Source organism: Gasterosteus aculeatus, chromosome 15, assembly GCF_964276395.1.
Source record: "Gasterosteus aculeatus chromosome 15, fGasAcu3.hap1.1, whole genome shotgun sequence".
Taxonomy (NCBI): domain Eukaryota; kingdom Metazoa; phylum Chordata; class Actinopteri; order Perciformes; family Gasterosteidae; genus Gasterosteus; species Gasterosteus aculeatus.
Window position 1 is genome coordinate 10899613 of NC_135703.1, and position 136225 is coordinate 11035837.

The 136225-nt window shown below is 43.4% G+C and overlaps 15 protein-coding genes and 1 long non-coding RNA gene across 31 annotated transcripts; 10 read left to right on the forward strand and 6 right to left on the reverse strand.

The window, feature by feature from the left end:
• The first annotated feature begins 1209 nt into the window (after positions 1 to 1209).
• LOC120833384 (uncharacterized) lies at positions 1210 to 4231 on the forward strand. 2 transcript variants are annotated; one of them, XM_040200447.2, is made up of 3 exons: positions 1210 to 2719; positions 2896 to 2951; positions 3319 to 4231. In XM_040200447.2, the coding sequence occupies exons 1-3, from the start codon at positions 2270 to 2272 to the stop codon at positions 3413 to 3415; spliced, it is 603 nt and encodes a 200-aa protein (XP_040056381.1). In that variant the 5' UTR covers positions 1210 to 2269; the 3' UTR covers positions 3416 to 4231. The 2 variants fall into 2 exon arrangements, with proteins under 2 accessions (XP_040056381.1, XP_040056383.2); XM_040200449.2 differs by having other exon boundaries at positions 1210 to 2951.
• Positions 4232 to 4300: 69 nt separating this feature from the next.
• LOC120833383 (kelch domain-containing protein 1) lies at positions 4301 to 9419 on the reverse strand. Of its 2 annotated transcripts, none has more exons than XM_040200445.2 (14): positions 9264 to 9419; positions 8849 to 8976; positions 7825 to 7895; positions 7466 to 7583; positions 7082 to 7194; positions 6405 to 6492; positions 6156 to 6239; positions 5935 to 6015; positions 5757 to 5815; positions 5522 to 5631; positions 5363 to 5435; positions 5165 to 5249; positions 4911 to 4963; positions 4301 to 4690 (listed from the first exon to the last, which is right to left on the reverse strand). In XM_040200445.2, the coding sequence occupies exons 2-14, from the start codon at positions 8933 to 8935 to the stop codon at positions 4549 to 4551; spliced, it is 1164 nt and encodes a 387-aa protein (XP_040056379.1). In that variant the 5' UTR covers positions 8936 to 8976; positions 9264 to 9419; the 3' UTR covers positions 4301 to 4548. The 2 variants fall into 2 exon arrangements, with proteins under 2 accessions (XP_040056379.1, XP_040056380.1); XM_040200446.2 differs by having other exon boundaries at positions 9260 to 9401.
• Positions 9420 to 9465: 46 nt separating this feature from the next.
• pole2 (polymerase (DNA directed), epsilon 2) lies at positions 9466 to 14013 on the forward strand. Its single transcript, XM_040200439.2, has 19 exons — positions 9466 to 9613; positions 10165 to 10265; positions 10378 to 10453; positions 10529 to 10606; positions 10757 to 10850; positions 10966 to 11040; positions 11140 to 11223; positions 11318 to 11374; positions 11456 to 11504; positions 11610 to 11682; positions 11820 to 11992; positions 12080 to 12169; positions 12275 to 12329; positions 12479 to 12538; positions 12627 to 12704; positions 12815 to 12923; positions 13315 to 13491; positions 13613 to 13680; positions 13784 to 14013. Exons 1-19 carry the CDS (start codon positions 9543 to 9545, stop codon positions 13800 to 13802), a joined length of 1587 nt encoding a protein of 528 aa, XP_040056373.1. The 5' UTR covers positions 9466 to 9542; the 3' UTR covers positions 13803 to 14013.
• A 192-nt stretch (positions 14014 to 14205) lies between these two features.
• klhdc2 (kelch domain containing 2) lies at positions 14206 to 20052 on the forward strand. 5 transcript variants are annotated; one of them, XM_040200442.2, is made up of 14 exons: positions 14206 to 14563; positions 14948 to 15228; positions 15349 to 15428; positions 15539 to 15656; positions 15776 to 15888; positions 16062 to 16146; positions 16240 to 16323; positions 16495 to 16575; positions 16668 to 16726; positions 16818 to 16927; positions 17010 to 17082; positions 17166 to 17253; positions 17340 to 17392; positions 17478 to 20052. In XM_040200442.2, exons 2-14 carry the CDS (start codon positions 14956 to 14958, stop codon positions 17599 to 17601), a joined length of 1341 nt encoding a protein of 446 aa, XP_040056376.2. In that variant the 5' UTR covers positions 14206 to 14563; positions 14948 to 14955; the 3' UTR covers positions 17602 to 20052. The 5 variants fall into 5 exon arrangements, with proteins under 5 accessions (XP_040056376.2, XP_040056375.2, XP_077945741.1 ...); XM_040200441.2 differs by having other exon boundaries at positions 14248 to 14563; positions 14945 to 15228; XM_040200444.2 differs by having other exon boundaries at positions 14436 to 14677.
• On the reverse strand, positions 18906 to 28136 carry nemf (nuclear export mediator factor). Of its 2 annotated transcripts, none has more exons than XR_013452783.1 (32): positions 27945 to 28136; positions 27782 to 27850; positions 27255 to 27357; positions 26792 to 26917; positions 26517 to 26677; positions 26326 to 26393; positions 26121 to 26204; positions 25940 to 26013; positions 25776 to 25846; positions 25621 to 25696; positions 25376 to 25516; positions 24998 to 25206; positions 24743 to 24910; positions 24603 to 24666; positions 24327 to 24415; positions 24104 to 24207; positions 23964 to 24026; positions 23753 to 23865; positions 23163 to 23220; positions 22999 to 23057; positions 22795 to 22915; positions 22474 to 22711; positions 22309 to 22351; positions 22082 to 22131; positions 21796 to 21931; positions 21390 to 21467; positions 21044 to 21315; positions 20859 to 20894; positions 20220 to 20326; positions 20099 to 20142; positions 19924 to 20003; positions 18906 to 19625 (listed from the first exon to the last, which is right to left on the reverse strand). XR_013452783.1 is itself a non-coding variant. In XM_040200452.2 (32 exons), exons 1-32 carry the CDS (start codon positions 28001 to 28003, stop codon positions 19548 to 19550), a joined length of 3177 nt encoding a protein of 1058 aa, XP_040056386.2. In that variant the 5' UTR covers positions 28004 to 28136; the 3' UTR covers positions 18906 to 19547. The 2 variants fall into 2 exon arrangements, 1 of the variants encoding a protein (XP_040056386.2); XM_040200452.2 differs by having other exon boundaries at positions 21044 to 21250.
• mok (MOK protein kinase) lies at positions 28123 to 33683 on the forward strand. Of its 2 annotated transcripts, none has more exons than XM_040200457.2 (12): positions 28123 to 28511; positions 29267 to 29381; positions 29711 to 29800; positions 29894 to 29964; positions 30088 to 30166; positions 30268 to 30316; positions 30408 to 30586; positions 30797 to 30898; positions 31029 to 31202; positions 31327 to 31486; positions 31562 to 31759; positions 31897 to 33683. In XM_040200457.2, the coding sequence occupies exons 1-12, from the start codon at positions 28325 to 28327 to the stop codon at positions 31972 to 31974; spliced, it is 1482 nt and encodes a 493-aa protein (XP_040056391.1). In that variant the 5' UTR covers positions 28123 to 28324; the 3' UTR covers positions 31975 to 33683. The 2 variants fall into 2 exon arrangements, with proteins under 2 accessions (XP_040056391.1, XP_040056392.1); XM_040200458.2 differs by lacking the exon at positions 28123 to 28511 and adding an exon at positions 28562 to 28944.
• Positions 33684 to 34083: 400 nt separating this feature from the next.
• Positions 34084 to 39294, reverse strand: wdr20a (WD repeat domain 20a). The gene is made up of 4 exons (XM_040200453.2): positions 38922 to 39294; positions 37874 to 38056; positions 36111 to 37442; positions 34084 to 35048 (listed from the first exon to the last, which is right to left on the reverse strand). The coding sequence occupies exons 1-4, from the start codon at positions 39183 to 39185 to the stop codon at positions 34995 to 34997; spliced, it is 1833 nt and encodes a 610-aa protein (XP_040056387.1). The 5' UTR covers positions 39186 to 39294; the 3' UTR covers positions 34084 to 34994.
• Positions 39177 to 41472, forward strand: LOC120833393 (uncharacterized). 2 transcript variants are annotated; one of them, XM_040200463.2, is made up of 5 exons: positions 39177 to 39682; positions 39798 to 39853; positions 39958 to 40032; positions 40360 to 40452; positions 40548 to 41472. In XM_040200463.2, the coding sequence occupies exons 1-5, from the start codon at positions 39622 to 39624 to the stop codon at positions 41169 to 41171; spliced, it is 909 nt and encodes a 302-aa protein (XP_040056397.2). In that variant the 5' UTR covers positions 39177 to 39621; the 3' UTR covers positions 41172 to 41472. The 2 variants fall into 2 exon arrangements, with proteins under 2 accessions (XP_040056397.2, XP_040056398.2); XM_040200464.2 differs by having other exon boundaries at positions 39289 to 39682; positions 39961 to 40032.
• Positions 41473 to 41951: 479 nt separating this feature from the next.
• Positions 41952 to 69935, reverse strand: dync1h1 (dynein, cytoplasmic 1, heavy chain 1). Of its 2 annotated transcripts, none has more exons than XM_078089613.1 (78): positions 68425 to 69935; positions 67436 to 67523; positions 67078 to 67251; positions 66678 to 66933; positions 66372 to 66558; positions 66009 to 66280; positions 65653 to 65880; positions 64889 to 65542; positions 64352 to 64774; positions 64033 to 64212; positions 63748 to 63897; positions 63476 to 63622; positions 63187 to 63327; positions 62819 to 62995; positions 62478 to 62588; positions 62240 to 62359; positions 61905 to 62144; positions 61605 to 61760; positions 61381 to 61494; positions 61170 to 61280; positions 60870 to 61079; positions 60433 to 60579; positions 60161 to 60327; positions 59872 to 60045; positions 59361 to 59715; positions 59066 to 59260; positions 58694 to 58976; positions 58500 to 58600; positions 58190 to 58349; positions 57733 to 57973; positions 57415 to 57598; positions 57083 to 57295; positions 56685 to 56923; positions 56415 to 56571; positions 56088 to 56312; positions 55744 to 55974; positions 55509 to 55649; positions 55151 to 55384; positions 54810 to 55016; positions 54576 to 54697; positions 54292 to 54457; positions 54010 to 54173; positions 53743 to 53872; positions 53483 to 53616; positions 53162 to 53276; positions 52921 to 53082; positions 52575 to 52789; positions 52278 to 52482; positions 52017 to 52190; positions 51771 to 51890; positions 51522 to 51642; positions 50672 to 50867; positions 50185 to 50302; positions 49866 to 50081; positions 49548 to 49760; positions 49246 to 49373; positions 48976 to 49129; positions 48714 to 48860; positions 48382 to 48532; positions 48006 to 48259; positions 47739 to 47873; positions 47539 to 47633; positions 47251 to 47425; positions 47063 to 47138; positions 46784 to 46944; positions 46564 to 46675; positions 46403 to 46463; positions 46194 to 46317; positions 45942 to 46055; positions 45651 to 45821; positions 45322 to 45539; positions 45123 to 45226; positions 44037 to 44245; positions 43385 to 43538; positions 43081 to 43223; positions 42771 to 42939; positions 42507 to 42631; positions 41952 to 42396 (listed from the first exon to the last, which is right to left on the reverse strand). In XM_078089613.1, the coding sequence occupies exons 1-78, from the start codon at positions 68672 to 68674 to the stop codon at positions 42268 to 42270; spliced, it is 13923 nt and encodes a 4640-aa protein (XP_077945739.1). In that variant the 5' UTR covers positions 68675 to 69935; the 3' UTR covers positions 41952 to 42267. The 2 variants fall into 2 exon arrangements, with proteins under 2 accessions (XP_077945739.1, XP_040056385.2); XM_040200451.2 differs by lacking the exon at positions 50672 to 50867 and adding an exon at positions 51019 to 51214.
• A 107-nt stretch (positions 69936 to 70042) lies between these two features.
• elavl1a (ELAV like RNA binding protein 1a) lies at positions 70043 to 77630 on the forward strand. 5 transcript variants are annotated; one of them, XM_040200460.2, is made up of 7 exons: positions 70043 to 70223; positions 71695 to 71754; positions 72647 to 72827; positions 73281 to 73384; positions 73829 to 73991; positions 74097 to 74322; positions 74849 to 77630. In XM_040200460.2, the coding sequence occupies exons 2-7, from the start codon at positions 71719 to 71721 to the stop codon at positions 75171 to 75173; spliced, it is 1035 nt and encodes a 344-aa protein (XP_040056394.1). In that variant the 5' UTR covers positions 70043 to 70223; positions 71695 to 71718; the 3' UTR covers positions 75174 to 77630. The 5 variants fall into 5 exon arrangements, with proteins under 5 accessions (XP_040056394.1, XP_040056393.1, XP_077945745.1 ...); XM_040200459.2 differs by having other exon boundaries at positions 70063 to 70223; positions 72635 to 72827; XM_040200461.2 differs by lacking the exon at positions 71695 to 71754 and having other exon boundaries at positions 70091 to 70223.
• A 566-nt stretch (positions 77631 to 78196) lies between these two features.
• On the reverse strand, positions 78197 to 87058 carry slc1a8b (solute carrier family 1 member 8b). The gene is made up of 11 exons (XM_040200454.2): positions 86704 to 87058; positions 86048 to 86127; positions 85648 to 85863; positions 82413 to 82455; positions 82108 to 82321; positions 81589 to 81688; positions 80685 to 80918; positions 80301 to 80495; positions 80091 to 80225; positions 79860 to 80010; positions 78197 to 79008 (listed from the first exon to the last, which is right to left on the reverse strand). The coding sequence occupies exons 1-11, from the start codon at positions 86866 to 86868 to the stop codon at positions 78862 to 78864; spliced, it is 1680 nt and encodes a 559-aa protein (XP_040056388.1). The 5' UTR covers positions 86869 to 87058; the 3' UTR covers positions 78197 to 78861.
• A 2540-nt stretch (positions 87059 to 89598) lies between these two features.
• LOC120833396 (receptor expression-enhancing protein 6) lies at positions 89599 to 96084 on the forward strand. 2 transcript variants are annotated; one of them, XM_040200466.2, is made up of 6 exons: positions 89599 to 89815; positions 89899 to 90035; positions 92924 to 93017; positions 94012 to 94150; positions 95033 to 95201; positions 95498 to 96084. In XM_040200466.2, the coding sequence occupies exons 2-6, from the start codon at positions 89921 to 89923 to the stop codon at positions 95533 to 95535; spliced, it is 555 nt and encodes a 184-aa protein (XP_040056400.1). In that variant the 5' UTR covers positions 89599 to 89815; positions 89899 to 89920; the 3' UTR covers positions 95536 to 96084. The 2 variants fall into 2 exon arrangements, with proteins under 2 accessions (XP_040056400.1, XP_040056401.1); XM_040200467.2 differs by having other exon boundaries at positions 89675 to 89815; positions 95033 to 95223.
• Positions 96085 to 98320: 2236 nt separating this feature from the next.
• On the forward strand, positions 98321 to 112221 carry diras1b (DIRAS family, GTP-binding RAS-like 1b). The gene is made up of 3 exons (XM_040200465.2): positions 98321 to 98504; positions 105749 to 106090; positions 106358 to 112221. Exons 2-3 carry the CDS (start codon positions 105782 to 105784, stop codon positions 106643 to 106645), a joined length of 597 nt encoding a protein of 198 aa, XP_040056399.2. The 5' UTR covers positions 98321 to 98504; positions 105749 to 105781; the 3' UTR covers positions 106646 to 112221.
• Positions 112222 to 115186: 2965 nt separating this feature from the next.
• Positions 115187 to 120580, forward strand: gng7 (guanine nucleotide binding protein (G protein), gamma 7). The gene is made up of 4 exons (XM_040199627.2): positions 115187 to 115327; positions 117682 to 117825; positions 118726 to 118841; positions 118977 to 120580. Exons 3-4 carry the CDS (start codon positions 118761 to 118763, stop codon positions 119100 to 119102), a joined length of 207 nt encoding a protein of 68 aa, XP_040055561.2. The 5' UTR covers positions 115187 to 115327; positions 117682 to 117825; positions 118726 to 118760; the 3' UTR covers positions 119103 to 120580.
• A 3577-nt stretch (positions 120581 to 124157) lies between these two features.
• Positions 124158 to 126892, reverse strand: LOC120832924 (growth arrest and DNA damage-inducible protein GADD45 beta). The gene is made up of 5 exons (XM_040199626.2): positions 126763 to 126892; positions 126144 to 126298; positions 125709 to 125810; positions 125357 to 125573; positions 124158 to 125144 (listed from the first exon to the last, which is right to left on the reverse strand). Exons 2-5 carry the CDS (start codon positions 126179 to 126181, stop codon positions 125040 to 125042), a joined length of 462 nt encoding a protein of 153 aa, XP_040055560.1. The 5' UTR covers positions 126182 to 126298; positions 126763 to 126892; the 3' UTR covers positions 124158 to 125039.
• Positions 126893 to 127529: 637 nt separating this feature from the next.
• Positions 127530 to 128867, forward strand: LOC120833198 (uncharacterized). Its single transcript, XR_013452784.1, has 3 exons — positions 127530 to 127666; positions 127993 to 128097; positions 128832 to 128867. It is a non-coding gene; the product is annotated as an uncharacterized LOC120833198 (long non-coding RNA).
• Positions 128868 to 136225: the final 7358 nt, after the last annotated feature.

A 136225-nucleotide genomic window follows, 5' to 3' on the forward strand; every position in this document is an offset into this window, starting at 1 on the left:
ATTAATCCTGCTGATGAAGCGGGATAGCTCAAAGTTAAACAGGGATTCCCTGGTTCTTTTACCACAGTTGAACTGCATTGACTGTTGTCCTGGCAACCTTATGTCACAGAGTTACAATGCCTCTCTGTCTCAGCTCAGCTCATCGGTTCCATTAATTACATTACATCTGCAGGGACTCAATGAATAGAAGAACCTGTGGTCTCCTCCTCTGAGGAAAATTGAAAGAAATGTACATTATATTATATCATTTAGAAGTAGTGGCATCAAGTCTGTAAAGAGAGAGGACATTTTGGATGAAACGATTGAGGAGCACAGATCAGTTTTAGAGTTTTTCATCCTGGAGTTTAGGTCTAAGGAGCCTTATGGAGCCTCATACTATACTGCTACAGGATGTGGTGAGTGTTTATGTCGGTATTTAGTTGTTCTTCATGTTACCTGGTGGGGAAAGAGGCCCAGACAGTTTTACTGGAATGCCTAAAAGCAGGCAGCTGTCTTGTTAAATGCTCTTGAGAGATTTAGTTTTGACATATGGCAGAAAAGTGTCTTCGACTAAAGGACGACACAAATCAGTTTAATGTGCTGCTCTTCCAATTGAGCAGTTGAGTCATAATAATTTACATTTCTCATCTTACACATGCTTTCTTATTGTTGAAAGAGAGCAGAGGGCATTCGTATACTTTGTAAAAGCATCTCACACATTTTCCTACTGTCCCACAATCCTTTAAATTCACATGGTTTTGGTGGATTTGATGCACAAAAAAGGTTTACCAAAGGCTGAACTTGTGGTCCATGGGAGGAGGAATATTTTTTAATTCAGAGACGCCACAGTTATGCAGCGAGCTGGGCTGTGGCTTCCTTCTTTGGGCGGATCCTCCCCCTCGTCTGGAAGCTGTTGAGTTTTCTTCCAGATGTGGCCGTGTGCTTTTTCTAATTATACAATGTTACAGGCAGAGCATAACAGAAATAAAGGTTTGAAAAACAACACAAACAAGAGATAAAGGGGTGGAAGTGTTGGGTACTAACTTCAATTAGGACTTTTCTTACTTTTGGACGTGCAAAACTATTTATCTATTTATTGCAATAGTTTACGTTATTGCAATAATTGCGTAATGACGAGGATGTTCTCCTATTAAAAAAACATTTTTAAAAAGTGGTTTGACACATATATTCATATTGAAATAATCAGGATAACACAATGGGCTTATAATGAAGACGAGGTGTTTAATTGGAAGGATTCCCAGACATCTTGCACATGTTCTCAAAAAGAAATCAAAAAGCTGCGTACACGCAGGCTCATTCGTCTGTTTGCCTCTCACATTCACACTTTACAAAATGACAGTTGTTTAAAAGCAGGTTTCTTTGACTTGGTCGCCCTCAACGGGGAACAGATTGCACAGCTGTGCGACTCACGCGCACACACACTGCAAACACACAAGCAAGAGACGAGAGGGGAAGAGCCCTTAATGAAGGATAGCGGACAGCTCCTTTGCTCTGGTGAACTATTGGGTGCTGCTTTGGCAGCGAGATGCTCCTGCTGTGTCCTTTGTATGTACAAGTGGATCAAACAAAAGCTTATTGAGGAATCTCTGGGAAGCCCGAGCTGTTGGAAAGGAATGTCCTTTTCTCTTGGAGTCCTAATTAGTCACCGGAGGGCCCGTTGAGGTGGAGGGGGGCTCCTGGACACGGCGGGCGGACAGGATCTCTCACTCACTCCTCACTGGCCTCAATAAAATCTATTAGCTGAACACAGAGCGGCCAGAGGCTGCTCATTGCTGCTGATGTGATACTGATGAATCAAACTCATTGGCTGCTTTTGGCCTTTTCATGGTCACACGGGCCCGATCCTTATTCCGTGTCCTGGGAATGGCTACATACTTAAATGCAGTAATCAAGTAGTTTGAGAGATCCAGACGTAAAAGGCGGTAGTTACTATTAACTATATAAAAGAAAGAAAGTGTGCGTGTGTTTCCGTCTATAAGAAGGAGGAGTTTTCTCGCTGCGCTCCTGCGCCAAACGGGTGTTGCGTAAGTATTACGCTGCGCCTCATCCTGATGTGGAGTCACCAGAAAGTTTACCCGCTGTGCGCCTGTGGAAAGGTGGCGGGACACCGACGAGCTGCCTTTCCGACGTTGACCTTCTTGAAAACTGACCTTCAACACTGCCAGGATCTTTGTTGCTTATAGTTCAAGGGGAAGATAGATGGTTCGCACGAGGCGTTTGGAAATGGGACTTTGCCGTTAGAACCGCGAAAGAAGCCAGACGGGCGGCCATGGGCAGCGGCACGAGCCGGGGGAAGAGGGTGACACCCGCGTGTGTCAGCGAGGTGAACGTGACCAAAACCACGGTGGGCGTCACTCCCTCCGTACAGGAACGCCGTTCGTTCAAGCCCCTCGAAGTCGGTGCGATTCTGCGCAACGCGCGCAACCGCGCGCAGCCGGACCGCCACAGCGATGGACACGACTCGGACTTCTCTGGGGAGGACGACGGAGGGATGGACACCTTCCTCACGGACCGCGAGGATCGAGAGAGATCCGCCGTGAAGACAAACCACGCGAAGAAGACGGTCATCAGATCCAAAACGTACGGACTGTGCCACCGGGGCGAGGAGGAAGAGGAGGTCAGCTCGGCCCCTCGGCTGCGAACCGAGGAGGCAAGTGGCCCAAATGAGGCCTCGAGGAGTAGGGATGCCTTCACAGGCGCCTGCCCCGGTCAGCGCAATGTAAGGACTTTTAAATTATACCGTTTGATGATTGATGTTGGAAAGCATAAAGTGTATCTGGTTGTTTTTAAACGTTTTATTGTCAATCATCAAAAGCAAGGTGCTAATTCGAATAGCAATGAGTCTACGGCGAAGCCCCATGATACCCTTTCTCTCCTCTCTGGTCCTCCTCTAAGGGCTTTTTGGCAAGTGGAGCTTTGTTGGAAGTTCTTCCCGCGTCAGCAAAACAATCGTAAGTCGACGGCTGTAATAAATAATGCATTTCCGAGCTCTTAAGTAAAAACCGAGCAGGGCCAGATCAAATTCACCTTAAAAGGAATGGAAATCCCAACCCATTATTCTCAGGGCAGATTAGTCAGACGTCTGTTTTTGTTTCAGGGTAGCGCAACTTAAAACAACATATTTCCCTACCTCAAGCACAACTTTACAGACTTTATTTGATTCTGGCCCTTAATGGCCTTTTAGTGAAGAGTGTGGAAATACCTCAGTTGATGGTTGGATGTTTGATCTGTTAGAAAATAATGTATCCAGACAACTCAGTTTTAATCATCATCGTTAATCACCACAATGTTGTTGTCATGTCTCTCTGATCTCCCCAGGACATTTGGCAGCTGCCATAGCTCCTGTCTCCCCATGCCAGTGTATGATGGATCAGAAGAAGCGCTGATGGACACTATTGAGAAAGAGTTTAGTTGACCCCAAGCTGAGAGCACAAAAACAAAACAGAAAGGGAAGCAGGGTTTCTTTTGACAAATTCCTGCCACGATGGAAGGCTACATTAATAGTATTTAACTTAAATGCTGCTGTGAAGGAATCCCTGCGTTCACCCAAGTCTTATTTACCAACATTGAGCAGTGTAATTAGAGCTATAGCATCAGTAAGTTGTCCTCACTGACCAGGTGGGACAGATGCCTCCTTGGTTTGTTATGGTGTCACTGTCCCACACACACACGTCCACAGTGCCGACCCCCCGCAGAGAACACAACTACTTGCTGTATTAGTTACCTATTACTTCACTTTAACTTGTCCGGTAATCAGTTGAGGAGAGGGTACAGTTTCTCCATTGTTTCTGAAACTGAAATAAACCCTAAACACATATTTTTGGGATCATACTATTAGCAGAAAATAACTTTTTCCACCACCAGTTTTGTGAATTCAGCACAATGCATTTAGGGTATTTTTTTCCCCACGTGGACACCTTAGAAAAGTATGAGCTGTGGTTGATTATTTAAGGTTTCATTCCCTTGGTTCCTATACTTTTCCACCATTATGAAGAAGGAATGTGTGACAACAGAGACTCTCAGCCAGGCTCAGGTTGGACAGCTGCGTTTCAGCCCCATTCAAACATGACGGCCTCCTGCCGCCTGGTGGTGCAACATGGACGTTGTGTGAAGTTGACCGGGTTTCACACATTTGTTCCTGTTTAATAAAATGTAAATCCTAATAAAAAATGCAGAAGAAGACTTTTGTAATGTTGTTTTATATTGCAAATAAACAAATAGTATTGCTGTATTTTGGATAATGTGTGATTTTGTGTGTGTGTGTGTTGTTTTAGTTTACTGATACCAAAGCAGCCAAAAGTTTGGTTTGATGTGCCATTTAATCACCACGGTCATCACAGGCATTACAGGTTTGAGAGTATTCGGCAGGTAGAGTGTACACAATAAAATCTGCATCTCTAAAACTAAATAAACCATAAATATGTTTGCAGAATATATTTTAAAAATAAAAACACTGCCCACAGTGTGACTGGAATGTTTGCACTGTAGGAAGTACTTAAAAAATAAATTATGGCTGCATTGTTTGTAGCAATGCTAACATTCTTTGAACTAATATCTTTGCTTCTTTGAGGGCCTGTAGAAAGACATCCTCGTCTGTACTGCCGTGAGCAGTTTGGGAGGAAGGAGATGAAGCTGATCTCTCAGTGTCTCACAGTTCATCAAATTCATTGCAATAAAATCCTCGCAAATCCTGTCAGAAGAAAAAGTCTGTCATTTTCGTATTTCTATCTTTGGAAAAAGATCATATATACGCAAAGAAAATATAACCTTTTTAAATTAAATTATACATTTAAAAGGGTGTTACCTTGATACGATATATTTTATTTTAAACAAAAAAACTTTTAAAGCCATTTTAACTGGCTGTTTTATAAAAAGATCTATTTGATATTTTCAAAATAACAGTTTCTTACCTGAAAAGAGGATACGGCTGCGTCTGGAAAACAAGTGCATCATTGCAGTGACCCTGAAAAACAAATAAGCAGGATTTGAAAGGGTCCATTTTGAATATCAGGTGGGTTTTCTCTGAAATGTTATTAACATTAACATCTGCATCAAAGAGCTGTTGAGAGTAACTTTACATTTATTTGACATGTGATGATTTCAAGTCTGTCAAATTATCATTTATTATCGCTTTTTCAGCTTCTAAACTGTATCTGATACTTACAGTGTCAACAAGGAGAATAGAGTCACAGCTTCCACCAAATACAATGACATCAGAGTCTTTGCCTGGACTTGCCGTGTGCCACAACCTTGGACAGGGGAAATACGTGCTATTTCAAATCTGCTCACAATTCTAAGTCTACCACAGAACATTAAATGAAACCTTGTCATTTTTGGTTGCACATCATTCATTAATTGCTACCTTGGCTTATTTTTATAAGGGTGCTCAACTTCTCTCCAATTCTTGGTTTCAACATCAAGCAACCACCCATCACCTGATGGAGACACGCGTGTTATTGACACATACAAAAAAAACAACAGCGAGAGAACAGAAATTGACCAAAGGGGCACGTTTTCTTACTCATTGGTTTGCACTCTACACTGAGACCTCCGAAAAGGAACAGTCCACCGTCAGATACGGCCGTGAGCGTATGCCACGATCGGCCCACCGGAGAGGCGGAAACTGGAATTCTGTAACAGATTGTGCACAACGCCGTCAAAGACAAACCTACCAACAGATTATCCTCACCTTCAAATGTTGAGGTAGAAGTCTTCTGGGCACCCGCAGCTGAGAATTAATTACATCACATACGTACATTTCCGACCATGTCCATGTTTGAAAGTCTAGGCAGTGAATGTCACTCGTCCTGGTTTCCTGCATTCAAATAAGGAGGAGAACGAGGTGCTAATGCAGACTTTATGTCTCTGTGCTGCTGCTGACTTTTTGTTGATATGAATACGTGGGAACGAGTGTAAAGCACGAGGAGCTCCCACCATGACTCTGCCTCCACAAACGTATCCTCTGCAGCCGACTGCGGCACTGGCGTGAGCGGCCCTGGGGGCTGGAGCGCGGCCCTGCACACCGAAAAACGCTCACGGTCACGTCATCCGAGAACACCTTTAAACTTCCCTTTGTGCTTGAATGTCACGTTATTAATCAGAATCACGCATTGAGTGCATAAAAGCCCAAATGTCACTCTGGCCAACGGACTCACATGGGTCTGTGGCTCACTCCAACAGGACTTAACGGCGTCGAATACATGAACCTCGTTGTTCCATCCCCAGAGGACGTCCTCCATCTGAAAACAAATGTTTAACACCAAGAGGTCATTGAAGAAGTATCAAAAGAAAACAGAACTCCAAGTAACGCATGTCACTGATATCCTTTTACTGCATACACCACACTGTTATAGCGAATGTGTACAGACACCTGTGGCAGATATATAGTCATTAAAAAATATTACCCATGATGCTTCATCAACAATGAAGCTTCTGTTCCTCCTATCAACATTAGTCAGCAGTTTGCGACCATATCCTCCAAAGTAGATGATGCTGGAGAACATTCATCAAACATAATCACAATTACTATCATGCGTGAGTTCAGATGGTAACTGAGTCGTCAAAATCCCAAACAAGCAGCGCCTGTTTCTATTTCACTTATAGACTTACAGGTGTCTATAAGTGAAATAGAAACAGGCGCTGCTTGTTTGGGATTTTGACAAAAGGTTCTATCAGCTCAAGCTGTGCTTTTGCTTGCAGGGTGATTTTTAAGAAAGGAGAAGCTAAAAAGATGATTAAAGCCTAAAAACAAAACATTAAGATCATTGGTCATAAGGTCATTGCAACTCGAAATGGAAAAAGAACAAATTAAAGAATACTAGTAAGAGAAAATAACAAAAAGATTATGAGACAATTATGATTATATCTATCAAAATGACTCCTTGGTTGTTGTTAGTGAAACGTTTGACCTTTAATGCATGAAAACAATGAGTATTCCACTAGGAATGCAATGAGAAAGGACACCGAAACCGAATTCAAAGCTGCACACGTGTAGTTTAACCGGCAATAATGAAGCAGTAACTCATACGTTTACAGCTACAACTTCAGACCATAACAATGGAAACGTGTTTGTGGTGCTTACCTTTCGTTGTAAACCCAGCAGGACAGTTTGTCTCGGGGTGAAGGAGGAGAACCAATCTCATGCCTGATCTTCCTCCATGTGTATTTACCATCTGTCAGGTTGACACAATAAATCTGTTTGAAGGCAAACAGTGATCACTTCTTCATGTCAACTTTCTTCGGTCTACAATATGACATTCATCGTGTCAGTGTGCTTAAGACATTTTACACATAACTTGGCGTAGGGCTGCACTATGTGGCACAAAGGCTTCTATCAATGAATTATTATTATTGCCAGCCCAACTATAGTGTTCATGGTAATTTAACAACACAACAACAGTTTTGATAAAACATGTAGTGGGAGAAAATCCATATTAAGGTGTGGAGTACTAGTCATCAGCCTCACCTCATTGGTTTGTCCATTGTGATCACAACCTCCAAATATGTACAAGTGCCCATTCAGAGAGCAGCCACAGGTGCCAGACATAGAGGGGGGGACTTCACCGGACATGGGAAACACTTCCCTTCAAAACCAGTGAAAAACAAAGGTGAATAAATGACATGACTCACTTATACTGTGACTCATTTATAACCACAGAGCTAGACAGCAGATCGTTGCTGGCAGGTGCTTATCAGTCCAAACGCAGAATTGTGACGTGCCTGTGCAGTGTGAATAAACTGTGGAAATCTCCAGACTGCGGTGGAGAAATGATTGTTAGTGTGCCAAACAAAAGTTGCATTTAATATTTTATTTTATATTCTTACCATGCGCCTCGTTCCAAGTCGTAGACCCAGATTTCATTGTTGGGAAGGAAAACTTCCTCATCCGCAATTGACTGCAGAGAATAAAAAATGTGTATTACATGACATAAACAGGTTTAGTAGCAATACATAAATGCTATAAAATCAGCAATATGGAGTAAAAATGAATAAATAAATAAATTGCAAAACCATATGTTAAATAATCTGGAAATGTACACAAAAACATATAAGCATGATGGTTTGCTCGTTATATATTTTTTGTAGTGTGTTTGTGTATCAAAATTAAAAATCTGTAATATTAATATATTATCAATTGTGCATGAGCATTTAACGCTGTCGTTTTATCTGTAACCATATGTGACAAGCAAGTCCAATAGAACAGGCAGATTCACACCTTAATTCTGCGTTGAGACCTGGAGCATTTTGTCATTCATGTATTTTAACAATGGTAATAAAGTGTTTTTTAAGATTGCCATTATTTATTTATCGGCAGAGCATCAGCGGTCAATTACCTTGTTTTGGCCTTAGGAATATTTTTGTTGTCTGCTTATTGATTTTTCTTTAGTTTTTTTTTTCTGTCTAGTCCGCCAAAAGTGGGTAAACAAAGTTTTGCCCTTGGAGCGGCCTAGTTTCCTTGACTTTGAATGTTGTTGTTTGTTTTTTGTTCAGTTTATTGAATGAATGTGCCTGCTGCTGTCACTTCTCTGTTAACACAGAAGTAAACGGTCGAGATGTGAGAATATAAATTACAAACCTAGGTGTATGTAATAAAACGCGTCCTCCTTGTTTATCACTCCTTATGCTAGTGACTAGTGGGTGTGCCACAGATAACTAGGGTATATACAACACGAGCCTGCATTGTATGTTAGTAATATGTTAGTAATAAGCAGCATATACTGTAAAGGCAGGAGGCTCAACCTGCTGGAGGAACATTGCATGTCACGTGAAGCAGCACGAGCTAAAACAAGTAAAACAGCTGTTTTGCACATAGATGGATTATCTATCAGTGACTTTAAGTTTAGCTCACCAGGTAACCCCCCCACACATGGAGCAGGTCTCCCTCCACCACGGCCGTGTGTCCGCTCCTCTCTCGGGCCACCAGCTCCGAGTCCATGACGCGCTGCTATTAATAGAAAGAGCCGCGGGTCTCTGCGCCTTTTAGAAAAACAACAATCGTGGAAAAATGTCACCGGGTCATGCAGTTTTACCAAAGGGAAGTGGAGGGGCGCAAAGCAGGCACGCCTCGCATACCAGGCTCCCCTTGTTGTTTAGGATCAACAGGAGTTAATTAAACGATGTGGTGTTTGTTGGTCTAACCTTAAATGTTGGTCTAACCTGACATGTTGGTGGGTCAAACAACAAACATACGGGGTGAACGTTATAGAAATTTGACTATATTACATATTTATTCCACGAAAAGACTTTAAAAAAAACATACTCACGCGCTGCTGTTCTCTTTTATTTATCGTGATGTTTGTTCGTCATCTTGTGGAAAAAACAGCAGCGATGAACACAATGTGTGTGGTTCCTGTAAGCTCCGTCAACACGGTTCAGAGTGATGTACAGCTTCCGGTGCTTCTTGCTTGTCAAAATAAAAGCCTTCCTGGGTTCAAGCTCTTACCAGAAATAACGAGCGTGGCGCGTGATTCTTCAGCGGAAGTGATGAAATGCAACCGGAAGTTGACGTTTAGCGCCAAATCTTGAGTCGGAGAGTAACAACCATGGATGTCGCTCGCAAAATAAAGACGAAAGTGTCCGCTGGCTTCAAGATGCGGGGACTTATACTAAGACCGTATGTATTTTAGTAACAGCTGACTGTTGTTGTAATAATGTGTTTTGGTAATAGTTTAAAGTGCATTGCCCTCATTGAAGAAAGAACGCTATAATACCTCCAACCGCTTAACGCAGACCAGATAATCTGCTTGATTTAATGATAGTGGCAGGAAATAAACAACACTAAGTCTGTAACACAAAGCTGGTTGCAACTTTGTGTAAATATCAATGTTTTCCTAATAATTTCGTCTTCTACTAAATCCAAGAGGTGCCCGCTAGAAAAGGTTACATTTACTCCCTAAACCTTACACGTGAAATATCTATTTAATTGCTCTTAACCAATTTTTAACCATAACCAATTCCAGCTAACTTATACAACACCAGGTTGCAGGGATTCATTTGAATTACTTCCCCTCACTGACACATTAAGTCCTGTCATGCTTACACTTCCAATGTGCCAGCTAAAATGTATGTGGCGATACATCAAACACACAGTGATTATTTTGAAATATGCGCCTGAAAAATGGAAGAAACATAACAACGTGTGCACGTGTTCTCGTTTCTTCCCAGGGATGCCAGCAGATATCTAGTAGAGGTCCTGGAGTCCGTCAGTGCCTCTGAGCTGGATGATGTCATGGAAAAGGTCTTGGATGCAGTGGAAAAACAACCACGTACGTACAGATCTTTCATCACTGTGTTGGAGAGGAAAAAAGGGCAGTGTGTTACTGTGTTTCGCTGAAGCGCACTCGCATGGTGGTGACCACGATGTGTGTTTTCCATCAGTGTCCTCCAGCATGATCGAGCTGTCGGTGGTGGAGAGCGCAGTTCAGGATTGCACTCAGTCTTGTGACGAGACCACGTACGTGTTGGACTGTTCACCAGAATTTCCGATGTTGAATTACAGTAAACTAAAAGTCGTCTCTCTCTCTTACAGAGATAATGTTTTTAACATTATTGGAGCCTTTGATGTGCCCAGATACATTTACAGCGTAGAGCGGAAGAAGTTTGTGCCGTGAGTAAAAGGAGCCGTTTGTTGATTGTGTCAACAACAACATCCCAAATGGTGTCCACTAGAATCGTTTAATTGTTGTTCGTATTAGACACATCTGTTACGCTTTCAATGTGCTGCAGATAAACTTTTCATTTTGGGGTTTTCGATCAGCATAAGCATGACGAGCCACTCGGCACCCAGTCTGTGTGGTTTGGCCAAAGACAAAGCTGAACTGTTCAGGGAGCGCTACACCATCTTACAACAGGTCAGTGACTTTCTGGTCATTATTCCATTTTTACAAGGCGGGGTTTGACCCGCTAGCGTGCGCTGCTGTTAGCTATTGATGGGCAGCTGCATTTACACGGACATGTCTTTTGTAGCGTATCCATCGGCACCAGCTCTTCACCCCACCTGCGATAGGAGCTGCTGTTGAAGAGGGTCAAAACAAATTCCAGGTAACTAAACACCAATTGAAAACAAAAGCACATTACTGTTTTGCATTGGACTAACGGGGTTTTTATCTATTCTTTTTTTTTGTCTCTTGTCTTTTCCAGCTTAAGACAATCGAAGCACTTCTTGGAAGCACAGCGAAACTGGGAGAAGTGATCGTACTTGGGATGATCACACAACTGAAGGAGGTAATTTAGTGAAGATCCTGGAAGCTTTTCTGTTTTTCGCTCAATGTATCTATGTATCTAGTTTCTAAAACATTTGTTGAATTTCTTTTTAAAGGGTAAATTTTTCCTGGAGGACCCAAGTGGAACAGTAGAGCTTGAGATGTCCAAAGCAATATCCTTTCATACGCTGCTTGAAGCTGTAACAAAATACTATTTCATATCTTACAAAATTGTTCTTTAACTCTGCTCTCACCAGTTTCACAACGGCCTGTACACAGAATCCTGCTTTGTACTGGCCGAGGGTAAGATAACTAATATCACTATGACTGCAGTATAGAAAACAGTGGCAGTAAGACCATGAAAAGGACGTATTATTACATACATACAGCGATGGTTTTGTCCTGCAGGTTGGTACGAGGACTCTGTTTTCCACGTTAATGGCTTCGGGTTTCCACCAACGGAGTCATCATCAGGCACGAGGTCAGTGGATTGGAAAGTGTTCAGACGGATTCATTCAAGTATTCATTTTAAATGATTCTGTCTTCCAAGTTCAGGTTCAGCATTAAGTCACCTTCACAGAATACTTGACTCTTGAAGGTATTATTTCGTATTATCAGGGCGTACTACGGCAATCTGAACTTCTTTGGTGGTCCATCCACAACTTCTGTGAAGGCTTCAGCCAAGCTGAAGCAGCTGGAGGAGGAGAATGAAGATGCCATGTTTGTAATTGTTTCTGATGTGTGGCTGGACAACGTTGAAGTGATGGAGAAGCTCAACATGATGTTCTCAGGTCTGGTGTTGCATTCAGTCTAGATTTTACGTGTTCATATTACGCACCAGGTGAATTCCTCTAACTTTTTCTCTTTTTTTCTCACAGGTTATGCTTCGATGCCTCCCACATGTTTCATTCTGTGTGGAAACTTCTCTTCTGCCCCGTATGGAAAGACACAGATCAAATCACTCAAAGGTGACACTTTAGGATCCTCATCACTCATAACATTCTCTAGATTTTGAGATCTGTGTGAAATAAAGAGACGACCTTTGATAATCTAATGGCTTTTTCTCCTTCTAGACTCATTAAAGGCTCTTGCTGACGCTATATGTGCGCATCCCAGCATTCACAGCGGGTAGGACTTGATAGTTGTTTTTGCGTTGTAGTGGGAGTCCCTGTTTCGTTCATGCAGTGCACATGCAGGTTGCATCTTATGTTAGCAAGAAAACTCCAGAGGGAACTTGTATTCATTTGAATGGAATTTGTTCCCCCTTATCCAACCAGCTGTCGCTTCGTATTTGTTCCTGGCCCTGAAGACCCGGGTCCAGGCAACATACTGCCACGGTAAACATTCACAGACAACCGCTATTCAACATCATTGTGTGTTTGGTTTCGTCGTTTGGACGATTTTGGATTGATACGTTTTCTTTAGGCCTCCTTTGGCAGATTACATCACAGAGGAGTTCAGACAGAGGGTGCCATTTTCTGTGTTCACTACTAACCCGTGCAGGTAAAACATAAACACAAAAGTATTACAAAATACTCGTGATCGGGCATCTTGTGTACACGAGGTGGGTTTGTAAGCCAACTCCAGGTGGCCTGCTTTGTTTTCCCTGTCAGGATTCAGTACTGCAGCCAGGAGATGGTCGTTATCAGGGAAGACCTGGTCAACAAGATGTGCAGGAACTGCGTCCGGTTGCCCAATAACAATCTTGACATTCCAAACCATGTGAGTTTCAGCTGCTCAGAACAAACATCCATGCTGACAGAAAGTCCTGAGCGAAACAGTGGTATTTGTACTACTTTAATTTGGCGCTAAATTGGTATTATCGTTGTCAGAGGGTTCACTTTGTTTTCATTTTAATTTTTGTCCTCCAAGCTTGAGATGACACGGAAAATAAATGAATGAGTTAACCCTACATTTTGTAAAGAATCCAAAAGTTTCCACACAGTCGTGAATTCAATGATCATTAACATCAATTATGGGTCATACGGTCCTCTTGTATTAAGAGATTTTATACTAGAATTAGAATACACTAACTAATATATATGGGTTTTTGCTGAAAGGATCATTGTAAACTACTCCGAAACAATTTGAAATGTCCTCCTCTTCTTCCCAGTTTGTTAAGACCATCTTATCCCAGGGTCACCTGACTCCACTGCCCCTGTATGTCAGTCCTGTGTTCTGGGCGTACGACTACTCCCTGCGGGTCTACCCAGTTCCAGATGTCATCATATTTGCAGACAAATATGACCCATTCAGCATTAAAAACACAGACTGCCTCTGTGTGAACCCGGTAAGAAACAGACAATGACAAACAATATGATATTTGAAGTCACGTCATTGTCTGATCTCACCTGATGTTATATTTATTATTGTATTTATTTGTCCGTTCGTTTATTTATTTATTTATATAGGGCTCTTTCCCAAAAAGTGGCTTCACATTCAAGGTGTACTACCCATCCAACAGAACGGTTGAGGACAGGTGGGATGTGTTCTTGAGATTTCACTTTACTCTCCCCGTCATTCACCATAGATAACTGTAGTTTTAACCATCACACTAATCAGTTCTGTTTTTGTGTTTGCAGCAAACTTCAAGGACTCTAAAGAGCATCATGGATTAGGATGGAGGGGGGGGGGGGGGGGGGTGTCTGTCAATTGTCTTGTACATGGCTTGTGCATGATGCTGTATCCCTTGAATGGATTGGTAATCAAATAGCTGCTTTTGTATGTTTTATTTTGTATGTATTTGTACCATAGATCTGTATGTATATCTACCTGCCTTAAATAATAAAGGTTTTAATCATTTTCTAGAAAACCCTGACATATTTGTATATGTATAATGAGAAATCTCTAAAGCAATAGTCTAGTATGCATCTCTTCAAACGTAGTCTATAGTTTATGGTTTTGAATTAAATTTAGATTATTTATTTTCATATTTGCAATCAATGGACTATTGATCTATACCCCGTTATCAAAGGCAAGTACTTTACTTTGAAAATCTTTTTTTAATGTTGTCGAGTTGTTCTCTTGACGGATGCTTTGACTCTTTGTACTCGTGTTACGCAAAGCGTTCAAGAGTCGTCATTCGATAGAAGATAAAAACAAGTTCATTATCACCGCTCATAAGGTCGGAGCAAACCTTAACAGGAGACCCGATCAATACAGTATCAATATATATTATTGATCGCGTTTCCTGTTAAATTTCCACTCCGCCCTTATCAAGATGGCGGATTGAGGAGGACGACAACTTCCGGTCGTGCCCCCGTGAATCTTTGTGATGACCGCGGTAAACAAACGGCGTAGCGGAGCGCTTTAGACGTCTGCAGGAAAACCAAACGCCAAACACCTCGCCCTGACAAAACAAGGTAACAGCTGATGGCCCCTCGACCGCACTGACATGTAGGCGCATTTTAAGAGCATTTCCGACATCCGCGTCTTTGGACTTCTTTGTATTTGACGTGGACTTGGACCGAGCTTAGGTAAGACGTGCTATCGATTTAGAACCCTGAGTAGACGAGCCGGCAAAGTGGGTCAACGGTCAAGTGTCTCTGCTAACGTGAGCTAACGAGCCGCTAGCAGAGCCACTAGGTGGACGAAGAATGGACGTTTGACAAGTCATTTTCTGACATGTATAGTTAAACATTCGTAGTTCGTTTTCAATGTGTGTTTTTATTGAGAAGAAAACATAAATAAACTACGTTATATCAGTAAATTCTTTCAGCTCCAATATGTTTGGTCTCTGACAGTAGAAACCGACATGGCGGAGATGGAAGATATCGGAGATCTGCCAGCTGCTGAGGAGGACAACGACTCTGATGGTGATGATGACGACGATGATGATGATGAGAGACTTTTAGCTTGGATGGTAGATGACGACATGGATGATGAAGACGAGGAGGAGGAGGAGGAGGAGGAACAACCCTTGGACTCGGAAGCGTCGGGGTCGTTTGAGCCGGAGAGCCCAGCTGAGCGCAGCGGTCACATAGCGGTAGTTGACAGAAACATCATGTATGTCTGGGGGGGATATAAGGTGAGGCGACGAGTACAAAGATGTACACAAATCCAAACTTTAACCGTGTATGTGTTGTTGTTTTTTTTACTTCACTGCAATATGCTCATCCATTTAACATACATTCTCCCTCTGCACAAGAACGCTCAAAACCACGGATTCTTTGACTTGTATCTGCCGAGAAACGAGATCTGGATTTACAACATGGAGTCTGCGGTGTGGTAATGGCTGCTTTTGTATCAAGTTGCACGTTGACACCGCTGTCCTCGCCGATGGATTTATGTGATTTGCACCAGAAGAAGGCAGATAGAAACCACTGCAATGTTCACAGGACGAAGCAGGTAGCTGGAGGCAACCTGCACACATCCATGTCGGGGAGCTGCGGCGTGTGTGTGGACGGAGTTCTCTACTTATTTGGAGGTCATCACGCCCGGGGAAATACCAACAGGGTACATTTACATGCAAGAACATTTCTTAAGACCCATTTGTACATGAGACGTTGAATCGGGTCGGCTGACTGTTTGCGATTCTATTTCTGAACGCCGGTGTGCTGATCTGTGCTCTGCAGATCTACCGACTGCCTCTTAGAGCTCCCAGCCTGGTTTGGGAGGAAATGAGGGATCTTAAAGGGCTTCCTCCATCCTGCAAGGACAAGCTCGGGTGCTGGGTTCAGAAAAATAGGTGAGGGACAGTCGACTGTATGTTCAGATCATGTTAATGTGGCTATTACGCTTAGGACATGGGGTCACATTAACCATGGTACGACTGTCTAATACAAAATAAGAGAGTAGTCGCAGACTGTTAATCTTGGGACACATATTTTAAGTGATTTTGGTCTGATATCGTCTCCACAGACTTATATTCTTCGGGGGCTACGGCTACGCTGCGCAAGGGGCTCATCAAGGGACTTTTGAATATGATGAATCTACTTCGCAAGTGGTAAACAAAAATAACTTCACGTGACAAAAACCTAACTGGAGTTACATCCTTCTACCAGTGTTCATTTGTGAGTCTTTGCGTTTGCTGCTGCAGTGGGACAGCCCTGGACGAGGCTGGAACAACCAAATCCACATACTGGACCTGGAGACGTCTACATGGAGCCAGCCCAACACCCGGGTAAACACACGCACAACACAACCTTCAACTTCATCACACTCACTCTCTATTTACCCAACCTCTCTCATCGTCCCCGTCCTCACCCAGCCAGAAGGGTTTGGCTTATAGAGGACAAGTAATACAAAAACTGATGGACGCTAACTATTCTCTCCGTGTTGTGGCCCGATGTAGGGGAACGCCCCATCACCCAGAGCAGCTCACGCTTGCGCCACAGTTGGCAACAGAGGCTACGTGTTCGGGGGGCGATACAAGGTAAGTTCTAACTAAAGGGTCATAAACCGCGCAGCCGCTCAACACGTGTGGACGAGTGATTCATTCCGACTGCCGTCTCATTTGGGCCGCAGAACTACAGACTGAATGACCTGTACTACATCGACCTGGACACCTGGGAGTGGCATGAAATGTTAGTGTTGACCCGTTTTTATTCAAATAATAACAGAATAATCAGAAGACTGAAGATCAACATTCGTACTCGCGTGTCTTCTCTGTTGCAGGAGCGTTCCACAGCAGGGGCCTGTAGGTCGGTCCTGGCACTCCTTCACTCCCGTGTCGCCCGACCACATCTTCCTATTTGGAGGTTTCACCACTGACCGAGAGACACTGAGTGAGGCCGGCACCTGTTCCCCTCTGCCACCTCCAAATGCTCACTGGTCTGACAGTTTTTACCCTTTTACCACCTTTTTCAGGTGATGCTTGGCTGTACTACGTGAGCAAAAATGAATGGAAGCCCTTTAAACACAGTCACGCAGAGAGCCCGAGGTACACCTAATCTTCACGCAAACACACAGCCGGTCTTTTGCCCCTTTCTGATTCTGATAGTTGTCGCTGTGTGTGTGTTTCAGACTGTGGCACACGGCGTGCTCTGGTCCTGATGGGGAGGTCTTTGTGTTTGGAGGGTGTGCAAACAACCTGCTGTCTCAGCTAAGAGCTGTGAGCTGCAAGACCGTAACATCTTAACATAACACACATTAAACGTCTTCTAGTGAATTACATTTTTTTTTCTCTTTGCTGGACAGGCTCACAGCAACGAGTTACTGGTCTTCAACGTTCAGCCCAAATCACTGGTCAGGTGAGTGTGAATCCGTTTTTACAGCTGAAGCGGCGATGGTTTCCTTATTTTTGTATTCTCATATTTTCTTTTCTCCGTTGGCCAGATTCTGCATGGAGGCCGTTCTGCAGCACAGGGAGCGTCTGTCTAGTTACTGGGACTGTTTACCTAAACACCTGCTGCACAGCCTCAAGCAGAGAATGACCCGCGTCAACACACTGGGCTCCTAAGAGGAAGCTGTCAACCGTGTCCAGAGGATTACTGGAGTGTATGCATGTATGTATGGGTGATATTTACTCCGTGAGGCGCGTCGTCCTACGGAATCATTAGTTTAATGCGTGTGTGGGCGAATACAAAAATACATTTTTGAAGCAATGGTGAAGAGCTGCAGAGTTGTTGGGAACGGGTCCCGCTCTGGCACGCTACAGCTTAGAAATAGTGTGCAGCCTTTGAGGGGATCTTGACAGAAATGGAGTATATTTGCTTTTGTGTAGAACCACTTGGAAAGATGTTGGATCAGTCTGAATAGCGTTTCCTTCCTCAGCCCCGTAGTTCTGACATGCTTAGCATACGGGAGACTTTTCCGTTGGTTGTCACTGGCTGCATGCAGCCAGATTCTACACACTGGACCTTTTTTTAATGCCTAATGTCCAAATTAAATTTTGTTCAAACGAGGCGCTAATAAGAGCGGTATGATCAACCTGATTTTGAAGTGGATAGAACACCCCTCTCGGGATCCGCTTTTCATGAAGACTACTGAGTGAAACCCTGTGAGAAAATAAATGTCATTGTTGAGGCAAAAACATAGTTTGGAAAAGAAGCCAGAAGCCTGAGGCCTCACTCCTTTGTTCTCATCCCGGCCGGAAACGAAGAATCAGAAGTCAGCTTGCTTAAATTCAAAAATCAAAGTATTTAGTATTTAGTATTTAACTAAACAACGTTATAAGGAATACAATTACAAAGTGAAATAAAAAGCGAACAGTAAAATATTTCGCAAAATAGAGAATTCTCTGAGCAAGTCTAAAGCGACTTATGAAAGCGGCTGCAGGAAAATTCTGACAGTCCTTTCCCCGCTTTGATCCTTCCATCTAAGACAGTTCATGTGGTCCAATTCTCAAGACATTTGCCTGAGTTGGCTGCCTTACATTAAGTTGTTCATTTACTACCTGACAGGAGAAAAAACTCCCAAAAAAAACCCTTTGGCGATAAAATTGGGAGAAATCCATAAAGGACGGCAATTAGCATCCGTCCCCAGGTTTTAACATCACATTGTGACAGAATGTTAATGTGTACAGTGTTTATATGATTTAAATGACTACATTGGATTCAAATTGCATTCACTTCATCTAACATTTAATGTGGTAACTAATATCTAACATCACAAACTACAATTCTAACACTAAACATTAACACGTATTATAATTTCCACCACTAGGGGTGCACTTCTGGCTTAAATCCCTAACAAGACTAAAGCTCATCCTGCAGGTGTAACCAAGTAGACTTCTGTTCCTTTTTTAAAACAAAAATATGCCAGTTAGTGAAAATGTAGTTTTATTTGTATCCACAAATGTATAGAGCTCAAAAAGAGTATCTCCTCACCAGACACAGCGGGTCAGGGATAAAACAGGTTTGCTTTTCAGGGAGCCCGTATCTTCAAATGTTTGGCATGATCTTTAATACAGATGTTTGCTAAATCTCAACAGTAAAAGTCCTATCTGACAAGATCTCCTCTGAAGACACAAATGTTAATCTTTATTTATAAAAAAGTGTATTTGAGGAAATGTGTGGTTTCTTTATTCTGAAAATGGCGCTCGGTGGCTCCAGTACCATGTCAATTTTTTTAAATCAACTTGCCGGTGTGTTTGAGGCTGAGCCACATAACACTGGAATTCCTATTGTCAATAGGCTTTGTTTGTATTTGCCTGGTTTGCACAATGTTCTTTATTGTAAAAATATGATGCATCTTTTCATTCATACTTAAAGAAAAAAACATACCATTAGTTGTGTTCTGTTCAGCTTTGTTGAATTACACGTTTTCATTCCAAACAAATTGTTGGTGAACAATTAAAATCAAAGCTAAATGTTGATATCAACATTTCCAGCAGGGAACCCTGCTGTTATGGTTCAGTGCTTGAAATGTAGGTGAAGTCGGCACAATCCCACAGTTCTGTGTCTCTTATTTCTTCTTGACAGCAAGAAGGTTTGGAGCAGACACCTTAACTTTTCCTGGCATATTTCTTGATAGATCAGTGTCCTAAAACACAAGATATCAGGGGCTTAGTTTGAAACCACTAGCACATGGTAAATAATTACACATTACAGACATTATTGACAAATATTTTATATATTAAAAATATATTATTAAATATTTATAAATTGTTAGGACACTAAAAAGTGACTTCAAGCCTCTTATTTTGTCCAAAGCTATTCCACTTAAATCAAACTTTTTTATGATATACTAGTCACAGTATTATATGTCATCCAAAAAGCACAAGATGGTGTTTGACATGTCAGATTTCTGTGTGTGTCAGAAGTTGGCAGTAAGTCTTTACCTTGACGCTCCGGAACAGGTCCTTCTCTCTGGTTGAGGCATCTCTGACTTTCATGAAACTGAGAACTGCAGTGCGTGCAGCTGGTCCAAAAAAAAGAAGCAAAACAATAAATTCCCCTGAAAAGAAAAACATTAAGCAGATTTTTTTGACTACTGGAATGGATCACTACGCTTACCTTTTCCTTTCTTCTGAGAACCTGGTGTCAATTTCACCTTGTGCCTGTGAGGAACAAAACAAACGTACTCAGCCCTCGGAAGCTTCCCCTGGTCTTTAATAAAAGGTCCTTTTGTACATACTTGTAGTTGGAAAGCGCCGTGTACGGCGCACAGACCGGCACAGCAAACAGCAGCACATCTTCTGGATGAGGCTGACCCGAAAGAGAGGTGAGCAGATCCTCTGCCTCCTGGAGCAGCCAAAGGAAAACCAAAGTTAAACCAGTGCAGTCATATCGACATGAAGGGGGCGGGTCTCCGTGTTTCTACGGTAGACCAGAATGGACAAACCTACCACAGGCTACAGAAAGGGCCTACAGAGTTTGTATGTTCCTTCCAGCGCACCGAAGTTCTCCGCAACCATTGTGTAGGTCGTATTGAAACCACGGTATTATCTAATTATGTAGTGTGTGGTATTGCCCTGGCATCCAGCAGCGCCATACAGAGTTTTATAGTGGTCGTCCCAGATAAATCCGATCACCCATGTAAGATGTCGGGGTCGGGCAGAAAAATGTGTTCATGCATTTGTTACTTCTGGACTTGATTAGTGCGATTCCTCATTATCGAGTTGCTCTTTTCAGTCTCTCCAGTTGGTTCAGAATGCTGCATTAACTGACACTGTGGCGTCTCAAGGACTTTACAGTTCCATACTGACGTGCTGTTAATACAGTAATTACATCTTAGAGGAAATGCTATTTATTTAAGTTTATATTGAAAACCCACCTCTGCTCCGGGGTTGTCCTGGTCCGCCTCGTCTTCCTGAAGGACGGAACGCCGTTCAAAAGGGAGCACAGGGTGGTACAACATGTTTGTTTTGGCAGGTAACTCTACTAGCATCACCGCACACACACACACACACACACAGGACGCTTCAGACAGCGTTATTGCCTCTTCATGGGGTCACGCACCTTGTCGTCCTGTTCAGCGGAAGCTCCCTGCTCTCCGGGCTGCTTCTCCTCTGCTACTGGATGCTCTGGTTTCTTTGCTGCCATCTCCTCATTTCGAGGTTTCTGGGGTTGTTTCTGAGGGACTGGTTTCCTGACGGGCTCGTCTTTCCCCTTCCCCTTCTTCCCTTTCTTCCCCTTATCCTTCTCTTCCTTGGTGGAACCAGCTGACTACGGAAGACGAGGGTTTGCGCCGTTATTCTTTGCTTCATTTTGAAGGGCCGTGCACATGACAGCTGTGTGGACGTGCGTTGCAGTTACTGCTAAAGGGCAGAACGTGAGTACGACTGGGCTTTTTATTCATCCTCACCCCAAGCAGCTGCATCATCAGCTCCCTGTCCTCCTCATCCTGGTCTTTGTACTTCTCTTTGATCTTCTTTAACTTGTTCTGCGGTCGACAAGATAAGCGGACAAAACAACACAGATTTATAGAATCGGTCAAAGATAAACTCCCTATCACATGAAACGCACTAGGTGAGGGATTATTTAAAAATGATTAATACTGTCTCCAAAATTTTGCGGTTTGTAGAAAAAGTTAAAGAACATTAAGAACGGTCACTGTTGTTTTATTCCTTTTTAGTGTTTAGTTACTTTTGTCTTCTTAATGTTTTCTCCCCTGGAAATATTGGCAAATTCATAGCCGTGTTGTCAGGTTTATATTGCTTTGGTTTACATCGAGGAACAGAACACCTTATCTTATCAGACGCTTCTCTTACCTTTTGACCTCTCTTGGGTGGCGGCTGGGAGGAAACTCCTCCACCTTTGGATCCCTGATCAACTGCTGCTCCAGATGACGTAATCTCACACTTCTCCTCAGCGTTGCAACCTTCCGGCTTCTTCTTCTTCTCCTCTCTAGTGGTAAAGACAAAAAAAAACGCTGATTGTGTCAATGACTAGAAACCGTTTCGTTAAATCAATTCTCCGACATTACGCCGATCGTGTTTTTTTTCCTAAACCGACCACATGCCGTTTGAATGGTCCTGTATTTTATTCATGAATTACCTTCTTTTCTTGGCAGTCATGTGCTTCCTGCCCTGCGAGTCTGACTCAACCTGAAAAGACATTAATGCATCAGCATGAAGTGATGAACCTGGTCAGGTGCTTGAGAGGACCACTCTGTTTTTTGTGATGGTCTTTCACGTTCTCAGCGTGTGGACGGTCTTCTTTATATATATACAGATTGTATTTTGTATGAAGGGAAAGAGACAAAACAATAGAACAGAAATTACCTGAGTGCTCAGTTCCTTTTTGAAACCAGGGTTCGGAGTATTCCTAGAAATAAAAAAGAGACATTTTCAAGGAGGTACCATTCGTTATTCTGTGCAATAGTTGAACTTTTTGGTTAGTAGAGCCTTGAGTAGGACCTCCTCATTCTCAATTATTAGAAATATTACCTGCTGGGCTGTAAATGAGACAGGGAGATGGTTGTGTCCGGAAAGCTGAATTCCTCAGTCTCCTCCTTCATCTCTCCACTCTTCTCGACCTCTCCCTCCAAGTGGTCCTCTTCGGGAACGGCGGCCAGTCCCCCATTCGTGCTGTTATCCCCCCCGGCCACTTGGTTAATCGTCTCTTCCATCCCTCCATCTCCCGCCGCTCCTTCCTCACACTGATCTTCGTTGCTGCTGTCATCCCCTGCGGAGCGACAGAGCCGGCCGTATCACCCTTTTGCAGTAGTTGCACACAGTAGATGAAGTTATTCGTTTTGTGTGCGCTACCTATCAGCTCTTCGCCCTCCACCAACAGCTCGGCCGCTTCGGACGTGACTTCCTCCATGTCCTCTTCCACAGTCTTCACCTTTCTCTCGCCTCTGTGCCGGAACACACTTTGCTCATCGACCTGCACAGAGTGACGAGTGTGACCCTCAATCGTTTGAGGACGAATACATAGGAAAAGTACTTCCAACTCAGGATAGTATTTACCTTGAAGAGGAATCCGAAGCCCATAATCAAGTAAGAGGGCGGAAGGAAGTTTTTCTTTCCTGGGAAGAAATGTCAAATGTTCCTCGTTAGATGCTGTCATATTTCTCACATGTTGTTCTGGTGATTTGGAATAAGGTAAACGCCTTGAATTTTGTGTGTCATACCTCTGATCATGAAACTTCCAGTGGTCAGGTACTCTCCGGTGGGAGCCGATTTAGACACCTGAACACAGATAATAGATATCGTCGCTACTTGTAATAATTTAAATTATGTAGATGTTCTGCCTGGCAGCAGTATAAAAGCTGTAAATATGTAACTATGTAAGCAATGTGATAATAGACAGAAGTAGGGAATAAGATAACTGCAAACTGGAATGTAATCAATGCACAAATAAGTTTTAAGTACGTTTGCTAAGGAAGAACAACACAAACGACACATGTTAGACCGCAACGATACACAATGAGGCTGGTCAGAAACACGACAGAGCTTTAGAGGTTAAGGTGGGTTATGATGCACATTTATGAAACGTTACAGAATAACCACACTTTTACCGTATGATGGTAGTAAAGACGACAAAAATATGAAAATATACTTGTTAGCAGAAACTATGCCACCTTGTTCTAACAATGGCCGCAGCGAGCCAAGTACACTGTTGCCCTTACATAATATTATCAAATCACAATGGTCACTCTCAAGAGTTACACTTTCTAGTTCATGTACTACTTCTATATAAAATTGAGCCTCGCTGACTCACCTGATGATGATGGACCCACCAGGCGCTGGTGATGATCTTGGCATCCCAAGCAGCACTGTAGCACACGGACATAGTACCAGTTTCTGTCAGCGTGCGAGGGGGGACGGGCTGACCTGCAGCAGCAACATAGCGGAGCAGAGACAGGGTGTAAGAAGTCAAATCAGGTGTGTTGACAAACCGAAAACATCAGCATGGAAATGCAGAGGTTCACCTGAGGGGTTTTTGATGACACAGCTGGTCGCTCCGTGAAGGTCGGCGTGAACATAAATGTCACCTGACAAAGTAAAAGCACAAATGAGTGTGTGAACCAGCTCCACTTGGACGCAACGTACATACAAGTCCACTCATTACCAGCTCGGAGGTAGCGTTTGACAATGATCTCGTTCTGCTGCTGGTCCCTTCCTGCGATGATGAGATAATTCTCTGAGCTGATGAACCACAAAAACTTCTCAAACCTGCCAAAGGGGGAGAAATGGTTGAGAGGACAGAAGGCTCCAGTGATAAGTCCCGTGCACGTATCTGAATACGAGTCTGAATGTGTCGAACACATAACGTAATGTAATGCGCGTCTCACCAGTAGACCTTCCGGGCCTTCTGAATGGTGGTGACGGTCTGCACCTCTTTTAGCGTTTGCTGTGTTTTTTTCTCTGCAGATTTCATCGCCTTGAATGACATGGAAGTAGAAGAACAGTGAACGATGTATGAAAACTATGATGACTTGCGAGGTGTCATGAACAGGAATAACCACCATAACTTGACCGGGACATTTAAACTGCAACACATCTCGAGTTTGCAGAGTGCATGAAGGATTACACTTTTCCTTTGACTGGTTTTAAAACATATATCTTACCTTGCCTGCCGCTTCCATAGTTTTATGTTCTTTCTTTTCAGCAGTGCGTTTGAAGTCATAGTACCTACAAGCAACAATGACAGAGTCCGTCAACTGTGAGAGCAACACCACGTAATGCTTGATTCTACGTGTAAACCTACTTTTTGGCATTGGCGTAAGCCGACAGGCCAAGATCCACGTCGACTAGCGTGGGCTTGTTCCTTTGTAGCTTCTGTCCTTTGTCTTTATTTTTGTTTTTCTTTCCTTTCTCCTCCACTACCTCTTTTTTCTCTTCCTCTTCCTGGTCTTCCTCAGAAATATACGGGTTCCTGGACGGAAAAAACAAATACAAATGAGCCCAATGGTGTTCCGACAGTCCGAGCGTCCTGGCGGACGTCTGCATGGGAGGCGCTCACTTTAACAGCATGGTGATGTGGTTGGTCTGCAGCTTCAGCTCCTTGATGGCGCAGGCCACCGGGTCACCAGCGGCCTGCGCCTCTTTGACGATAACGCCGATCTCAGTCCAGTCCACCTGATTCGCCAGAGCACTGCGCACCACCTGCAGTGCCCTCTCGACCACAGGCAGGTTCATCTCCACCAGCTCTCCCTTTATCCTGTCCACCTCCTGCGGCCACACCAGACAAGATTTCACGACATTCCCGAAATGTGAAGATGAAATGACTGAACTTCCATTTGCACATCTCAGTCAATGCTTCTCAGTGACACCAACTTTAATGTGTCACAATTGCATACAGTCGGGAGAGCAGGAGCCATCGCTTGGCAGGAGTACCGACCTGTGTTTGGTGCAGGGCCTCCAATCTCTGCTCGTGGTCCCTCTTAACATTTTCCAACTTCTTAAGGGCTTGTTTCTCCTGCTGCAAGGCCTTCATGTCAATCTTCTGACTCTCCATCTTAGAAAAGAACTCATCCACTGCCTGAGTGACAGGGTGAGAGGGGATTCATATTACATTTATGCCAGAGGTTTGAATTCACATTGTATTTACTAAATCAAGCATCAATAAATAAGTATAATGTTTACCTTATCAAAAGTATCAAACTCCAAATAGGCGCTCTTTGCATGCTGGGCAAAGAGGAATGGGTGGAATTCATCATATCTGAAAGTAGACGTCATTGAGGTAAATTATTTAACAATATTATAAAGAAATGAATGCGGGGAAAAAGGCGTGGACCTACGTGAGCAGTTCTTCAACGGCTTTGCCAGGAGTTAAGCTTGGTTTCTTTTCACTCTTTTGAATGATGTAGCCCTTGCATTAAACAGAACGGAGACTTTTGAATACAACGTTACAGGATCCCACAACACGTTTCCTCACAGTAAATGCTAATTAAAGATCCCTTACTTTGCCACTGAAGTTTTGCGTTTTTTCCATATAGGTTTCAGCAATCTGCAGGGCTTCCAGGATTTTTGGTGCAACTAAAAAAAGCAGGTAAAACATGTTATCGCAAAACAGAACCTCGTCAGCCACTCGTCTTTGACTGCAATTAACCATAAAACAATCATCTTTATTTCCTCTACGATACCTGCATCAACTTGACCGTCAACCTTGACAGAGCCCGGCAGTCCCACTTCTATCAGACTGTGTTCGATCAGGGTGGCTCCATAGGCTGGAGGTGTGCGCAATAGACACAGGACACAATTCAGTGTGTTCATTTACTAAATAAATTAGGTTTACAAAATGTTCCTGTTTCAGTTTCAACGTCTCAGAACCGTTGCCTTGCTACTTACGAAGGTGCGGGTTGAGGACCCTTTTAACTTGCTCTCCATTTGGTGCTTGGCTGAGGATTTCAGTGAGTCTACACACAATGTAAAGGAACATCATTATATTCCACTGAAATAAATATCAATGTTCTTTTCTCATTCTGATGGAAGTCCATCTAGACCAAAAACTCAACAAGTACATATAAAGAAGCAGTTACCGGTCTAAACTGAGGAGCGGTTCGGGGGGCCGGGCGCTCTCCACAGGGTACCGCTCTCTTACAGCTATCTTTACATCTTCCGCTTCTGCTTCTGCTTCCGCTGTTCGAAACCTCAGCAGGTTCAGGATGGTGTACTCAAAGTCTGTGAGAATGACGTTACCCTGAATATGGATTTGGAGCGACCAACAAACGCACACAAGTATGAATATCGTGGGACTAGAACCAAGCTGAGAAGATCAGAGGTTTAATGAATGCAACTCGCAATGTTTTCTCACCCTGTCGTACAGTTCAATGATCAAGTGGTAGGCAGCCTCATCTGAACCGAACTGGATGTCAACAATCCTGTCGATCCCAAGCTGCTTAACCGCGGTCAACCGCCGCGACCTCAGGTGTTTTCGACACTACGGAGAGGTTTGCTTTAAACATTGAGTTTCATTCAAACTAATACATCAATCAAATCCAGGAAAACGACCATAACGAGAACCTTTTACTGATAAATAATATATTTATATATTATATATATTGGTGTAAAGTCTGTTTAGGGATAGGACAAAAACATGTCACACGGTCTGGTTGATTTTCATCACACTGGATATCAAGGAAACAATGTTTTAGATGAAATCGGACTTTAATCATAAATCGATTAAAAACCTACAATATGATTCAAATTATACAGTTATGATTTCAACAACAGAAACAAACTTGATCAGTCTTATACAATGAAGAGGATGTTCTTACTTTCATAGCAAAGCCCGAAGGCATCATGTTCTTTGGCCATTCAAAGTCTGTGGAATGAATCCGAATCCCGGACTCAATCAGGATGACGGCTTTGCTGTCAGGTCTAGAACGAAGATGAAGAGATGAAGATGAAGAAGAGAACGAAACTGAGTTACACACAATGACTGAAAGGGATGGATGTGCCTATAACTACCATAGGGCACATGGCCTCCATTACATTTCTCAGGAAATTACTGTACTTTTTACATTGGATTAACACGACTATTGTATAATTAACAAATGTATATTTTGTATAGAAAGTATATTGTGAGCTAATAGTGACTGGGGAGGTGTGCTGCAGACATCTTACTTTTATAACGTAAATCACATAGTGGAAACACTTGTTTGATTAAAATATATCAACAAAAAAACTTGAAAGCAGTTTCTTTATTTGTATAATATATATATAACAAAGATACGTTTTGACCTTTAAGCCATGGGAAACACAAAAACTAGAAACTAGAACTAAAAAACTAAACTGCCCCTACTTTTGCAGACGGATGAGATACGTCTTGTTGTCGATGTCATACACGTTGTTTACTCTCATGCCAAGGTAGCTGTGAAATAATGAAAGCATGATTAACATTTGTGGACAATTAACGACATGTTAGCTTAGCCATTCGGCTGGGCTTAATAACACTTAGCACCTACTTTGCACTTATCTCGGCAATAACTGCCCTGATATCCACGGTAGTGAATCTTGTTTTCATGGTGACCGTGAAAGCGGACTACGAGTAGAAACACTGATAAATTCACATGTCTAGTAGCTCGCTACATGAGCGAGGAACACATGAAGGGGAGCACTGAGCATGCGCACAAATGACGAGTCAGTTCTGTTTTCTACGGAAGCCGGCAAAGAGCAAAAAGCATCAGGTCGACGCCTTTTCCACACACCGGACACGCGCAAATAGGATGCATTGATTGTGTGTGGGATAAAACAGTGCTTGGTAACGTTAGGCGACGACATGTATGCGGTGAACTTTATATATTTGTAAGCTCATGATAGGCTCTTTAGCATTTAAAGTGCACGAATGATGCACTACTCAAACTGGCTTATTGGGGTGAAAAACCGGGCAAGCATTCGAAATGCATGCAAAACACCACCTTACATCGATAGGAATAGAAGGGCAACGTTAAATGTTGATTTCCGAAACAACAATCCGCGGCCTGATGGAAAGACATCCGAGCAAACGGTCACAACCCACCTCTGGAAAAAAGGTAAGGCAGTGAATTATGCAGCTGTAAAAACATCGCTTTGTCAAATATCTGGGCCTGCAGCGAATAAAAGGCTTGCCTGGCGTGTTGTTTTAAATGCTAGGGCATGTTGTGCTGCATTGCTGCTTTTAAATGCATTTTGTTTTAATATAAAGCGGTTCGACCGGAGCGAGTCAAACGTTCAACCCGAGTTTCCAGTTTCCTCCTCGGGTCAGAGTGGAGGGCGAAGGCGTGTTTCGTTACCAAGGCGACGGTCAGCTAACAGAGCTGGCTAGCGGGGCTAAGCTAACGCTCTGTGGAGCGCGTGTCGTGTCCTTTTGACACTTTGATGCGCAACAACACGCCAATTTTTAGAGGAATTTACATTCCCCTTCCAGATACGCGTGTGTTCAATAACCGACGCACATGCGGCGGATAAGACACAAAGGAATGAACTGTGAGTTGTGACTTAATTAATGCGACCCGTTAACGGCCGAGTAGCGCGATGACAGACAGGCGTCCGTCGTTAAGGTTACTTGCTGTTTAAAGTGCTTTTCATTATAATAATGAGGTTCTTTGTTCTTTCCTGTTAGTCTTAATTAATATTTTAATTGTTTAGTTGTTGCCAAAAAGGGCGAACAATATGTCTGACACTGGCTGCACTTTAGCAGCAAAGACAGTTTCATAAGATATTTTATAAGTAATCTTTTACTTGTGTATTCATCAGTAATTCCCCCTGTTTTCAGACATTTCACTTATTTTTTTTCAAATTTGTCCAGGCTACAAAACAATCAAGAAAATTGGGGAAGGCACATTTTCAGAGGTGTTGAAAACTCAGAGCCTGAAAGATGGGAAGTTTTACGCATGTAAAACCATGAAGCAGAGAATTAACAGGTATGTGTTCTGCAACAAAAAGACGTTTCCTGTTCAGACATTGGTTTATTTTACCATATTCTATTGTGTATGGACACCTGTAACATGAGTCAGCCGATTGATTCCCCCTTTGTTTTAAGTATCCTATTTGATGTCGACTGTCTTCGCCTTTGAAACTAGTAGTGATGAGTTCAAAATACCTCCGGTTGAAATTCAAGTGGTCAGTGCGTTGTTTTTTAACTTTAACTTTTAGATATGCGGTAAAGCAGTTATGTAGATATTTTACTTTACAATTAACTACGTTACACGTCAATTCCTAAGTGCAAATGTCATCTATCTCTGTCATCAAGTCTGGAGCACGCCAACAATCTGCGGGAAGTCCAGGCAATGAAGAGACTGAGCCCACATGCAAATATCATCCAGCTACATGAACTGATTTTGTGAGTACCACAGTGTTGTTTATAACAAAGTTATTGTATTGCCTTCACGTGGTTTCATGTGGTGCATCGTTTCAATCTAACACAATATTTCAGTGACAAAGAAACTGGAACTGTGTCTCTGATTTGTGAGCTGATGGAGATGAACATCTATGAGTTCATACAAGGTACGTCTGCAAGTGATAACAATTGGAAGCACACAATAAATAGTTAAAAGGACAAAGGAGAACCTGATGATGTAACTGTACATTGGAAACTGTTGGACTTACAGTGCTTCTTCCTCCATTCAGGAAGACAAACGCCGCTGTCTGATAATACAGTAAAGAACTACATGTACCAGCTTTGCAGGTCGCTTGAACACATGCACAGGTAGTTATGAAAAGTCTAATGAAACAGCACACAGAAGATACAACATTAACTACATTGACAGTGTTTTCATGTCCTCTTTTTCCTTCTATTTTCTTTTACAGCTGTGGGATCTTTCACAGGGATGTGAAGCCAGAAAACATTCTCATCAAAGTGAGACGCATCATTATTATAATTTGCTCTAACAGCGGAAAAAAGAAGAAGTAGTAAATCTCATGTGTTTTAAAATTTGAACAAATTGCAGCAAAACGGTCTGAAGCTTGGCGACTTTGGCTCATGTCGCAGCGTGCACTCCAAGCCGCCGCATACCGAGTACATCTCCACGCGCTGGTACAGAGCGCCAGAGTGCCTCCTCACCGATGGCTACTACGGCTTAAAGATGGACATGTGGAGTGCTGGCTGTGTCTTCTTTGAGATCATGAGGTACTTCTGCACGGGAAGGACACAACATCTTACCTGAAATACGCATAGGACAACCGTTCATGAGTTAACGAGAGAGGATTGTGGTATTCAAATGATTTGAGTTACATGTGCAGTTTACAATGTTTTTTCCTTCGCTTGTTTGGTCTGCAACCACAGGCACAAACAAATGCCACGTCAATAGCTCTGCAGTCAAATACCTGTGTGTTTCAGTTTGAGTCCTCTCTTCCCGGGAACCAATGAGTTGGACCAGGTCGCTAAGATCCACGACGTGTTGGGGACGCCAGATCTAACGATCCTCCAAAAGTTAAAGCAGTAGGTGTTCCTCTTTTTTAAAATTAGTTATTTGAAGTGAGTCTGTGCATGTCTGTGAAAGAAATTGTGAAGATAATTTTTGATGTGCTTGGAAAGACCGACTTCTCCCGGGTTTCTTGTTGTCTGGCAGTTCCAGAGCGATGCTTTACAACTTCCCCCCTAAAAAAGGCAGCGGTATCTCCCGATTAGTCCCCCACTGCCCGGGTCCAGCTCTGTCCCTGCTCTACCAGATGCTCGCCTACGACCCAGATGAACGCATTACTGCGGAAACAGCAATGCGGCACACATACTTCAGGGAAATCAGGTAGATCCTGCAAACGAAGAATATGCAACTTATACAATCTAATCTATTACTGGGTAAACCGACTAAAGACAATGACTTTTAACATTTTTAAATACTCATCCCCCCCCCACACACCTTCTCCCAGGCAAACAGAGAAGAAAGCCGAGACTTTTCACAGGGCATCTGGGACTATGAATGGACTGGAGAGCGTTGAGACGCACAACTCCTTCGACCACATCTGGCGGCCAGCCAGACCCGGCAAACAGCTGAGGGGAAGACACACGCGGCAAACCCCTTTGATATGCGTAAGTCAACTGAAGGAAAATGTCCAGGCCAGTATGAACACAGCTGATACCATCTGACACTGCCTCCCTCTCAAGCACAACATGAAACATGTGGCGGAGCCCGCGACCCGACGCAACGTCCCCCCTCGTCCAACTGAGCTACCCAAACTCAACCTGCTTTTGCCAGGACCACAGATGTCCTTCCCTGTCTCCGCCACGCCTTCCTTTACCGCCACCCACCGAGGCACTCTGCCAGCCATCACGTCGAAAAAGTGCCAGCCGCGGTTGGCCGAGGTAAACGCAAGAGTGCTGCACAGACACTGTGGGCTTTTTATATGATTGAATCATTCAGTCACTGAGGAGAGTCTAAGTCAAAACACAGCAGACATCATTTTATTGCATTTGAATGTTTTTTTCCTCTCCGTCCTCAGCCGTGGGACGACCCACACCGCGCCGCTTTCAAGTCCTTCTACTTACCACCTCTGGACAGGAAACGTGGAGGCTACTGAGAATCAAAAGCACTTTCAATATATTATTAAACATGACCTCCTGAACTGGATAGAGCCGTACTGTTGAAAACAAATTGTTGAGAGGACATTGTTCGGATGTTGAAATCTATGGAGCGACACCAACGTGATGAGAAATGCAGCAAATGACCGCCATGCCTATCGTGTTACGACTGCTCACATCAAACTGTACAAAGCTTGTACAATTCAGTGTAAAGGACAATATGTCGGCTGGAGAGTGTCTAGTTAGGACCTCAGTTTAACTCGGCCTAGTCAGGTGTTCCATGTTTACAACTGTTAAGAAATATACTTTAATCTGAGCCTTTTAAACACTCTAAGCAATAACACCCAGGGATTGGTGAAGGGACGAGTGGAGAAACAGATTGATTCCCACACTAAGTAGCTAGTGTTGTATCCATTATAAGTTTAAGTTCTATTGCTGTGTAGCTTTTGTCGAGCACCACGTGGTGAATGAATGCTGGGGCTCAAAAACAAATTGGACAGCAATAGAAATTCTTCTACCGGAGCTACTTGGTGTTTGGATCCACCTGTTTTAAGGCTTTGGACATTTCTTTGATCCATTAACTATCCTACCAGGCACAGAATGGATGTGTCTTTTTTATTGTTTCTCAGTGAAAAAGTAAGACATAGCTGATGAGTAACACGGTCAACTCTCTGGAAAATAGGGTGCCTTTAAAAAGTTCTCACATCCCTTAGGACGACTTCAGGTTGTGTTATTTGACAACTTTAAATCATAAATCGATGATGAATTAATATATAACAAAAGAAAAATGTTTCACTGATCAAAAGAAACAAAGGTCTCCAAACGTAATGACACATTTAGTTACATGAGACTGTAAAACATCAAAGTATTCGTCTCCTCGCTGCCACAGACCACATTTAATAATATAAAAAAAAAAACAAGGGTGTGGTTTATTACTTTTTATAGACACAGTTCACTTGTGATATTCTTTCCAAATGCTGCAAATTAACTTCTCGTGACAAACGTACTTCAGATTTATTCTCCAAACACCGTTATTATTAAACATTGTATTTGGAGAATAATTTAAAGGCACATTGAACTGTAATGTATATAAATAACCCAATGCGGAAACAAAAGTTTTGGAGCGGTCCACAAATAACTCTGATCAGTTATGTATGCGATCTGTATTTTATATGGCCTTAATTTTAGGTTTTTAGGTTTTGTTCAGAATGTAGCTTAGCCAGTACTTCCAGTTAAAGAATTTCCGTCTTAATGTTTAATTCAGGGCTGTGGGCTCCGTAAACTGGACCGACTCAACATGAACTTTATCATGTTGGTTATTCCATTAAAATATAAAAAAGTTAAGTGTCCTTTGTATGATGTAATCGTTAAGGTAGTAAAGTGTCAGAGAAAAACATCTTCAAAATATGTATTTGCTTCACCAACTTCCGGTTGAGTGAAAGTGGTCACGTCTTCATGGCAGAAAAAGGAAATGGTTAAAACGCACTTTGCTGCAACAGGTCACGTCACCATGACGTTGTCAAAAAATATGATTTACAATCGAGGGTCATAATGACACTCAATTTCACAAATCAGTGAAATCAAATTTCACTGATTTGAACGTCTTCCAGGTCTTTTCCTCATCAGATGAGGTCATTTCAAATCTTTTTACCGTTTGTCCAAATTGCTTAAATGACATTTAATCTTATAAATAAATATGTCGTCCTGATTCCATGCTTCTATCCATCTTTAATCCTGAATGATCTAAATGTATATATTTTTAAATGGCAGTCTGAACACATGTGCCGTCCTCCTCGTTTACCTTTTTCTCACGTCCCCATGCTTCCACTGACTTCCCATTTTTAACATCACAACGCAATGACGTTTGGGTAATTCTATTGGGCAAAGTCAGCATCTAAAGCAGATTTAATAAAATGGTTTATAAAGGTTCAACATGTTTGCCTGAGCCACAACAATCTGACAATGAGTCAGCCCCAAATCCCCACAGAGTCTGAGGAGGTGGAGATTGGACCAAAGACGCTGCTTCCTCGCAATGCTTCAGTTTCCACACCGGAAGCATTGCACCTTTGTTATGGAAATACGAGTGAACAAAGAAAGGAAACAGAAAATGCTGTATTCAAGATTATTTTAATATTATTTATATGTATGCTTTAGAAATATAACTATTGTGATAAAACTGCCACTGGAGAAATGGTAGTTTGCTTAGGGCCCCATCAAATCTATTAATTACAATACGCACATTATAATACAAAGCAGATTTTAATCTGAAACAATATTAAAATAAATGCTCAATAGATAAAAGTTTATCCTTTTTCCTTCGCCTACTGTTATCAACCATCTGAGTTCTGAGCACAGCCAAAATGTAAAGCAATTTTCTTCTAATTAACTAAATTAAGTGCAAACATTTTTCTTCTTTAAAAAGACTGATTGCAGCATCGAACTTTATAGTTTCAGAGTTAAAGTGAAGAGGATAATAAAGCCGAGTGCAACAAGGCAGTCCTCCACTCTTTTGTTCCATTAGAGTAGTTATAAAAAAACAAACTAACAAAATCAGTGCAAAGTTGTTGACGGGGAGATTCTATTAAAAAAAAGACAGAAAGGTGGGTGGAGATGCTTACACACTTGGTGGTAAAGGGATAGTTTATCCAAATAGCACATTTCAGTCAGTAACCTAACCCTGAACAGAGACTGGGCCACAGCAAAAGTGCACACAGATTACAAAAACTAAATTAACTATCCCTTTGGTCTCAAGCCTCAATCGTCTTGTTCGCATCCAACAATGGAAGGCTTAATTCCCAGAGATTTGAAATGACAATCGTCCACAATGGCACCACACTTTTTCTTGCTTCATTCCTCCTCTAGGCCAAGTGAGTGATTGACCAAAAAAAAAAAAAAAAAGGAAAGCCATCAACAAAATCTGGGAGGGTTGGAAAAGAAAAGGAAACTTGCAATGCTTGCAGGGTGAAGGGCAGCATCAGACTCTGGGTTGCAGTGTTCTTTAGCAGCAGAAATATTGTGGCTATACTACTGTTCCACTGGGAGAGCTGGCTTGGTTTTGGGATGACAATAAACCCTGGAAAAAGGAAAACAAGGAGATTTGCATTGGGAAAGTTGACACACTGTAGCAAAAATCAAGCAACAAATAGCTCATAAAAAAAGAGCCTCTTCTCTCCTCATCCCGGCGCCCTGCATCTGAAAGGCTGTGCGGAGCAGTCAAAGTGGAGGCCGAGCACACGGTGCAACTCTTTCTGCTTGATCAAGGCACTTCTAACGTACACGACCAGATCACACACTGTTTAGTAAATGTAGGGCATTACATGTGTATGCTTCTAAACACTACCATGGATTCTAACTGCCCCCTTTTTTAATTTAGTAGTTTCAAAATGTGTGCCCACTACTGTGTGGCGCCGTCATTTACAGCTGCTGGTGTACTAAATATCATGACATTATGAGTTTTCTGTTTGAGGACATTTCCAAAAGGAATCATCGTCTTTAGCACCTGTTAAAGTAATAACAATCTCACTAGATAAACTAGCCTTCAGACTGCCTGTATGTTCCAGGTCCAGACTCTCACGTGCCTCGTTGCCACAAAGCCCCTCAGAACACAGACAGGAAAGGGAAGTATATCGGGAAGTACGTACGTCCAGTTGTGAGCATGTGAGAGATTCTTTGGGCTAACACAAAGCATTTAGCATAAAAGCTGAAATTATTGCAGATGACTACTTGGCTTTGCTGCTATGCATTGTGGGGTGATTACGATGAACCAATGAACACAATCCACATGGCTTAACGTAACCCCCCCCTCGCAGGTCTACATAGGAAATCCTCCTTATCAGTATGTATTCTATAACCAGACGACTCACTTTCATAGCAATGAAAAAATTGAGGCATAAGGGTTTTTCGTTGGAAAGTAGATGTACATTAAACAAGTCTGATATGTTCCTCGCCTGCTGGCAGAGACTGACAATATGATGTATAACAGTTTAAAAAAAATAATATTCCAATTGCCCATTTCTGATATTTTATGCCTTCAGAAACGTCTTGTTCTTTTGTTAGAGCCCATCAACTGACTTCAGGACAGCTTAGGATCGAAGGACACTTTCCCGCCACATTTCCTTGACTAAAAAGAACTTACCACTTTGCCTGGCCGCGCCCATGTGCAAATAAATCCCTCCTGACAAGCAGTCACTAAACAGTCCTCTAAAAATATGAGTACAGTCAGTCTCTCGTGTGCTATCTTTTTACAGATGAGGGGCTCGAGGAGGGGCACATCCTCCATGCGCGGGCAGAGCAGAGTGCCCAGAGTCTTGGCGGGGTCCGTTTTAGTTTTGGTCAGCAGGTTGAGCTTGTCGCTGCTCTTGCTGTTGATGTGACCCATGCTGTGGTTGCGTTTGTGGTCTTTCTCGTGGTGGCGCTCCTTCCGATCGTGGAGTGATAGCGTGGCAAACTTACTCACGCCAGTGGCAATGGCAGTGTCCATAATACCACTGCCGATGCCGCCCGCCTTGTTGGTGCTGTTGGCCGTTGCCGTGGTGCTGGCCGAGTGGGGCAGGCTGTTGGAGCGTGGTAATGCCGTAGAGAGGGAGTTAATGCCAGGAGTATTGGCACCGCTGTCATTTCCATTAGTAGCGTTGCTCGAGGTGTTAGTGATTATCGTAGCACCCGCAGGCGGGCTGGTAGCATTCATCACGTTAGTGTGTGTCCGTGTCCGTGACAGTGGAAGATGGGGAAACAGGATGTCCTCGGTAAGGTCCCATAGGCACAGCTGAGTGTCCTGGCCCACTGAGCCGAACCGGTACGTGACGCTAACAGGCCGGCTGTCCGTGGAGTTGCGCTTGGAGAGTCGAGACTGCGTGCTGTTGGCCCGGTCTCGTCCAAAGTGGATCATCTGATCCTGGAAGTCCTCGTCGCTGCCACTGAACTCCATTGGGTCGCTCTCCTCCACGCTGGTGGTGTAATGGTCAAATGCCACCACACTGACCCACGACTTGTGCCCATGGCCTCGGGCAATGACTCTGCAGTCCAAAAACGACCACACGGTCACTAAATCGTCCTCGCCACCTGCAACTATGTACTTTCCATCGGGGCTCCAGCACACACACAGCAAGCCACCAAAGTAGCTCTTCATCGTGCCGTGAAGCTCCACCGCGTCAAAGTTGAAGACTCGTAGGAAGCCGTCCTGGCTCACACAAGCTAGGAACTTCCCGTCTGGAGAGAAGGCGAACTCATGCAGAGCCCCCTCCCCCACTGTCCATTTAAGGAGTGGGTTCCGTGTGGATTTACTCTTACACGTGTGTACAGAGTAGTTCTCCCCTTGTTTCAGCAGCTGGTAGTGAGGTGCCGTGGTGCCACAAGTATGCTCCACGTTGTACAGGTACATGTTCCCGCTGGCATGAGAGACCAGAAACAGGCTCTCTGAACCTGGCACCCATTTCACACAGGTTACTCTGGACTTATCTATTAGTCTCTGGGGGGGAGGGAGGGGAAGTTGAGGTTCGAGAGGTAGTTGTCAGGAGAGAGTGGAGGGAGAAGGGAAGAGTGAAGAGGATATATCAGCATGTATCATCAAGAAATCTATCCTTACAATATCATTTAATGGGTCCACTTTTGGTAATATGCAGTTTAAAAAGGTAAGGTGATTGGCAAGGTTCAAATAGTAAATGCTTTACAACTTTTTACCATTCAGATGCTTTAAATCTTCCTCATGAAAAGCTCCCAGAAGACATCTAAAATACTGTATCGCTCTTAACATTTTGATCATCTTATTAGGAAAAATTGTATACGTCCCATCTGTTGTGGACAAACATTAATGGTTTTCTTGTTGGGCACAAGTTAAGTCATCCATGTGGGATTGGTCGAGATGCAACTTAATCAAACCACTGTCCCTCAACCACTCACCTCCTCATTGAAGAGCTTGCTGGTCTCCTTCTTGATGGGGTCAATGAGCTGTACCTGTCCAGCAGAAAAACCCACGAGCAAGGAGACGCTTTCCGCCGTGGCAGTGAGGTGGTTGAAGTCGTGACAGGTGGGCTGCGTTCCTTTGTAGATGCGCTTGTCTATGGGCTTGCTCAGGTCAGCCGCCTGTGGACACAAAGTACGAAGGCACGTGAAATGATGGGAGAAAGCAACGAATTAACTTTGATGCATGATTGATCGGCCAGTCAATTTCTTTCTGTGCTTCGTTTCAAATAAACACTGGAAGTCGGTTACAGCTTGCGAAAGTCTGTGACCCATCTTGTGACCCATGTGTACGAGTGACATCTGGAATCAAATTAGTTTCCTACGACCTGGATTAGAACATCAAATAGCCTGAACAAAAACAGAAAGGCATGATGGGAGTGGTGCGCGACCGCGACACGCCTTTAGCGTGTCAAAAACTAACTAATGTTAGCATTTTCCCACAGAGCAAACTAAGCGACTACGTGGTGACGGTAGCAGCTCGCCTGCCAAACGAATGTCCAAACAACTGAATCGGCCGCATTGTGATCAGCCGACAGCTGTCAGTCAATGGCCGCCGACAGGTGCGCGAACTGTCACTGTCACCACAAACTGACCCTCAACGTTACAGCGGCAACGATGACCGGGACGACTCGGGGAGGCAGAGCGAACTGTCAACTTCACTCCATCGATTGTCACTCAAACTCACCCGCACCGACGCTTCCATCGAGCAAAACTAAAAGCAGAGAGAGACACACACTGGGGGACGGAATTTTGGCCCCAAGTTGACGTTAGCTGTCGCTGGCGTCAGCTAACGTCAGTTGCGTTGGCTAACGTTAGCTTCCTCGTAGCATCGAGCTAACTAGCTGCGAGCTAACTTCAAAGTCAAGCACCTGTCAGGAGTCCTTTAACGCCTCCGACGCAAGCCCGAAACTCAGCAACAGCTCGGACAGCGGGGCCGGGTTTTTTTAGGACTTCGCGGTAGCCATTAGCCGCATTAGCACGCTACCTTTCTGACGCCTTTGTAGATGTAGAAGTAGAGCTCACGGCCCACATTGAAACAGATCCTGTCGCCGTTGCCCGACTGGTCGTTGACGTTGACGAAGGAGACCTTGACGGGGTTGGAACCCTGCGAGTTGAAAGGCACCCTGTTGGGGCGGCTGTACTCGGAGTGAGTGAGGAGTTTGTAGACGCCTTCTCGAGTGGTGAACTGAGTTTTAATTTCGTTCATCTCCTTCCCTCCTCCCTCCGCCGCCATCTTTGAAATTAACATTCATCCCTTTTCCCACAGGCCGGATCTTACGCAGGGGGAAGGGGAGGGGAAGGAGGGGGGAGTTTCTCCCGTTCCCCCCCCCCCCAGCGGGTCACCGGGGAACCAGTGGAGGAGGACCCGGCTGTAGCTGCTTTACATACACACACATATGTGGGAAAAATAAAAGTTATTCAACAGTAACACGTATTTGTGTGTATAAGTAGAGCGTTAACGCGAATTTGTTTTTTTAAGATTCACGGACGGACGTATTTGTTTGTTCAAATTTTTTAATTAGCTAACTAAGTGGCGCTTTGATGTCGTGCAAACCGAATGTGGTGCGTAGTGTTCAGCGGGGACTAAACTTTGCTGCAGCACACATCGAAGGCACCTGGCTGCGCACCGGTTGATTAATTCCCATCAACACAATAAACACACCTTACTTACTTTTACCACACGTATGTGCACCAAATGTCATTGCACACGGTGGACGAAGACAACGCTGAACATGACAAGTCCAGGTAACATTATTGTCTTTATTTTATGCAGTTCTGACTTGAATTTATCGAATGTAAAACTTTTGGTATGTTTGAAAGCATTATTGCGCAATAAATTAATAGTTGTCCTCCACTTTAGAGCACAGGAACAGACATGTGGCCAACAATGTGGACCAGCTTGCTTTCAAATACATGGTGAGATGAATCATTTAGCCACATTTCAATACGATATTGGGAGGACTGTGGCCCTCTTACATTGACGTCTACATGTGGGAAGAGTGACCTGTGTTTTCTACCAGGAGCTGTGCAAAGTGGAGTCCAGCACTGATTCTGAATCCGAGATCAGTCCAAGATGGTCAGACACCAGCGCTATGGTATTTCTTTATTTCTAAATGTGAATATTAAAAACACACACAGATATTTGGCAATGTGAACTTATTGTATCAGCTCAAACTGTTTGCACCCGGTCCTCTATTGAGGAAATCTTCCATTGGATGTCTCCATGAATACTCGTCTAATTGAGATTCCCCAGAAACTGACTCCATCATCATGGCACCAAATGTACACACACCTCCCGATGTCCACAGCTTTGTCTTTAGTGATCTCGGAAACATCATTTTGGAGGGAAACGTATTGAATTGGCTCTAGTAGGCTTTAGCGTTTTTTGATTTAATGGAATCACTTGGTTCCATGTTGAGCAGGGATGTGTGAGCAGTACACCTGAGAAGAGGACTTTTACCCGGACGTTGCCGTTAATACATAAGCCTGTAGGAAGACATGGCTGTTATTCTTTGGTAAGCTCTCTCCTCTAACCCGCCCATTTCCCAGCCAAAACATGCTGCCGTTCTTTATGTCTATAAATCAATGCCTGCGTCCTTGTGATTTATAGTTTTTGGACCCGTACGATGGGAGCTCTGAGGATTCTGACGAATCCAAAGATGTCGGGAGCTCCAGCAGGCAAACGAGGCAGCAGGGAAAAGTTGGTGGAGGAGGAGGAGGAGAAAGCGGCAGTCGGTTGCCGGGTAGGAACAGGAGATTTATCCTTCATCACCCAGCTTCTGTTGCCATGACAGAAGTGGCGAAAAATGTGATGAGAGAACCTGCAACGCCGCAGCAGCAGCCGCAGCAGCAACGTCTTTTAGATGTCCAGATGAAATGTGGGAGTGACTCAGAGTTGTGTGTCTTGGACGTTATAAACTCCCACGGTGAAAGGGATTATTGTAGAAATCTTGCCAATGACGCAACGATGCACAGCCAAACCATTGACACAGAAATGCATTGCCAAGTTAATGACTCAGGCTTGCACACCACCTCTTACTTACCCGGAGCCGGAGCCCCGGTGGAAAGGAGTTCGTCCCAGAGACTGGACAGCTCGTCCGGGACGTCCCCCTGCCCCTCTAACCCCAGATCGGTTTACAAGAGAAAGCTGGGTTTCCCAGAGGAAGAAAGGGCGGAGTTGTGGCAAAGAAAGAGGCAGTGTGTCGTCAACATGGACGAGCAAAAAAGAAAGTAAACTCTGCATCTGAAGTTGGAGCCATCTGATCGCGGACCAAAGAACTGCGGTCACATTGAAAGCCCTTAATAATAATAATTCCAGGTAGAACTACAGCATCTGGGGAATTTACTTTGTTTACTTATGTATAAATTTAGCGGTGTGGAGACCTGAGTTGATATCCTTAACTCCAGTTGTTGAGTGTCACATAATGTACTGATGTCTTTAAGCGGTTACGATTTGTTGTTTATATAATAACCTATGCACTGGTAATGAGGAAACCTTTTTCCATCCATTGATTAAAGAAAAACCAACTGTTAAAGAGGATTGAACCTGAGTTGTTTTGACCATGTAAACCAAACAAGTATCTGCTATTGTGGACTTTGAGCCCCTGCTGATTTGTTCAGTACGGAAATGATCTGCGCTACTGTTCACTACGTTCAGTTATACAGAAGAGTGGAATTACCCTCACAACTTTTTAAATGACATAATCCAGTACGCGTTAGAATGTCGGCCAGCATCAGGTCTGCGCTTGCTGAAATGGCTCAAACTGGAGGACAATCACAGAACCCAGTCATTTGATTCATTGAGACACAAAGTGGGCTTTCATTAGCCTGCTTTATGCGTCAGAATTAAAATGTCATTATCGAGGGCTGCTTGAATTTAGAAAACGGGCCGTTTATTGGCTGCCATCTAGTTGAGCATTCCAAAAAGTGCAATCACCTCCAGTTGCACTGCACATGCTACATATCCCCCAGCAATACTATTTCATTCACCATGAGAGAACTTTGAAACCATTAATGCAGTTGATTTCATGTCAGTTTATTCAATCTAAAAACATACAGAATCCTTCATAAAAACATCTTTTACTTTCACCGTCTCCACATCTCGTTCCTTCCATTTACCATCTGACAACATCCTCTAAACCTTCTTTGATACTTTCCAAAACCGCTAAGAATGGCTACAACTCAATTTACTGCTCTGTAAATGTTAAACTACGTTTCAAATTGGAATGAAACAAGCTACAAACTACTGCTTAAATGGTTAATACACACTGCATGCAAGTGATTGTGTAGGTAAATTAGCAAGACTAGTCTGCTGGAATGAACAATTTCATCTACTCGGTGCAGAGGACAGCAACGCCACGCTCGTAGAAGCTATGTGGGTCTTCCTTGGTGGCGATGTCGAAGTCAACAGTGAAGATGAGGTCAGACCTGGTGAAGTTCAGGTACACGGGGAGAGTCACCTGCAAGGCCAAGAAAAAATAAATGTGATGAAACAGTCAATCATGACAAAAGCAGACGTCAACAGCTGTATAGGTTACTTGTTACAAATAGGCACGTGTCTTGTTCTTACCATGTGTCGGCTCTCAGCGTTGCTTTGCTTGATCCAGCGCAGCTGAGTGAGCGGCAGCTCAGTGGAGATCGAGGTGGACAGAGACAACTTGTTGTTGCCACAAACTGCTCCCTGCAGCGTCAGACCTGAGAGAAAGAAGTGAGCATGTTCCAAGTTACGACCCTTGAAACCAAGCACTTTTATTGGTGACAATCAACTGGATTTCCATCATCAAGAGTTGTGTGAGTATTTGAAATCGGTCGCTCGAAAGCGTCCTCGTCTAACCTTTGATGCCGAAGCTGCAGGCGTCCAGTGCGGCACCCTGAGCGGTGGTGACGTTGACCTCCAGACACAGCTCCTCCAGAGACCAGCTGTTGGCCTGGGCCACATACTGGCGTGTAGCGGTAATGTAAGCCTCTGGCACAAACAGGCTGCCGAGGCACACATGGATGTTCTGGAAAAGGAGAGAAAGAGAAAAAGAAAAATTCCAGTAGTGTGAGTGGCTACACCAAGAATGAAATCTGCTCAAGGAACCCAACATGCTATTTAGAACAAGATGTTTGACGCGGTACACGAACAGTTGACCAAAAAGTACCTTCAGTTCCTTCGCACCCCCACTGGCAGCACCCTGGGAGATCTGCTGCAGCTGTTTGATGCGCTCACTGAAGTCCGCCACCCACTGGATCACAGTCATGGCGGCTGGAACGGTGTACCGACACCAGCCGCGGGGGAGGATGCCTGGGAAGCAAGAAAAAGATACCAGTCATTCATCATATTATGATCTGTTTAATGACATCTTGTTAGTAAAAGACAAAAGATCTTTTTAAGTATGGCTGCTTTTCATATATTCATTCATCTAACTTAAACGAGTTAAAAATACACAAAGAGTAAGATTTCACCTTTGACAAGGTCGCTGATGAGTGTGCGCAGGTCGTTAGTTTGCTTCTTCTTGCCCTCGCAAACTTGCACCACGTCGGCTAGGTCCTGACGGACCTCCTGCAGCATCTTGCCGCCCATCTTCACCTCGCGCTCGAAGAACCGGAACAGTGGGTCCTGTTTGTGTTTTCAAATGGGGCATCGAATCAAATACCGAAGAGCGCAAGGAAGATATCTGGTGGCATTCAAAGTGTCATTTGATCACACAGGTTTCCTTTAAGTCATCAAACGGACTAGAATTTACGCCTCACGTCTGTACAACCGCCGCAAAACCGGTCATGTTTCAGTTCACATCCATGTCTGTCCAAAATGCCATCTAATCCTAACCCAAGTTTAGGTTTTGAGAGGTCCCAGTGACTTCAGATCACTTCATTCTAACAGAAGTATATTCTGGAGTCTAAGTGGACATTTTTGCCACATTTGCAGACGTTTCCTCAAGCAATTCCCTGGATATCACCAGAACGAGCCGGGCGGGAGGTGATTTTGTGTTTGAGAATGGACCGGACGGAAGGAAAAAAGGGCTGGTGGATGTTGTGCATCATCTTGTGCAGAAGACCACATTAATAGATCAGTATTCTGAAGTCTGCTTGCTCACCACCATTTCTCTGCCATTACCTTGATGTTCTCCACCGTGCGTTTGAGCGGATTGACCGTCTGGGGCATGAGCTGCAGCCAGTTGCAGGCCGTGGTGTGCAGGGTCCTCATCCAGGCCGGCTGGGCGTCGGATGCAGACGAAGTGCGCTCCTTTATCTCTGTCTCGTAGGCAAGGTCATCCTCATCCTCCAACGTCTGCATTTTCAGCATCTTACCCATCATGTCAGTGCCTGCGCAGCCGGGCGGAGGGAGTGAGTGGGGAGGGAGGTTGAAGACAAGGCCGTGGTTGGAGGTAGGGGAGAAGAAATTAATAGTGGAACAAAGTCACCGACCGCTTACCACGAGGGTTTTTTTTAAACGGTTGTGCCAGACAAACAAATAAAGACGATACTGGCAAAGACAAAAAACACATAAGGCTGCAAGCAATATTTCAATAAAATGTAACATTCAACAGAGTTTCCAAATGGTAAAATTAACCACATTCTTGACTGACGATCTGTAAGAACTGAAAATATTAAGGAGAATCTAAGGGGTAGGAATCAGGCAGAGCAAAGATGGGGAAGTGTGGCGGGTTGCCTAACAGGGAGATTCTTTGGCAGCTGGGATTGTGGAGGTTTGGAAAGGGTGTGGAAATAAAAACAAAGCGGGTAGGATTAAGGGAGAAGTGTTGCTTTGAATCTTAATCTGAGGGTAGGGTGAGGATCATATTTCAGCAAAGCGACATGATGGGTGTGAAATACAGCTGCTGGAGGGTGAGGACACCCCTTTCCTTCGGGCAGAGCACCTTTTAAAAAGGGTCAATGGCCTCAGCTGCTACAGCTATGATATATAAGACCGTACCACAGAAAACAAACCGGTCAAGTGAACCCATGAGAAGATGAGGAATTAGTAGAGGTAGTAATACATTATTTGCCGCTGCCGCCACAGCCCCACCCACACCCACACCCACACCTCGTGACCACTGGTTGATGCTGTCAAAACTAAATTAAAGACACTAGAATAGAGAGAGAGATGGTTAATGATCTGCCTGGTGAAAACGTGGAATCTGAATCAATCATTGAGAAACAAGGATCAGGATATGTTGCAGTCCAGTTACAGTTAGCGTACCCTGAGTAGTAAGCAACACCTTCTCTGCATTGCTAGGCAACCCGAGCCAAGATGGAGTCTGAGTGTCGGGAAGCATCTCTACCCAGTGCATGAACTCCTCCCGCCTGCAATGTAAAAAAAGAAAAGAAAAGATAGTCAAGAACACATAATTCTGTTCAAAATATAACAAAGCAATTTGAAGAGAAAAGCCAGAACTGACCGAATGCCGTCGGGCATTTTGATGTCCTTGTGTCCGTCGACCTTGAGAGCCAGCTTGAATTCACTGTCGAAGCTTCTCTTGGTAAAGATGCGATCCATGAAGGTGTTGAGCAGACGCTGGTCAAACTCATTGTCAATGCGGCCGCCATAGATGGATTGGGCCATCAGGGTTTTCAGCGCTGCCCAGGGGATCTTGTCTGGCGCGATGTTCTGACGACCCTGTGTGTGTGCGTGTGTGTGGGGCAGAGGTTGTCATATCTTTAACACGCTGTATAAAGTCAAGGTATCTATTTTGCTATTTAAAAAAATGTATGTAATTTGATCTCCAACCTTAGCAGTGTCGTCCAGCCAGGTGTCAATGGTGTCACAGGCAGAGCGGAGGTCAGACTCTCCAAACTCATATTTCTTGGACCAGCCCAGAGGGGCATAGCGCAAACGCTCCTGGATGACTGCATGGAACCAAGCCAGCAGGAAGTAGAGACGAGCACGCTCGTTGGGAGCCTGGAGAAACATGGGGGGGAGAAAAGTCATTAAGATGGCAACACCGAGGAGGACGTGTGCTATAAATCAACTTTTGGTGGAAAAGTGAGTTTGTGCATTGGTAGGTCCGGATTTAGTGACCTTGCACATGCGAGCCACGGGGATGCTGCTGAAGGTTCTGAGCATGTTGGCCTTGACACCAGGAGGAGGCTCAAACACAAAGATACGACCGGCACGAAGTAGATTCACTGGAACCTGGCGGAAATATTACATTAATGAGATTTTAGGGAATGAAAGAATTGAGAGAAAAAGATCTCTGGAGCTAGAAGTGATCATTTTAAAGTCATTATAAAGACTAACATGCTAACATGTTTTATAAGTGATGTGGTTTACCTTGGGGTTGATCTCCATGGTAAGGAAGAGCCTGAAGCTGGCATGAGGCTGCATGGAATGCAGCTTCTTCTCCAGCTGCATCAGCCATCCGGGGGCCAAGTGGACATTCTCCAACATCACCCACCTGCGGGACAAAAACAGTCAGGATACACACACACACATACACATATCAAAACAAAGTGTACACACAGGAAATACACAATGCCCACCTTCCAGACTTGACAGCAGTGTTGATATCTCTGTCTGCCTTATTGAAGCCCTCAGCCGAACCTGTGGACAGAGGAAGAGTACAAACGTTTAACAATAATATCCTAACTAAACTTTAGACTTGAGGATCTTATTTGTGTGTTCAAACGTATTCCTTCCTTACCGATAGAGATGGAGGTAATTGGTTTGTTCTCCTCAGCAGCTAGATCTCGGACCAGGCCGCTGGCATCGTAACCTGGTACGGAACACATTAGCACAGGAGTGCTGGGCTTCACCTGCAGACACAAGAGAATTTTTTTTTTAAATCAGCCACGGATTCAACAAACGCTGACAGTGGCAGACGCCCGTGGAGACAAAAAGATTAAAGCAATATTAGTTACTACCTCGCTATCGACGATATTGGCCAAGTCGAGCGGCTGCTCGATGATGTTCATGAAGGTCTCGCCCAGCACCTTCGAGACAAAAATGTGTGACATAGCCAGCAGACGGTCGGGGCGGAAGGCCTGAATGAGCAACAGCTGGTGCACAGCCTGGCCGATGGGTGCTGAATGTAGTGAACAGGGAAAAGCAGAATGTAAACATTTTAATTCAATAATTACGTATCCACTTGATATAAATGTATCGCATCTCATGCAAAACATGACCAGGCTATATACACTCACTGGACTGCTTCTCCTCCGACCACAGATAAGGAACAGCCAGATCTGGAGTGTTGCTCTCGATCCACATGAAGAATTGCTGAAGTAACACAGAAAGCAATAAGGATCACTGAGGCAGAATGTGTTGAGAAGAAAGTTATTTAGATGCTTGTGAATACATGTGCACATGCAGTATCTGTTGAATTGCTCACCTCATCGGCCTGAACCTTGTCCACCAAGTCGCTGAAGGCCGGCAGGCGGCTGAGGCGGACCATGGCCTCACTCTGTTCGGTGGTGAGACCCTTCACTTTGGGCAGCGTCATGCCGGTGAGAACAATCTCCTTTCCACGAAGGAAATGCTGGAACTCTACATCATACGAAGGCTCACTGGAAAGAGATGGATAAACAAACAGTTAAAATTTGTGTTTAATATTACGGAGAAAACTTGCTCTGTGTGATACTGCTGCTAGTTGTACATTGGTGCAACAGAGGCATCTTACCTGGTAATGCCTTTGATGCTGATCTTAGCCAGAAGCATGGCAAAAGTGATGTGGTCGTGGTGCAGCATTCCTCTGGCTGTTCTGTTGAATACCACCTTAAGTAAAAAAAATAAATTAAAAAAAAGCAAAAAAACAAATTAGCAAATTATGTCCATTAGAAAAATAATATGCAGGAAAAAGTCTTGTTTCCACAAACAAACCTGGAATAGGTCCTTAGTGATCACATCGAGTCTCTGTGTATGATCAGTGATGCCCTTCAGGTTGGGATTCTCATACAGCACCGTGTGGTAGGTATCCAGGAAGAAGTGAAGGGAGTACTGGTACAGGAAGTGCATCTGGAGCAAGACAAAAAAGATGATAAATGGCTGTTTGGCACACATACAAGTATTAGGAAGCATTTAGAGATTAGAGATTTAGAGATTAAAAAAAAAGAAAAAAAAAAGGGTTTGAGTCGGTCTGACGTGTACCTGGTTGAGAGACTCCATGGTGAAGTAGATGCTGCTGCATGCAGAGGACAGCGACAGGTACTGCTGTGACACCGCCTCCACTTCTGCCATGACGATATCAGTTTCCTCCACCTTCCTGGTTACCTCAGCTGCCTCTTTCTTCAAATTCTCCAGTGTGGTGATGATGGTGTCGTCATCAAGGATGCGACCTTTAACCTCATTGAGGGCCTGCAGCAGGGATTTTTCCAGCTGACGCAGACGCAGTTGGAACTCCCCTGCAAGTGACAAGAAAGTTGTTTATTGGCTTTATCATTTCGACCCTTCATCTCACATCCCCGTCAGTGCTCATCTGCATCATCCACAGCTGTTCCATTGCGTCGTCACACGTCTGCCTCACCCTGCAGTTTGAGGAGGTCGGAGCGTTTCTCATCCACATCAGGTCTCTCAGCCTTTAAGACCTCGTTGAGACACTGGCTCTGAAGGCTGCTGCGTGTCACAGTGAAGTTGACAAATGTAACACGCGAACACAAGTCTGGTGGGAACTCAACCTGCAAACACAAGAAACACCAAAAAACAAGGATGAACTCCCTCTTAACGCTGTTTTCACAGGGCTCCATTTGACAAAAGCATTCTTTCTTCATTATACTTAGTTAAGGGATTTATACATATTAACATATATTAATCTTGTGTAATGTGAATAGTTAAAACTTAAGTGATGAATCTACACACCGTGGGGTCTCGTGTGGAAAGGAAGATGACAAAGGAAGGTGACAGATCGATGTCCTGGTCCCCCAGGGTGATGAGGACACGTCCTCCGGTCCTGCGCACCTCTCTGTTCAGCACCGGGTTTAGGATGGGGTCGTAACTCTCTACATCCTTTCAAAGGGAAGAAAATAACAATGCATTCAAGTAAATAAGGTAAAACCTAGATGAATTCATAGGCCTTGCACACTGACAACTAAAATATTAGCCCTGAAGTAGCCGTTCATACCTGGACCAACAATGGGTTTCCAAAACGCAAGGCACTCTCCAGGTTCTTCCTGAAGGCATCGTCCAGGAAACTGGTTCTGGTGATTTTGCGTTCTTTGTACTCATTCATTATGAACTCTGTTGCTTGGCCTGATGGATCAATAATTAGCGGGTACCTGTACAGGGGAATGGTATAAAATAGACAAAGTGAGGCAAAGTGAAATCATACTTAATGTTGCAGAATGCTCACTATTCTCCACAGTAATAAAACCTAGAACAGAAGGATACTGACCTGTTGAACCTCTTGAGCATGATGGCGTTCTCAGTGCAGAGGTCATCAGCTGGCAGGGAGTTTGCTTGCCAGCGGAGTCGCTCATCAGCGTTGGACAGATACTCAGTTCTGGCAATGTCAGTACGGAACTGAGGGAGAGGATTAATCCATTAACATCTCAGGTATGAAACACATGTGTTTGCCTTGAGTCTATCCGCCTCTATAATCATGACAGCTTTTGGACATGCATGACCAATAGGTTGATGGGATTAGCTGTATAGTCGAGGTCTAAGTTCCCACACACATATTGGTAATGTGAATACCTGAATGTTGGCCTGCTGTAGGTGGTGTGACCAGGTAGTGAACAGGTTCTGCCTCATCTGTTGTTCAAAGTAGCCAGCATAGGAAATGAAAGCGGCAGAGAGCAGACAGTCTCCAGCGATGGTGGACATCTGGTTCTTGAAGGTCTCACTGGTCTTCTCCCAGCGGTCCCTTTCAGCAGACAGACTCTTCAGCAGCGCCGTGCTACGATTCACCTGGGAGGACGCAGCGCAAGTTAAAAAAAAATAGCCGGCTTAGATGCTCCGGTATGAACTGAATAAGAGCGAGAGAGAGAGGAGGAGGGGGGAGGGGGGCTGTACCTTGGCCTCGACAGCAGCCAGGTCAGCTTTGATGGCCTGGGCCTCGGATATGAGGACGGCATACTCTTCCTTGTAGCGAGCGATGCTGGCCTCCAGGTCTCTGATCATCTGCTCCACCGATTCTGCCTTTGTCTTGTTGTCGGTGGCGTCATCCTCGAGCTTCTGCAGTTCATTGCGCAGAGGCTCCACGCGCTTCAGCATGTCGGCATAATTGAGCTAGTGGGGAGGCACAACATGGTATACGTTTAAAAAACTGAGTACACTTTAAAAAATAAATTAAAAAAAGTCTTCCTTTTAATACGACTTAGGCGTTCCTTACCTGAGCAATGGCCCATTTCACCATAGGTCCACAGGCCAGAGACGCGCGGTTGACTTGGTCATAGTTGTAGCTTGGGTTGGACATGTAGTTCTTCTTCATCTTCTCACGGATGGAGTCGCTGGATAAAGTGTGAGCCGTCCAACAAGTTAGAATATAGCAGAACTTTACACCGTTGAATACTTCAATGTGGAACGATGATTGTGGATCACAGGAAATGCCCAATGCCCCACCATTGCCCAGAATGATTTCGGTTTTGTTAGGGGTTGAGAAGGGTTATAACTTCTACCATCTTCACTGGGAGAAGTGCAAAATCATGACCTCAACCACTAAAACAAGGATAGTTATCGTTTTAACCATCAGCTCATTTTCTGATTCAGCAAAATCAATGGATGTGAAACCAAATCAAATTCTGATTCACTAGATTAATATACTGATTGAAGTAATTTGAGCTTCCATTAAAGACTAGACAGACATCTGACACCAGTACCTCATTTCCTCAGAGGAAAAGTTGACTATGCTGCTGATGAAATTGTCCTTGATAATAACTTGTCTTATTTTTTTCCAGTCATTGGTCTCCTCGCCCAGCATAAGGCAGATAGACTCCAGGGCCAGCTTGACTGCAGCTGGGGGATTGGTCATAGCCCGCACTTCTACTAGGTGATGCCGCTTAATAGAACTCACAGCTATGTTTTGAAAGATATAGGCAGTAAAGGGGAGGGGAAAGAGGAGCACAGAGGGCAAACGAAACAGATGAAGGGGTTGAGAAGTAAGAGGGAGACACAGAGGGAGAGAGCTTTAGTGAACAACTGCAGAATAAATTCTTTATCATTTCACCTGATCTCTTCAGCTTCAAAGTTAACAATAGTGGGGATGAAGTTCTCCCTCATGATAATGGAACGGATCTGCTTCCAGTCAGTCGTGCTCTCTCCCAGGAGCAGGCAGATGGACTCAAGGGCGAGCTTCACGGCTGCAGGGGGATTGGCCATGGAACGCACCTCCACCAGGTGCTGCTTCTTAATGGACTTAACAGCTATCAACATCAGGTGAACAAGGATGTGGATTATGACAAGGAAGGGGCAGTGATGGAGGTAAAGACGAAGTTCGTATTTGATAACACTATTTCAAGTGTTCATGACGTCTGGTAGCGCATGCAGAGAATGTCATTTTTCAAAATAAAATATATTCAGAAAAAAAAGTCAATGAAAACAAAAGCTATTTATATAGTTCCACCGGTATGAAAATCATACAACAATCCATTTTTAGAGCAGGAGACGTTGTACTGTGACAACACATAAAATGCACTATTAAGACAGCTTTGACTAAATATACAACTGTACCATTCTGAGCCTCAATAACCGCAGGCTCCACTTGGTCCAAGTCCTCTTTGACACTCAGTTGTTTGTCCTTGATCACCTCCTGCTGCTTGTACACAGCCTCCTGGATCTCCTGGCTCATCACCTGGAATCACAATAATAACAGAACAGTTTAGTTTGACTCAATCTCATGAGCAAGGCGACATTAACAACGGTGTAAATTAGTCGCAAAAGGATAAACTCAGTTTTTTTTCTGCAGGATTTTTATTTTACCTTTTTCTTCTCCGCCTCCTGCTGGTCTTTGACCATCTTCTTCAGCTTGTCGTTGGCAGCGGCGTTCTTTGCCTCCAACTCTTGGCTCTTAATTCTCAGATCACGACGAAGCTCCTCCACCTTGATATGGAGGCACACGCACAAGCAGGGGAATGAGGAGCAGTTGACCAGCATTTACAAATGTCATTCTGTGAGACCCAATGCTTCTCAGGTTTTAAAAAAACAAAATAAATTCAGTTACTTCACCTGATCTACAGTCTCCTTGATCTTGCGGAGACCGACGTTGAGATGCATCTGCTGCTCCTCCAACTCGCTGCGCTTCTCGTTGAACAGGTTGGCATACTGGTTGATGAAGTCCAGGTAGTGGCGGGGAGTGATGGCCATTGTGTGACCACCCCGCTTAGCCAGACGGTTGTTAGCCTGTGTAAACAACATTAACGGCAGCGTATGAAGTATACCAGGCAATCCCCTCACTCACCACAAATGCAAACATGAGATCATTCCTACCTGGTGAAGAGTCTGGTGTACAAACACACAGCCGTTGACAATTGCCTCGCGGTGAGATGGTGTCTGGGGCAGTTTGTCGTAGACGGCGGGCATGTAGTCTGGCACCTTGTAGTTTGGTTTCTCCAGATCCATCTTGCTGGTGAACTCCTTACCGACCTGATAAAGGGCTTCAGTAGACCAGTCTCCGAACCAGTTCAGCACACACCTAATTCAAAGAAAGGCATTCAGCGATCTTGTAATTTTAACATTGTAGTGTTCGATACATTCACAGGTGGTGTTCAGCATGGGTCTTTGTACCTGTTGAAGAGGGCAGGCGATGTGGCAGCTCTGTCCTTCAGGCCCTCTGACGAAGGGTTCATGGTGAAAACCACATGGAGGTTCCTGATGACCTGGCTGGTGAACCATTTATACAGCTCCTCGTGAGTGTCCAGCATCAGGCCCTCTTTCTGGGCTCCCTCCTTACACTGAGTCATCAAGGTGGCATACTCATCTCCCTCGAACAGACCAGGAACCTTAAAAAAAACAATCGGGAAAATTAATCAGGAACTAAAAGAAAATGTGTGCACAAGAAAACTTGATATTTTATCTTGGAAATGTAAGGCAGTGTTGACAGCGATCATTTGGCAGCAAGGTGTGACTGTACCTCTCCATTGGCGAGCAGTGTGTTCATTCTCTCAAGGAAACCAGAATCCAACACGTTGGACTCATCCATGATGAAGGCAATCTTCTCATTCTTGCAACCTGAGCGACGCAGCACTGTACGAAGGTCTTCATCAAAGTCCTCCCCAGTGTATTTCCTGTGTACCTGAAAACGCAAATGTAATTTAATACAGACATGATGATATTTGGCGCCGTATCAATACAATGGCCTTTGTGGTACCGACCTTGATCTGGTAAACGCTAAGTCCGTTCATCCAAGCTACGAAGCGAGACAGTGTCGTTTTTCCTGCTCCACTTACACCGATCAACAGGAGATGGCCCTGAGGCTGACGGAAGATTCTGGAGGAGGAATTAAAATCAACTTAACGCCTGATCAGGGCTGTTGAAATTAGCCCCCCAAAAATGTATTTTGCCTATTACTTCCACAAGAGTAATTCTGGCCATGATTATCTAGGTACGTAGAAAATGTTTTTGGTCACTTCAACACAATTATCTCAGGTCGGTATATTTCTGAATCAATACTAGATGAGAAGACTGTTACTAACCGGTCAATCCTGAGGACGTGGTCCAGCACCTCGTTGAAGAGCACCAGAGGGACGTCCAGCTCCTCTTCATAGAAGACCTTCAGACGGGCCTTAACATAGTCCCTCAGCTCCTCCTGCTCCACTGGGATGTAGTCCTGCATCCACAAATATTGACTCAGAATGGAAATCTAATATCTAAAGACTTGCGGTCAGTTCTCTAAATTTCCCCAGCATTACCAAAGCAGGAATATCACAGCAGAGTCACGCGGTTAATGGTTTACCTTGGAGAGCCAGTTGCTGTAGAGGATAGGCCTGTTGAGAGCCTTCTCTTTTTCAATGTTGGGGAAGTGTTTGAGAGCAACCACGTCAATGTTATCATCTGTCCACCTTCGCTCTTCATCATCAACCAGCCTGAGGAAAAAGGTTTAAGATGTGCCACATTATCTCCAAGAACAGCAAATAATAATTTTGATATCAAATGTACTGCGATTACTTTTACACACTATCAGAACTTCTTATTCGTCAGCATCTTAGAAACCTGGACTCACCTGTCTTGGAAGAGACGGAGAGCTTCGTGGGCCCAGATGCGGATGAGCCCCTCCACCGGCAGAGTTTCAAGAGGCCGCAGGGCCTCGAAGATGCCCCTCACCCAGCGGGTCATCTCTCTGGGGGAGTAGATGTAGTGAGGTTGGGTGTCCTGGGTGAATCGCTCCTGTTAGGGAAAAAAAAAAGGATAGAATAAAGATATGCAAACGTCTATAAAATGTTTTTAAAAAAAGTTTATGACACCAAGTATTTCTTATACTTTACATTTAGTGATCTCGGTTTACCTGAGACATGGTGTAGAATTCAACCATAGCAGCAGTAAGAGGCTCGGCATAGGTACGCAGAGAGGGGATGAGGCGCAGCATGGCGCGGTTGAAGGTACCATAAATTTGGGTTAGAGAAGCTGGGCCTGGATAGTCCACATACACCACAGGAACATGGCGCAGGAACCTAAACAGCAAATTACCAGTGTTAGGGCTTTTCATATGAAGGAAATGCTCCAATTTTATAGTTTTTCTCTGTCAATTGTGGCATCAATTATATTGTTGTTTCATTCTGATTACTGCACCGGTGTGTGAGAGGCTTTCTGCCAGGATCAGTGGGAGGGTTACAGGCTCCAACAAACTGGATCCTTTCCAATTTGACCCAAGTCTGGTCTGAAGTGCGGTAGAAACCGCCATGTTCCACCATCTGCAAAGAAAAAAAAAAAACACAGGGGAGCCTTCAATATACAAGAAGGGACACCAAATAGTATTTGGCAAACGGGAAACTCAAATTGCAGTTTGTAAACAATGAATCATACCTGTCTGATGAAAGAGATGACTCTCTGTGTGCCATACTTGTCCATGTCTGGAAGATTGATCTCATCACAGAACAGCACCAGCCACTTGCCCAGCTGGACAGGAGAGAGGACCACACCGTTGGGGGTACGACGGTACTCACAGTAGTGATCAAAGGTCTTCAGCAGCAGCTCTGGGGTGGTGGCACTGGAGAAGTTCAGACCCACAACCTGGCAGAGAGCAGCAACAATAAGTAAACATTCTAACACTTAATATCCAATATTCTTACATTTCATTATTTTGTTTGTGTACATTTTTTAATTTACAGTTAAACTGATTTTAACCATATTTAATTATAATTCACCTCCATATCAGGCAAGGCTCTGAGGGCGCTGAACAGAGTCATAGTCTTTCCAGAGCCGGGAGGTCCACACAGCACCAGCGGTTTGTGCTCTGCCAGCCACGTGTACAGCAGAGCCTCATGGCGAACTGTGTCCAGAGTGGGAACCACAACATCAGGGGATGCCACTTTGTGCGTCTCGACCTCGATCTGGGGCACCTTTCCTTGCCAGGACTGCCATTCTCCAGAGATGCACACCTGCACAAAACAAATACTATTCATTAGGCTTTCTGAAATTACAAGACTGCTGTGGTTTTAGTTTGCGTTCAGTTACTCGCTGGCACAAAGAATCCAACATTTGTATTAGAGTAAGAGGCTTTACCTCATAGTCAATGATGGGGACATTGGGAGCCGAGGGGAGTGGAACAGTGGTGATGCGACGGATGTATTCTCCAAGCTCAGCCCTCATCTTCAGTCGTCCGTCACCAGAGAAGGACCACAGCACGGCGTAGATCAGATACCTCTGTGTAAAGAGAATGCAACAAAATGCATCAGCGCCGCTTTGTCCAGTGATTAGACATGTATTCTTCCTTAATTTATACGGAGAGCAGAATGACCTGCATGTATCTCTCCAACTGTTCAATTGGCATGGGGAAGTCAGGGTGATTGTTGTTGTAGAGCGCCACATTTCGGCAGGCCTGGTGCAGCATTGAGAACAGGGAACTCAAACAGCGCAGGCGGGTGAAGTCCATGATGTGCTCCATCTTTGAGGCGTGCTCCAAGGCCTTAATCACCAGACCTGTGGAGGTGAAGTAAGGCTGCAGGATGGCTGCAGAATCCCGTTGAATCTAGAGTTGAATGCGCAACAGGACACAATTAGCCAGGTCACGAAATACTCTTCTTGAATCAACTGCTGCAATTTCCCTTTAAGAGGTCATATTTTGAGAAAACACTTGCTTACCTGCAACATCGGTGATGCAGTCTCATCCTCGTCTTCTGTGCCCTTTCTCTGGCGCAGAGCTTCATCCTCTCCCTCGTCCAATGGGATGCTGCGAATGCGAGCCAGGAAGTGGTTGAAGATCATGTCGGTGCTGAGGACATCCTCACTGAACCAGACCATACCACAGCGAGACACAGTGGCCAGGGTGGCATACTTCAGGTTCTGTACTTCAAACATGACACGCACCTGAAGAGAGGGAAAGATTCCATGTCAATAAAAGGAGGCTTTGACAAGTTTAGAGTTTAGTTTATTATAAAAAGAAAAATGTTGAAAGATCCGTGCTCTTACATTTGGTGGCAAGCTGAGACGCTCTCCATTGGGCAAAGTGAGCAGCTTGTTGTCATCCAGGACTGAATTTAAATTTTCAACCCACTCAGGGTCAACATCACCATCGAAGATGATCCACTGACGCTTTTGTAGTTCACCTCGGACATTGTCGATGATTCTGAAATTAAAAGGAAAAAATATTGTACCAGTTATTTATTTATCTATTTGGCAAGATAAAGTTTAACCGAGTAAATCTAAACCCTGTGAAAAGAAATGTGTTACAGAACTCACTTTCTGAGGATGTGTGTGAACAAGCCATCGGTCCATTCACGAGTGTTGGGGTCTAGGGTTCCATACAGGTGGTCCTTGCTGATGGCCTTGGGGTCAATAATGTGGGCTATGCCCTCGACTCCCTCCAGCCTCTCTAGGGCCTTGAGAAGCACCCTCCATGCCATGGACTTCCCACTACCGGAGGGTCCCACCATCATCAAACCGTGGTTGATCTGTGTGATCTGGAACAGCTGGAGGACCTGTTAGGGGATGAACAATAGTTGCCGAAAACTACCAACTATGCAAGCCCCTTGAATACGGTGCTGTCATGTAGGCATCCAAACGTAGCCATGTTTGGGACTTGCGTCTCCAGGAAATGTGCACGGCACATTTCGCTAAACATGTTGACTTTTACACACCTTCTCCACCCACATGCTGCCCACATCGTCACCATCTCCATAGGTGAGGTACATCTCCGCACACACTTTCTTCAGCTCCTCCCTCAAAGCAGTCATCTCTCCGCGCATGTACTGGACTCCAGGGAAGACGTCGGACAGCAGGCTGAACAGGAGAGGGATGTCTTCCGCCACCAGCTTGGGAACCATGGTCTCGCACACACTCTGGATCAGGATCTACAGTAACAAGACAGAGTGAGTGGAAAAAAAACTGTTTGAGGAGCATCAATTTCTGGCTGGAAATTATCCACATAATAAATAAAAAAAAATAAACTACAGAAACGTAATATTTATACCTCCTGTTCGGGAAGGTTCTCCGCAATTTCATTCTCATCAACGACCTCTCCACGCTCCAGCTTCTCCCTTTTGATCTTCTGGATGCGCTCACGCTTGACATTTCCAGCACTGATCAGCACACTCTTGAGAGCTCGGAGACCGAAATCGTAGTGACTCTGAGACGACAGCTGCTCATCACACAGCCTGAAAAAAAATACCTCATTTATATAGCAACATTCAAAACAAAGTTAAAACAATTAGGATGCAACTACAGATAATAGGATGAACCTCTAGAGAACGTTCTCATTCTATGGTAGTTTTTCTGAAACAGTACATACTTGAAGAAGGGTACAATCTTCTTGGCGAGGATCTCTGCCGTGCGGAAACCTTGAGAGTAGAGCATGACCTGCGCGATGAGCTGGCGGTCGGGCTTGGTCATGGCCAAGCTGCGGAACAGCTTCTTCAGGTTGTCAGGCAGGTTGGATCGGCCAGCATAGCCAGGGTTCATGGTGATGAAGATGGCCATGTCTGGACTCACCTTCACCTGCTTATTTAATAGTTCTGTGGTGACAGGCACACCTGAGGGGAGACAGAAATGTACACATTTACAATGTGGTGACAACCTACTTTGTGCTCCATACAGTATATGAATGTTGTTAATTTGAGTCTGAAGAAAGCAGGTTTATTGTATCCTCTTGCTGGTGGTACAAAATGTAATCTGGACAGTTTTTAAAAGGAGTTCACTCATTTCCTCTCACAAAAGGACACCAGAATTCCCAAATATGTCATACATACTCCTGTCTCTGTTGGGGTTGATGTGCTCTCTCAAGGCAACCTGGATGTACTGGACTTGCTGGGAGACAGCAGAAAGCATTCTCTCCTCCAGACGATTGAACTCGTCGAAGCAGCCCCATGCGCCCACCTGGCACAGACCCACAAAGATTCGACCCATGGCCTAAAAAAGTTGAGAGAATATTATAAATAGCAAAATCCTTACAAACACAACATGCAAATGGTTCAGTGAAATCTCAATGTTTGTAGTTGTCGTCTTGTCGAATGTGTATTTAAAAAAAGCCCAAGACTAAAGATTAAGTCAGTTATGCACCTGGAAGTCAAATGTCTCATCACAGTTGAAGACGAGGACAAAGCGACCCAGCTGGTGACCAAGAGCTTTCACTGACTCGGTCTTTCCTGTGCCAGCCGGACCTAGACGGAGGACAAACACAATCAAGTTGATTCTATTTCTATATCTTAAATATATATATAGCTCCATTACAGTACAAAAGAAATCTTCTGTACCAAATGGTGACCCTCCGAGACGGGCCTCCAGAGCCTGGGTCATGGTGAGATAGCAGCGATCTGTGAGAGGGGTCTGGACGAGCTTGTCCTGGACCCCCAAGTACTCAAAGCCATAGTTGAACTTGGCATTGGCCATCTGAATAGACAGCTGTTGGAGGACATCCGTCTGCTTGGGGTCAAAATAGAAGCGCATCTGGCTGAGCCACTCAAAGGACTTGGGGTTGTCAATCTTGTTCTTGATCAGAGTCCTAGTGACGTCACGTTGGTGCACCAGCTCTGTAATCTGGGAAAGTGCAGAAAAGGGATTTCAGACACAGTTTTCATTTGACAATATTCTTTTGAAAAAGGCTATTGAAGAAAATGGGCTCTAACCAGGTGCTCAAGTTTCCTCCTGCGGAGCGGCGGCTGCTCCATTAGTACGGTGTCAGCCAACACGTTGAGGGTGGCCTGCACATTGGAGAGCACTACCTGCATGAGTTCAATGTCCCCACCACCAGAGATACTGGTCAAGGCAAACTCAATGTTCTCAGACCAGGCAATCTGAGTGGACAGGACCACCAGCTGGGCCTGTGAAGAGAGGAAACCGAGAAATTACATTAACAAATAACTTTAATTCCATTATCTTGAATAACTTACTGTGTGTAGAAGAAACGCTCTCACTACCAACCTGGTAACTATCGATCCACTTGATATACTGGCTCAGGTCGATGGCTGTGCCCTTGTTGAAGGATGTGACCTCGGTGACGGACTCCGCTAACAGCTTGGCCAGAGTCACCCTCATCTCCTTCTCCACCAGGGTTAGCCACTCATTGATCTTGGGGTGGTCGGTGATGGAGACTGGTGTTTTGTAGAGGATCTCCTCACCCTCACGGGAAGAGATTCCCAGCACCACGGTGCTGTCTTCGTTGAGCAGGATGCTGGAAACACCAGCAAACATCTTCTTGAAGTGCTTTTGCAGTTTGGCCACATTCTTGCTGTTGCCGATGATTTCCAGAAGGTCCTCGTCTCCAACAAAGTAGAACCTGAAAAACAGATGCGAGATAGATCAATTAAGGGGGGTTAATAAGTCAGTGTGAATGAATTAAAGTGATTCCAAATAATTTACATTACAGTGAACGTCTTTGTGTTGATAATGCACATGGACGACAACGCAGTTCCTTCATCTTCCATTATTTTACCTTGGGAATGATGATCTCTCCCTCTCCAGGTATTCTCCGAGAGCTTTCTGGATTTTTCCCAGAAGGTCAGCCAGCCGCTCCAGTGACCTCTGCACACCCTGAATGTTCAGCACATCCATCACTAGAGGAGACTTTGTGACCTTCTTCATCAGTGCCAAGAACTCCGTGCTGATGCTGCGAGGGGAATACACATAGTAGTCAATTCAAGCTTACATATGTAATTACATTTACAAATATAGTATTTTTTTGTAGTTTTTTTTATTTATTTATGTAAAAGTACTTGACATACCTCTGGAATCTTTGGGTTTCTACAGGGAGCAGATGTTTAATGTCAGCACTGCCGGTGAAGATGCCTTCCAGATAGACCCAGCGACGCTGGACGTCAATCCATACGTCGAACAGAGCCATGATGCGGTTCAGCTTGTCCTCCCAGCTCAGGGCATCTTCTTCAAACACCTGGGAGGAAAAAAGTAGAACGGCATTATGTTGATGCAGTTTGAAAAAGTACCAATTTGTTCAAATCTTGAGGTCTAAATGTAGGAGTAAAGTAATTCTGTTTACCTTGTAGTATGGAGACAACTTCATGGCAGACACACTGTTGATATGTTCTTTGACCTTGTTGAAGAGGTCATCCCAGCCTCTTATCAAACGACACTTGTTCTGGTAGTTCACCAGGTCGAGCTCGTAAGAGTTCCACACCTCACGGATCTGAGGACCAAAACGCACAAAGTCATTATGAGAAGAACTACAAACCAGACTCATTTATAATACTAGATCAAAAAAAATTAAATAAAAAAGCCTATCAACTGCCATATGAGCATCACATGTCATTACACACACACACACACACACACACACACACACACACACACACACACACACACACACACACACACACACACACACACACACACACACACACACACACACACACACACACACACACACACACACACACACACACACACACACACACATCTTCAGGACCCTCTTTTTACCTGTTTGAGGAACTCCTCCAAAGCCATTTCTCCTTGAGCTACCAGGAGAACGTCCTTCACCACCATCTCATTCTTCTGAAGATCCACGTCCCAGATGTGTCCCAGGGTCAGCTCGGACGGGACCCAGTTCACATGCAGACGCTTCATCAGCTGCTTCCAGTGGCGGTCCTTCAGAGCCTCAGATTTCAGCTCAATCACCAACATGTTCACCTGCAGAGAAAAGGAATAAGTAGAAAATGTAGCAACTTCTTTTTCACAAGTCAAATTGTGTGCTTAGTGGAAGGAAAATATCCGCCTGACCTTCAAGTATCCTTTAAGCAGCCTCTGGACAAACTCGTAGGAAGCGTACTGTCTCAGCCTTGCTTGGAAGTTCTTCAACTGGTTCAACAGACCATCCAGACTCTGACGAAGCTACACAACACCAACAACAGAATAGTTATGTTCTAATAATTTCGCAAATAAATAATAACCAGAGATTCCATGATGTGAACCATAACTGTGGATTTGTTACCTTACGGGGCTGCACAGATACCCAAGGCTGCTCTTTCATCTGGTCGATCTGCTCCCAGACCTTAGACAGCTCAGACCAAACCTCCTTAAGGTCATGCAGCTCCTCTAGTGCCACCTACAAGTTGCCACAAAGAAAAACAAGTCAAACCAAAATAGATGGGTGCCTGTCACTTTGTCTTTGGTTGGTGTTTTCCGGTGCTTTAATAGGAATGTTTGTTGCCGTACCTGCACCCTCTCTTCACTGCCGCTGAGCAGGCCCGTATCAGTGAGCTCCAGGGCTTCTTTGGCCCGGGCACACTTCTCCCTCTCCACCTTCAGACGGCCAAAGTTTCCCTCGTAGATTGTCAGAGACTGGAGAGCCTCTTCTGGACGCAGGTTACCCTGGGGAAACACGTCATCAAAAAATAATTGATATGAAAAAATTAGTTTTGTCACAACAGCTGCGATTTATACGTAAAAGCACAAAACAGGGTTGACTGCATTTTAAATAGTATTTAAAATATAATAAGATTTGATATCCCTTACAGCAACTGGTTTGGTCTTCTCCCAGTCATTGAGCAAGTCAGTAGTGCGGTTTTCCACAGCTTTGTCCTCCTGGACAATCTTCAGCTGCAGGTTGGCCACCTGCTGCTGGATAGCAGTGTCCTTGCGCTTCATGATGTCACTGAAGGCACCCCATTCCCCTTCAATGTTGTCAATGTAGAGCCAAGAGGGAGGGAACTGGAATCTCTGCTTCTCCAGTAAGCGCTGCCCATTACGGAACAACTACAAATAAAAGCAGATAGAATCTGATTAGAAGACAGAACTGTATTTCTTGGTGAAAGCAGTGGTACAAAACAGTACACTTTTGGAGTACTTACGTCCACATTTTTCTCAAACTGTTTAATCTTGCGCTTCAGGGTCTGGACATAGGTTATGAAGTTGACAGCATCGGAGGTGCTTGCTGTGTCCACAGAATGTTGCTCCAGTTCTTGACGGGACTTTTTGGGGGAACAGAAACGATAAAATGGTGATGAGAAAAACCTAAATCTACAGAGTAATCCTCCGATCAGTGTCTCCTCAGAAAACTATACATTTTATATTGCCAATTCATATTACCTTGGAGATCTGGGAATGGAAGTCCTGCATGTTCTGGCCAAGCATCTGACCAAACTTGCTGAGCACCTCTTTGTGCCAGGAGTCGTACTTCAAGTTCACCTTGGACTGAACCTGGTGGCAGGCACAAAAGAAGATTTACTAAAAAGTCCATTAAGATTAAAAGAACACTAATGAAACAAATCTGTACAAATAAGGAGGCTGGATATAAAGATAATTGTGCTCATCTCAAAATGTAATTTAAAACACGTGTTTAAAATGTTATTTTTTTTAGACTAATGTAACAGACTTCATATTTTGCAAAGAAATTGTTTCACAAGAAATTATATTAAAATGATTATTACCTTGCCATAGTCGATGACCACAGGTCCAAACTCTTTCCGCGTCTCTGCGTTGTCAAAGGTTCCACGTGCTTTGCGGATCTGGACCAGCAAGGCCTGCCACTTGGTGAGGTCTTCACCCAGACGATTGTAAATGTTCTCAGCTTGCATGTCCCACAAGCACTGGTACTGCAGCCACACCTGGACAGAGGGGGAAAAGAGAAAAAGAATAATCAAACTAATTATGCACATTTATGATATTAAAGATAACGAAAAGCTGAACGACAAACAGTTATTTAGCATTTCCTTTCTTTAAAGTTGTTCGTCTAACAAAGCAGCCACCTTCTAGAAGTAAATCTTGAGTATAACAACACCCTGTAAAGGTATCTTACCTTGACATACTGCTCCACCTCATTGACAATATCTTCAACTGCATTGTAGGCCTCCTCCAAGGCTGCAGGGCCATCTGGCATCCTGGTCAGGGCATTTCTGTAGAACTTCTCCTCCTCTGACAGCTCGTAGTGGACTCCCACCTGGTGGGGAAGCACAAGGGCAATAAGACTCATGTCCCGCCATCATAGTTGGTAGATAATTAGTTCAAAGTTTACATATCGCAGACAATCCTGCATGCATTCATACCATTGCTAAGCCCTACATGTCAAACCATATAGACATCTCTACCTGGTATCTCTGGCTCTGAATCCTGGGAAGAGAAAGGATGACCATCTTCCATGCAAACATCTCCTGGTAGAGCTTGTAGCGGCAGTCTTCAATCGGTGGGTTCAGGTAGATCACCTGGTTAGTAATCCTCAGCTCGTGGACAACATTCTGAGAAAAAAAATAAAAAAGGTTTGTTATGATAGAGAGCAGTTTTCAGGAATGCAAGGTCTTCAAAGATTTGAAAAAGAATACAAGGCATAATGCAACAAAGTTACCACAGTCACATAGGGTACCTTGATCTTGGGATCCCCTCCTGGTTTGTGGCTCAATTGTGGCGCCTCTGTGTCCATATCTACATCGGCTTTGTCCTCTATCTGGCCACGGAGCACCTGTGTCCAGGCCTTGAGGCCAGCCTGCAGACGAACTCCCAGGATACGTTCAATCTATGACAAGAAAATGTGTAATTTGTTTAAAAACAATAGAGACCAACCACATGTGAAAAGAAGACTCAAAACAGTCCCAATCCAACACAATTAACGAATAATCCAATAATCCTTGATTTGCTTTGTGGTGCCAACCTCAATGTCAAGCTTGTTGACCCAGATGGGCAGGTTGGAATAGGAGTGGAGATTGAGGTCGTCCACAGCCTTCTGGACTCTGTTGAGGATGTCAGAGAAGGTCCTGTTCTCAAACATGCAAGTCTCTAAAGAGCGGACCTCAAGATCAATTTTCTCCTCAATCAGTAAGAGGTCGTCAACCTGAAAACAGACCACCAGGAAAAAAAAATAACATTAGGAGGAGTATTAGGGAGAATTATAAAATTACATTTGATCTCATTCTAAAAATGTCACAGGGAAAGTGAACTTATTTACACAACCATTTAATAGTGACACTGACCTTCTCCTGGAAGTTGAAGACTGTCTCAGCCAGCCTCTGAACATAAGGATCCAGCTTGTAGGATTCCCAGACCAGGGTGATGCCTTCAGTAACAAGAGCCTGAACCTCTTTCTTAAGCCCAGCCACCAACAGGGAGATGGAGATCCTCTCCTCCACCTTCTCACAAGTGCGCTCATAGGTGCGCACGCTCTCAATCAAAGAGATGGCAAATGGGTACAGCTGGTTAGCTTGGTGGGCTTTGTTGACGATGGCCAAAGGAACACGGAAGCTCAACCACTTGAGGTTGCGGACCTCTTTGGACAAGGTGATGATCTCGGGGAGGAAGTTGACTTTGAGCTTGAGCATGTTGCCTGTGCGCCCACGAGCACGGGTGCTCTCAATTGTGAAGATTCGGCCGGACACACCAAGGTTGCGCTGCTGCACCTGATGCACAAGAGAGGAGAGACATGTATTTAAAAACAAGAAAGTTGTTGACAACCAATGAAAAAACAAAAACAAAGGGCAACACTATATTAATGTCTAAGATAAGCTTCATACCTTGCGAGCCCAGTCATCAAATATCTCTTGAGTATTGAGCTTTGCCCTGAAGCTATCTCCATCCTGCTTTAGCTTCAGCCCTTCCACATGGTTCTCCCAGCCTTTTCCCAGCACATCCTCGACTCTCTTCATATACGCCGTCAGCTGGCGGTCGATCTGCTTGGCCCAGATGATGGAGCCAGACACGGGCGGCAGGTCTCGGACGTGGCTCATCTTACAGGCCTGGCTCTGAGGGTACTGCACTTTGAACTTGTCATGCAGTGACTCGATGTCGTCTTTCACGCGCTGGATGAGCTGCGTCTGGTACTCCCGGATGGCACCGCGGATGTGGGGACGCACAAAGAGAGCGTTGAAGCGGGAGAAGATGCGGAACATCTCGTTGGCGTTCTTGGCGGTACCCAGCTGATCACGCAGGCGGGCGGTGATTCGGGTCTCAACGCGGTCGATGCGCTCATCGTAGCGCTTCATGGCGGCTTCCCAGGCTTCCATGCCTTCCTTAGACACATCCAGACCATCGACCTCTTTGACATTCTCATAAGCCAGGTTGACTTCCTCGATAGCGTTGGCATCGGCAGCATCGAAGAGAACTCCGGCTACCTTCAGGTCTTGAGGCTCCACTGTCTCTCCAGGGGCATGTTGTGGCACGGCAGAAACCTGGGGGGTAAAAGGGTTCTTAATAAACTGTGGGACAACAACAGCTATTGTGGGGGGGGAGGGGGGGGTTAGTCAAAGGGTGGCCATTCCATGTTTGGATTTTGTTTTACCTGAGGCCTCAGCACACGGACAATGACGGCCCTCAACTGCTCATGCTGCCTTCGGAAGCGTCTCATGTGATCCAGCCGTGATTGGAGCTTCCTGTGAGCTGGGCTCAGACGCCACACCATCTTCAGGTTCTCCTCTCGCTTTCTCTTCACGATGTCTCTGAGAAGAACCTGCAGCTTCTCATACTCATCCTCCCAGGTCTGGAACACCTCGAAGCATGCAACCATCACCTGTAGGCAGAAGTTGAAAATACTTTTAGAAAGAAAGACAGTTTTAAGTAGCTAAAGTAAGACTGTTTTTTTTTGAGGGAGGGTAGAGAACAGGTTTTAGTTTATGCTGGAGACCCAGACACACCAACCTTTTCAAATTCCTCATAGGCGACATGCATGAGCTTTCTGGTGCCCAACACTTTGAGGAGCTGGGAGCTCAAGTCCCTGGAGATGGCCTCCACTAGACGTAGGGCTCTCTGGATAGGGTACTTGGTGTTCCTTATCTTTTTCAAGTGAGTGAAAATGGCCATGAGGGCCTGGCGGATCTTATCGAGCTCTGACGCAGAGAGCAGGTCATTGAGAGGGAAGTCCTTCATCAGAGGGTTGTAGTCATTGACCGTTTCCACAGCCTGCTTCAGACCTGTGAGAAGCAGAGAAAGGACAAGCAATGAATCACATTGTAATGAATTACTGCCAGTAATGAAAAATGCTTTGGACTGGTTGTCACTGACCGGTGTCAGTGTCAAAACTGACAGTAGCATGGAAACGTTTTCCGTGTTTGAGGATATCCAGAGTCAGCAGAACTTCTGGGCTCTCTCTCTTCTCCTGGATCCTGTTGAGAGCTCTCTCCAGATTCAGCCAGAAACTGATCTCTTGCAAGGCTGTGCCGGAAGCTGGGTCACGGTCGAGCTTTGTCACCTGATTACAGGGTGGGTGGAGGAGAACAATAAACCCAGTTGCAAGTTTAATGGGAAATGCTTTTTTCATATACCTGTTATGACATGACATTTGAGATAGAAACACAGGAAGCCTCTTACCTTCTGGATCTCCCTGATCCACCGATTGACTCCAGATTGCAGCTGGTTCAGGAAGGTTGGGTCCTCCACTTTGTCGCCAAAGTCGGTGACTTTGGGCTTCTCCCCGCGCTCATAGAACTGCTTGGCAATGTTTGTGATGATGGGGTGGATGAGCAGGCTGATCTCAGGAATCTCAATGTTCTGCTGCAAGTGAAGAAGGCCCATCTCCAGCTCAGCAATCTTTTTCTCCACGGAGGGAGCCATCTTATCACCATCTCTGGAGAGGTAGGACAGAGGTGATAGTGCAGATTAATTTTCCATCAATGTAACATTATTCCTCCATGCTAAGTTCATGATTCAGGTCACTAGATGCTGGTCTCTTTTTTTAAAATCAAATTACAAGACACATTTTGAAGATTACCTGTCTGCCTTGCCCGACTCACGGATGTAGGACTTGAAGAAAGGAGCAACGGCATTGCTGATGAAAGAGTGGAGCGTCTCATAGGGAGAATCTTCACTCAAAGTCAGCACTCGAACTTGGGTTGAAATGGGCTTGTCTGCATCAATGACAATTGCCCTCTTGATGAATGCCAAGCTGCAGGGGGGGGGCATCAGTTAGAAATCACTCAAGTGGACGCTGAATGCTTTGCAGCACTTTCCTAAAGTACATTTTATGACAAGTTCAATAAAAATAAAATCTTTATTTAGTCAAATGGACATATGGAAGTAGGGCCTCATACTGCAAGGCCCTACTTCAGTGCATAAGATGCCTTGCCTACCTGTTGGACTTCATCCCATAGTGTATGTCAGTGCTGATGTTATAAGTGATGCATTCCTTCTCCTCTTCTCCCTCGTCACCAACATCCTCTGAGGGAAGAACAAATAAAAGTCTTATCTGAAGAGAAGTAAGAAACCCTTTGAAATATTGCTTGCACTGATCGTCGTGACCAAATCATCAATATAAAAAAAATATATTGAAAAAAAGTTATTTGCAACAGTCAATCAAATGGTTTACGGGCAGGGGGAGGGTGATGTAATGGTATGGGAAACACTGCAGCAAGCAGTAAGAATTGATGGCTACAATAGGATGACGGTGCAATCTGATATCCTCACACCCATCTAGCCATGTTCTCGCCCTTCAAGTGATGTCATAGCCTGTGGGAAAAAATACTTCACCCTCTGCCATGCAGCATTGGTATTCTTAGTGCAAGAAAAAGGATTGACAAGAAAACCCTAACTCAGACTCAATAGCTGGGCATGTGCAGTAGCAAGAGATCACAGTTTGGCACTCAACATTAGGGGGCAGGCGGCTCTGCTGCTCAGGATTAATTTGCCTGGAGGAAACTCAAGATGCTGTGTTCATCTACACAAGCTGGTTCACATGATGAAACCCGAGATGACTTGCAGTTGTTAAAGGGTTTCGTTATCTCCGAATTCGAAATGGTTTCGGTGCTTGTTCTTTCTAAGCAGGGCTTATGTTGTCATTATTGGAACGGAGTCAGTCATAGGACAACAATTATAATGTGGGCTTGTACATAACCTACATTTCAATATCAAAAGGCAACGCTAACGTGCGGCCATGCTACACCAGGATGTAACAAAATACACGCATTAACAATAAGCCAACACCTTATCACACCTTACAAATCATTAACACGACGTTAGCTTAACGGCTAACCCAGCTGTAATGACAGTTGACATTATCAACTAGCGTTAGTCCTTTTATTCAGATCGGCGAGACGCCGGGTTAGTGTAACGTCGTCGTTACCTTTGAGTGTGCTTCTCTCGACTAGGATGGTGTGAACTTGCGGATCGGCCAGAAACTTCTTCATCTGCTCCACGGCGCTCTTCTCCTCCAGGGCGGTTTCCAAAGCGGCCGGGGCCTCGCCGCCATCTTCCAGAAGCAGCGGTACCAATTTTCTCATATGCTTCTGCAGCACCGAGGTATCGGCGACCGTCTGAACGGCCGACACTTCCATGGTGCCGGAGTTCTCCTCCGTCCCTCCACCGTCGGACATGGTTTGAAGCGGTCAACGACGGCCGGTGGCGGCGTGAAAGTGAACAAAAGAACCGATGCTGACGTTGAGTAGCTGGCTACGACAACAGAGCTGGTCAAACGCTGACTGCTGCTGTCAGAAAGCCGCACCCGGGAAGTTTATCTGCGCAATGGATTGTGGTATTTGTGGTCCACGGGTTTGATATTTCACTGGAATATAGAAGCTACAAACTACAATACCCACAATGCAGTCGAACGAATCAATTCCTTTATTTTTCCTTTGACGTTGTGTGTATGCCATTGCAGCGTACGCATACACTGATTTTGACTGGTCTCACTTTGCTCTCCACATACATCCATAGGTTTACAAAAAACAGAAAAATTAAAACTAATAATACAAGGACAACAACAAAAAGTAGAATAGTTAAGCATAAAGTAGAAACATGTTGACACGACTGTACATTATAAATATATATCCCTACGTTATGTTTATATATGAACATAATGATGATGGTGTAGAATATAGTGCAAATGGAGGTGCAGTATGTCTAATTAATTATTCAGCGAAAAGAAGAAGCTGTTACTGTGTCTGGTGGTCTTAGCGTACAGTGCTCCGTAGCGCCCACCAGAGGGGAGGAGATATAACAGACAGCTATCTGCCATTCTTGTCCAACTCTAGGGTCGAGGGCAGGCTGAAGGTAATTGTTCTTTCTGCAGACCTATGATTTGTTGTAGTTTGTTCCTGTCCTGTTTAGTGGCCAATCCAAACCACCACCAGCTCCTGAAGAAGGTTTTACTTCTTCAGATCACACCAGAGGACCAGCTATTCAACCCGTCCTGAACTGATTTTTCCCAGCCTCAGGAGGTTCGTGATGCACTGCAGTGAGACAGAAGAGTTTGTGTTCTTGTATGGCATGATCATGTGGGACTGAAGTCCACAAACAGAACCAATGAACATACCCCTGGGGAGTCGGGGCGTTGCAGTTTGTCTGTAAATCTCTTTTATGGTTTAATGTAAAATACTGCCACAACTTTTTAAAGATGGACTCAAAGGCCTCATTGATACAGCAGACATCCGCACTGAGTATTTCCTATATGTGCTCTTGATGAGTGTACAATTAATTGGCGTAATTGGCCCTTTGTCATAATGGGTGTGTTTATGTTGCAGATGGGATTAGAAGGACTTATTTTCCTTCTAGTGTTTATGATTATTATTTTTATCGGTCCGTGTACATTTAGATTGTCTGAAGAAAAAAACATGGCATTTCCGTTTTGTTCGATTAAACTGTAAAACAGACTATAACACGCGCCTTATCAGCTGACCTTTTATAGGGGCCTCAGAGCGACTGCTGGCCAAAGGGCTGACGCTCCCACCTGATTGGCTCAACAACGGCTGTCTGTTCTGCAGAGGCGTGGCTGGACGTGAGTGGGCGTGGCAGGCTTTGTCACGCAGCTTCTTCCTCGAATTCTTTACCGTTACTACGTGAAGCTGACTTGGGGGAAATTGAACGTCGCCCAGAAGGGACAAACAGGAGAAGGGAGCAGAAACAGCAACTACACGCCAAACGCTGGTACTGCTTTACACGTTGATGAATGTTTCTCAGAACTGTTCAGCTGTATGCGCTGATATGTGCTGGTTAGTTAAATGCGAATGACTTCCATGCCGCTCTCTCGGCCTCGGAGCGGTTGGTTAGCTAGCGACGGCTAACGCTAGCCTCCGTGGCCTGTTAGCAGGCCGGTGGGGTTTGAGCGCCGTGGCATAGACGTATCCATCCGACGTTCTTCAAAATAGGGCCCCGGTGCTTTGCGTTAGCCAACTGGCGAGACACTGACACGGGATTTATTTATTGTGTGACATAATCGTTGTGTCTATCCATGTGCAATGTAATGCCGACTCGTAATATGAATAACTGTTATTGTAGAAGCTAGTGGGACACGGACACCTTACCCTTTGTCGTTAGAGGTGGGAGTGAGCATGTAGCGGACTACCGTTAGTTTACGTATGCTAGTAACGCTAAACAGGCCTCGGCACCTTTTTTTTTTCTTTTACGATTTCGAGATAACTCGCGAAATTGCCCTTCTTCTCTTGTCCCGGTAGCCAAAGACAAACATTGTCCCAAATGTTTTCAAAGCTCGGTTCGTGGAGGCAGAGCACCGGTCTGTTGGCTGTCAATAACGGGACAACCTGATCCGTTAACCCGAACTAACGGTTAACAGGTTAACGTGACAGGACCACCTACAACAGCACCAACATCCGCCCCTTTGCGACCGCTGCAGCTGTTGGCTCCGTGCAAAATGAAGTTGCTCTTCTAGAGAAATCAGGCCGAGATGTGAGACCCTTGAAGACCCTTTTCACAGTACATTGTGGCAATTTACTAAATTCTGACCTGACCCTTGTGCCACAGCACCAGTCTGACACGCCTCTTTCCAATGGATATTTATCAATACAGCATTTTTTTAATTATTTCTAATCCGTGGGCACAGCAGACTGACACAAATGCACATGTCATGCAACATTGTATTGGATAATTGACACATCTGGTGATGTACATTGTAAATAAGTGTATTTACAGTGATGCTACTGACCACTGCTGGAGCATTGTCAAAAACGTTCCAGGTTAAAGCCCGCTCCAGAATTTCTGCACTGTGTATTTCTGTACTTGACATAAACCGCTATTTGGGACACAGGGCGGCCTGAGAGGATATTGTATACTGAACCAAATGGTTTAATACCAATACCAAGTTTTTTACACCCGTATACAGGAAACGTATGTACTCATGCAATGATAAGCAGAGCTAGACAAGTAATCCGAGTCATTCATTTGCATCTAACACAACATTAAAGACAGGACTCACTGGAAGAGCCCCTTTACACTAGAAAAGGATTTCTTACCGACTTCTATATGGCCCCTCGGAACCTTTACTTAATGTTTGGCAATGTTGTGTTCAGCTGCATCAAGTGTATGTCCTCTTAGTGTGACGATCTTCAGATGTTAGTTCCCTACCACCTACCATACTGAGTTGATCTGATTTGGTCTTCAGCCTCAGGAGCAGTGAAGTGTCTTCATGGCAGTTCGTCGAGGACACATTAAATATTTGAAAGTGAGTATCACATCTTTCTCATTTCAAACAGCACTGCAGTATATGTCCTCATCAAATGAATGCTTGCAGTATGATCAGATATTTTAGATGTTGTGGAACCTAATATGCAATTGTAGCATAGTAAGATATTTGGTTGCAGTACATGTCTAATCTCCAAAGATTTCCCATTGCCCTGTTAAACATTCTCTGTGGATGTGGTGACTGCACATAGGGATCTCTTTTTATTTATCCTGGAACTAAGGATTTATTATTTGAGTAAGCATAAGAGAACTCCAAAGCACTCCCACGTGCCAGCTCTCCCCAGCTATGCCCATGTTTACCAGTTAAATACAGGACTCTCATTCATCCTCTCAGGCAGAGTGCCTTACCCACCAGAATACACAATCACAACCGTTCTCTTGCATGAATGGCCCTCTGTCAGGTCGCCTTCTACACGGTTTCCCTTTTAGACCTGATCCCATTACAGACAGCAAATATGTCCGTCATGTCATGCTCTTCTGAACAGATAGCTGTAACGTGTGTATTTTTTAACTAAGGTTTCATTCTTGTTACAGTCACTTGACATTATCCTAACTAAACTAATTTTAACTAAACTTATTTTTGGGGTAAAACAAGTTACTTTGCAAATTCTTCTATTGCAAGCAATTTCATTGATTCAATTTCATGCTGGTAGAGTAGGGACTTTTTTGTTGCTACTACATTAATTTGCAGTCTGATTCCAGGCACGTGGTTGTATAATTTCTTTTTAATGTTTCAAAACGACAGCCACAATTGGTCAACCAGACAATTTTCCATCCATCAATTATTCTGCAAATTGTTTTTTCGCTCTAGTTCTACCAACCCTGTGTACTTATCCTGCTTTGCGTTGTCCGGCCGCCTGGCCGACCTACAGGAGGTGTACAACATGTCGAACGGTTATGAAGACCTCATGGGAGAGGACGAGGGCAAGGACTCCAAGACCAACCTGATTGTGAACTACCTGCCTCAGAGCATGACGCAGGACGAGCTGCGGAGCCTCTTCAGCAGCATCGGAGAGGTGGAGTCTGCAAAGCTGATTCGAGACAAAGTTGCAGGTATGCGACTCTCTGAGGCAATAACACCTGTGACAGACCAGATGGACCCTGAAACACAATCATTTGTTTTAAATGGCAAATAAACAACCCTCTGAATACATCAATGGTGGGTCAGCTTAATGACTTAAAAATAGTTTGGCCATTCACTCATTTCTTTTAATGATTTACATTTGAAGGATACCAACTGGAAGCCTGTTTTCTGGCTTTTTTCGCCATTAGTGATTTTTAAGTTATTTTTATTTGAAATTCCTTTGAGTTGAATAGTAGTTTGCTCAGTCTTTCCACCACCCTATACTTGTTTCATTTATTCGAGTGGGCAGTCCATTTGTTTGTTTGTGTAGACTAGCATGCAATGTTAAAATTTTGTTTTTAAAAACCTATTTGTTTGAAGTTTTTTTGAACTATACAACGTTTTTTTGTTTTATTTTATTGTTTTCCTTTTTTTTTCTCTAGGCCACAGTTTAGGGTACGGATTTGTTAACTATCTTAACCCTAGTGATGCAGAAAGAGCTATCAGTACACTGAATGGACTAAGGCTACAGTCCAAAACTATCAAGGTAACGTGCAACAAGGTGTTCTACAATTCTCAAACCAAAGGTGGTATGTCATATAACTCTCGTGTGGCTCTTGTGCTGTCCGTTAACTAGTTAGTACATGTCAGCCCGAGGAAGAATACTGCTTTTACAGCTCAATTAATGCCCTATCGGACATATAGGGGTCTGACTATAATTTTATTTATTTTATTTGACAAATTACGTTAAATCGATGTTTTGTGCGTTCAATTCCAAACTAGAACATTTTACATTTTGGTTGGTATAATTATCAGACATTTGATGCAGTTTTTCTTTTTAAATTCAAAAGTTTTCCATATAAAACACATTGGCCATGTAAATACATTTTTAAAAATGGCTAAAATATCAACAGTATTTTTTTTGGTGTGTCCTTGTTTTGTAATTGTGACTCAGAGTTTTAAATGGGCAAATGTCGCTTCCTGTTGCTAGGTTTCATTCGCACGGCCCAGCTCTGACACAATAAAGGATGCCAACCTGTATATCAGCGGACTGCCAAAGTCTATGACCCAGAAGGATGTAGAGGACATGTTCTCACGTTTCGGACACATCATCAACTCCCGCGTACTTGTTGACCAGGCCACGGGTACATCAGGTAAATCCTCTTCAGTAACCCATAACTTTAAAAAAAATTTAAAAGGGGAGTAATTTTGCTGCTTGTATCAGAATAGACATTCACCCGCTGTTGTCTCGTATCCAGGTGCGTCCCGTGGGGTGGCTTTTATAAGGTTTGACAAGCGGGCCGAGGCAGAGGAGGCCGTCAAAAACCTTAATGGTCAAAAGCCACCCGGAGCCTCTGAGCCAATCACAGTGAAGTTTGCTGCCAACCCAAACCAGGCGAAGAACACGCAGATCATCTCTCAGCTCTACCACAACCAGTCCAGACGCTTCGGAGGACCCGTACACCACCAGACTCAGCGGTTTAGGTAAGAGCAGTTGTGAACTTTTAAGTTTGCTTAAGTTAATTTTCTTTTCTTTTTAATTTTAGCCTTGAATTAATTACAAAATTAATTAATTAATGTGAAATTAATTACAAGGAATGCAACATCAGAGGTAAAAAAAAATTATGGAAACAGGTCGATAAAACAGTTTAAAGTATCAAAAGGATGAAATATAGAGACTGTAATATGAAATATACAGATATAAAGACTGCTTATTAAATCATCCATATAACTTGTTTCTGGCTGTATTACAAACCACACTGCTTGGGTTGTCACTGGAAGAGCTTTACTGCGTACTACAAAAGTAAACAGAATATCATTGCATTATGGGCTGTTTTGGCAACATCAGACATTTGAAAAAGTTCACTGGGCTTTGTGATGTTGGACATTTTACAAACCAAACAATCAAGAAAATAACATATTAACCTGTGAAATATGCATTTATCAATTGACAGATTATTTATTAAACTGTTGTGGTGATTAATCCACAAGCAAACAATCTCATTCCCAGGTTCTCCCCCATGAGCGTCGATCACATGGGTGGTGTAGGAAGTGTCAGCGTTCCTGGGAACTCCACCTCCGGCTGGTGCATCTTCATCTACAACCTGGGCCAGGACGCAGACGAGAGCATCCTTTGGCAGATGTTCGGGCCCTTCGGCGCCGTCACCAACGTCAAGGTGATCCGCGACTTCAACACCAACAAGTGCAAGGGCTTTGGCTTCGTTACCATGACTAATTACGAGGAGGCTGCCATGGCCATAGCCAGTCTGAACGGCTACCGGCTCGGAGACAAGATGCTGCAAGTGTCCTTCAAGACGAGCAAGGGCCACAAGTAGAGGGAGGCGGACAATCGGTGTACAGGAGGGTTAGGTGAAAAGACCTATGCGCCAGATGTTTAAAGCAGTGAACAGAACGGGGTTTATAATCTAGAAAAATTCAGTATTGAGTTTTAGTGTGTTCATGTTCACTCTTCTGCACCTTTTGTACTTGTCAAAAAGAGTGTTTTAGGCTGATTGTTGTCGTTTTTCTTCATCTTTACACTCCTCGAGGACACTATATGTAGTTTTAATTTTTTTGTGAAGGATTTAGAGGGTAATATCCCAAGGTACCCCCAAGATAACTTTCAAAAATGATCTAAAAATCTACTGTCTATATGTGTTGCATGTATAACAGAGGAGACTCGATAAATGAGGCACGCAAATGTTTCTGGGCAGTGCACTCGGGGGAAAATATAGGTGACAAGGAAAGCCTCGCAAATTGTTTTTGTGGATGATTTAGGCTTAAAGAAGGTGAGGACCAATTCTTTGGTTGTTTTTGTTTTGGAAAAAGAAGTGGTCTGTCCTGGATCCTCATTGTAGAGTAAAAATGGATGAATTCAATTATCACCCAATGGCATTACAGGCCTAAATGACCATTCACCTTCTGGAGTCCATCTAAGGGTAAAGCACTTCTTACTAGTCTGCTTTTGGTTACTATGGAAACCAGGCGTTTTTTATGTTGCTCTATGACTTTTGCTCATACCAGGTTAACAATATCAAGCATAACAAGCTTTTGCGATGTTTGTCTCATCCCGGTGTAAAGGTTTTTTTTTCATTATAAGTTGTATTTCAGGAGGGTCCCTTTTTGAATATGAACCCCAGTCAATGAGTAGGGAGTTGAGATGGACCAAAGGCAGGAAGAGATTTTGATCTTATTACCCAAGATAACTTTTCTGAGTAGATTTAAGGTAAAGTAATACCTATTTTTAAGCGGTACTAAGCTTATTTTATGTATATATGAAAACTGACTGAGCGCAATGTCACTTAACCTCAGCATGTATTTGGTTTATTTCTAATTTTATTTTCAGTTAATTTGTTTTTTTGTTTGAAGTATTATTATTATTTTTTTATTTTTTTCTCGGTGTTTGTTACAAACTTGTTTTAACGAGCGCTTATGTCAAGTTTGGAGACTAATTCATGGCCTTTTGTTAAGTTTGGATTTTCTTTCTTTTCTTCCTTTCTTTTGGTTGTTTCAATTTGAGCATAAACCATTAAATTTTATTTCTTTTCGCCAAAAGTTTTGTTTGGTTTATTTTTATTTGCCTTTTTCTTATTTGGTTTGGATGTTCTATTCTTTTACTTGACGCAAATCTGCAGTGTTGATAGATCTGTGGTTAGTAAAAAGGGCGTTTCCAGAAAAGTGTTTGAAGAGAAGCTTTTAATTGTCAGTTATTTTGAAAGAAAATATACGGACCAATGATGGTTGGAGATTATTCAACCTGTACATACACTTGAAGACATTTCAAGTTTTCCAAGTTTGCCAGATACATTTGAACCACTGAAGAGTTGCATGATTAGCAAGTTGAAGCTGAATGTGGGCGGCTTTTCAGCAGCTGTGAGTTGACACCTGGCTCAGTCAATCTGTTTTGATACCCACCTATTTGGGAGTAATTCACCCAAATCCATTAATCTGATTATTGTCCAACAGTGATACCTTTTAACTTGGGAGGGTTTGTTTGCTGCCTCAATGAAACATTTCTTATATGAACCCTTTAAAAAAGATAATTGGACGTATCACAGCCCATCTTTTAAATGCGGTTCATTTGGTAAGTTGTCTTGTTCTCCAAGAGGATCGACAAGTGGACCATTTACCATCAACGGTCATAGTTCTTGAATTAACCTGACTATAAATTGGACAGTTACAAATATATCAAATCATTTTTGCCAACTAACGTTTCACATTTTTGGATATTTGCTTTAAAAAGAAAATCCCTAGCAATAATTCCCCTGATGCTTTGTTAAATGCCAAAAGGAGTATTCCCATTTCAACATTCATTTTGGTCTTAAAAGTGCTTTTTGAATGAACAATTCAATCTTATTTTTGTGCAATATTTCAAGGCTTGCTTGCAGCAAGTAATGGAACGTTTTTGTAGTTGTGGACTGTCATCTTTTTTTTTTTTTTTTTTATAATTTCTATTTTCTACTGACATTTTGTTTACTGCTCAGTTTTTTCAGCAGTATAGTTGGAATTGCAGGAAAGGTTGCAAGTGAATTTGTTTTAGGAGTCGTCAGATTGAACTGCATTCTGCCTTAATTTATAAGTGGGAATGGTGTATTTTACATCAGAGGAGGCGTAAATATTTATTTGACAATGTATGCGGTTATGCTTGTTAATTATTGCAGTGTTTTTAAAGGTTAATTTTGTTTTCTTGGTTATGAATGACACTAAGTTGAAGTCCATTTAAATGTCCTCTAACATTGGATCATCAAAACATGTTTTCAGAACTGAAATTATTAAATTTCACTTAAGAGTTGTGTGAATTTGCCGTTTTATCGCCAAATATGACATAGGAGAATAAGAAACTTGCATAAGAAATTGTATTCAATTACGTTTATTTCAATGGTTTGCTTGTCGTCTTTCAGCCCCTATATTTCCTACTTTACTTCTCAGCAAGCTAACGCACATTAAGTGAGAGAAACCATTTGAGATCACATGACAAAACCATTACATTTTCCACTACTTTAGTGGCTCCTTGCATTTACATTCCACCAGTTGTATGAAGGATAAAGTTATCCCAAATGAATGTATGAGCTGGCCTCTAAAAACTATTTCTAATGATTGGGAAAGAACATTTTAAAGATGTCATGGCTCGTCCCTGCAGAACAATGAAGACCATTGTTTGAGTTCTGCTCAAACAGGCTGCTTTCCTCTACTGGCAAATGAGTAGCCTTTCCAGAATGTCTCTGCATTCCTTCTGGTAAAAGCAGACATTTCTTTTTGAATAAATATCCCACTCCTCTTTCCCATAGCTGACACAGTACAGTTCAAGCCCCCTTTCTTTTGCACAATTAAGAAAAGAACACATTGACGGGTCTTCGAGTGCAGTAAGTTTTTATTAGAAAATAAATTCAAAACATATGTATAAAAATTTTAAATATAGTATGTTTGCTTAATAAATATCCGTAAATACGAAGTCATAACATAAAGGTTCACTTCAACAAAATACATTTGCTCCTTTTACGAGTTTTTGTTTACTTTCAAGTCTTTCAGGTTCTCCGAATTATTGTCAAAAACCAAGATCACGTTAAGGCAACTCAAAACCCTGATCAAACTTCGTTAGGAGCTGTTGATTTAAGCTAGGAGTTAGCTCAACAGGTATAAGACTGTCTTCAGCGTCACCGCTGACTGATAAACACTAAAATCCATCTAAGTCGTTGCTTCAGGTGCATGCAGAGTATCCGTTTAAGATTTAGGTTGTATGTGAAACTTAATGCGTTTCCTTCCAGTCAGAACGGAATGGAAACATGCAATGTGTGGAGTTATTAAGTTTTCTGTTTTCAGCGTGGCACATGCAAAATACAGTCAAGCCGTTAAAACCCTGACAACACATTGCAACACCTCTGGTCTGTTTTATGACAGAAAAACAGCAGGATTTTAACCAAAGCAGACTTTTCAGGCATCAGATGATGGTCTCTTTAATCCAAAGAGACAATTCTGTGTGCGTTAGAAGGCAGTGTCCATCAATGTCCATCCCGTTAGAGTGTCTTAAACTTGGCAGAGGTTGTAGCAGGCCAAAGGTCTCTCCATCACGCTCTCTCCATCCACCTCATACACGTAATCGCAGCGATGTGCGATCAGAGGTGCATCAGACATCGCTACGCTCTGATTGCCAAAGGAGATTACTGTGTCTCTCTGTGGGGGAGAAGTCACCAGCAGTACAGTTAAAAAGATGGTGAAAGTAGATCTCTGAGGGGTTTTTTGTTATAAACTTTCATCGCCATTATATATTTTTATATGAAAAATGTCCTCTATAATAAGCACTGTTAGTAGTGGCAGCACTAACTATTCACACAGATTATAAAAGTACAGACGCGGTAATACAATTTACCAGCATGTTGATGTTCAAAAAGCCAACCATCCACTAATTATTCACCAACAAAATAACCAAATGATAAGTATGGTGAAGATTAAGTTGTATCTCTAAATAGTTTGAAAAATCTATCTATAGAGAAAAAGTAAGAACATGGGTCTACTAAACAGCAAATGCCCTAAGAAAGTTACTTTTTTAGAAAAAACTACATCAAAGTCAAGATTTCATATTTAAAGGCCATGACAACATAACTTCATCCACTTACATGAATGATAACAACCAAACATTTCAATTAGGACATTTATCTATTTGGTCTTTTTGTGGGCGGGACTCAAAAAACAACAGCTATTGTGTTGTCTGCTTGTGTTATCCAGTGAAGATCCTGCTTTCCAAACCTTGATGAAGTCCCGACGTGGATTAGCTGAGTTCTTAGCTGTGCTTACTGCAATCACTGTGTTCGCACCATCATCAGGTCTTACTTTGTCCAAATAGTGCCGCTTTATTTTGGAATTTTAGCATTTACCTCTAAACTTTGCTGTCTCACAGAGCTGCTTGCATCTTGTTTTCCCAAAATGTAGCTTTGATCGTTTCTGCGTAATTAACACCACTTAACATTTTAAACCAAGTCTTCTAGTGGTTCCAAATGTAAATGTGTCCTTTAAAGTCCTCTTACCCGGTTGGGGCCACCTCCATTATTGTCCTCAGCTGGACTAGAAGTCGCAGTAGTACGAGCTGCCTTCTCAAAGTCCTTCTTACATAAATGAGCCATAATCCCAGCAGCCAAGGCATCGCCAAGAACATTGATCATCGTCCGGAACCGGTCACTGAAAACGACAGGAAAAAACCCTAATTAACCCCCAAGACCCACATATGCTCTGTATATGATCATTTCTGTGGGACTTACAGAATCCAATCTATGGCCACAATCAGTGAGATGTCAGCGGGCGGCAGCCCCACTGAGGTCAGGACAATAACCATGGTAACCAGACCAGCTTGAGGTATGCCAGCTGCCCCGATGCTAGCCGCCGTGGCCGTAATACTGAAAAGACCAGAACCGGCTCGTTAAAAATAACTTTTTATGTGGAAGATTAATGTGCTTGGTGATTAGTCTCACCTGATGGTGACCAGCTGGCCAAAGTCCAACTCGTACTCATTGACCTGAGCGATAAAGATGGCCGCCACTGCCTCATACAGGGCCGTCCCATCCATGTTGATGGTAGCTCCCACAGGCAGCACGAAGCGAGCAATCTGCCGGTCCACTCCACAGTTCTCCAGAAGACACTTCATGGTGATGGGCAGCGTAGCTGAGCTGACAGGGAGAGAACGAGAGCAAATGGTCAGGCCGGGGTACTCAGTCAACTTTACACCCAAATGTGACCGATGCCAAATGGTAGGACGTCCTCACAGTGGGTTCGTATATGTTTAATATTTAAAAATGGAGAACTAAAATGCCAGGCAACCAAAAACCATTAACAAACTGAACTGCAATCCCTCTTACCTTGATGACGTGGCCAGTGCAATGACAAGAGCCTGCAGCAACCCTCGGATATAGGGGAAGGGGTTTTTACGCGTGAAGAAATAGTAGAAGAGAGGCAGTAGGATGAGGCCGTGCACAAACAAACCAGACAGCACCGTGATGAAGTACATGCCCAGCTTCTCTCCCAGGTGAGCTGGATCGTGCATGTCCAGGATCTTCCCCGCCACAAGGAACACAATACCAAAGGGGAAGTACCTGCATGGAGGAGGGAAGAGAAGAGAATCATTTTTCAGCGTAACCTCCAAGTTATGACACCCTGCATTTCAACACTACTCGATATGACAAATTAAACCATGCTTTTTTATGATGAATTTGATCTGAACAATGTGCAAAAAGCAAGGTCCAAAAAGAACGTTTTTCTGACTTTGGTTTGGAAGAACTTTCAACTGATGCGCCCTCAACCTCATACATACATGGAATTAACTAGATCGTCAACAGTGAGTCCCTGTCTGGCCTTTTCCCCCAGCATCCGGGGCCGACCTTGCTAATGCTCTCAAGGCTGGACGGGAGAAAATCCCTGAAGCCAAGCTCAAGAAGCTTGGCGGCTGTTACATCAGCAGATTAATCCCTTTGAAAGTGGATCTCCCAAAAATCACACGCAGGTGCAATGGTCAGGTGTCCACTTACGGCCATAGTGTATGAGCCGGGCCTAACTATGTATTTGCACTTACGGTTATTCAGCAGTTGCTGAATTCACTTAAAAGTAATCCAGTCAACTCATGAGCTCCTTGGGGAAGCAGTAAGGACATTTGAGTCTTCTCTAACTGTGTGAGATTTATATTTAGATATAATCCCTACTGTGCAAACTCTGTTGTCATGGACATGATTTGTCTATTTGTGAAGGTGTGTGAGGGTGTGAACTTACCACATGGCAGCGTTAATAATCTTCATGACGCACTCGTTTATGCACTGGCACACGTTGACCAACGGCGCTCCACGTTCTCCCATCTTGCCCAGCAGCAGTCCTGAGAACAAACAGTGCAATCAAAGGTGAGTTTGTACCATCTTATGTGTCACCTCTAATAAAGGTTTGATAATGACTAAAATCATGAATAGTAACAGCTACTTTGTACTTATTTGATATGTCATATAATCCATATTTTGTCTACTCCTTCATTTATTTGAGAGTTACTATGAATACATATTTTTACACAGATTTTACAGATTAGGATTTTAACTTGAAAATAAATACAATTATCCAATATTTGACTCCAAACAGAAGAGTACCATCTGACTGTAATACCCCAGTGAATATGATACAACAACTACTCAATCAACTTGTTCTAATTAAATTAAGATACAAAAGTGTCATGTTGGCTGACGTCATGTTGCTCATGTTATTGGCTTATAATGTGAAGCGTGGGACCCTGTGTGATGGTCTCACCCATGGTGGCCGAGAAGATAACAATCCCCAGTACGTTCATGCCCTTGCTGGTACTGGGGACGATTTTATACTTGATGTCTGGAGCTGGAGTGATCTCCAGGAAGACTGGGTGGCCCAGCTGAGGGTTGTGGTAGTCGGGCATGACATACACATAGTTGGCTTGAGAGTCTTTTTCGTCGATGTTCTGTACAATGGGTACCAGGTCCGTTCGGTACTGGAGTTGGATGAACCGCAGAGGTTTGTTAATATGTGTACATTTTGGACATAAATCAGTGAATTTTACAATCCTTGTCTTGTCTACTAACCTGCTGAAACGTTGCTTCAATTAGATTTGACGGGATCATATTCCTATAAAAGACAATATACAGACAAATACATAAAATATATGTGCAAAATGTATCAATAAATCTACAGTACCTTATTTCATTAAGATGATATGGTACAGAGGCACTGCATGTTAAATTCTCAAATAACTGTGTCTCTCGTCACTTGTCACTTTGTCTCTTGTCTGTTACTTGTTCGTTAGTGCACTATATGCTTAATATTTTTCTTTTTAACTTTTTGATATTTACATTTTTTTAACTTTATTCCCTTGTTTTTTACTAACCCATAGGCTTAGCCTTATTCTACTAACCCATTGCATTAGCATTTCATTCCACTTTATTTTATTACTTGTGCACTGTTGTCTTGTCTGTCTACTGTTGCACACTAACCGCCAAGACAAATTCCTTGTATGTTTGACATATTTTGGCTAATAAATGTTTCCTGATTCCTGATTCCTAACAATTGCCAGGAGTGTGGTTGCCACTAAAGGTTCCCAATACGATCCAGAGGGGAAAACTGTATGAATAACCTGTACAAAGAACACAATGTGATACTAAAGAACGAAGAATGAAGAATGTGAAACCTCAGATCTTCTTCAGACCATACACTTATCTCACGGAAGGAATCATAAACACACACATAAGAATCTCAACAAAGTGCATGTTCACGCAGCACGGAGAGAGGCCTTCGCATGTGGCGGAAGGTGTACAAGGACAAGCTGTGTTAACACAGCACACGTCAATGGCACTGATCCCATGAAACAAGCTCATTAAACACGTCAGAGTGTGCACCCGACCTTTGGTCTCACAGCAAGAGACACAGCTCACTGGTAATAATCAGGTCTAAGGAGGAGGTATTAGTGGATCTCTGACAAGAATAAAGAGCAACATTGCATAAGAATCTTCTGGGAAAGTGAAGGCTTAAGAGATCACAATTAAGTGTCTTCCTATTTTCGGACAACCTGCTGCATTAGATTGAGACTGAAAATGTCTTGTACATGACATCTTTTTCATCTTCTTCCCTGTTTTCATTTATAATGCTGAAATGTTTCCCCTGCTGACGCAAAGGTTTAGATTTTGATGTCGTAGTAATTGATTTAATGCTAGTATTTTGTTTCTTTTATTATATTCTTTTAATTTTACTCAAATGTAACCACTGACCAAAATTTTAGAAAGCTTTACTCGCTGACGATTCAATTATTTCTGATATTCCGTCGTTTCGTTGTGAGAGCTATTCAGCTCCCAGGATTCAGACGGATCCCTTTAGGTTTTGTGATTAGAGAGTTCCTGAGGGAGCACAGCAAGGCCTCAAGGTTAGAACTGGATCCATACATAATTGAATTGGTCTTTACTGACTTCCATCACTAAAGGGTGTAATCCAGCAAATCCTCATCCGGGAAAAAGGAACAAATAAGAGGAAGTGTGAAAATCCAGAATCCCCTGAAAAACCTGCGGCGGCTTTTCTTTCATCCTGAGGAGGAAATGAAGGTGGGAAGAGCGCGGTCATTGGATATTTTCCAGGAATAGGGATCCTAAACATGTCCTTAAGTCCTTCTATTGTTTCTAATGAGCAATCCGCTTAGGAACACAAAGGACGATAAATAACCGGTTTGGGGGGAAAGCCTGATTTGGTTGCTGGTTTACTTTAATAATTGATTGTTCTACAAGAAGCTCTCATGAGATCCTAAAGCAGAAGATTGTGTTGACTGGAAGATCAATGAACTTCTTACTTTTTTAGATTATTTATAGGAGTTTCTGTAGGTGCAATATGCGAAATGTCTCTTAAATTACAACGATTTAATAGATTGCTTTACATACACCCATTCATGGTGCCCAGAGGATGCATCCTATTGTATCATGACAATGTCCTGACCTCAAACTAGTATGCGTTTCATAGTCCCTTCTCTCTGTTTACATAGTTGTCGCAAACATTTCTGGCATCCGCATTTAGCTCAAAGCATTGCTGTGCCGAAGTACAACCGCACTGAGCCGCTAGCCAAGCTCCAAACTCGTGCTCCTCGTGGAGGGAGGACAGAGATCAATTCATAGTAGGAATGACGTCATATGGAGTATGTTGTGCATTCTCACTGCACAGTACCGGTATGTGGATATTATACCTCATTAAATACCTCAATGGATACTACACATGTTATAAATGCATCAGAAAAACATGCCATAGCATGTTGAACTCAAAACTTCTGCAATCATGTTTTGGGGATGTGATGGTCATTGTTGTGGGATTTTAAGCCAAGATCAAAATAGTTAATGTGTGTCAGATTCTCAATATGTGGTGAGACCAAATCTAGATCTAAATGATTAATATTTGGAAATTTTCTGGAATCATTTTCAGAGAAGTGATGCTTTAGAAGCGGTCGGACCGTCATTCTTATAGTAGACATAATGCAACAACTACATATTGACGCTGTGGTAAAGCAATAAGGTACGAGAGGCTGTACTTTATCTTCAATAATATAACAGTTGGGGGGTGGTGTGAGGCCCGACGCGCAGCGGAGGCCCGGCAACCCTCGAACAGTTACATTATTGGAAAAAGCTCACCTGTTACTTTGCAGTAACTTTTGCAGCCTGATCTTCAAAATCTTGAATATACAAATTCGTAGTGATACATACTAAATAAATACGGACTGCAACGAATGACGTCACCCTATTCAAAGTGAATGGGGACCTGCACCCCGTAAACACACTTTGTGAAGTCTAACGATGTAAAATAAATGTGTTATGATTGCATTTTTGACGAGAAATCAATGTTAAATTGTAAGAATACAATACTAACTTTAACCCCCTCAAAGTGGCGTAGAGACGTTCACTCAAGAATCCAACATGGTCCGTCATGTTGTTCACTCAAGGGGCGTGGTTAACCACCGCCAGTTCGTATGTATGGTTACGAATTTGTATGTTCAAGATTTTCGTATACATTTTACGGTTTTGGAGATCACGTTGTACTTTGAGTGCGCAGTGATACGGAACGCTCCGGTCAATGTGAACAACATCTGTACATTATTGCTCAATAATGTACCCCTTGTGACTCACTCTCAACCAATCAGAACGCTGGATATCATCTACCCGTATTATAATATGCAACATGATATACAATTTTGAAAACAGTCCACAGAGCTTGGTAGGAACGCGGTAAATGACTGGCAGAGTTCCCATTACTGTATTCTCTCTGTCAACATGTGATTGTGTCCGTCATATTTACCTGATGAGGTCCAGCAGAGCGTCAGCCGAGGTCATGACAGGCCCTGAATGTGAATGGTGGCCGTCTTTCTCTGAGCCAGTCCCCGGATGGATGATGAGCACCAGTACGATGCCGACGATGACGGCGATAAAGGTGGTCCACAGGTAGTAGGTGATGGTCAGGACGCCCAGTCGACCACTTGCCCTGGTGTCCATGGCGGACAGGCCTGACATAAGACTGCACGGGAGTACAATATCAAACAATGTGACCTTTGAACTCATCTTACTTCTTTGACAATGGAGCATTCAGACGCAACATATTTTCTAACTGTTTGGATGCCTTTCATCATTTTTCATTGTCAGTTTTATGACGTGGCTGTTATATTTTAGTCTGGAGCCACAGAGGTGAGGACTTTTCCTACCTGGAGGTGATGAGCGGCAGAATCAACATCTTTAACATCCTCATCAGCAGTTCTCCGGGGAAGGAGAAGTAGATCTTAGCCTGTGTGAGAGAGTGACATCTGAAGCAAACCTTATTTTAAGGAGCGCAGGGACCAAATGACTTTTGCTTCCATTGAAATCCAACACAAAGCTCTTTTGTCCCTTATGTCCACCAGCTAGTTGGCAACTGCGCCTGTCTGATGTTTGATGCTGAGCAGGTAATGGACAGTAACCATTTGCCCTTTTTTTAATGAAAACTTGACGATATGCAAGCAAAAATTCTACAAAGGTTCATAAAGCTGAGAGCTGCGTTTTCTTTGGGTTCTTAAATAAAAAACACCTGTTTCCTGTGGTGCTCAATTTATTGATGTACAGCAGCTTTAACTTTTTAAGCACTTCTGACACCTGCGCTTCCTTGTTGTACTTGACTCTCGGCTTATCCGTACGTTGCTTATCCTCGTGTCCCATTATTACATAAGTGGCTTTAACAGCTGAATTGAACAGCACAGACTGACTGTTACTTCACATCCCGAACATTGTGTTCGTTTGCACACAGCGTTACAACCTCAAACACATTCTACCAGGGTCATAATGTTAAATGGAAATCTGTAGCACGTGACTTTCTATCCGTCCTCACCTGTGTGGACAGGTTGAGCGATCTAAGGCCGAATCCCAGCGCACAGCCCGTCACGACAGCGAAAACCGAGAGCGTCAGCAGTCCGTTCCTCTTGCAGTAGTCCTTCACGAACACCCTGAATTTCTTTGAAAACAAGTTTTTTATCAACCTCTTTAACCATTCCATCCTGAATAATGTTTGGGCCGTATCCCGGCTCCCACAACCCTCCTCCTCCTCCCCCCACTGAGTGAACGTAGATATCTGAGTGAGTGAGGCTGATCAGTAGGCCCTCGTGTCCCACAGGAGCCCGAGGCGGAGGACAGCTCGTGGGTCCGATCAAATGAGGCTGCTGTCTCTCACTGAGGAACTCCAGACTGAGGCAGGAAATGTTGACTAACTGATCCGAGGGACGCGTTGCCTAAAAGGATTATCCCTATCCTTTGCTTCTCCACAGCCAGCCAGGTCTAATTAAAGAGGCTCAGCACTGATTACCTTCTCCTTCCATGGCTCATTATGAGTTATTACTACCCAACTCCAAATGATCACATTCATATAACAGGTACCTTTTTGATTTGCATTTAGAATACATATATTTTAAATAATTATAGATGGGAAAACGGTATAATCCAAACATTTTGAATTGATCGGGGAAATAATGGGTGCTTTCTGAGCACACATGTTGGATTTAGATTTCTGCTGTGAGCGAGTAAAGGAGGTGAACTGTAGAGGCAGCATCAGTCCTCAGTGTTTAGGAAACGTGCTGACACGTCCTCTTACCACCACGTCAGGCTGGCTTGTCTGTTCACAGATCAATGGCCCTAACGTCAGGACTTTTAATGGCGAACATGTCTTGTTGGCCCAGAGAAGCATTCTTAAAGCACTGAAAAGGCTGAAATTTAAGCAGAATCAAACCTCTAAAACGTGGAATTTCATTTATTAATATATGTTTGTAGATAATGAATAATGGGAAGGAGTTAAACGACGAATAAGTGGAATTACAACTACAGCACCAGGAGAGCTGTTCACCAAAATCATGACATGCTCTCGTTTTTAGCTTCTCAAGTAGTTTCTATGTCTATTGTCGCACGTTGTCAGCGTGTCTTGTTAATTCTGTAGTCTGCTGCCGTCACAGCATCACAGCTGACCTGAGAACAGATCCAAGGTGGACTCGGTCCACTACAACAAGGCCTACGTCAACAACAAATCCAATAACACTTAATCCTCGTCTAGAAGAATGCACACAGCAAGTCCAACAAATGGTGAAAAAGGTACGAGTGCAGTGAGAAACATTTCTTTTTTAACTGTTTTATTTCTGCTAAATGTTAATTAAAATCATACACTTGATTATTTCTAAACTCAAACCAACCGAGAAAAGTTCCATCTTGAGTGCTTGAAGCTGCTGTTGCTACTTTTCGGCCTCAGAAACCATGAAATTCTACTTCATATATATTAGCTGTATTTATTCGTTTTTAAACTGTTAGACAAACAAAATAAATCACAAGCGATTCCCTGTCAAACACCAGAAAGCCCACATCAAATAATTGTAAGCCATATTCCTTTTTAGTAACATTTACAATTGAATATGTGCTCAGTGGCCTGAGACATTGATTTACGGTTGCAACTAAAACACAACCTAGACTGTTTTATCAAATATATGAAATCAACCTCTACCGACTATACCTGGACTAGTTAGCACTTTATTAGCACTTACTTTTAGCCCTTTTGTGGTTCGGCCTTCTTGAATCTTGCTGATGTGGTTCTGTCCCCTCTTGATTTAATGGCCTTATTGTAAGTCGCTGTGGATAAAAGCGTCAGCTAAATGATAAATGTAAATGTTACCCCTCCTCTGCTTATCAATAGATAAAGGCTGCCCTCTGCAGGCTCCACAAACAACTCCACAGTGGCGTAACATTGAGTTTGAATTCAACCCTTTGCCTTTTTCATGGTCTTAATCATCTCCTAAGTTGCTTTTTCCCCTCTAAACCCAACAACTTTCTCAACCATATGAAGAACTCTTCGACCGAAAAGGGAAAAAAAGTGCTTTTCCAAATGAAGAGTGTTTTCATGAAAACACAATCAACAGATTGTGTTTCATTTTGTAAGAATTGCTCAGTACAATACGGACAAACAACCACCAGAGGGGTGATGGAAAGAGAACATAAACAAGTAAGAATTAAACCCACATGTGCAATGAAACTGTCCAAGTAAGAATTAAACCCACATGTGTAATGAGTTAATAAAAAAAATAACTTTCGTGAGTGCTTTTAGAGTCCACTCGGTTTCTCTGGTCTCATGCTGCTTTGTTTTTACTTCACATTATCTGCAGTGTTTTAGTCTGCTGGTTGTTTAACTGGCTCAGCTGGTTATAGGGGAGCTGATCATGTGACCTTCCCCAGCATATATCTTTAGGCCTTTTATGGGATGTATGCATTGCGCTTTCACTTAAAATGTGATTATTTTGAAAGACAAAAGTACCATATAATGTAAAACTGTAGAATTGTCACTCTAGTTAAACATTTTAAAATGCTTTTTACATGTGAAAATTCTGAAAAATAGCTATAGGCCTACAGATATTTAAATCTTAATTTTATTGGTATGAAATATGATAAGGTGCCCCCTGCTGTTGCAAATGTGAGAGACAATGTGATGAATTGGCAATAAAGCAAAGTCCCAGTTGAATTTAAATAATACCATGCAATGAAGGCTGCCATAGAGCCTAGAACAATATTTATGTGCTGGTTCCGCAACGAATGCAACTTTGACGTTGTCCAAATCCTTTTTCCTTTTAATTCCCAAGAGGTTAAACTGTTAATATTATAAAATATAATAAAGCAGGGTACGAATTAATACTAACTGCTTTTCTCAAATAACACATGGAAAATGATTCAGTTATTGTTTAATTTAATCACTCAAGTTGACGCAATAATGTAAACAAAGTCCTTTATCGGCTTCCACGGTGCGGTTAAAACGTCGCCCGTTCACCTGCTGCAGCGACGGAGCTCTGTGATTGGCCAGCGGGTGACTGTTAAACCCCTCCCCCTCGCCTCCCCTCCCCTCCCCTCGCCACCGCAACTTGACGGAGTCAGCAGACAGCGATCCAGCGGCGAGTTATCGGGCTAATTATCAAACCAAGGTCAGTAACGTTCCCCCCTTTTTAATCGTTTTATCCCACATACCGTACACGTCGGTCCGTGTGACATTCTGTGTCGCCCACAGAGGCCCAGGAAAAGCCCCCAAAATGAGCCAACTCAAGGACCGCTTTGTGACTTTGCTCCACGAGAAGAACTTCGTGACGGATCAGCTGGCGACCGTGGAACAAAAGACGGGAGTGAAGAGGGAGTACATCGCCTTGGGTGAGTCAACGACTCTGCGAGGGAGAAAAGGGGGACACTTCTCAACCGTTTCTCCTCATGCTCGTGTGTGTACTTTTACTCGTGTTTCGTTAGCTGCCGTTTGCTCTCCACGGCGAGCCAACGGCAGCTAACGGTGACGTCAGTTGAGCTACTGGCAGCCGGTTGTGGTCTAGTGGACACACACACACACACACACACACACACACCTCCACTTTTTCACCGTGTTCTCGCGTCCCGCGTGGCTCTGCTAGCCGGTTTATTACACGTCACCGTGCGCACGTAGCAAAGTTCACGCAGCTCGCGCGTTTATGCGCCCGTTGCACGATTAGAGTCGGTTATAAACCGCGCTTGAAATGAGCCGCCTGTAAATCTACCAGCGGCAGCTGGTCCCAAAGGGGTATTTTTATCACGTCCCGAAATGCATCCAGTGCAATGCAGAGATGGAAGGAGACTCTGGGATGACTGGTTATTCATCTGCAGGCTGCTCTTGTAGTTCGAGTTGTGTTTAGACACAGTCAATAAAGGCCAGACGCCTCAGGTTACAGTATCTATGTATTGGTCAACCGGTTTCTCTGCATTAACTGTTAGATGACACTTGGTAGTCAGGCTGTCCTACGTTTTAAACGCCTTGTCGTTACTCAAAATGGAACATGAAGATTCGTTTAATTAAACGACTCGATTTAAGGTCACCGGGGACGGCGACTGCTGGATGTGAGCCTTCAGACCCTCTGGCAGGTTTCTGTTTTTTTCGTAAAGTTGATCCTATGATCACAAAAGTCCGATCGGTTTATTTGGCGTGTGTTAAAGCTCAGTCAGATCTGCATGCAAATCATTTTTTTTATTTTTTCTTTATTACCACACTCTAAATGCACTCCGCTGGCTCTCAAATGCGGAGAACTGCATGCAAATATCCTTATATAATATGGCTATTTCCTGAAAGAGCAGCCTCATTTTATCTCTACACTGTGCCGCGTCAGTATCTCGTTCGGTTTCTCTGTGACGCAACATCCGTTCCTGTGATACTTTGGCCACGATGAAGGCTTGTTACAGGCGTGTGCCCTGATAATGTACCCTAACCCTTCATTGCATACAATAAATCCCTTCCCGTTTGCTCCGGCCAACGTTCTGTTGTACCCGACGTGGGCCTGTGAGTCCCTTTTTTAAACTCTCACCCGCTCAGCCGAGAAACGTCTGCAGTTCGTGCAGACTTGTATGTCTCTGAAGTGGAGGAACCAACCTGCTGACTCGAGTAGAGCGGGTTTCCTCTCTGCGGTGGATGCAGCCGACCTCACTGAGTGTTTGTTTTTAGTTTAGTTTAGTTTTTTTTCTAGGCTGTAAAATGTGCTTACCGGTACTTGCAGCCAGATAGATCACCTTTGCAGTATGCATCGCTGGCTAATTAAAAACGTCAGTGTATGGTTTTATCATTCAAAGCGTTGCTGTGTGCGGTGCCTGATTATGTCAGGCGTTCAACCAGTTCTTCTGTTTTTTTTTACCTTCATTAGAGAGAAGTGGGCCAACGGGAAATTGCATGGACATTTGTATATGAGCTGGGAAACCCAAATGAGATGTAAAGAGCAGGGAATCGTTTGGACACCATCAAAGGCTTTAAGTGCTCTGGGTACTGTGGGACCTTATTTTGCCGCTGCCGTTGCTGAGACATGGCTTTGCTATCGATAGTGAGGTTTGGCTAAATTTGAATGATGTATTCATTACTCTCCTTTACAGCTGCTCGAGGGTTGGACGTCATGCTCCTTGTTTTTACACAAACCTGTTGTGTAGAAACAGCGTTCCCTCACACAGCGGCTGTCGAGCAGCATTTGGAAATCTGTACCCTGGAGAGTTTTCGAAGCAACGGAAGCGCATGAGCGGTTTTGAAGTCGATCTGTGATGTAAGAAAGGGAAAGGCCAAAATGTATTGGCTTAGAAGTCAGCATCTTGCTGCAAGCTAATCCGCAGACTTTATAAGCCTGAGGGATGAGCAATGCAGCAAACTTGCTATTGCTAAGAGTCGGCGCCATGCAATGGCTTTCAAATCACCTGAAGATCCTACAGATTTTATGGTAAATTTGTGTGGAAATCCAGAAAAGGGTCAGATAATTGCGTTATTAGATAAATATGGACGGTTGATTTTAAGCCACCCTTTTTATGAAGTTTAAATTCCGTCATGTTTATCATTCTGGTTATTGTTAAATGGGGTGTAGCACTGCATTATATTGGGAGGTGAATACAATGCAGTCCAGTATAGGGCGTCACAGTAAGCTTTGGACAAGTAGCCACAATGTTTCACTTGCCCAATATCCAAATTGGTCTGAAATGTAAAATATGGATAACATCAACATTTGAACAATTATAATAAAGCCATTGAAATGTCTCGCTCCACTATTCTAACTGTTATTTTGCACAGCAGCTTGGCATTATTAGTCTTACACTTTTTTAATAAGCTGCTTAGTGGTAGGAAGTCAAAACGGTCCAATTCCTAAACTAATAATTGTGTTACACTCCTGTTAAGACAACTGTTTGTATTCAAGCTTTTGCAGGATATCCTTATAGTTTACCATTTCCCTGCACTGCCTTCTCTTGATTGCACTATGTTGCTGAATGTGTTCTCTATTGGAGTCAGCTGTTGGCTCTGTTTTTAAGGGAGACTGGGCCGTCCAGGCCGTCTCACATGGCCTTGTGAGCTTAGCGGTGTATTTAATGTCAATGCTTCCACTGACCTGAATTTGAATATCAATGTTTGACTTGTGTTTCGTGCTCCTCCTGGTCCTGGTACTGTCTAGACATCCTGCTCTCGGGCACACACACCATTTCGTTTTTAGCTTGATATTAGCTCAATTGTTTGTCCAGTAACTTGATAACCTTACCCTCATCATCTCTCTCTGCAGGTGTTCTGGGTTTTGTGGGGCTGTATCTTCTGTTTGGATACGGAGCCTCACTACTTTGCAACCTCATTGGCTTCGCGTATCCGGCATATTTCTCGTATGTATGAAGATGAGCTTGTTTCAATGCACTCCAAACTACATGTAGACAATTTTAAAGGGGAAATCACTAGCGTTTGCATTTGCATGTCCAGTCAGTGCTACCAGTAAATGTACTGCTAAAGAAATAAGTCCACCACTTTGTGCTGTTTGGACCGAGAGAGCTGGATACATCTGGCACGAGTTTCCTTCTTTGTGGTTAGGGGCTCGACAAAGGAAATCTTCTCGCGCCTAAACTGAAGAATATGAAGAATGTGTAGTCCTAAAACACAAATCATCCAAACTGGACGGAAACTATATAAAACTCGGCAAACAGTCTTCAGCGACTGATATGCTTTTTACATTTTCAAATTTTCCTATTTCACCTATTATATGAAAATATGCAAATTATTTATTTATGACTTTTTTTTTTTTTTTACTAAATTCCCTGATGATTTTTTGTTTAACAACAATGGATTTGCAGTAGGACCTGATTTCCTACTGCACCTCTGTGGAGTAGAGGAATGATGTAGAATGGCCAATAACTCAGTCGGCGTACATGTGGACACAAGAGTGTCGTCCTGAGAGACCCGTAGTACGGTATTTACACCCCCATAAATCTGAGCCCATCCAATAACCGCTGCTTAAAGGCACCCTGCGGCTTTCTTCTTGTAAACAAACGGGCCACAATTCGCTTTGAGTTAATGTATAAAATGTTGAACAGTACTAATGAAATAGCTGCCAGTTGTTGGTGCGTTGTAACATTTTAACCGCATCACTACAGTGTTTATTTATTAGAAATCGCAAGCCTCTGCATTCTGCACAAATGTTTATCGTGTCATCCTACAATAACAACTGCAAGGGATCCACCCTTTGTTTTTGTTTTTTAACAGTCACACTCCAGGATAACTTAAACCCACCATGGGTGTCACTTTTGGTGTTTGCAGTATTTACGGTCTTATGTTACTACCTCATCAATCTTCTGACTCAAACCTGTCGTCGTTTTGTTCATTCAGCATTAAGGCCATCGAGAGCAGTGTGAAGGAGGATGACACTCAGTGGCTCACCTACTGGGTTGTTTACGGACTCTTCAGCATCGTCGAGGCCTTCTCTGACATCTTCCTCTTTTGGTTCCCTTTTTACTATATTGGCAAGGTAGGTTAACATTGTTTTTCGGGCTAGTTCTTTTTTTTTTTTTTTTTTTTTTGTACGGACGTTATTTAGTTCTGTTTTTTTCAGGCTGAACGTTTGTTATCGCTCCCTTTCTTTTTCTTCTCTATTGTTTTGCCAGCCAAGTCTGCGGTTACTGGGAAACCAGACCGTCACAACGTGACTCACAGGATGCTCAATGCTTTTGGTCCTCTGAACGTTGTAGTTGGCCAACTGCGCCCCATCATGGAAAAGACGTTCAGAAATCTGCTATGATGTAGCTGTGTGATTGTTGGTTACTAATGAATCCGTTAAATAAATGTAAAGTAAATGAACTTGCTAACGGCTCCAAAACCTAGGTGATTTGGAGAAAAACTGTTGCAAAGTATATTAACTACCCAATTCAATTATTTTGAAAGTTCATATACAGAACCGTGTGCGTGTGTGTTACAATGCATTTGGGACTTCCATTCAGTGGAGTGAGTCTTGGAGTCTGTTTCATGTCCTTACCTGCGAGTAGATTTTGATGTTGAGTGTAGTTTAGGTTGTGTTGAGACAAAAGGGACCCCCACATACAGAAAGTCCTGTTACGGTTAACCAGAGCCAAATTTATTCAGGCATTATTGTCGTTATCATCATCGCTTTCCTTGATTTAACGTGTTTTGGTTTCTGCTAATGAATGTAATCCTGAATAATTAGGACAGAACTGTCTCCTATTGTGCATTGAGTGTTGGAACTTAACGTCATTTCAGCAAAATGCAAACACTAACTGTTTGTCATGTATTTGTTTACTTACAATCACAATTGGTTTCAAATAGCTGCAGTTTTTCTTCTTCCAATTAATCAGACTGGAAGATGCACAGTAATCTAATCTCTATGCTCCCTCAGTGCTTGTTCCTGCTTTGGTGTATGGCTCCAGTGACGTGGAACGGCTCTGAGATCATCTACAGGAGGGTCATCCGGCCTTTTTTCTTAAAACACCAGGCCACCATGGACAGTGTGGTCAGCGATCTGAGCGCCAAGGCCAAGAACATAACTGAGAATGTGGCGAAGGAGGGTGAGATACCAACAGTGTACATGCAAGTACAGCCAAATACAATATATAAATAAATAAAGATATTGCAGCAACCTATTCTCACAGCATACACCCAATCATTCACACTGTAACATGATCTCCTCAAGTACAGTAGTATGTTAAATCTTTCAGTGTTTTTATGTCTGTGTAAATTCAAATGAGGTACAAATTTCCACTTTAACTTAAAGATGAAAGATAAATACAAATGCAGCATGACTTCAGGGGTAAATACAACTGCAAGGTGGGAATTCTAGTTTCTTCTCTTTGTGTTCCGTCAGCTGTTAACCGGGCCCTTAACCACGAGAAGGACCAGTGAGAAACCTGGTAGCCGTGTGTGTCTGTCGAATGACGATGGACCCACTGCGCCATGCGGTGACGCTTCATCCTCGTGACAATAAATTAAACATTGTTTGTGCAGTTTACTGCCGTTGGTACAGCGACGACAATCTGGAACTGTGATCTTTCTGTGTGCGCTTCATTTCTTTGTTGTAGTGTGAGAGAATTCTTTTTTGGCAAAAAGAGTTTACATATTTGTGCAACAGTGGTGGTGCTGTCAACATTATTTGTCAAAGTGAGCCATTTGTACCAGAAGGCAGTCTGACAACATTGAGAGTTTTAAATACAGGTTGTTTTCAAATGTGTCTACAAACCGGTGTTTTCTAACCTTGTAAATCAAAACTGGAACTTAGCTGTGTGTTTTAATGTTTTCTTACTCTTAAAAGCCTTACCTTTGCATGTGCCAAGCAGTTTGAAGTCTGTTTGAGCTCTTGGGAAGGTTCTCAATCTGTAACTACATCTGGATGACTTCTGCCTTTTGAAATGTCTTAATTTATAATGATTAAATAAAACTGGAACCTTTTATAAAGTGTCTACTAGTCTGGCTTTAAACTTTCAGATTGTATTTGTTTCTTCTCATGTCCTTTCCCCAAACGGTGTCTTTCCTCCCAAAGTGGGAAATTAGATTTTATTTGGTCCAAGTTACAAAATTCACGTGCCAGTGATCTCATTGATATATTTTTTTTTTGTGTGTGTCCCAAGTCAGTGAAATTAACTTTCTGGATCAGTAACTTCTACTGATTTGCTTCTGGTTTATTTTGCAGCATTACATGTTTCTTATTCATGAACTGTAAACTTTGGAAACATTACTTAAATACTCTAATCTTTATTCAACATATCTAAACTTCATTTTACAGGGAGATATTTTTGTTGCTTGATTTTCTTATCAAACGTTAAATGACACAATATATATACAAATTGGGGACAACATGCTTTTTTAAAAACTGTTGTGATACGTTTTCGGGACCATTTTTCTCCCATTCTCATATCTACTTGTTCCTTTTGACCGATCGCCCTCAAGTCCAATTACCGGCATTCAAACGGCCTAACCGCCCGCACGTTAATTTGTCCATGACTATATTTACGCTCGAGGGGCTCTGAAAGGGAGGCCCTTTGTGCCTGTGCACTGGCTGTGATGCATGCTGAATGTAACCGGTGCAATGTCCACTCACCGCCATGAGAGGAAGGCACTCATCTGGACATGGTTGCTGTGAAGATTCTGGGTGTTTTTTATGTAACTTTACCTGTACAAATAATTACATTCCTGCCTCTGCGTTGACATTTAACGTCTGCATTGACATTTAACGCCTGTTGTCTGAGCACTTCTCATTTATGTTTGCTTAGAAGTGGAAGTCTAAAGTCGCACTTCACTGATGTTGGTAAACTTCAATATGATCGGGCCCAATGCTTACTGATCTCTCCTACCTATTGTATTATGAAGATTGCAAATTAGCCCATTGTAACATACGATTTGGACTTCATTCTTAAACTATCCAGCTGTCGATTTTTAGCTCTTAACTCTCACGCGTTATACTTCCTCCTGCGTGACCGTGTCTCGTCCTGCAGTTCCCGGGCTCGCCGACAGATGGCAGCCGGCCCCCCGCTGTGGATGGAGAGGCGGTGAGTCATACAGGGAGACCGTCACGTACCAACAGCTCAAAACCAGGCCCGCTCCCCTTCTGCCACGGGCTTTCATCAGCGCCGAGCCGATGGTTCCTCACGCGCAATGACGACAAATCGAAATTAATTAAATGTTTTAAATTATTTTCGACGCTGAGAATATGTTCGGGCGTCGACTGATGCGCTTCCTGGTTGATCTACTGTGTGAGCAGGGCGCCTGCACGTGTTGTTCTTCTCTGTTGTGTGTGTGTGTGTGTACAGTGTATTCATCCTACTGTACACACCCTACTGTGTACACCACTGTCGTCTATGGATACTCATTCAGAGACAATCATTTGGGATCGCTGTCTCTCCCCGTGGTGCTGAAACAATGAGGTCGCTGTCCGCGGTGCTGATCCCGAATATGAAGACGAGATGTGGGTTGTTTTTTAAGGGTAAAAGCTGACAAGTAAAACTTAATACAAAGTATTCAATCGTGTATTTCCAGGATACTCCTGGTTACCCATGCGTGATTGGTAGTAATGTGCCTGATTGGAGTAATTGTGTAGTATTCATATTAAAAGGTCGGTTTACATTTGAGCAAACAACAAAATGAATATACTCAAATGCTTAACTCCATCAAAATAATACAACAATTCGAGATTTTGAGATTCACTCAAGATTTCACCTTTGCCATTCTCTGAGTTTCTGTATGGGCCAAAATGAAAGTGGCATAATAATTGTCTATACCCGGGACAAGTATCTTTTTGGCTTTGGCTGAACCATCGACGCAATCATTTTGGAAATTAAATGGCGCTCTCCTCACGCGTTTGGCTGTTGATATAATATACTAACATTTTCTATAGCCTCTGTAATAATAAATAATAATTACATAACATCATATTCGAGTCTGACATATGCAGTGTCTCATTAATAATCCCATATTCTTTCATCAATTCGTCATTTAGACATCTAAATGTCTAAATCTCAAAATCATGATGATCTCGTATAACATTCCACTGGGTCTAATGAAATACTTTAAGTTCTTAGTAAACTGCAGCTTTGCTGGCAACCCGGCCACAGGGAAGTCTTTGGACAGCACGTAAATCAAGTGTGGACACATACTGGAGAGGGCAAAGCACCTCCCACGTCCTATCTGCGCGCGCGAGAGAGGGAGAGAGAGAGAGAGATTGTCAGAGAAAGCGAGATAGTCGTCTGTGGCGGTGTTGGAAATCGGACGGCATGAGCTCTACATGAACCGTGTAAAATGCTTTAAGACGCTTTCAGCGTTTGTCTCATACCCGTCCGAACCGAGGACAACCCCGAAGCGGAGCTCCACTTCCCGACCAGGTAGGGACACGCCGCGCATCCCCGCATCTCGGACACGGAGCTTACATGTTGGTACTCGGTGGCGTGACCGCGGTCCTTCTGCCTGGCTGCTGCTCTGCGCGGCGCGCACGCGGGACATCGTGTCTCATGTTCTTTATTCATCCGGGTGTTGTTGTTGTCCTAAATGCATCCAGAGCAGCTGCAATCAAGACTCGCACATCTCCGTCGTGTGAATGGTGTACAGCCTGTGTGCCCGCACAGCCATGTTGGCAGTCAGCGGGTGGTGGGGGGCGATAGAGGGGGGCGAGATGTAAGAGTGTTGGGATTATGATACTGCTTTGATGAGTAGAGGGAGGGGACGGGGGAATGGGGGAATGGGGGACGGGGGAGGTGGGGGGCGCTGTAACTGCGAAATGATGGCACCGTTGCGAGATGGCGATCCTCTGGTATTTATGAATGAACCGAACAGAGTAGGGCGGTCTGTAATGGCGCTGCGCACCAATCTGCGGACTCTCCTGACTGTAGCCGAGACGGAGACTGTACAACAATAATGACGCCAACGTGACGCATAAAGCTCGATTCCTGTGGTTAATCCTCCATCTGGATCAGTGTCTCTCTATGCCCATCCCCTCCCGTGCCCGTTCATTGGGCGTCTATTGACTAGAGAAGAGAATCATCATGGAAAACAAAAGGAGTTTTGCATCATTTAGGCCTTGTGCGTGCTTGAGATAGAGAGAGAGAGGGAGATAGAGAGAGACACAGAGAGAGAGAGAGAGAGAGAGAGAGAGAGAGAGAGAGAGAGAGAGAGAGAGAGAGAGAGAGAATATGTATGTGACTCAACTTCCTGTATGCTTTGAACATTGCCAGTCATGGGTGTGTGTGTGTGTGTGTGGGGGGGGGGGGGGGGGAGTTCAGGATTTGTGAGAATAGAGAGGACATGCATGAGAGTAAACCATGTGATTAAGCTATTAAATGTGTGGTTGGGGAGTACAGCATTGAGGTGCATGCGTGTGTGGGTCGAGGATGGGAGATAAGTGGAAGTGTGAATGGCCACCGCACAGTTGCATAAGAACACTTCTGCTGTTGAGGCAGGACAAAGAAATGACTCAATGCACGATAACTAATAGAAAACACAGAGGAAGGGACGAGGCTGATGTGCTGAGGTTTTTGATGATGTGCAAGATGAGCACGGATGATGATTATTGAATTTCTGTTTTCCCCCCAAATTCTGCTGTCGACGTGCAGCTCCACGCACAAAGGCAGCTGCTAGAAAAATTTGGATGCTTCAGTGGATTAAAAAATTATTCTTGTGCAATCTGTGATAATAGTGTTAACAACGTCAGATCCAAGATGCTATTTGCTGCAGTGAGAAAGTTTGCAACAAAAAGGTATCAAATAATTTATCATATCACTTTGAGCTTTATTTTATCAGAATCAGAATCAGAATCGTATGTTTGCACATACGTGGAATTTGTCTCCGGTTACATGTTGCTCTGTCATACATAGATATACAAATAAACAGAATATAAAAAAATCAGAAAAAAGACGTTAAAAAAAAGATGTATAAGGATTATATGTTACAATAGTACATATTACGAAATCAATTCAATCAATAACAATAAGCTGTATGAAAAGGCAACATTACACAACAATAATAATGTGAAAATGTAAAGTAAAATAAGAATAACCAACTATAAAAAGAACATAAATATGTGACGGCTGATAGTGAGACAAAGGCCAGAAAATGAGGAAACCTGCCCACAACAGACTTCTGATAAAATGTCATAGGGATATGCATTTTATTTTAAAAGTAAATAGTGTGGTTGCTTTATGGACGGTTAAAATGTTTGAATTTTTTTTAGATGCTCTGAGGGCACGGCTCATCTGAAAGGTCTATACAGTCTCCGTTAGACATGGCATTAGGCAGGATTATTTTTAGTAATACAGAATATTTGACATTTCCTTCAAATATCACTCATTCATTATTAAATGAGTTCTGAGAGAACTGAGAGAAAATTTGTGGTTAGAGATTAAGAAACTGCCTCTCCCATAATCCCAGTTTCTTCACCTGAGCCTCGCCGGCAGTCTGCAGCGAGATTCCCTTCTACATCTCCGTCTGCGTGGTTTTCAGACGTGGATCAAGTGGTATTATGAAGAAAAAAAGATGTGCTTGGTTGATGCTGTCGGTAGAAACCAGCGGAGTCAATTCAAAAGTACAACCCCTGTCAGTGTCACCATCTGTCACTGCAGGCAGGCTCCTGCAACCCACACCAGCAGTCTGCAATTAGTGCTGCAGTCAACTCAGTGGCCTCATAGCGTCTGAGAAGAAGCTCATTTGAATACACCATGCAGACTTTAAAACAGACCTGATTTCTGTTTTGCTAGTGCAGGAAACCAAATTCCCTTACTCTTTCTTGGCCCGATTCTGGTGTTAATATCCAGACGCCGGGCTGTGGTATTAGTGGAGTCTTACGGAGAGGCCAGACGGAGCCACGCGGGGTTCCCCAGGTCAAGCTAATACTCATAATACACACTCAAAGGCTAATTACATGGATCCAGTCCTGTGTGACAAACTGCAGCACAGAATCAGCGTTATTATGGTTGCAGGATTTGATTACAGCTCAGGATTCAATCTGCCGGAAGGGGAAATATTATTCTAATCTCTCCTTGAAGGTGTGCATTTAGTGTACATTTCCAATAGGATCCTCTGCTTGGGCAACAACAGGCATTGTGCAGCTAAATGCTCATGATGGTACACATTTGGCTTTGCAACAATTTGTCTGTTACCTTTAAGCTTTTTATGGCAAGATTTGATTTTGTTCTACATTTACCTCTTGCTCTTTTTCTGTGCAAGTACTCAAGTGAGCTACACACATTTTAGATTTGCAATTAATAATTACAAATACATTCAACCCCATTGTTTTATGACAAGGACTCACCTTTCTCTTGCACCAGGATTGTGTGAATGCACACAGTGCATCTGGAATTGTCACAGAAAACACTAACGTGTTGAATTAATGAAGACTACTGAAAAGAGTTTACTATGAGTTATAATCCTTAACATTTCATAAACTCTAACTCTTCATACTAATTATGTCCTGAGCCTTCTTTTGGTTGCACTTCAAACAGATGCACACATTGCCCTTTTTTTGTATTTCTGACAAAGTATCTGCTCAAGGAGCATTTTATGTGATATTAAACCTCACGTTTACCACATTAAACATGGTTAGTGCCAAAGGAGGGATTAAGGATAAAAGAACTTGACCATAGTAACGCTACATGTAGAGCTCCTGTCTCAATCACTCTGCTATAAGTAATTAGGCTTGACTCTGCTGATATTGCTAATGCCACAGTGTTACCCTTAGTATACGCTAAGTCGAGTGGAATTTTGTGGAGAATCTTAGGGCTTCCTTCGGAATTGCATGTAGTCTTACAGGAAGACTGCTGGTATCTTAAGTCCTGATATTTGGGTCAATGCAGAGACGGCCAGCAGCACACAGGAGGTTAAGCTCAATGATTAGCTGCTAAGCCAAGACCACAGCGCTGCAACCTCCTGGACGCTCTCAGGCACAAACTCCACGCACGTGAGGTGGTGCGCTCAATCACGGTACAGACTGACACTGATGAGAGGCAGACACCCCCCCCCCTTCATAGTCTCACACACAGCCTTCAAACTAGCCTATTTTATTTTAAACCTATTTTCATGATATTATTATGACACATTATTTTAATTGACTTCCATTAACACGTAAAGTTTCCTTTATTTGCATCATCTCCCTCTAACGCACACACACACACACGCATGGAATCAGACAGGAAAATGTGTGTTTGTCGTCACATTTTTAGTACTGTGATGGATACAATTTGTCACGTTCATATATTTTTTAACTCAATAATAATTCAAATTTTTCAGAACAGGCTTTTCACTGCTTTTTCATGTGTTGTGTTCCATTGGTCGGTGTGCACTGTGAGAGCAGCGTGACTGAATGTCTGAGACTGTAACTAAATGTGTGAATGCATCATCCACTGCCTGATCACTTCTAATGAAACAGCCTGGGACTTTAAATTGCCTTTTGCTAAAAATGCAGATTCATCCCTCTCGGAAGATGCAAACTTGAGACGCGGCCGCTGACGTGTGCAAACAGGGAATCTTTTGCTCGACTGCACGGACGCACACTCGTGTCCGTCTGATCGTCTGGCGACTTAAGAGACAGATGTGGTCTGTGTGCGTGAGTGTGTGTGTGTGTGTGTGTGTGTGCGTGAGTGCGATTGTGAGAGAGTAGTCAGAACATTTCAGAGCATATTGAGAATAAGATCTTTTCCCGTAATACTTTCATCCCCAAAACATATTTGTGTACCCTCGGCATTCCAGTATCTGCGGCTTGATCAGAACGCTCTCTCAACAACACACCACAGGACGGCTTTGTTGGTGTCTATTCAATCACGCTCTTGATCTGTTGAATGGGATCGTGTTTGATGTTGGTTAATGCGCATCCTTTGTGCCGCTGCGTAAGTGGCTCTCCTGAGGGGAATTATGTGCATATTTTCACTAAAGGTGACATTTCCTTGCTTGCTCCGGGAAATAAACGATGCGAGGAGGCTCCCTTGTCTGAGTGAGAGGAGAGGAGGCTTGTTTGCTCTGTGCCAGAGCCATTTGCTAATGGAGTTTGGCTTCACTGCCAAAGATGTATTTATATACCATTAATTCATTAGGAGACTGCAGTCCTCTCATTTCAACTAAAACTACAGAAGAGGAGTGGGAAAAGGGGAGAGAAAGCTTCTGATTTGGAGGTCGTTAATCTCAGAGGCCTACTGTCAAGGACAAATGTTGAAGGAACCAAAGTGCTGTGTGTGTGCGTGTGTGCGTGTGCGTGTTCGTGTGTGTGTGTGCGCTTTCACGTGTCTCTGTGTCACTGGGAGGTTGCACCTGCGTGTGCAGTTATAGCTGCTGACAGAGGGAGGGAGGCAGCTAATTTTAGCTCAGGTGGAAGACAGAAGGGAGCGGAGGAAGGTTTTGACGAGCAGGATCGTTGTTGTGGCGCTGAAATCCCTCCGACCAAAAGAACCAACGGGCACAAAGCGAGGAAGGATGACCAGCTGACAGGACCCAGACAGACCAGCCCCATCGATCAAAACCGCAGCGGCGGCCTTACTTTATTGATCAACCAGCGATGGGGCCCGGGGAGTCAGTGAGCAGGAGATGGAGGAGAAACGGGAGCAGGTCAAAGGGAAACGTTTTCTAGATGCGTAAATGAAGAGGAAAGAGGAACAGAAAGAGCAATAAAAGGAACATTCACAAGCATATCAGTGTTCAGAGCACGTGGTTCCATCACAGAGGCACCAACAAATGACAATTTGTGGCTTTAAGCATTTGGCTTCAGATTTAGATTTTGTGTTTAGATTTTGTGTAAACTGAAACATTATCTGGATCTGGGAACACAGCTATACGTTACTAAAAATAGGTGAGACAGAGCAAGGAATGTGCTGTTTGACAAAATTATTTTTGAAAGTAAAAAAAGAAGGATACATATAAAACACTTTTACAATTTACCATCGGATTTGCTGGTTCAACTTTGACCTTAAAGTTAAACCCTGTGCCATCAGGGATTGTTTTAGCCGTTTATGATGTTTCAGGCTTAGCTTTACCTCAAAACAAAGAGGCTTTGATCATCTGCCTAAATGTTAAGCTTTTTACTGCCTGTCTGATCATGTGACCACTCTGGTCCCGTCTGAGTTTAATGTTGTAACGTTGGCGTGTTCCCAGATCTCGGGCAAGCAGATCTTTGCTGAGATTCATTAGCATTCACTGGCATTCACCAATATTCACTCTCCTTTGTGATGTGGGAAATATTTGTCTTCAGAGCAAATGCTACACTTCACCAGCTAGCCGCTCTCATTGTCTTTTTCATGTTCGGTGCATAACGGTGGATTTATCACTGCTTCTCTGCTCTAAACAGCTTTTGTGCTCTCCCAGTGGAAATAATTGTTGACGGGCAACATTTATGAAGCTTTTTCGACAGTGTCCTTGGCTGTTTCAAAAAGTGTATCATCGCTAAATGTCCCAGGGGATCCATTAAACAAGAGTTTCTGAAGAATCTGCAGGCCTACAGGACAGATAGCCATTTGCAAAATTAAACTGTGGCTGTGTGTGCAGCATGGATAGAAAATGCTCCTATATGTCCCCCAGACTTGGAGCTATAGATTGACCATAAATCTCAAGAGGCACTCCCCGAATCCCTATTTATTTGGAAGTCCTTGACTGATATTAACTAGACCCTGGCAATGCAATTACAGAGGCCCTGCCATCCATAGTGGATTCCAGCAGTGCAAGCATGACAGAAATCCACTTATTCCATCTAGTATTGATGTCAATTTACTGTTTCATTACAGCTGGAGCTTAAAGAGCCGCACATGATCACAACTGAATGAGTATCTTATTATGGGACCTTAAAGCAAGTTTAGAACCTCAGTTGATAAATAATGCAACACATTCAATGTGTTATCATGCACAGATGCTCAGCAGACACACATGCACTTACACACACAGTGATAGATTAGGTGTGACGACGCTGCTCGGGTGCATATGTATGAGTTACAGCAGGGAGGATTTCAATGCACGTTGTGGCTGTTAATCACAAATCAGGTTTATTATAGCTTAATATCCAATTAAAAAAATTCTGTATTTCTGGAAAGGATATTTTTCAATTATATCACAACATGTGTTCGGCAGTAAATATGCATCACATGGTTTCTAAATGGCTAAGATTAAAGAGGCATTAAGTCATGTTGTTTGACACCACACTGACACATTTTAACACACTGTAGCATCTGTAGGGATCTTTTGGCAAAACATAATGTAATGTCACATGTGTGTATAATCACCTGAAAATAAGAGTTGTTTTTGATATATTTGAATGAGCCATTCCTACCTGCATATGGAGCGTGTCCTCCTCACAGAGCCGGCCGCCATGTTTCTAACCCAGAATTGACCTTTACGTACAACATACACATTATACATGCACATATAGCACTGATCTCTCGTAGCCTCAGCGACCTCATCCTCTCTTATTTGTAGTGCTTTCACACCTGCTAGCCTGAGGTTGAATCCCACCAGCGCTTCCCGAATTCCTGTTCCTCCATCTGCTTTGTGATCTGCTGATTTGCTAGAATTTCCGCTGTGTTAAAACTGTCCCCTCCTTCCCACCCCTCTCTCCCCTCTCTCCCCTCGCTTCCTTCCCCTCAACCCCAAACCTTCGTCATCACAGGTGTAACACCGTCTTAAGCTTGAAGGGGGCAGAATGCCGGAGCAGAGCAACGACTATCGCGTGGTGGTGTTCGGGGCGGGGGGAGTGGGGAAGAGCTCCCTGGTGCTGCGCTTCGTGAAGGGCACCTTCCGGGACACCTACATCCCCACGGTGGAGGACACCTATCGCCAGGTGATCAGCTGCGACAAGAGCGTGTGCACCCTCCAGATCACCGACACCACGGGGAGCCACCAGTTCCCGGCCATGCAACGCCTGTCCATCTCCAAAGGCCACGCCTTCATCCTTGTGTACTCCATCACCAGCAAACAGTCCCTGGAGGAGCTCAAACCCATTTACCAACAGGTGGGAAGTGATGGTGTTTGTGGATTCATGGGTTGATGCATGGTGGTGTGTGCGTGTTGTAGACATCACACCAAATATAACTAAATACAGAATAAGTATTTTACTAAGCTAATTCCTAACGGTTTCCTCTGTTTATAGGTAGTAGCCTTGAAATGTAATACAACAGTTTTTTCTATTCTCCAACTCAACCGTTTGGCCGTTTATGATGTGCTCTCACCAGCAAGGACATAACAAGCCCTCCCCTCATGTTCTCCTTTTCGTCCGCAGGTCTTGGCCATAAAGGGCAACGTTGAGGCCATCCCCATCATGCTCGTGGGCAACAAGAGCGACGAGACCCTGCGGGAGGTGGAGACCAAGGACGGGGAAGCCCAGGCCAACCAGTGGAAGTGCGCCTTCATGGAGACGTCGGCCAAGACCAACCACAACGTAACCGAGCTCTTCCAGGAGCTCCTCAACCTTGACAAGAAGAGGAACATGAGCCTCAACATCGACGGCAAGCGCTCGGGGAAGCAGTCCCGCGCCGAGAGACTGAAGGGCAAATGCATCGTGATGTAAATCCGGGAGAGGGGAGGTGGAGGTAGAGAAGGTTGGGGGCGAAACAGAGAATAAGCAAGACAAGGGATTGGAGGGACTCACTACATGTCTCAGTCGGAGCAAAGCGTCTGCGAGGCAGCAATGGTCTCATCATCCACATCCTCCTCCGTTCGGCTGGTGCATTCACAAAACACAAATCAGCTGTTATTTTTTTTTAAAAACATACAGGGTCTTAGTTTCAAACCACACATCCATGTGCATCATGCAAGAGGTGAGGAGGGAGCGACACAGAATATTCACATTAAAATCAAGAGGTGCGCGTCGCAGATGAATCAACCTGTGAACATCGGCCACCGAAGGAGGAAGCGCAGCTGTGGACTTTGGCGTCGTCCCAGAAACTTCTGGCCGAGGAGCTCATGGAGAACCCCGGAAACCGGAACGAACACCACAGACTGAAGCCCCCCCCCCCCCCCCCCTTGAAAACTGATCCACACGAAACATGTCGTGTCCTCCCTCTTCTACATCCGACCCCCTCCCTCCCTGCTCGGCTCCGTCCTCATTCCAGCACCCTCATCCTTCGTATACACCCCCGTACTACAGGAAACATAGAAAAGCGTGATGTTTATGTAACAGAGCCGACAAAGCCAGTACAGCTCACTCATCTGAAATAAGCACTACTGTGGGAGGCTGAGTTGTCCGCCATGCTAGGAAGCGCAAAACCCACAGGTTTTGAGATTGCTAAATACTGAGACCCAGCTGCATCACAGAGCCACTCCCGAGGACTGTCATGCACATAAACATGGGATACTCCAATATGTTCCATCTAGTCTACACGAGTGGGTGAAGCATTAAAGCAACGTCTTCTCGTTTTTCTCCCTTCAGAAAGATTTTAAAGAAGACCACAATTAGCCTTCATCAAGCTGTCATCATGTCAAAAACTCATCTGCTAAATGTCCTCATCTTAAGAGGAGAGACATCCAGCGGCAGGGTGTGCACATAAGCTACTGATACGGCGCAACAATCCTTTTAAGACTCTCATCTATTGTAGGATAAATCCGGGAAGAAATAAGATGGACTCTCATGAAACCATAGAAATACACGTCTGCCTTGTCTACGAGGAGGATTCACTCGGATAATCATTGCCAGGCTGGTCAGACGGAGGGCAGGATTTTTGCTTCTCAGTTCAAGAATGTCCGTTCGCTCTAGCACTTTTCATGTGAAGGTTTCTCTTCTTTTGCCTTTATTTCTTGCCTGTTTGCTTTATGATGCTCTTTAGTTGTGTTAAGAGTTAAAAAATAAGCCCTCCTTAAACTAAAAGATTTGTGCAGATGATTCAGTTCTAGCTGAATCCCCAAATTCTGTTTCCTATTTGGTTGGTTTGGTTACATTACCTCCCATATGCTCATGTAGGCATCAGCAAGCTGGAAACAGAATGAGTCACACACACATTCACAGCCACAGCATGTGCACAAATGCATTCATGCAAGTGTAAAAAAAGTAAAAGGTCAATTTGAGTCACACTGTTGACTGATTACATGAAGACAAACAGGGCAAAGTCAACATCAATGCCCTCACATTGCACTTTATACCATAAACACAAACAAGTACACACCCAGACACACACATACACACCTGTAATCTGTCATGCGTTTGCCTATGTTGAGTTTCCACATATTACAGAATATTCACCTGGGGCCTAATGGCTTCACTGTATGTCCAAAGTGCATGAATACAACTGTCCTCACGCAGGAGCTCTGAATATTGTACAGTCTACACGGGACAGCCAAAAGCACAATACTTTTTTACCAACATATCTATTTATACATTTACTTGTGTTTCTCTTTTTTTTATTTGATCTTTTCCTAGTTTGTTCTCTTTGTGCAATTTTCATCTTCAACGTTTATTCACTAGTCCTGAACATAGGAGAAATAATCTCATGCTTACCGGTAGCTTCTGCGTCTCGGCATAGATGCTTAGTGTTTATTTGTCCGGTACGCGGCACAATGAGGTTGTGGTTCTGCTGCACAACAGGGTACCGTGACGTAGCGGCGAGCTGTGGTTCATAAGTGCGTGCAAACCTCCACAGAACTGTGGGTCGTATGAAGAAGGAGGTGGACGAGCAGGGTTATTATTTGTCTTCTTTTTTCCGTCAACAATTGTGCGTGGAGGATAATCTGCTCCTGTGCAGCGAAACCCATGACACAGATGAAAAAAAAAGAAGCACAGCAGCTGTTTGTCGCCTGTCCGTCTTTGTGTGCAGCAGAATCAACAACTGGGCACTTTAGGGTGACAATTTACATGGAGACTTGCTTATTAATCAGCAATGCCTCATTTAGTATCACCACACAAAATGTCCCTCCTGCATTATTCACGCCCACAGTTATTGTAAATTAAGCATATGGTAGTAGAATGAAATGTCTATAAGAGCTTCAAGTAAGATGTTACCAAAGGAAAACTGTACCCGCTGTCGGCTTGGGAATAAATCCTTTGGAAGCAGGAAAGGTTGTTACAGTCAGAGGTTTCAATGTTGCTACGTGCTGTAATATACAGCTTAATAATGATACTCATGATATATTGTCTTTGACACATCCGATCTTCAAATCTAGCAGATAATACTAGCAAAATGTGAATATGTGACTAAAGGTTCCACCCTGTTTCCTTTTCTTCCCCCATTTTGAAAGCTGAACGAATCCGTCGGTATCGATGTGTTGTATTCTGAGGTCCTCTAAAACTCAAGCATTAGCATCGTAAAGCGCGTCCTTTACGTGTCAGATCCCAGGCACGCTCACTCGTACTCTCGCTTCCTTTTTTATTCAACCATCCATCTGTTTTTTTTAAACAAGTTGTTATTGAAAAGGTTTGTCTTGGTTTGTTTTTAGATGCCAGAAGGGTGGAGTGATACCTGCCATGTACCAACCTGATGTGTCCTTCTAGGGGATAAAAATCTAGAAACAAAAGAGCTGTAAGTTATCTGTACATCTATCAGGCAGTGCTGACCCTATCTGGTGTGTAGCTACCGGCAGCGCCGGTGCAAACGCTGCATAAATATGAGCTTGACACGTCCGGTTGCTTCACACAAACGCCAGTCGGCCAGCGCATGTTTGTGCAATCTGTTGTTCTGCTGACGTCTACAGGAGGCTGTCGCTGTTCATGTTCCTGCTCTGAATGAGACACAGCAGAGAGGGAAAAACAATGAGACAACGTGCAAGAGCAGCACGGACAACACGCTCGAGTGAGAGGCTGCACTCAAAAGAAATAGCGTAAAAATGTGGATTGCGTTAACTATCTAGGCTTTGTAATACTCAAGCGTGCTTGCATGTGAGGAGGCGTGCACGGCAAATGTGTGGCCTTCCATCGACCTTCTTGGGCTGTGTGAATTAAACGCTGGCATGAATCAGGACACGCACCTCTGTCCCCCGTGCTCCCTCGGCCGGTCTCATCTCGTCTTTTTAATGATGCACACTCACTGCTGCTGTCTGTGAGTGTGACCATAATCGTACACACGCATGTGCAGAATCAGCTGCTTATTTGCATCCCTTCACCCTGGCCTCCGTGAGTGTGCGTGTGTGTGTGTGTGTGTGCGTGTGTGTGTGTGCGAATGTTTTGCGTGCTGCCTTCTGTCAGATGTTGGTTGCTTTCCTGTGCAGAAGGCCTACACATTTCTGCATGAGTCGTCCCGCATTGCTTTAACACTCCGGCAAAAATAAACACATACTTACACAGGCATATAAACGGTCATGGAGGCTAAATAGACTGCATGCTCTCAGCTGCACACGCGCACACTTCTACACGCATATTACATTCCATACATTCACACAGGCCATGTCAGTGAAGACAGGTTCTCTCACTGTCACTTTTTCCGCTATGCGTTGTTGTACAGGCACCACTGTCACCACTTCTCCTCCATAAATCAGCTGTCCGCCCCCTGAAATCATGAGTTTCCTTCCTTTTGTTTTTGGTTGTTGTGTAGGTCGGTTGCACTAAAACAGACGGAAGGCCGACCCTGCTCCAATTTTGATTGTAGATAGTTGTAAATAGTGTTCAAAGAGCGTAATATTTCAGAGATGAGAAAGCAGAGTGTGCAGAGGAATGGATGCTTCGGTCAGAATATGCGTTTCCGTCAAAGTGCCCAATTCAAACTAACACAAATCTTAAGAGTTTCCTTCAGAGGAGAGCTACACTTTAACTACAAGTTATGTCCAATTCACCAGCTGTCATGAAGTTGTTTTTTGTAGTGTCCTATGACTTTCTTTGCAAATAGGACAGCTAATTTGCAGAGGCGGTAAGATACGGGAACCCAAAGTGAACAATATTGGATTTATTAAGAAATTAAATTTTGAAATATATGAAACTCTGAAATATTGCAAAGAATGTTTAGAATTCAGCTCATTATTATAACTGTCATAACCTCCTGTTTCTTCGGCCTTTTATATTTTCAGCATTTTTACTACCAAATGTCAAGATCACTTTTTTTCCCCAAAATCTTCAATCAAGACCAACAGGGAGCCACCAGTTATGTGATTGTCTGTCTGCTCATTCAGACCAAAGCAGCAGCCAATCACATAGCTGGAATGAAATCAAACCGCCCTGCAGTTCAATGACGCTATAATGAAAAGAAACAGGTTAACAAAATAATATTCAACAATAATATCATGTTATTATTCATTTTAATCTTTTAAATATTGAACACTTTGGGTCTCCATGGGACTTCACATCGGCATCTTTTGTCCCAAATTTTGATTAACGTCAGTTGAAGTTCACCTCACCTTGTCTGAGGTAACCTGGTACCTACAGGTCATGTTGCTTAAGAGCCGCCTGGTGCAGAGCAGAGAGGATGTGGTTCACGTGCGTTCCTCCATAGCAGGATGGGAACATGACACTTTGACACCTAAACAAAGGACAGTCCGTGAAATCTAAACAGGCCAGTGGTTTATCGACTTATCTTACATATGCCATCAACTCATCTGTACCAACGAGGGCAGTTTGCAGCGCTGTTGAGGCAGAAGACCTGATGAACTCACCGTTGGGGTTCGAGGGGCAAACGGACCCTGTTAACCTCTCCGGCTCACCCCTTTACATCTTGTCTGATCCAATACTCGCAGGCTGTTTTGGAGAACAAGGGGCGTAACGTTAGGCATTTAGACTCTGTGGGTAATGTAGTTTGGTACTATCCTGTCTCTCTGGCCCTTCATTCCTGCATGGTCCCTATTGGTGTTCCAGCCAGCATGAGAACAAGGACACAAACTGTGAATCATCTTTGTATACTTTAAAAAAAAATCCTCAGCAGCATTTACCGTTTCGGTTTTGCAAATTTTTAATTTCTTTTAAGCACTTATTGTTTTCGGTTAATTATTCTGTTTGTTTACATTTTTTTCTGTTGAAACTTTTTTATTTCTTTAACTTATTATGATGTATAGATATTTATTCTAGCAATAGTCTTCCTGTTAAGATATACTGTGCTGATGCATCCTCTGAATAACAGACACACACACATATATATAGATATATATACATATATATATGTCTATATATATAGATATATATAATTATAATCAAATCTGCAAAATGATTTTCCTAATAAAATGATGAATTGAGGAGTGCGTCTTGTCTTCTTGATCTCGCTGTGCATGAGGACTGTTCCTCAGCTGAGCCGGAGGTTTCATGGCTCTGTCGATAAGCCGGCCCACCACTCTAGTCCAACTATTTGATGGATTGACATGAAATTGCATTCACACATTCATGGTTCCCTGAAGATGAATAGTCCATGAATAGTCCCCTGATGACTGACTTCTAATATCACACTTTAGTTTGAATACAATATGATAAGAAATATTTGGTCAGTTGCCACAGACATTTGTGTCCTCATGAGAAACTTTTTTTCTGTCAACATTCAACAATACTTTACCTTCCATTAGTCAATGGAAGCCTCTGTTTTGCTTTGTGTAAAGTGCCATTCCGCAGAAGGATTACAAATTCTCCAAAAAATGTAAAGGCAGCAATACTTCATATAAAATACTCAAATTCAAATGAATATCCTAAATTAAAGGTATTATGTGAAAGTCGAAAAATATTATTGGTAAATGCAAATAGCATAGCATAGCCATACATATATAGGTCATACCACCACTTTATTGGATTAATATGAATAATGTAGTATTTATTGTATTTAGTCATGATAAAGCTGGGTAGAATTATTTTGTAAAAACCCACCGTTATGGTTTAATCTTAATCCATAAACTCATCATGTGTTTTTATGCAACTACTCTCACACACTAGGTAACTGAAGCTGTAGAACGAATGCAGCTACTGAAGCAAAAACTACAATATTTCCTTCTAAACTGTCGTGGAAAAGACAAAGTAGCATGGCATGGAGATAATAATTATTAATTAATTAGGTGCAGCAAAGGGCCTAAACATAATTCCACCTGCTTAGCATCAGCACGTCAGCACAAAGATAAATGGAGAGCGAGTAAAGGATTCACAGACTCCCACTACTCCCTTCACTCTCACTTCTCGCTTAACCCTCCAACATCTGCTTGGGGATGCTCTGCCAGTGCGGTTGCCATGGAGACAGTGTGACGTTGACAACGGCTGTCGCATGAGAGTGTGGTGTGACCCTTGTGGGGACAGAGATGCGTTACGACAGGCAGAGGTCTCCCAGGCTGCTGCTGGAGTGTACAACAGTGCAGTAAAACAACAACAACAAACTGCCCCCCTCCCACCCTCCATCACCCCCAGGGCCAGTGTGGCGAAGCCCCCTGCTTTGGTTCACAAACACATGCAGAGATGTCTGCTTCTGGTCATTTGGGAAAGTCTGTGTATGACAGCCCACAGCAGGCAAGGATGGAATTAAAAAGGATGTGGGTGGGGGAGATCTTTCATTCGTGACTCATGGGCTTCCACCGCTCATTTCTTAGAAAAAGAAAAGGGCCCTGCTGTAATCCGCTGTAACCAAACTGTCTCCTCAATGAGACACCAGAGGGAGGGGGGACGACAGAGGGAATACACAGAGTGGAATCGGAGGAGGATGTGAGACAAATGAAGGCGGGAGAAGGCGAAAGAGATGGCTTAAAGGTGAGGAAATGAAAGAGAAATGTTTAGGCATCAGCATCATTTTACACATCAGTGGAAATGAGGCCAATGCAGGGGCTCTGTGTGAGTTATAAATAGCTCTCTTGTGGTCATAATAAATAGCTGAGGTTTCCACAGAGAAGACAGAAGTGTGCCTGCGTGAAAGCAGCTGTATCTAATGTACATCTCCGTCAGAATGACCAGGAAAAAATACACAGATTCAGGGTAAAAAAAGAAGAGTAGGTCCTACTCATTGGACCTTTTGTCCCCCGTCACCACCGAGGGAATCGTCCACACTCAGCCAGTGATCATGCAGCACTTTTAAACTGCGTGTGGGAGAGAAGACTCACAGCTCGGTGCGGGATGGAAAGCAGTGTTTGTGTGTTTGCGTCGGGCTGCCAGGAATGCTGGAGGCAGGGCCCACATCCCCCCTTCAGCTGGGTGAAGTGCGCCACCGTGCGGCGGAACAGCGCAGAGGCGTCACACGCAGAGGAGGCGTGGCCACGGTGAGGTACCCGACGCAAGACGCACACACGCCAGTGGAAAAACACACATGTTGCAGGTTGGATTTGCGTCATGGAAGAGTTGGGAGACACGACACATTTTAGGCAGAAAAAAAAATCACAGGGCAGTTTATTTTACTGAGTAATAACTAGTACAAAAGTACCATGGGTACAAATAACAGTAATGCAACGTTGTGATCATTTAATGCTCAGATAAAGGAAATCACAGTCTAAGCAAATAATTAGTTTTAATCACATTTTCATTAACGTTGGTTAATTTTTCAAAAAGAAAAGTTTACGAAAGAATAAGAAACATATTATTAAGCTTTAACATCGTCAGAACATGTTTCTTAGTGCATTTAGGATGTGCTTATGACCAGTAATAGTCAGAAGAACAATGCGTATGGCAATATATTGGTGACATGTGGTGTTCGAAATACGCATGGAAAGTATTTCAAATGGTTACAATGTATGAGGGTGTATATATATTTTGGGCCACTCACTATACAGAATATCAGACAAGGCTCGTTTAAAAGCTGTTTTTATTGAATTACATATGCTACTAAAATAGTCACCTTGATTCTAGTAATGTTTTTTATTATTTGCATATAATCTGAGCTATCATTATGAAAAAAGAATGTAGTTACGGATATAATAGCCAATACACAGAGCAGGCAGAGAAAGAGAAATAAATGTTGAATGGGCATTCTTATTTATGGAAGTGTTACCTTATCCATTCTAACAAATGTACACCGCTGTAAAGCCTTGGGACCTGAGGGACAAGGCGCCATCCAACAAAAATAAATAATACATATTAATATTATTCCATATCCCTCCGTGTTTTCTAAATACAATGGAGGGATCTGTGTGAATGCTCGTGTCTGGGAGCCCCGTGGTCTAAAGGTGCTGTAACCGGATTGTTTGGAGTGAGGAAGAAGGAGAGAAGGAGGGAAGGAGGAAGGGAGGAGGAGGAGGAGGAGGAGGAGGAAGGGGCTACAGAGGAGTGGACAGACAGTGGGAGCGGAGGGGGAGGCGTTTGGCTCGGCGAAGACGGGGAGTGAACGAGCGGAGAGAGTGTGAGAAACCTGCGGATCTGGCCCTTTAAATCTCCAATACAGCGCATTCGGAGGTGAGTTTGGACTTATTCGGGTATTTTTCTCCCCGCGTATAATCATTGTAACCCGTCCGTGCGCCTCCGTAAACCTGGCTGCACGTCACCGAGGGCGCCTGCAGCGGAGAGGGGCTTCATCCGTGTCACGAATCCGGTTTTTCCCAGCCCTTTGCCGGCTCGAGAGGGCGGGGAGGACCGGGGGAAAAGGGTCAGTGGAAGATTTCCCACAGCTCGGCTGGACTCGGCAGGACGCAACAAGCCACAGTGTACCCTAATGAAACCCCTCTGGATGTCCGTGCGCCGTAGGAGGCCGTGCGCGGATCAATCTGCATAATAGCGGGACATAACGGCACGCGCTGCCCTCTCGCGCCCGCTGTCGCTGGATGGCTTCATGTCGGCTGCCGGAGCTCCAGACATGTCACCACCCCGCTCCCACGGCTAACCACCACGGCCTGTTTGCAGACCCGAAGAGTCCCAGTCTGTTGTTCACTTGTGCAAATAGCGCCGCTTTTCATATGTACACACAAGGTCCGCCTGTGCTTGCGCGCGCCGTGCGTATGCGCGTGTTTGTACGCGCGCGTGTGGAGCGTGGATAGCCATGGGAGAGAGGCAGAGAGGGAGAGAGAGAGAGAGAGAGGGGGGGGAGAGAGATAGGACATGCTGTCCTATCCATCAAAATGCCCGCATTGTGTTTTCACACGGTGGAGCAGCAAGCGGGGCCTGTAGCGGAGGACGCGAGGCCCGGTGGGCGCGCACGAGCCGCTCGGATCGATATGGATCGGTACCGGTTTTTTTTTTTTGCGCGTCTTGAGAGCGGCTGTGTGCACGCAGGCTCGCTGGCTGACCGCGGCCTGTCCAGTCACCGGTGATGTGTTCGCCCCGGGCCAGAGACAAATGAGCTGCATCCTGTGCGTGTGCGTGTGTGAGTATGTGTGTGTGTGTGTGTGTGTGTGTGTGTGTGTGTGTGTGTGTGCTTGTGCGTGCGTGCGTTAGACCTCTGTTCACCGTTTTTGTAAGAAGCTGTTGTCAATATGTGTGAGGGGCAGGGGGTGTTATTGGTGCTGGTTTGAAGTGCACAGCCTCCTACAGCAAGGACGGAACCCAGCAGAAAGTTTGTAAAATCAACAGATGCAGAAGCTCTGTTGTGTCACTGAAAAAGTCATTTAGGCTGCTTCTGTCCCTGTTTGTTGCTTCCTCATTGGAGAAACTATGAAAACGTACGTGTTGTAGCACCTGAATGTCCACTCTCAAAAACAGAATGGATGCATTTTTTGAAAGGTACCGAAAACAAAACGTGAGGCATTTTTCAACGTTTTCTCACACTGAGTGTCTTCTGTCACATGTCGGGAAACCGTATGATACGGCTCCTTTAACCAGCTTGCAGTTTTCACGTTTGCTGTGACTGGTGTTCCTCGAACTGAGGTAGTTGCTTTAGGCTGTTGAGTTAGTAATGTTTACTTGGCCTATTGGTGCTGTAAATTGCAGTTTATTAACACACATCCCCCTTCTTGTTGAGGACAAACATCAGGAGTTAAACAATTAGATTCTTGGGTTGAAAGAATAGTTTTCATTGTTAACGTTGGGGTTACATGCAGGTCAGAGGTGTGTATGAGAGAACAAATACACAGAAAACAAACCCTCCAAAATCAGAGCATTTGGCCTACAAGGGTCCAGTTGGGATTAGGATCTGGGCTCAGGCTTAATGCCAGGATTAGCATTTAGAATTAGGGTTAGTTTGTGAGACAATCAGTGAATGTCAGAAGTATGATAAAACAAATGTGCATGTCGAGACAGAGAGAGAATTGTATCAGGTGTTTGTAATGAAACAAATCTATTAACTCTCTGTCTCTCTCTCTCTCTCTCAAACACACACACACACACACACACACACACACACACACACACACACACACACACACACACACACACACACACACAAGGACACACAAGCCTTAATTACAGACATGAGTCTCTGAGCTACTCTGCAGTAAGTGTAATTAAAGCAGGACTCTCCTCTCTGGAGAGAAGGCGTCAGATGGAGTCACAAAGTCGTAACACACTCCTCCGGATGCACGTGAGGAGCGAGGTTCTGATCACATGGGCTGTTGGGGGAACTTCTGCGCTGTGCTAAAAGACAAAAAACAATACAACTGGAGGTTTAAGGATGTATTTGAATCAACCTTTGACAGCACAGGTATGAAAGGCCTCTTTTATTCAGCAGGGTCTTACCACCAAAGTGACATTCTGATTTTATTAATCCTGAGGTTGATGATGGGATGGTTCCAGATTTTTCAAACTCAGAACATCTTTTTCTTATTTTTTTAAAGTAATATCTGTTTTACCTGTTCCGTTTTTGTATTTTTTTTTTACAGAGCCAAGCCAATGTGAGCTCAGCCTCAGTCCAGCTCTGTCGTCTTGACTTGGCAAGCTTCTTCCCGGCCGTGCCTGCACCATTGCCATCTCCATCCGGTGACGTGTGCGGTCAGAGCGAGTCCGGTCTGCTTACCATCAGTCAGGTGACAATCTGTAATTCCCGCTGTGCTAAAAGCTTAAAGAATGTTGTAAGAAGGCCTAACATATTTATTCAGCACATTACGGTTGTTAAGTCTAACTGGAGCATTAGTCACACAATGCATATCATCTCCCATAAACTGTATTTTGATCAGGAAACTGGCAGATTTAAATCATTAATAGTGTCGCACCACCATGAAGTCCCCTCAAAGTGGTGCTATAACTCCACAGCTATTCCCAACTTAAAGAGCAATTCAGCTCACAAATCAGTGTAGCATAAAAGCAATGTTCATAAGCAGCAGGAAACCCCAGAGCTAAATAAATAATCATTTCATATATAATATATTATACAGAATATTCAGAAATATACCCTTTTTTTACACTTAAAAACAAATAAAATAATTAAAAAACTACAGAAGGCATTGAGTTGATGCAGTAATGTCTATGCAGCATTTTAATGTGAGTCAGTAGTTGATTAACCTGATTTCAAATATTTTATGGGCAGTTTTATCTGCAAAGCTAATACTAACTGTCAGGCAAATTACGTTGACTAAAAAGTACAATATTTGCATTTGCCATGTGCATCATGATGAAGCACAGCGTCATGACAAGTATGTAGTTACACCGTTGCTATCAATGATCAACAACTAGGCTACAACAAATGTACCTTTTTATGGATTGGAAGACATATTCACAACACATTTGCTTTGCTTAAATTATAAATATCCAAGCCAATTATCTCAACCAGCCATGCCTGGTTATCCGCCAGACAGATATAGAAACATATTGGAAGAATCTCATTGTCTATACGGAAAAACCGTAACCTTAAGTATCTGCCGTGATTTAGCATCATGGGTGAAATCCACAGCAAGCGTTTTGTTACTCTCTCTTTCTCTTGCGTACAGTTTTCTCCTGTGTTGGTGTATTCTGATGGATCAGTATGTCCACCACTAATAACATCGCACAGGCCAGGAAACTGGTGGAACAGCTGAGGATTGAGGCGGGGATCGAACGCATTAAGGTAGGACCGCACTTCACTGCTGGGTTTTGTTGTGAGCAGGATTATTCATGTACATCTGACCTTTCCTCCCCTTACACTTTCCTCTTTCTTCTCCTTCCTGCTTTTTACTCTTTTCCACCTATTGTCCCCTGAAAGGTTTCTAAAGCAGCAGCCGAACTGATGAGTTACTGTGAGCAACACGCTCGTAGCGACCCTCTGCTGGTCGGAATCCCCACGTCTGAAAACCCTTTCAAGGACAAGAAGCCCTGCATCATCCTATAGCCGCACTACGCTCCCTCCACCCCACGAAAACACACATTCGACATACAGACACGCGGTAAATGCACCTATTCAATACTTTATTTGATCCCCGGACACAACACACATGCAATGAACACACATGAAATTTCGCATTCAAACACACTCATGGAAACGCACACACTCCCGAAGCAGCCTCTCTGGAAATGCGCCATAGCCAAGGAGCAGGTATCTCGTTCTCTCGGTGGGAGAAATCAGTATATCACTGAGTACGATCCAAGGTGCTTTTGGTAATATTCACGTAGTGTCAGCTTAACTTTAAAGAAGGGATTTGGACATTAATAATCAGTAGAAAACCAGGATATTTCTCCTCCTTTGTCGTGAAAGTGAGGGGTTAGGAGGAGTGGGAGGATGCATGTGGTCAACAGAAATGAGCGGTAGGCCAAATACAACCCGGTGTCCCATTAAAAGCTAAAAAAGTTTAAAAAAAAGAGAGCTTTGCCCTCAGACCTGCCGGTGCAGGCTCATTTTGGAGTGAGTGGCTAAAGCCTTTGCCTTTATCGGGCTAGCATGTTCCCTCCCATACCTGTTTGAACAGACCTTCTCCGCCTGTGGCCTCGCTGAGGCCTCTGGCCAAACCTCCAGCTGTGCCAACGTGTGCAGGAAGTCATCTCGAGCTGCTGATCTGCTGTCACTGATTCCACTTCAGTTCATTATGGCTGCTGTTGGTTGAAATCGATGTCTAAGCTGACCTCAGATCTGCACCTTCGAGGGGAACAACTGCTTTACACAGAACTCAAGCTACTAACCCTGGACGTTTACTGCATTTTTATTAAGAAATACCTGTTTGTGAACTCAATGTGCATTTGGATATTTTTTTGAAGCATTACTTAACAAATACGGTTATATCTATGCTTTGACATAGGTATTGCCCCTGGTTCATCAGATTTCTCTTTAAACGCTATCATTAATGAGACAACAGGAGATCTGGTTTGTAAGCCACGGGTACCATCTGCTTGCATCTTAAACTAAAACGTTCAACCCGAGAATCAGTCTGCGAGGACTGCAGAGCTGGAGGAGAAAACCTAAAAAGTAAGTTTTCCCAAAAATCTAAAATCAATCCTTGCTATTGTCTTATTTTCTCTGCTTAGGTGTGTTTAATTTCATTGGCCTTTTTTCCAAGGTTCTGGGAAGAGATACGTTGCTTTGGATTGTGTAAAGGTGTTTTTGTTTTATAGTAGAAGAAAGGAATTCCGCTTCTCTTCTCTTTGCACAATAATTACCTTGCTTTAAATCCAAATTGACAAAAAAATGACTTGGCTTTACCAGTCTTTGAAATTCCCAGTCTCCCCAGTAGGTGAGCTTGCTTCAATCTGAGGTCCAACTGGTCAGGCGGCCAGCGGTCCCCTCCTGGTTTTCCCCTGTACCCTCCTCCACAATGCTCCTCCTCTCGGCCGAACTGAACCTCCCTTGTAAAAGCTGAAGACGAAGGCAAAGAAAAATGAAGTCAAAAGAAACATACTAAATGTATAAACTTTCTTTCAGACATGTGCAGAAGTGAAGAGTAGCTGTTATGGGTTTATTTATTTCTTCTTTCTATGGAGTCCATGGAACCTGGTCAGTTGTGTATTACCCTGTACAGTGTTTGTAAGATACAAAATCTAAACACAGACTCCCCTACTGTGGATGTTGGATTTTTTTTTTTTAGTACTACTTGTTCTGTTCTGTCAGTCAAGATCATGTCTTTGGTTTCTTTAATTTTTCTTTGTGTCATTCAGGTTGAGAGAGGCTTGCGATAGCAAAGGATGGTTTTGAGCACCACTACAAATACAAACAGTTGATAGAATCAAAATCCCTGTTAGGTGACGTGAGGCTTCCTGAGGATTAATCAATCACCGGACCTCATTCAAGTGGCAAAACCCAGCTTCCTTTATCAAGTGTTGGTTTTGGTGGGCGACGGGCATCTTCTACGACACACCCGGGCGCGTTACACACTCTATCGTGCTCTTGTTTTTGAGGTTTGGTCGTCAGGGGTCAAAAGTTAGAGGAGTAGCAAAGCTGCTTTTGACGGTTTATTGCTGAAAGTAGGGATCTTTGTGCCATCACATTATGTCTGCGCATTTAGCCGAGGCTTTTGTCAGGCGTGACGTGCAGTGACAAGCAGGGTGGAGGGATTTGGACGGGCTTACAGCTGCTGAGTGACTGTCCGGGGAGTTGAACCCACTGTTTTTCTGGTCTCCAATCCCTGCGTTAATATGAGCCAAGTGCTGCATTTACTTTTGGGAGATGTAACTTTATTCTCTGTGTTGAGCCGTTGTTTGTGTGTGCACACAGTTCAAAAAGGCTTGTTGAAAATACCTGTATTACGAAAGTTAACGGTGTCTTTGGCAGGAAAAGTGGTCATTTCAATACTGAGATTGACTTTTTCAGCTTTTCTATGAGAAAAAGAAAAATCTTAAAATGAGGCGACCTTGACCAGTTTGTCGACTTGTCTTTTAATGGAATAGTTGGACTTTTTGTGGAGGATCCTTGCCGGGAATATCATAGAAATATTGATGCCCAACCCATGTTTGTGTGGTAATGTAAAGCTACAGCCAGCACCTGGTTAGGTTGGCTAAACTTAGTATAATGACTGGAAACAGCCAGCAATCCAAGAGTAAACACCTTTAGGGAAACCAGTTAACCACATTATAGTTCATAACATTAATCTGAATGAAAAGATATGTGTAAAACATATTTTTTTGTGTTGAGCTTTAGGGTGCAGGCGTTACCTTTGGCCAATGCCTAACTTTATATTTACCCACTTCTTGTCTTTATGCCCAATTTCTAATTAGCATCAATGTTTCCACTGTGGGCAATGATTCTTGGAAAAATGCCACAGAGGGAGCCGAGTGAGAATGTGTGTTTGTGTGTGTGTTCTCGTGTGTGTGCGGAGAAGGGTGCTGGGTGCTGATGTCTGGCGGCTGAGAGGGATGATTTGGCAGAGCAGCAGACGGAGAAAAGAACATAGAGGTGCACGCAATTGTTAGTGGGTATTAGTGGCAGAGTCCCGGTGTGTAAGAACACTCCGTGCCTCCAGCACTCAGCAGAGTGTCAAATAATAACGTTACAGTACTGCAGCCCCGACAGTCCAGGTCAGGGTAACTGTGACCGGAGGAGAGGTCATGTGACGCCGCCTGACTCAGATCATCACGCATGTCGTCCATTTTATTTTTTTATTTGTTAGATGGTCATTTAGGAGAGGAGTAAAGACGGATTCAGTCACAAGATAAAATTGTGTGTTAAAGTGTCATGACCAATAATAATCCCAAACAACCCACAAAGCTCACAAGTAATATATTCAATATTCATTTGTCTTTGCCTGATTAAGCTACATTATATTAGCTGCAACATTTTCACCCCTCATGAATGCATAAAAGACCTAAAGCAATAGTTTGACATTTTAGGAAAAGTGCTAATTTGCTTCGCATAAAGTTAGATGAGAGGATTGATCCCAGTTAGCTTAGCTTAGCTTAAGGACTGGAAACAGGGGCAAACAGATGGCATGGCTCTCTCAAAAGTGAATTGACCTCTAAAGCTCACTAAGGGTCAGATTATATTGAGTATGGTAACAGGAGGCGCTGGTTGTTATGCTGAGCTAATATAACCAGCTACTGCTTGTTGCTTCACATTTATCAAACCAACAATAAAGGGGTTCGATCCTTCCATCAAACGTTAAGCAATTCAACCATCAAATGTATTTTCCAAAATGTCAAACTGCTCCTTTTAAATGAAATATATACCCTTTATCTTCAACTTTGTTTAATTAAAAATGAATAGTGATCTTTCATCTGAAGAAATATAATTACTGTGCAAAGAGAGATCAAAGTTTGGGCACAGGTTGAAATGAACCCAGAATTACATAATGTTTGCTTTCCCGCAGAATCTGCAAAATTCCAAACTTTGCAATGTGCAGTTAAAGTCAAAGAGGAAAACAACTTCAAAGGAATTGCACAAACAAACACCCATGCATATCGACGCACACATAAACACACCCACTCTGACGTTGTCCCAGAGATCATCATTGTCATTGCAGTCATTCCAATCATTCCATAGCTGGTTGGGCTTGAAATCAGAGACAGCCAGCCTAAACTTCTGGTTTGGTTGAGTGTTTGTGTGATGGGTTGGTTGTTAGTTTGCCTTATAGTGGCGTCTTTGGAGTTCACGCAGGTATTGGGGTTATCGGATCAGCACAATGAAACAGTGTTGACGTGGGCTCGAGAAAGAAATCCACTGGTGAAATTAATTTCAGGTCGGGTGTGATGGAGGCGGGGGGGGGACTTTGAAATGAAACATCACTGAATTGGATAAAGAGAGACTCATCCCTTGTGTTCTGCTCTCCTGTGTATGCATATAGTATATGTATCTTTTTGCCTTGATTGATTATGAAGAAAAATATATCTATTTTTTGTAACTGTTCTCTGATGTGCCATAACTCATGTTTTATTGGACACTGTTAATATTTTGTCGATATTGCTGTTAAAAAGATGATATTGAAAAGTAGATAACATTAATAAAAAGATGATATAATAACCCGCTTTTGTGTAATCGTTATGCCTTCGCAACATTATACTGTAGGTTTGTCTTTGTTCGTCCATCCGTCTCATTCTCAGGCACACAACTTCTCCCCAACATTTCCTTCAAATTTGACACAAAGGTTGACTTGGACTCAAGTTGACCTTCGATAGATTTAGTTGGTCAAACGTCTGTGTCTTCTGCCACTTCGGTTTTAGCAAATGGAATATATCGAAGTTATATAAGTTTCCAGAAAAAGAAAACACTTTTTAAATTAGCGCTGTTGAAAAGTTGCAAACTGTGACATGACATGAATGCAACGTAGATGTGACGCACACGATCCCTCGGTGCGTAGGGTGCAAGCTGAATATACCTTCTGACAGACATGTGAGGGCAGAGGGGAGGAACAACACGCTGTTGCAGTTGCATCACGTTGAGATACCGTGGAACGGGTGGGGTTGAGGTTCAAGTGCACTCACAGGTTTGCGTCATTGCGGGATGTTCAACATGTACACAAACACGATGCAAAGGGCTTGGGATGTTTAATTCTACATTTAAGCAGACAACTTGTTCTGTTGAGATCCCTCCTACCAGTGGATTCTTGACTAGGAGCAGTGGAATGGGAAGTTTGCTTTCTCCATTACTTCAATTCGAATGCTAACTGTATTTGGGCAACTCAGCCATTTTAAAATGTTGTGACCAAAGCAGCACCCTTATCATAGTGACGCTCACTTTGTTGTTTTCTTGCATTAAGACAACAATTTACAGATATTTTCAATCAATGCAGACACAGTTCATTATTCAGACCACCATGTAGTATTTGCCGACATTAACCAAATGTGCATTGACTTTTTTGTGGTCCGGTGTGACTTAAACATAATTTCCATTTCAGTTTCCATGGCGACAATTCCTGCGCATATTCAGCTGCTCATTTCAAAAAGGCACACGCTCAGTCATTTCTAAAGAAAAAGTTGGGTGTTGTCAAAGCATACCACAAATTCACACAGCCCTTTTCTACAAAAACTTTCCAAGACAGGCTGTGCTTAGTTTCGTTTACAGCATTCCGGTCCCTCTTGACACACACTTCCAGGTAAAAATGTGTAGTCGGACAGGTTTCCTCCTGTTTTTGATTTGTTTTACTGACAATGTAAAAGCAATGTGGCCTGGAAGTGAATCTGCTCTTCTGTTGGCATCTCCTGCAAAAAGCAGATTTTGTAGACCTGTCTCCAATCTGGCTTTTGCAATATTTGCTGAAAGGAAGTACTTGATTCCTGCTTATCAATCAGGATAGCCTGTTCCAGTCCCCTGCGGGACATCCCTGCATGAGCAACACAGGATCCCTCAGTTCATTAGCCTGTGGACCCAGAAAGTTCCAGTCTTCATTGATGTGTGCGGGGGCCACACCCTTCAGCGTTCTTGCAAAACCAGTTCAGGGACCCACTGGTCAAGACGCAGACTCTCCTGGCAGTAGGTCCCCACCTCTTGCAGCCGGCGGTGGTCAGCCTCGGGGTTCTAGACAGGACACAAAGAAAACATAAAAATCGGCCTGTAAGGCAAATGTGTTCTGCAGAATGCAATGTATGAGATGAATCGCTAAATGATCCTAAAATTGCAACATTTCAGCTACTGCACTTCACGACAACAGCCCACACTCATATATTCCTGATTCATCATTTTGGCCCGCCCGTAACATGACACACGGCTGCTGTTCTGTCTCAACATACCGTAACCAGCATGCAGTGGAGGTCTCCGTGCTCTGCCGGGTTTCTGTTGGCATCCACAGCACCCAACAGCTGCCGGAGCCGCTGAACGCCGCAGACCCGCAGGATGGTAATGCCGCTGTCGCAGCAGAAGGACTGCAGCAGGGTGAAGTGGATCTGCAGCGCCACATCGTCTGCATCATCAGCTGCCAGAACACACAGGACCACACTGTCCGAGTCTCTGGGGAGGAAGGAGAAAACAAGAAAGTTGTTTAAGGCACACACTCAAATACACAATACTCTGATTTATTTTAGAGAAGCATCAGCTTGTATGTTTTAACGTTACAGGCATTTGCTAAGTTTATTTTCAACTCACGCATTAAGAAGTTTAGCTGATTCATAAATGCCAACGGTCAGGCAGTGTTGTTTCTGAGCCGTCACCAGCAACTCCTCCAGAGCCAGACCTACAGACTGCGTCCTGAGAGGAGGAGACAATTCACACTTTGTAAACTGCAAATAAATAAAAAAGACATGACGCCCGGGTCATGTCACTTGCTGCAGTTATTTGACAACTGGATTTACATTTTTTGTTTTAACATATTTAATAAATGCTGTTCAAAAACGTTTATCCAAGAGGAACTTAGGAGCCGGATGAGGGTTCAGCAGTTGCAAATAAAGAGGCATTTGTCTGCATGCAGGCTGTGCAGAATGCATGCTCAGGAAGCGTATTGCACAAGCAAGAGTTTATGACTTTTTAAAATAAAGATTATGGAACAACTCAAAACCACATCTTTAAAAACCAGCAACTCACCTGTTCTGGGTGGACACAAAGCTCTGCTCTGGAATCATGTTCTAAGTCAAAGATGTGACAGCAGTTCCACTGATCCCTCAGTGCGTGCGTGCACGAGCGTTGGCGGGATGTGTTGTTGTCCACGGCGCGTCACATCTCTTTATACCGGGGACGAGCTGAGGGCGGAACCGAAACCAGCCCGGTCACTTCTGCACCACGAACCAAAGAAACCCGACGGCTCCCCTTGTCGCGTGTGTTGTTTGTTTGGCAACGCCGAGCGAGTTGTGCACGATGCAGTTGTGCAACATGAGCTCCTCTTCTTTTCATAACATGGAAGTTCCTATTAGTGGACGGATGACTGACATCTGGTGGGTGAATGAGGGAAAGGAAAATCCCACTAACCTTTCTTCTTGTAAAACTGAGAGTTTGGTGTCACTTGTAGGTTTTCAGTAAGATATTTATCATTTTATTTTGAGGAGATTAAATGCCTTTTTGAATAATAAACAATAAACTCCTGTCTTCTGATTGTATATTCTAAACGGACATGAATTAATGGTAACATACGAACAAATATGTGTAGATAAATTAACAATGAGTGGCAGTGGCAGTGGCAGTAGAGACAGTTAAAAGCCTTACATACCCAAAACAGTTGACACGTTAACTGAAGGATAGTTTTTAAAGATCTTCTTCTCTCATCGCTCATTCTCACAACATTCTCGCGCAATAATCCGCGCGAACTGCGGAGAGGGGATGCGCAGGACGTCCCTCTGGAGAGGGACAGAAGAGGTGGCAGCTCGTGACGTGGATTCATCACCTGATCTAAACTCAATGTATCTTACATCTGATCTACACTGCCATCTTGCGAATGAAAGTAAAATAACTACAACCAAGTCAAAGTGGCCTATTAACTTGATCAAATACGCACAATACTGTTTTGTTTTGCCATGTTTTTCTTGTTCAGCAAATTGTCAATACTACTAATACTTACAAATACATAAGCAAATAATTGATGAATATATTTTCAACTAATTTTAGTGTTTTATACGTAAAATAACTATGAAGTTATGAGTTCATATCCATGTGAAAACCACAGTATTTCAAAATCAAATAGTAGTAAAAGTTTTACTGCAAGTGGAAAATATTCGAGGGAAGCAGATCAAATGTACTCTATTACTGGTAATGCCTGAGCAATGAGAATAATCGTGTCCATCATCTTTATACCTTTAATCTGATGCGGTTCTCGGGAAACAAACACAAATCATTCAAATACATAAAAGAAAAAGAAGCCCAGCATGTTTTAAGAGGTTCCTGTCGTGTTGACTGACAGATGTAGTCACATATAAATCTTCTCAGTTCCCTGGAGGATCATCTGACGATGCAAAGCCTCCTTTCTAAGGAAATGATTTCACTGCTGTCCAAAGAGTGAGGGCAACGTGGGACACCAAACCAAGGAATACTGCTCGCTTCAACACGATGGTCTTAATAGAATAGATGAAACAGTTATATCAGAAGATGAAGATTTAAGGACATTTGTGTTCACTTTGGTCGGTATGATGTGTGTGTTTGTCTGCCTTTCATTTTCTTACAGAGTTAACTGTGAATGAATAGCATATTGAAATTCTGCTCAGCATGACTGTTGAATATCAGTATTAATATTGTTTATTAATTCATTTTTTACGAATTATCATATAAAACTGTGAAAAACTGACTTTGTTACAAAGAGATCATGATCGTTTCTTCATCCAGTTCTGAAAGGAAAAGATAAAGTAAATTTGTTTAATTTAAATTACTTTTTTTATTCTATATCAGCACAGAAACGCTTTATTTTTAAGAAAGCAGACTTTGTTTCAAACAGTATTGTGTTTTTCAGCGGATAGATGCTTGTTGGCGGAGCAGGAGGTTTTTGTACAGCCACTCAATGGGTTTGTGTCACTGTGGCTCACGTTTGGTGGAGGAACAAAACTCGTCATTGACCGTAAGTACCACTTATTCTTATTTTATTACAAATACAGAAAATGTAACTTGAAACTCTGATCAGTATCAGTATTTGTAGGTTGTTCATTATATTTTACTAATTTCATCAATCTGAACTTACAAACTGAGAACGATTCAGACATCTAAAGTGAATCAGTCTTGTGTGTCATTTCATTTTAAAGAGGATAAATAACTATATTTCTGTACATTATTTTCTCTTTCTCATAAAACCTTTTTCTTTGACTGTTTTAAAAAAGTTTGATCGAACAAGACTTTTTGTTCTAAAAATATTTAAATAATATTAGAAAATATTAAATGTTTTCATGATTTAAGATGTGATGTGGATTTTTTGTCCAACAAAGATATGATTTTATCAGTAAATGCAGCTTATCTTTGTGTTCACAGTTCATTGATTTTACGTTAGTGAAAAGGAAGTGAAAGAGACAGATGACAAAGGTTTTAGTTGTATTTGTGCTTTTAAACAGTCAGTTATAACGGAAAAAAATCACAATTTATCCACTAGAAAACCTACATGATTGATTGTTATTGAAAATCATTTTTAGTAACATTTACACTTGAATCATGTGGCCGGTGGTCTGATACAGAGTGATTTAAGACTGCAACTGGAACATAACCTACTCTGTTTTATTAAATTAAATATAAGAAATCAACAGGAAGTTATTTTTTGTTTCATTTTAAAATGTATTTTCTATCACCCCCCTCTCTCTCCTCCAGTGGGTGTGGTGCGGCCCACCCTGACCGTCCTCCCCCCCTCCACAGAGGAGCTGCAGCAGGGCGCAGCCACACTGGTGTGTCTGGCCAGCGGCGGCTTCCCCTCAGCCTGGAGTCTGAGCTGGAAGCTGGGGGGCAGCAGCTCCTCCTCAGGGGTGTCACACAGCCAGGAGTTCCTGGGGAGGGACGGCCGCTACAGCTGGAGCAGCACCCTGAGCCTCACTGCAGACCAGTGGAGGAAGGCGGGCTCAGTGAGCTGTGAGGCGGGTCTGGATGGACAGAGCCCTGTCACTCAAACCCTGGACCCTGACCGCTGCTCCGAGTAGAGCTTCAGCAACACGTCCTGTGTGGAAATGATGCAGCTTCTTTGGTGGATTTCATAGCTACAGATCTCCTCTGTTTCTCAGCTCTCAGAGTCTGTTACTTTCTGATATTCTTCTTTTTGTTCATTACTTTAAAAATTAAACTGAATTAAAGATTGTTTTTCCATCCATCATCATTTGGTGATTCATCAAAAATGTGACGTTTTGATAAAACTATGAATAAAAAAGTGGATTATAATGATCTAGTGTCTGTGTATCCATTTTAACACATTTTGATATATTCTAAGGAATGAAATATATATTTTGTTTCTGTTTGCAATGTTTTACAAGCAGCCATCATTAGAGCTACAATTGAGAAGATTTTTTTTATATATACATTAGAAGTTATGGTCCAACAAGAAACTAACCTCCACTAATAATTCATAGAGAGACTGACTGAACTGCCAAGAATAAAAATTTCATTTTAGTTCATATATAAGTGTGTCTGTGAGTGTGCTTCTGTTTTATTTAGATTCATTGTGGTTCTGCTTGATGACTCTCGTGTTGAGTTCACTGGACCATGTTTTCCTCACCACAGTCTCTCCACCAACCCTCTGCACCTGCAGCAGGCCGATTTCACTGCTATCAAAGTGAAGGAGGTTTTTGTACGGCTCTAAATCACTGTGTGAACACTCCACCTGTATGTACACCAAGACAGTAGTAATCGCCAACATCTTCAGCCTCAACACCGCTGATGGTTAAAGTGTAGTCAGAACCAGAACGACTGCCACTGAATCGAGGAGGAGTTCCAGAGAAGCGAGTTGATGACCTGTAAATGAGAAGTTCTGGAGCCTGTCCAGGTTTCTGAAGGTACCAACTGAGATCATCCTCAATATCTGAACTCCCCTTGGCGCTGATGGTCACAGTCCCTCTGAGACCGACGGCCTTGGAAGGGTCTGTCTGAGTCAGGAATTTGTTTGCAGAAGTGTCTGAAATAAGAAATGAAATATAAACATTGATAAGAAATGACACATGTCTCACAATAAAGAGCAGCGGTTTAAATTATAATATTAACAAGACAAAAACATCTGTCAGATAGTTTTCAAAATCTCTCACCGTGGCACAGAACAGCCAACAAGAGGATTATTGACCACATCATCCTGGTGCAGTTTTCAGTGTGCGTTCATGAAAACTGTTACGAATTTCTGTGTCAAGAGAACTTAAAACAGTGAGGAGCAGTGAGGCATTGAAATCATGCAAAATGAGGTTTCAAAGGCAAACACACAGCTGCCCTTGTGAAACTGAAAAGGCCGAGATGAGGCGGAGTGACAGTTCATCCTCAAGTGTGGAGTCAAAACCTCTCTGTGTCGGTTCCCTTGTTTGCTAACGCTCTTTCCATTTTAACTACTTTTAAATTCTTTAACATGTGAAGCCTCCCTTTCCTGGTTCTCCAACTGCATGGACACCAAAACAGAAGTCATTTCCAACTTAGTGGCAGTATACATGATTGAACATCTGTAAAGGGGACAAAACCTGAATGTCAGAGACATGAACATCTAAGTTTCGCTCTGCATTTGACTGGAGGTGGATTTCAGTGAGTGTTGTACGGTTGTGCTTTGGGTGACTGTGCTGATCTTCAGGTGAGCAGTGGTGCACATCAGAGTCTCCTGCAACAGGGCGAAGCTTCACCAAAGCAACACGTGTGCAGTCTCACTTGAAAGAGTCTTTTTTGTTTGACTCTGCAGGTGGGAGGCTGTTCTGGTTTCTGCAGGTACTGAGATCATCGTTCACCCTCTCTACTACACCAGAGAGTTAATGAGCGGTTGCACGTTGATCTGTCTACTGTGTGTAATATATCATATAAAGAACAGTTGAAACTTAAATCCATTTTAATGTTTGTCAGTTGCTGTAGAGAGAAACATTCAAACTAGTGTGTCACCCTTAATGTAGCCTGCCAGCATCAGCAGGGAAACCAGTCACATCTTCATCATTGAAGTATAACATCAGTGGGTGAACACGCTTGTCGTCTCTTTGGTGAATACCGCCCTCTTTGCTCAAAATGGGAGAATGTAAAAAAATATGAATCGCGAATGAATGAGATTATTAACCGATGAGCAGCACAAAAACCCTAATCTTCTTTTTTAGGAATAATATCCTCACTCTTCGGGAATATTTAATCAGGAACATTTATTGCCTAAATATGTTTGATAAACAAGGAACTTGACATGGCGGTTGGTGCATAATATCAGACAGTAAGACAATGAGCCAATGGACAACAAGACAGATGACATGGCATGTTCAATTTACAAATTTACAATTTAACTCTATGGTATAAAACAAAATAGAAGGCTATGGGCTAGGGGGATATAGAATAAAAATGTAAAATAAAGGATAAAAAGGAAATTAACTTAAAAAGAAAGTTTTTTTAAAAAAAAGTAAAAAATCAAGTGCTCTAGCAGACAGAAAACTGTACTCTAAACAACTGTGTTGTGAAAAGTGACAAGTGTATGTGAAAGTGGAGTGTGAAGGGAGTGACCGGTGGGATGTCAGAGTCAGCCAGTGTTGATGAGCCTGATTGCCGACGGGAGAAACTGTTCATGTGGTGGGAGGTCTTAGTCTTGATGGACCTCAGCCTCCTGACAGATGAAAGGGGCACAAACATATTTTGTCCGGGGTGAGAGGGGTCGGCTACGATCTTTTTAGCTCGCTTCAGGGTCCTGAAGTCGGGCACGTGCAGCTGGGAGAGTTTTTTCTGCAGCAGAGACGGGATGCATGGTGTTGAAAGCAGAGCTGAAGTCCACAAACAGGATCCTCGCGTGGGTTCCTGGGGAGTCCAGATGCTGGAGGATGAAGTTGAGGGGTGGGGGTCTGGGGCAGGTTGGTGGAGCTGAGCCAGGACTGTCCCATTGTCTGTAAAATCTGCAGTAGAACTCATTCAGCTCGTCTGCCAGGCGGAGGTCATTCATGGGTTGGGGGGGTTTGGCTTGTGGTTTGTGAGGTGTTGAATGCCTCTCCACACCGAAGAGTCACTACTGAGAACTGTTGCTGCAGTTTCTCAGAGTACATTCGTTAAGCAACTCTCACCGCCTTGCTAAACCTGTATTTGTCCCCACTCCTAAATGCCTGATCCTTCTGGAGTCGAAGTTTCTGAGTTCCGCTGTAAACCAGGGATTGTCCTTGTTATAACTCACCCTGGTGCATGATGGTACACAGCTGTCCTCACAGAAGCCAATGTGAGAAATCACAGCCTCTGTGAACCATTTGTAGTGTTTTATTTACGACTTTGTGGCGTTTCTCGTCTGTCGTGTCTCGGCTTGTTAGTTAGGTACCTCTTTTCGCAGTTGATTCTTTTTTGGTCGGATTGTGCATCGGTCTGTCATTTTACAAATGTGTGGTAGTTGTTCATCACTTGCAGATGAGGATGTGATCAGAGTCATGGTGCTTGTGTTTGTGTTGACTGACAGATGTGAGTCCTGCAGCGTTGAAGTCACAGGACTATAAACCTTCTCAGTTCCCTGGAGGATCATCTGACGATGCAAAGCCTCCTCTCTAAGGAAATGATTTCACTGCTGTCCAAAGAGTGAGGGCAACGTGGGACACCAAGCCAAGGAATACTGCTCGCTTCAACACGATGGTCTTAATAGAATAGAAGAAACAGTTATATCAGAAGATGAAGATTTAAGGATATTTGTGTTCACTTTGGTTGGTATCATGTGTGTGTTTGTCTGCCTTTCATTTTCTCACAGAGTTAACTGTGAATGAATAGCATATTGATATTCGGCTCAATTCTAAGTTAATGTTATTAATTATTAATTAATTTAACAAATTATCACATGATATAAAATTGCGGAAAAAATACTTTTTTACCAAGAGATCATAATCGTTTCTTTATCCCGCTCTGAAATGAAAATATAAAATAAATTAATTTAATTTAAATTATTATTTAAGTCTATATCAGCAGAGAAACGCTTTATTTTTAAGAAAGCAGACTTTGTTTCAAACAGTATTGAGTTTTTCAGCGGATAGATGCTTGTTGGCGGAGCAGGAGGTTTTTGTACAGCCACTCAATGGGTTTGTGTCACTGTGGTTCACGTTTGGTGGAGGAACAAAACTCTTCATTGACTGTAAGTACCACTGATGCTTATTTTATTACAAATACAGAAAATGTAACTTGAAACTCTGATTAGTATCAGTGTTTGTAGATTGTTCATTATATTTGACTTATTTCATCAATCTGAACTTACAAACTGAGAACGATTCAGACATCTAAAGTGAATCAGTCTTGTGTGTCATTTCATTTTAAAGAGGATAAATAACTATATTTCTGTACATTATTTTCTCTTTCTCATAAAACCTTTTTCTCTGACTGTTTTAAAAAAGTTTGATCGAACAAGACTTTTTGTTCTAAAAATATTTAAATATTATTAGAAAATATTAAATGTTTTCATGATTTAAAATGAGGTGTGGATTTCTTTTCACAAAGATATGATTTTATCAGTAAATGCAGCTTTTCTTTGAGTTCACGGTTCATTGATTTACATTTAGTGAAAAGGAAGTGAAAGAGACAGATGACAAAGGTTTTAGTTGTATGTTTTGAAACTGTCAGTTTTAGACAGAGACGCTTTACAATGTAAATCTAAGTAAGAGAAACGTACAGATACACACAGATAAAAAAAAAATAGTACTGGAGAATGAGTCATGTAGGAGCATTTGAAAGTGAATTTGAAGAGGTGGGTTTGGTTTGAATGAGGATATGGTGGGAGCCCGGTGGATTTGGATGGGCAGGGCGTTCCAGAGGGGAGGTGCAGCAGCTCAGAAGGCCCTGTCGCCCCAGGTCCGGTGCTTGGTCCGGCGGGTGAGTGAGCAGTCGAGCTGCAGAGTTCCGGACATATTGGAGTTTGTTGAGGATTTTGTTGGGAGAGTCGTAGAAGATGCCGTTGCAGTAGTCAAGTCTGGAGGTTATGAGGGCATGGATGAGAATTTGGGTGGTGGCAGAGGAGAGGGAGGGTTTGAGCTGTGCAATGTTCCTGAGGTGGAAGAAGGCAGTCTTGGTGGTTGGCAAGAAAGGGTGGGGTCGAGGATGATACCGAGGTTGCGGAGCAGGCTGGATGGTGGGACGATGGACCCATCAATGTTGAGAGAGAAGGTCGATAATGAGTATTTCAGATTTATTGCAGTTGAGTTTGAGAAACTTCTGTTGCATCCATGATTTTATATCAGTATATTAACTCTGGAGAGCTGAGAAACAGATGATATATGTAGCTATCAAATCTACCAAAAATTTAAATGATTGTCATTGATCATTAATACACTTGAATCATGTTGCCGGTGGTCTGATACAGAGTGATTTAAGACTGCAACTCGAACGTAACCTATTCTGTTTTATTCAATTAAATATAAGAAGTTAACAGGAAGTTTTTTTTTGTTTCATTTTAAAATGTATTTTCTATCACCCCCCTCTCTCTCTTCCAGTGGGTGTGGTGCGGCCCACCCTGACCGTCCTCCCCCCCTCCACAGAGGAGCTGCAGCAGGGCGCAGCCACACTGGTGTGTCTGGCCAGCGGCGGCTTCCCCTCAGCCTGGAGTCTGAGCTGGAAGCTGGGGGGCAGCAGCTCCTCCTCAGGGGTGTCACACAGCCAGGAGTTCCTGGGGAGGGACGGCCGCTACAGCTGGAGCAGCACCCTGAGCCTCACTGCAGACCAGTGGAGGAAGGCGGGCTCAGTGAGCTGTGAGGCGGGTCTGGATGGACAGAGCCCTGTCACTCAAACCCTGGACCCTGACCGCTGCTCCGAGTAGAGCTTCAGCAACACGTCCTGTGTGGAAATGATGCAGCTTCTTTGGTGGATTTCATAGCTACAGATCTCCTCTGTTTCTCAGCTCTCAGAGTCTGTTACTTTCTGATATTCTTCTTTTTGTTCATTACTTTTAAAATTAAACTGAATTAAAGATTGTTTTTCCATCCATCATCATTCGGTGATTCATCAAAAATGTGACGTTTTGATAAAACTATGAATAAAAAAGTGGATTATAATGATTCAGTGTCTGTGTATACATTTTAACACATTTTGATATATTCTAAGGAATGAAATATATATTTTGTTTCTGTTTGGAACGTTTCATAAGTAGCCATCATTAGAGCTACAATTGAGAAGATTTTTTTTATATATACATTAGAAGTTATGGTCCAACAAGAAACTAACCTCCCCTAATAATTCATAGAGAGACTGACTGAACTGCCAAGAATAAACATTTCATTTTAGTTCATATAGTGTGTCTGTGAGTGTGCTTCTGTTTTATCCATATTCATTGTGGTTCTGCTTGATGACTCTTGTGTTGTGTTCACTGGACCATGTTTTCCTCACCACAGTCTCTCCACCAACCCTCTGCACCTGCAGCAGGCCGATTTCACTGCTATCAAAGTGAAGGAGGTTTTTGTACGGCTCTAAATCACTGTGTGAACACTCCACCTGTATGGTAACCAAGACAGTAGTAATCGCCAACATCTTCAGCCTCAACACCGCTGATGGTTAAAGTGTAGTCAGAACCAGAACGACTGCCACTGAATCGAGGAGGAGTTCCAGAGAAGCGAGTTGATGAGTCGTAAATGAGAAGTTTTGGAGCCTGTCCAGGTTTCTGAAGGTACCAACTGAGATCAGCACCGATATCTGAACTCCCCTTGGCGCTGATGGTCACAGTCCCTCTGAGACCGACGGCCTTGGAAGGGTCTGTCTGAGTCAGGAATTTGTTTGCAGAAGTGTCTGAAATAAGAAATGAAATATAAACATTGATAAGAAATGACACATGTCTCACAATAAAGAGCAGCAGTTTAAATTATAATAGTAACAAGACAAAAACATCTGTCAGATAGTTTTCAAAATCTCTCACCGTGGCACAGAACAGCCAACAAGAGGATTATTGACCACATTATCCTGGTGCAGTTTTCAGTGTGCGTTCATGAAAACTGTTACGACTTTCTGTGTCAGGAGAACTTAAAACAGTGAGGAGCAGTGAGGCATTGAAATCATGCAAAATGAGGTTTCAAAGGCAAACACACAGCTGCCCTTGTGAAACTGAAAAGGCCGAGATGAGGCGGAGT

Bases quoted from the DNA above. Each gene is read 5' to 3' on its own strand.
- LOC120833384 (XM_040200449.2), top strand. From the start codon at position 2,270: ATGGGCAGCGGCACGAGCCGGGGGAAGAGGGTGACACCCGCGTGTGTC. The intron at 2,952-3,318 runs GTAAGTCGACGG...TGATCTCCCCAG, and splicing joins CCCGCGTCAGCAAAACAATC to GACATTTGGCAGCTGCCATA.
- LOC120833383 (XM_040200445.2), bottom strand. From the start codon at position 8,935: ATGGACTCGGAGCTGGTGGCCCGAGAGAGGAGCGGACACACGGCCGTG. The intron at 5,816-5,934 runs GTGGGAGCTCCT...ATTTGAATGCAG, and splicing joins TTTGTGGAGGCAGAGTCATG to GAAACCAGGACGAGTGACAT. The intron at 4,964-5,164 runs GTAAGTATCAGA...TTTGTTTTTCAG, and splicing joins CTATTCTCCTTGTTGACACT to GGTCACTGCAATGATGCACT.
- pole2 (XM_040200439.2), top strand. From the start codon at position 9,543: ATGGATGTCGCTCGCAAAATAAAGACGAAAGTGTCCGCTGGCTTCAAG. The intron at 10,266-10,377 runs GTACGTACAGAT...GTTTTCCATCAG, and splicing joins TGCAGTGGAAAAACAACCAC to TGTCCTCCAGCATGATCGAG. The intron at 11,224-11,317 runs GTAATTTAGTGA...TTCTTTTTAAAG, and splicing joins TGATCACACAACTGAAGGAG to GGTAAATTTTTCCTGGAGGA.
- klhdc2 (XM_078089615.1), top strand. From the start codon at position 14,956: ATGGCGGAGATGGAAGATATCGGAGATCTGCCAGCTGCTGAGGAGGAC. The intron at 16,324-16,494 runs GTAAACACACGC...GGCCCGATGTAG, and splicing joins GGAGCCAGCCCAACACCCGG to GGGAACGCCCCATCACCCAG. The intron at 16,727-16,817 runs GTTAGTGTTGAC...TCTCTGTTGCAG, and splicing joins ACCTGGGAGTGGCATGAAAT to GAGCGTTCCACAGCAGGGGC.
- nemf (XM_040200452.2), bottom strand. From the start codon at position 28,003: ATGAAAACAAGATTCACTACCGTGGATATCAGGGCAGTTATTGCCGAG. The intron at 23,058-23,162 runs GTATGACACACA...ATTTCTTCCCAG, and splicing joins TGGAAGTTTCATGATCAGAG to GAAAGAAAAACTTCCTTCCG. The intron at 19,626-19,923 runs GTAAAGACTTAC...CTTGTGTTTTAG, and splicing joins ACCTGTTCCGGAGCGTCAAG to GACACTGATCTATCAAGAAA.
- mok (XM_040200457.2), top strand. From the start codon at position 28,325: ATGATGCACTACTCAAACTGGCTTATTGGGGTGAAAAACCGGGCAAGC. The intron at 30,899-31,028 runs GTAGGTGTTCCT...GTTGTCTGGCAG, and splicing joins ATCCTCCAAAAGTTAAAGCA to TTCCAGAGCGATGCTTTACA. The intron at 31,203-31,326 runs GTAGATCCTGCA...ACCTTCTCCCAG, and splicing joins ACATACTTCAGGGAAATCAG to GCAAACAGAGAAGAAAGCCG.
- wdr20a (XM_040200453.2), bottom strand. From the start codon at position 39,185: ATGTTAATTTCAAAGATGGCGGCGGAGGGAGGAGGGAAGGAGATGAAC. The intron at 37,443-37,873 runs GTGAGTGGTTGA...CCTCCCCCCCAG, and splicing joins GCAAGCTCTTCAATGAGGAG to AGACTAATAGATAAGTCCAG. The intron at 35,049-36,110 runs GTAAGTTCTTTT...TCCTTTTTCCAG, and splicing joins GGGCGCGGCCAGGCAAAGTG to GGTTTATTGTCATCCCAAAA.
- LOC120833393 (XM_040200463.2), top strand. From the start codon at position 39,622: ATGTGCACCAAATGTCATTGCACACGGTGGACGAAGACAACGCTGAAC. The intron at 39,683-39,797 runs GTAACATTATTG...CCTCCACTTTAG, and splicing joins GCTGAACATGACAAGTCCAG to AGCACAGGAACAGACATGTG. The intron at 40,453-40,547 runs GTAAGCTCTCTC...TGTGATTTATAG, and splicing joins GACATGGCTGTTATTCTTTG to TTTTTGGACCCGTACGATGG.
- dync1h1 (XM_078089613.1), bottom strand. From the start codon at position 68,674: ATGTCCGACGGTGGAGGGACGGAGGAGAACTCCGGCACCATGGAAGTG. The intron at 67,252-67,435 runs GTAGGCAAGGCA...CCCCCCCTGCAG, and splicing joins TATGGGATGAAGTCCAACAG to CTTGGCATTCATCAAGAGGG. The intron at 47,426-47,538 runs GTAAGATGCCTC...ATCTCTTTCCAG, and splicing joins AGCATCAAAGGCATTACCAG to TGAGCCTTCGTATGATGTAG.
- elavl1a (XM_040200459.2), top strand. From the start codon at position 71,719: ATGGCAGTTCGTCGAGGACACATTAAATATTTGAAA. The intron at 72,828-73,280 runs GTATGCGACTCT...TTTTTTCTCTAG, and splicing joins GATTCGAGACAAAGTTGCAG to GCCACAGTTTAGGGTACGGA. The intron at 73,992-74,096 runs GTAAATCCTCTT...TCTCGTATCCAG, and splicing joins CCAGGCCACGGGTACATCAG to GTGCGTCCCGTGGGGTGGCT.
- slc1a8b (XM_040200454.2), bottom strand. From the start codon at position 86,868: ATGGAATGGTTAAAGAGGTTGATAAAAAACTTGTTTTCAAAGAAATTC. The intron at 81,689-82,107 runs GTGAGACCATCA...GTTTGTTCTCAG, and splicing joins TATCTTCTCGGCCACCATGG to GACTGCTGCTGGGCAAGATG. The intron at 80,496-80,684 runs GTAAGAGGGATT...TCTCCCTGTCAG, and splicing joins GCACTGGCCACGTCATCAAG to CTCAGCTACGCTGCCCATCA.
- LOC120833396 (XM_040200466.2), top strand. From the start codon at position 89,921: ATGAGCCAACTCAAGGACCGCTTTGTGACTTTGCTCCACGAGAAGAAC. The intron at 93,018-94,011 runs GTATGTATGAAG...TTGTTCATTCAG, and splicing joins GCGTATCCGGCATATTTCTC to CATTAAGGCCATCGAGAGCA. The intron at 94,151-95,032 runs GTAGGTTAACAT...ATGCTCCCTCAG, and splicing joins CTTTTTACTATATTGGCAAG to TGCTTGTTCCTGCTTTGGTG.
- diras1b (XM_040200465.2), top strand. From the start codon at position 105,782: ATGCCGGAGCAGAGCAACGACTATCGCGTGGTGGTGTTCGGGGCGGGG. The intron at 106,091-106,357 runs GTGGGAAGTGAT...TTTCGTCCGCAG, and splicing joins TCAAACCCATTTACCAACAG to GTCTTGGCCATAAAGGGCAA.
- gng7 (XM_040199627.2), top strand. From the start codon at position 118,761: ATGTCCACCACTAATAACATCGCACAGGCCAGGAAACTGGTGGAACAG. The intron at 118,842-118,976 runs GTAGGACCGCAC...GTCCCCTGAAAG, and splicing joins CGGGGATCGAACGCATTAAG to GTTTCTAAAGCAGCAGCCGA.
- LOC120832924 (XM_040199626.2), bottom strand. From the start codon at position 126,181: ATGATTCCAGAGCAGAGCTTTGTGTCCACCCAGAACAG. The intron at 125,574-125,708 runs GTGAGTTGAAAA...CTTCCTCCCCAG, and splicing joins TCAGCTAAACTTCTTAATGC to AGACTCGGACAGTGTGGTCC. The intron at 125,145-125,356 runs GTATGTTGAGAC...TGTCCTGTCTAG, and splicing joins TCCACTGCATGCTGGTTACG to AACCCCGAGGCTGACCACCG.